General features: G+C 40.7%; 2 protein-coding genes across 9 annotated transcripts; one reads left to right on the forward strand and one right to left on the reverse strand.

The window, feature by feature from the left end:
* Positions 1-65,657: 65,657 nt before the first annotated feature.
* URB2 (URB2 ribosome biogenesis homolog) lies at positions 65,658-93,088 on the reverse strand. Of its 7 annotated transcripts, none has more exons than XM_072756011.1 (11): positions 92,733-92,866; positions 90,238-90,376; positions 89,207-89,376; positions 88,595-88,771; positions 83,128-86,449; positions 79,590-79,750; positions 77,606-77,716; positions 75,776-76,018; positions 73,006-73,093; positions 69,752-69,891; positions 65,658-66,133 (listed from the first exon to the last, which is right to left on the reverse strand). In XM_072756011.1, the coding sequence occupies exons 3-11, from the start codon at positions 89,210-89,212 to the stop codon at positions 65,936-65,938; spliced, it is 4,446 nt and encodes a 1,481-aa protein (XP_072612112.1). In that variant the 5' UTR covers positions 89,213-89,376; positions 90,238-90,376; positions 92,733-92,866; the 3' UTR covers positions 65,658-65,935. The 7 variants fall into 7 exon arrangements, with proteins under 7 accessions (XP_072612112.1, XP_072612111.1, XP_025864455.2 ...); XM_072756010.1 differs by having other exon boundaries at positions 92,704-92,866; XM_026008670.2 differs by lacking the exon at positions 89,207-89,376 and having other exon boundaries at positions 92,733-93,088.
* A 26-nt stretch (positions 93,089-93,114) lies between these two features.
* Positions 93,115-121,645, forward strand: TAF5L (TATA-box binding protein associated factor 5 like). 2 transcript variants are annotated; one of them, XM_072756013.1, is made up of 5 exons: positions 93,115-93,253; positions 103,848-103,992; positions 107,390-107,494; positions 112,527-113,251; positions 119,624-121,645. In XM_072756013.1, exons 2-5 carry the CDS (start codon positions 103,851-103,853, stop codon positions 120,419-120,421), a joined length of 1,770 nt encoding a protein of 589 aa, XP_072612114.1. In that variant the 5' UTR covers positions 93,115-93,253; positions 103,848-103,850; the 3' UTR covers positions 120,422-121,645. The 2 variants fall into 2 exon arrangements, with proteins under 2 accessions (XP_072612114.1, XP_072612115.1); XM_072756014.1 differs by lacking the exon at positions 93,115-93,253 and adding an exon at positions 93,474-93,635.
* Positions 121,646-132,232: the final 10,587 nt, after the last annotated feature.

The following is a 132,232-nucleotide window of genomic DNA, read 5'->3' on the forward strand; positions in this document are numbered from 1 at the left end:
TCTCCCAACAAGCAAGAGTCCAAGGCCAGATGACTTTCCAAGGGAATTTTACCAAACATTTAAAGAACTAATACCTATTCTTCTGAAGTTGTTTCAGAAAATAGAAATTGAAGGGAAATTTTCCAAACTCATTCTGAGGCCAGCATTACCTCCCAAAACCAGAAAAAGACCCCATCAAAAAGGAGAATTACAGACCAATATCCCTGATGAACATGGATGCCAAAATTCTCACCCAGATACTAGCCAATAGGCTCCAATAGTACATTAAAAGGATTATTCACCATGACCAAGTGCGATTTATATTCCTGGGCTGCAAGGGTAGTTCAACATTCACAATATATGATACATAAAAGAAAGAACAAGAACCACACGATCCTCTCAATTGAGGATCATGCAGAAAATGCAGAAAAAGCATTTGACAAAATATAGCACTTTCTTGATTAAAACTCTCTACAGTGTAGAGATACAGGGAACATATCTCAATATCATGAAAGCCTTGTATGAGAAGCCCACGGTGAAAACTGACAGTTTTTCCCCTAAGGTCAGGAACATGACAGGGATGTCCTGTCTCACCACTGTTGTTCAACATAGTACTGGAGATCCTAGACTCATCAATCAGACAACAAAAAGAAATAAAAGGCATTCAAGTTGGCCAAGAAGAAGTCAAACTCTCACTCTTCGCAGATGACATGATACTTTATGTGGAAAACCCAACACCCTAAAATTGCTAGAACCCATTCAGGAATTCAGCAACATGGCAGGATATAAAATCGATGTGCAGAAGCCAGTTGCATTTCTAAACCTAACAATGAGACATAAGAAAGAGAAATTAAGGAATTGATCCCATTTACAATTGCACCAAAACCCATGAGACACCTAGGAATAAACCTAACCAAAGAGGTAAAGGGTCTATACTCCAAAAACTACAGAACACTTATGAAAGAAATTGAGGAAGATACAAAGAAATAGAAAAACATTACATGCTAATGAATTGGAAGAATAAATATTGTTAAAATGTCTATGCTACCTAGAGCAGTCTACACATTCAATGCAATCTCTATCAAATACCATCAACATTTTTCACAGAGCTGGAACAAAAAATCCTAAAATTTGTATAGAACCAGAAAAGACCCTTAATAGCCAGAGGAATGTTGAAAAAGAAAACCAAATCTGGTGGCTTCACAATGCCATACTTCAAGCTGTATTAAAGAGTTGTAATCACCAAGACAGTACGGTACTAGTATAAAAACACACAGATCAATGGAACAGAAGAGAGAACCCAGAAATGGAACCTCAACTCTGGTCAATTGATCTTCAACAAAGCAGGAAAGAATATCCAGTGGAAAAAGGACAGTCTCCTCAATACATGGTACTAAGAAAATTGGACAATCACATACAGAAGAATGAAACTGGACCATTTTCTTGCACCATACACAAAGATAAATTCAAAATGGGTGAAAGATGTAAATGTGAGACAGGAGTACATCAAAATCCTAGAGGAGAACCTAGAGAGCACCTCTTCGACCTTGGCCACAGCAGCTTCTTGCTAGACGCATCTCCCAAAGGCAAGTGAAACAAAAGCAAAAATGAACTATTGGGACTTCATCAAGATTAAAAGCTTCTGCACAGCAAAGGAAACAGTCAACAAAACTGAAAGGTAAACTACAGAATAGGAGAAGATATTTGCAAATGATGTATCAGATAAAAGACCAGTACAAGTTACAGAACTTATCAAACTCAACCCCAAAAAACAAATAATCCAGTCAAGAAATGGGCAGAAGACATGAGCAGATATTTCTCCAAAGAAGACATATAAACGGCCAACAGACATGTGAAAAAATGCTTCACATTACTTGACATCAGGGAATTACAAATCAAAACCACAGTAAGATACCATCTCACATTGGTCAGAATGGCTAAAATTAAGTCAGGAAACAACAGATGTTGGTGAGGATGTGGAGAAAGGGGATGCAAGCTGATGCAGCCACTCTGGAAAACCATATGGAGATTCCTCAAGAGCTTCCTTATGACCCAGGAATTACACTACTAGGGATTTACCCCAAAGATACAAATGTTGTGACCCAAAAGGGCACATGCACCCCAATGTTTATAGCAGCAATGTTCATAATAGTAAACTGTGGAAAGAGCTGAGATGTCTTTTGACAGGTGAATAGATAAAGAAGATGTGGTGTGTGTGTGTGTGTGTGTGTGTGTGTGTGTGTGTGTATAATGGAATATTACTCAGCCATCAGAAAGGATGAATACTTGCCATTTACATTGACGTGGATGGAATTGGAGGGTATTATGCTGACCAAAATAAGTCAATCAGGGAAAGACAATTATCATATGGTTTCCCTTATATGTGGAGTATAAGAAACAGGGCAAGAGGACCATAGGGAAAGTCATCAGAGAGGGAAAAAAACCATGAGAAACTCTTAACTATAGGAAACAAACTAAGGGTTGCTGGAGGGGTTTGGATGGGGGGATAGAGTAATTGGGTGATGGGCATTAAGGAGGGCACATGATGACAAGCACGGGGTTTTATATGCAATTGATAAGTTATTGAACACTACATCTGAAACTAATGATGTACTATATGTTGGCTAATTGAATTTAGATTTTAAATATCTTTAAAAAATATAGCTTTTTACATGTTGCCAGATTTTCTCCAGAAAAAAATATCAATTTATAATAAAATCGTAATAAAAGAATAGTATAATGGTAATGTATAGTAGGATAGCTATTTCCTCAAAAATATTACCAACATTGAGTTTTGTCATTTTGATTCATTCTTGGTAATACAGTAAGTCTTCAGCAGATTTTTTTAAGCTGCTTTATTTTAGATTAATTTAGTCATTAACAAAGTTGATCATTTACCCAGCACTAAAATATTATATATAAATTTAGCTTATACATTTTTAAAGGACATTCAGTAAGATTTTTTCTTTTTTAAAAAAGATTTCTTTATTTATTTGAAAGAGAGAGAACGTGTGTGGGATTGGGGGGAGGGGCAGATGGAGAGGGAAAGAATTCTCAGACTCTGCTGAGCATGGAGCCAACATGGGGCTTGATCCCACAAACATGAGATCATGACTTGAGCCAAGATCAAGAGTCAGACGCTTAATCAACTGAGCCACCCAGGCACCCCTCAGCAAGTTTTTATAAATCCCTTTTCTTGGACAGCCCAGGTGGCTCAGCAGTTTAGTGCCACCTTCCGCCCAGGGTGTGATCCTGGAGACCTGGGATCGAGTCCCACATTAGGCTCCCTGCATGGAGCCTGCTTCTCCCTCTGCCTGTGTCTCTGCCTCTCTCTGTGTGTATCTCTCATGAATAAATAAATTAAATCTTTAAAAAATAAATCCCTTTTCTCATATTACATATTCCAGTATATTTTCACAGTGATCAGCCTATGAGGATTCTTTTAATTGTAGTAAAATACACATAATATACAATTTACCATTTTAACTATTTTTAAGTGTAAGTTTGGTGGTGTTAAGTACATTCACATTGTTATGAAGACAATCTCCAAGAACTCTTTTCAACTTGCAAAACTAAAAATTTTTCAAAGATTTTATATATTTATTCATGAGAGACAGAGAGAGAGGCAGAGACATAGGCAGAGGGAGAAGCAGGCTCCATGTTGGGGGGCCCAATGTGGGACTGAATCCTGGGACTCCAGGATCACGCCCTGAGCTGAAGGCAGTCGCTCAACCACTGCACCACTCAAGCATCCCAACAAAACTAAAATTTTTATACCCATGAAACCATTCTCTATTCCTCCTTTCACTCAGCATCCTCAACCTCTATCCCTATGAACTTGACTACCCTAGATACCTTATATCAGTGGAATCATACTGTATTTGTCTTTTGTGACTGGCTTATTTCTCTCTGCAATATGTCCTCAAGATTCATTAATGTTGTAGCCTGTATTAGGCCAAGTAATATCCATTGTATGTGTATATTATATTTTGTTTATTTATTCATCCATCGGTGGACACCTGGGGCATTTTCACCTTTTGGCTATTGTAAATAATTCTGCTATGAACATGGGTGTACAAATATCTATTCAGGACCCTGTTTGCCATGGTGGCTACATCATTTCTCATTTCTACCAACAGTGCATAAGGGTTCCAATTTCTCCACATCCTTGCCTATACTTGTTGTTTTCTGGGTTTGTTTTGTTTTACAGCTTTTACTGTAAGCATCTTAATGGATATGATCTGAGTATTTGGTATCCCACAAAGAATATGTGGAGCACAAGGTGGGTAGTGATGTGTTAAAGGTATCGAGGGACTTTCTGCCAAGAAAGCAAACAATGACAGTCTCTCCCTGGCAGGCAGTTTTGTTCCCTCTCCCATGTCTACATGTGAATTTTGAAAAAAGAAACATTCCAGTTCTTGTTCTCAAGAACTAAAAATCTCTGGAGAAGTAGGGGTTGTTTCCTATTGGAATTATATTCCTGGTGTCATTGCCAGGAAACCAGACATTTTCTGGAGATAAGAAAGAATACCACCTCTTAACATATGTGAGAGTAGCAAAGAGAGAATAATGGGAAAAAGAAAGTAAATCAGAGGATAAATTATGGGAAATATTATATATTTCAAGGGATACATTTGGCATGTGGGAGAAAGGAAGAGCAAAAGTAAAGAAACCAAGCTTCCTACGAACAGCTGGCTGCAAATCCTTCACAGGCCACCAGCAATCAGGACAGCAGAAATATCAGCAGAAATATCTTGAGAAAAGAGAACAGAGAATAATGGATTTATTTATTCATTCATTCATTCATTCATTCATTCATTCACTGAGCTTGTTCTAGATGTCAGGCATTGTTCAAGACACTGAAGATTACACCATTGAATAAAACAGACAAATCAGCCCTTCACAAAGCTTTCATCATGATGGTAGGAGACTGATAATTAAGTAAATATACGAAAAGATGGATGAGGGGAAAGTGATAGGAAGTGGTGTCAATGAGCAGGAGGGTGCCAAATCGTGTTAGGGACTTGGGCTCTTATTCTGACTGAACTGGCAAGATATTAGGGAGTTGGAATGGAGAAAAGTGTGACCTGATTTATGTTGTTAAAATATCATTTAGTCAGAGTATTTGGGCAAGAAGATGAGACTGTCTACTGCTGGATTAGAAGCACAAAAAGCAGTTAGGAGGTGATTGCCATAATCCAGGACAGATGGTCGTAGCTGGGACAAGGGTGCAAGAGGTGGCAGTGGAAGGAAACTAAGAGCTCAGATACATTTTGAAGGTTGAGCTGTCAACACTGGGTGATGGTTTGGATGTGCAGTATGAGAGAAAGAGAGGGTTCAAGGATGCATCTGGACTTCTGCCTAAGCAACTGTAGGACTGGATTACCATTTACTGAGAGGAGGAACAGATGTGGTGAGGAAAACTGGGAGCTGGCTAGAGGTGTAGCAGTTGAGTAGGCCCCTCAGGGGGAAGGTCAGGGCTAGAAAGGCAGCCCAAGCCATTGCCCAGCCACCTCTGACCTCAGACTGTGAAGTGTTGCCAGCAATCTGCATGAGAAAGATCGGAGGCTACAGCATAACTCACAGCCCTCACATTTATATAGTATAGGTATCTATAACATAGGCTTGCATAAATTCAAGACTTAGAACTTGGTAACAATTATATGTAATATGTTATATATAATGTAACAACATATTCTCAAGTAATATCCTCCAGTAAAGACTAGATCTACTATGCGATCCATATCTTGCCTACCTCTTACCCCCTTCTCCTTGATCTCCATTCATATCATCTTCCTGTTGGCTCCTTAAATCCTCCATGCTTCCTTTCACCACAGGGCCTTTGTACATGCTTTACTCTCCACCCAGAGTTTCATGCCCTTATTCACTCCCCAGGAAACTCCTCCTGCTCATCTTTCAGATCTCAGTTCCTATATCTCTCCCTTGGGAAACCTTACCCACAGCTTCAGCTTATGCCAGGTCTCTGTGCTCCTGGCCATCCCAGAAGGGCCAATCCCTCTTACCAGTGGTAGTTTTATATTTATTTCAGTAATTACTTGATTGATATCCCTCTCACTCATTAGAATATAAGCATAATATAGGATTTTATTTACAATAGTTTCTCCAGGAAATTGCCTGTATCTGGCACAGATACTCAATTATTGTTGAATCAGTGAATAAATAGGAAGAAATTCAGACATAAGATTTTTCTTTAATTGTTTGAGAAATACCAAGAACAAATGTGTTGCTAAGGTTTAAGTCCTTTACTTTAATATAATAATCTCTGAAAAACTATGCTAAAATAAAAATATGAAATATTTTAATTTATTTATGTGTTATAAGAGGATTATATTTCGAAAAAGATAAAAGATAAAACATTGTAAAACTGCTCCTTACGTCAGGCCTTTTTGACTTGATATTTGATGACATTTTCAGCATTCTGTACATATTTTTAAATTTTGTCCTTTTTCTTTCACAGTTGAATACATTCTCAACTAGCTTGACTCTAAGAAACATCCAACTGAGACTAAAGTTTCCACCATCAGCATACCTAAAGATTTGCATCATTGTTTCAATCAAATTGAGTTTATTAGATCTCGACTCCTCTTTATATTTAAATGTCTGAACAAACTGGTGGTTGCTAAAGGGGGGGTGGATGGGGGAATGGGCAATATAGACAAAGGGAACAAACTTCCAGTTATAAAATAAATAAGTCATGGAGATGAAAAGTATAGCATACAGAATACAGTCTGTAATATTATAATAATGTTGTGTAGTGACAGATAATGACTATACTTATAGTGAGCACTAAGTAATGTATAAAATTGCTAAATCTCTATGTTAAATCACCTGAAGCTAATATTACATTATATGTCAGCTGTACTTCAATAACACATTTTTAAAAAAGACCTATCCTGACTTTTATTTTCCTTTAATTTTTATAAAATAATAAGGACAAATGCAATAAAATATTTAAATATATACACTATTGTATAGACATTAATGGTGACAGGGCCCCATTACTGGTGGCTTCCAGGCCAGGTCCCATTGAACTGCAGAACAAAATGCTCACCTATCATGGAGCATCAATGTAAGAGGAAAAGATAAAACTTACTAGTTTTTTTAAAGATTGTATTCTTCAAAGATTGCAAATATTTTCATTATATAGCAATTCCTAGTTTATGTGACTATTTACCTAAAAAATTTTTTGACTATAGTTGACACACAATATTGTGTTAGTTTCAGGTGTATAATATAGTGATTCAACACCTCTATATATTATGCTATGTTCACCACAGGTGTAGCTACCATCTGTCACCATACACCACTATTATAATATCATTAAATATATTCCCTATTCTTTTTTATTCCCATGATTTATTCATTCCATAACTGGAAGTCTGTACCTCCCACTCCCTTTCACTCATTTTGCCCGTCCTCTCACTCTCTCCCATCTGACAACCATAAGTTTGTTCTCTGGATTTATAGGTCTGACTCTGATTTAAAAACAAACAGATTGTTAAGAACAAGAGAATTAAATATATGTAAGTTGGATAAAATTTCATAAGTAATAAGAAAAGATACTAATAATCTGGTGGTGGAGAAAGAAGTATACAAGAATAAGTTTAAAACAAAGACCACAATAAAGTGCCATGATATGGGACCCCAACAGTGATTTGGAGAAAGTGATTCTAAGCTAATTGATCATAAAAAGTCACTTGGAGGGGATCCCTGGGTGGCGCAGCGGTTTGGCGCCTGCCTTTGGCCCAGGGCGCGATCCTGGAGACCCGGGATCGAATCCCACGTCAGGCTCCCGGTGCATGGAGCCTGCTTCTCCCTCTGCCTGTATCTCTGCCTCTCTCTCTCTCTCTGTGACTATCATAAATAAATAAAAATTAAAAAAAAAAGTCACTTGGATTATGTGGAATTTAAACAAAGTCATAGAAAAAAGTTGACAAGGCAAGAGCAGAAAGAGATCAACCCAGGAGTGACATCTTAGAAGAAAGGAGAATAAGAACCTCCAGAAATTTTTCTACCTATACAATGATTAAACTGGCTGAAACTGACTGAAGTAACTACTCTGGAACTCTGTATCCAGTCAAACACTTGGAACATTCAGGAAAAATCTTGATGAAGAAGCCAGTAAATTTCAGTGAATTTTAGCTTCCTTGCATGGTAGAGATTACCAGCTACTATGGCAAGGCTCTGTGCAGTTGGCTGGCCTGCATTTCTTGGATGGCTGGTTGGAACTATGGTGAGCAATTACACCTTGTCTTTCAAATATCAAGGCTGTGGGTTCTGAGTGCTGATTGCTGCTATTGAGAATTCAGGGGCTGGCAGCCATCGTTTCAATCCTCATGGGTTGGAGTGGCTTCCAGGGAACTTAAAGACATTCCTCAACTGATGCAAAAAATGCATTTGACAAACTTCAACACCTTTCATGATAAAATAACACTAACAAACCAGTAAAAGAAGGAAACTTCCTCAATATTAAAAAAAGGCCACATATGAAAAACTCTCACCTAACATTGATATTCAATCAATTTATATTCAGTCAAAGACTGAAAGCTTCTCCCCTAAGATCAAGAACAAGACAAGAATGCCCACTTCTCAACTACTATTCAGCATATTACTGAAAGTTCTAGTCAGAGCAAATAGGCAAGTAAAAGAAGTTAAAAGCATCTAAATTGGAAAGGAAGAAGTAAAATTATCTCTGTTCATAGATGACATGATCTCACATGCAGAAAGCCCTAAAGACTCCACCAAAAAAAAAAAAAAGAAAAGAAATTGTTAGAGCCAATAAATGAATGCAGTAAACTTTCAGTATGCAAAATCAACACTCAAAAATTAATTACATTTCTACAATTAGCAATGAACAACTCAAAAAGGAAACCAAGAAACAATTCCATTTACAATATCATCAAAAAGAATCAAATACTTAGGAATAAATTTAAGCAAGAAGGCAAAAGACTTGGACACTGAAAGCCTCAAAACATTTCCATAAGGAATTTTTTTAAACTTAAATAAATGGAAAAGTGTCTAATGGTCACAGATCAGAAGACTTAATACTGTTAATATAACAATACTAGTGATCTACAGATTCAGTGCAACCCCTATCAAAATTCTAATGGCATTTTTTTTTTTTGCAGAAAAGAAAAACCCATTCCAAAATTCATATGTAATCACAAATAACACTGAATAGCTAAATCAATCTTTAAAAAGAAGAACAAAGTTGGAGAACTTTCACTTCTTGATCTCAAAAATAAGTACAAAACAACACTAACCTAAACAGAATGATACTGGTATAAGGGTAGATATATAGACCAAATGACTAGAATAGAGAGCTCAGAAATAAACTCTCACATATACGGTCAATTGATGGCCAACGAGATTGCCAAGACCACTACTGGGTATTTAACCAAATAAAATTAAAACACAACTTGAAAATATATACACCCCCTATATTTATTGCAGAATTATTTTTAATAGCCAAGATATGGAAGCAACCTAAGTGTACAGCAATAGACGAATGGATAAAGAAGAAGTGACATATATATATATATATAAATGTATATCTATATCTATACAAAGGAATTTAACTTAGCCGTAAAAGGAATGATATCTTGCCATCTACATCAACATGGATGGACCTAGAAGGTATTATGCTAAGTGAAAAAAGTCAGAGAAAGACAAATACCTCAGGATTTCACTTACATGTGGAAACTAAAAGCCAAAACAGATAAACAAACAGAGCAGAAACTGACCCCCAAATATGAGAACAAATTGGTGGTTGCCAGAAGGGAGGGGGATAGAGGGATGGGTAAAATGAGTGAAAGGGAGTGAGAGGTACAGCTTTCCAGTTGTGGAATGGATAAGTCACAGGGACAAAAGGCACAGCATAGGGAATATAGTCAATGGTATTGTAATAGTGTTGTATGGTGACAGATGGTATATTTGTGGTGAGCACAGCATACATATAGAGTTGTAAAATCACTATGTTGTACACCTGAGACTAATGTAACACTGTGCATAAACTATACTTCAATTTAAAAAAATAATAAGATTGCCAAGACTAGTCAATGGGGACTAGTCTTTTCAAATAATGGAGATGGGAAAACAGGATATCCACATGCAAAACAATCTAGTTGGACTCACACCTCGTACTATACAAAAACTAACTCAAAACGAGTCAAAGACTTAATTTTAAAAGATAAAACTCTTAGAGGAACACATGGAAGAAAAGCTTCATGACATTGGATTTGGTAATAATTTCTGGATATGACACCAAAAGTACAGGCAACAAAAGAAAAAATTGATAAGTTAGACTTTGTCAAAATTCTAAAACTTTGTGAATCAAAAGATGCTATCAACAGAGTGACAGGACAGTGTTCAGAATGGAAGAAAACATTTCAAATCACATATCTGATACGTGGTTAATATGTAGAATTTATAAAGATCTTCTAAAACTCAACTACAACAACAACAATAAACCTAATTCAAAATGGGCAAAGGGATTTGGAAAAAACATTTCTCAAAAAAAGACATACATGTGGCCAATGAGCACATGAAAAGATGTCAACATCCTTAGTTGTTAGAGAAATGCGAATCCAAATCACAGCAACACACCATTTCACACCAATGAGGATGGCTATTATGGAAAATCAGAAAAGAACAAGTGCTGGTGAGGATGTGAAGAAACTGGAACTCTTGTGCGCTGCTGTGGGAACGTGAAATGCCGCAGCTGCTGGGGAACACAGTGTGGAGGCTGCTCAAAAAGTTAAACATAGAAGTACCATATGATCCAGCAATTCCACCGCTAGGTAGATGCCCAAAAGAACAGAAAGCAGGCATTCAAATAGATACTTGTACACCAATGTTTAGAACAGCATTATTTACAATAGCCAAAAAGTGGAAATAATCCAAATGTCCTTCAACAGATGAATGGATAAAGAAAATGTGGCATAGCCATACAATGGAATTATCTAACCATAAAAAGAAATAAAATTCTGATACATACTACAACATGGATAAACCCTAAAAATGTTATGCGAGACAAAATAAGCCAGACATAAAAGGATAAATACAGTAGGATTCCACTTATATGAGATATACAGAATAGACAAATAAAGTAGGATGGAAGTAATCTAAAGTTGCCAGGAATGGGAATGGAGAGTTATTGTTTAATGGCTACAGAGTCTCTATTTGGGATGATGAAAATCTCTGGAAAGACTCATGGTGATGGTTACAAAAACATTCTGAATGAACTTAACGCTACTGAATTGTTCAATTAAAATGGTTAAAATAGTAAATGTTACATTTTGTATTTTACCACCATATGTAAATAAAATAAAATACATAAAATAAAATAAGGGCACCGACCCAGGGAGAAGGCTGAAGGATGATGCTCTTTGCCAGCACTGTGAAGAGCACATAAGTTTGGATATTCCCCTGAGAGCCAGGAGCAGTGCCGTGCTTGGCAGAGGAAGAGTTGTGGCAGGGACCTGTGGAGGTAGCCAGCTGGCTGGACCTACAGTCAGGAAGAGGTATCTGAGCCTGCCTAGAGCATCAGGACCAGGACAGGAAATCAGGCACATCACCAAAATGTAGGCTCTAGGACAGCAGACACCTTCTCTGCATTCATCATTTTATCACTAGGCCCGGACACAAAACAGACCATAGGTATTTGTTGGATGGATGGATGAATCAATCAATAGTGAAATCACACTCAAATTATATCATAATGTATGATATCAGAATGTATCTGCATGTATCAGGGTCCCTGGAGGGCTTATCAAAATACACGTTCCTGTGCCCAGAGGTCCTTTCAATAGACTGGGCCTGAGAATTTGCATTTCTTACAAGTTCCCAGGTTATGCGAATGCTGGTAGTCTGGGACCACTCGTTGAGAACCACTGATTTAGAAGAAACAATTTCCATAATTGAAAGACTAGCTCCTTGCTCAAATTTCTCTGTAAATATATTAACCGCTAGATGATTATAAAAAAGCCCAGGCTGATGAAACCAAAACATGATTGGGATTGAATTTCTTGCTACCCTGAGTGGGGGATATTGAAAGCTAAATCAATTAGATTTAAGAAAAAGAAATACGGTTTTTCTTGTGTGATTGTTAAAATTTTACTTAATAAAACAGGTGAAGAAACCAATTCATGAAGAAGGCAAATCCTCAGCAAGACCCCAAATAGGCAAAAAGAGAGGTGGATTGAAATTCTGAGTGTTCTGCTCACTAGCTATGTGACTTTAGTGAAATATCCAACCTCTTTGGGTTTCAAATACTGTACCTATAAAACAGAGATGATTGTAGCAAACTCATGGGGCTTATCATAAAAACAAAGTAAAATATAGGAGAAACTTTCTTGCCCAATTTCTACTTAAACAACTTTAACCATCTCTCTTCCTGACCTAAGCCTATTATGTGAGGCCAGCAACAGGTTCACAGCCCACTTTCCTGTCCCTCCCTACCTTTCTGTTCCCACCAATGGAGTGAAAGGCATTCCAAAATCAGGTGCATCTACTATCAAACCTGTTTGCTAATTGTGTTTCATATTGTAACTATGTAATTTAACTAAAGATTACTTAAATCCATGAAATATGAGTGCAAAAATATAGTATTGTTTCTGTGAAAAATACCTTGAATGCATTGGAAAGTCTCCATAAAGGTAATGGCTAAAATAAATCAGTATCAGATTACATGCACAGGAGACATCTTGTAGAAGAGTAGGCAGGGATAGTAAAAATCTAGAAAGATTCGGCTCAACACTCCCACATACCTTTCAGTGTTTGCTCTACTTTAAAGAATCCTAACCTGGAAGCCTTAGATAATGGATCACAGATGAGGTTTATGCAAGAATAATCCTCTGGAATACAGTCAGGCATCGTCCTCAAAGAAGGGATCTCAGCTATAAATCAATAGTTTGGCAAAGAAATGTACAGATTTGTGTTTTAAGTTAAAGTAGAAGTTTAAGGTCTGAATACAACACTTTGTATGATTCCCTGCTTCCACTGACCTTTTAACAGACCAAAATACCAGTCCTAGTCACATCCGATAAGAAGTGCTCACAGCGCTTGGCACTCACTAAATGTTCCTTCTCCCACTACCACCCGCTACCACCTTGAAAGGTCGATCTGGTTTCACACCCAAATGCCATTCCTGTTCTTTAACATTTCATCAGTAAGTACACACTACTGAAGTGTCTTCACGTTGCACCAAAGCAGTGCTATTTGCAGAGAACATTTGAGGCCCGGGACATTTCAATTTTACACATTCCAGGAGCCTTACCTCCATCAGTCCGCAGAATCCAGGGAGGCCTAGGGAAGGTGCTGATCCAGACCAATCACGAATAGTCATGCAACTCTTAATAATAACAACACCTAGCCTTTACGCAGCACTCTAATGAGGATGAGCCCTTCAAAGATGTAGGTTAATCTCCTGGCCCCCTTTTGAGCTGGGTCAGTGTTATTCTTTTTCACTTAGGACGTTGAGAAGTAGAACACAGAAAGGTTAATTGACTTGCTTAAGTTGGTACTACCAGTCAATAGAGGAGACAGAGTGAGACCTCAGGCTGCCCAGGTTGTCAGCTGTCTGCCCTGGTCTTGGGTTTTTTGCTTTGGTTCCTTTCCCAAAAGCTTATGTGTGTTTTCTGACCTTACAGTAACACATTTATATAAAGTGTGTGTGCGTGCTCCTGTGTGCATGTGCATATGCATCTATGTATATGCGTCTTTCCTCCTTCACGAGAAAGCCTGGAGAGGAAACAATGTGCACGATGCTTCCTCAAGCTTCATTTTCTGCAGTCCCTCAGCTGATTGGGAAGAGCTCAGACCTCCTCCAGCCTTTCTGCATTCACTGATAACTGCATTCTCAGAGAAAGAAGCAGATGCCAGGGCCACTGCAAGCATCTTCCCAGGCCACCTGCAGCAATGAGGAACAGCCCAAACTAGGGGAAGGACTGTGCCTACAGACAAGCTCTCCAGAAGGCCTGGCTATCTTGCCCCCAAGCAATTCCTAGAATTCCGGATAGTTAGGCCCACTTATATTTAAAACATCCTATTGTGTGAAAATAGGACTCCTTGGTGCCAGTGAACATCTCTACCCACTCTGCCCATGCCATAGTTCTGATGCTTAGAAGGGCTGGTTATAAACTGTGACAGTGTCATGTAAGTTATTTGCATGATCTGAAGGCGCTTTTTTTTTTTTTGGAGGAACTTATGCAAACATAAGCTCAGCCTGAGGAGCAACAGGTTGGCCATAGACAGAATAATCAGGCAAGACTGATGGGATCCTATTGTCTCTTCCAGGGCCAACCCTGTAAGCCTCTGGGAACAACATCCATTCACCCACAAATGTCTATCAAGCAACTACTGTGCACCAAGAAGCAGGGTAGCCTCTGGCATTTAGGAAGAAACTTCCACTAACCAGAAGAAGAAAGAAGAAGGAGGAAGGAATAGCCTAGTAACATGAATGAAGAGGAGATTGAAGGTGACACATGGCCTTGGTACAGGCCTCAGGCTGGTAAGCCTCTGAGTGCTGTCCCAGGACTCTAGCCACGTCCAATGCCACTTTATCTTACTCCTGTGTTTCCTGCTCCCAAACTTTAGAGGCCCTCTGAGGGTGATGATCTTGCCCCACAAAGGTGACAGGTCTCTCTGTCATCCAGAACCAGCAGGAACTTAACAAAATCTCTCATTTTGGTCTTGGTAGAGCAGGTAATTGGGAAGGAACTTCAACTACTTTGTTTCTCAATTAACTCTGATTTTACCTCTGATTTTCTAAGCCACGTGTGGGCCTAGGAACCCCTCAGGTGATTATTCTGTACTCATAGCTTGAGATGGCTTTAAAGTAAACCATATCGCTATTAGCAAAGCAACAAGAGATAAGGGACCCCTTGTACACCATCGGTGGGAATGCAAACTGGTGCAGCCACTGTGGAGGTTGCTCAAAGATTTAAAAATAGAGCTACCATATGATCATATGCACTTCCAGCAATTCCACTTCTGAATATTTATCCAAAGGAAATAAAATCACTATCTTAAAGAGACATCTGTGCCCCTGTGCACTACAGCATTATTCATAACAGCTAAGACATGGAAGCAAACTAAATGGATAAAGGAAACATGATGTTAAAGATTTTGTTTGTTTGTTTGTTTGTTTGTTTGTTTGAGAGAGAGAGAGAGAGAGAGAGAGAGTGAGCACATGAGCAGAGGGAAAGTGCGGAGGGAGAGGGAGAAGGACAAGCAGACTCCGTGCTGAGTGTGGAGCCCCACACAGGGCTTGACCCCAGGACCCTGAGATCATGATCTGAGCCAAAATCAAGAGTCAGATAATCAACCAACTCAGCCACCCAGGCACCCCAAGAAAATATGATTATACACATATGACTTTTTATAAAAATATAATTTATCTATATGTATATATACATATACACATAACACACATATATGTATGTATATACACAACCATAATAAGGAATGCAATTGTGCCATTTGCAACAACATGGATGGACCTTGAGGGCATTATGTTAAGTGAAATAAATCAGGCCGGGAAAGACAAAAATACTGTCTCATCTCACTCATATGTGGAATCTAAAAAAGCTGAACTCATAGGAGCAGAGAGCAGATTGGTGGTTGCCAGGGGGTAGGGGCTGAAGGAAATGGGGGGATCCTGGCCATAGGGTGCAAACTTCCAGTTCTAAGATGAATAAGTTCTGGAGATCTCCTGTACGGCATAGTGACCATAGTTAACAATGCTATATTGTACACTTGAAAGTTGCTAAGAGAGTAGATCTTAAGTGTTTCACTACACACACATACACACACACACAAGGTAGTCATGTGAGATGACTAACACTGAAAATAATTTCACAATTTACACATATATCAAATCATCACATTTTATACCTTAAACTTACACAATGTTATGTGTCAATTATAACTCAATAAAGCTAGAAAAAAAGAATATGCTGTATCACAGGAATGCTAACATTTATAAATGCATCCTCCCTTAACTCTTTAAAAATACCATATGAAGGCAGCATTGTGAAGTTGAAGAAACGCTGAGAGTTCTTAGGTTTAAGGAGACCTGGAATCTCAGCTTTGTTTACAAATCAGTTTGGGGCCAGTTGCTTCATGACACACACATGCCTCAGTTTATTCATTTTACCCCCATACTTCAGTGTGCCCTTCTGAAGGCATGTTGAACCTGTTGGTTTCTGGGCCCCTGCTCTTCAGGAAAATTAAGGGTAGTTCCTTCATTTCCTACCTCTATAAAACCATTAGAATCTATTTGCTTTAGTATGTTGCCAGATGCATTTTGTACACTCTGCTCTGGACAGAAAGGTAGCAGTTGGAGAGGTGGCAGGTAAACACCACACTCATCATCTCTTGTTCATTTAAAGGAGGCAACAGCCCTGTGATGGAGGCCATGGTGCCCCCCCAGTCCCACCTGCAGCCCCAAGTGGGAGGTTCAGGAGGTTGGCTGTGACCCCACCTGAGCTCCTCCTTGAGAACCGCCCTTGCCTGAAGAAAGTGCCAAGGCACCCAGGTTACACAACCCTATTGGGGACAGCCTGATCCAGTAGGAGTACAATGGCCCATTCCCTTAGCTTCATTTTAGAACAATTCAGAGGACTGAGTTGTAGTCCCTGTGAGATGTACCAAGGCCTCTGGTAGAACTGCATCACAGCCCAGCTTTCTCTTCTGCTCCTTTATTGCCTCACACCTGCTGTTCCCCAGAGCACTCCCTGAGTTGACCCGTTGCATGCGGTCTCCATCTCAGAGTCTGTCTCTTGGCAAAAAAAACTAAGACAGCTACCCACCCACACCCAAAACAGGCCTGCGTTAAGCAAGGCTTGGTTCAAACATTTTGGAGTGACAGACAACTGGCATACTTCCACCCACACCTTTCAATGAAAGGATGACGAACTGCTTTCTGCGCTCAGGTTGGGGTGTGTGTGTGTGTGTGTGTGTGTGTTTTAATCCATTCCAGAAGCACCGAGAACAAACTGGGTGATGTCCTATATGTAATTGACTATGAGATTAGGTCAGGTTGGCTAATTAAGACTCACTCGCTGCCATCTCCTGAGATGAAAGCTTCTCTGGGGCTGGCATAGAAAACAATTAGCCCTACTTGAGTTCAAACAGCTTATGTGAGCTGAGAGAGCCCATTTCCCCTTCTGGAGCCATTAATTAATGAGTCTACTGCTTTCCCCCATCCCTTATTCCTGTCATAACTTCTTTCACTGGTGGCATCAATTGTCATTCTGTGCAATTCCCCAACTCTCAGCACAAATGCAAATTTGGAGAGAATATCACAGGAAGAGGGCACACTGTGCCCGGGGATGTTAACATCTGTTTCTGTGGAGATGCTCCTTTTGCTTGGAAGCATATCACAGCCTAGCTAATGCGAGGATCCATGGTCTTAAAAGACACCAGCAAGAAACCCAGAGGCACTGAAAATCCTCACTAATATAAATGAGTGTGGCTTACATTTGGCAGGGGTAGAGAAATAGTGTGTTTTTAAATGAGAAGACCTGAAGCATTGTAAGTGAAATGAGAGACCTCCCTTCACAGGTATGTATGTGTACCACTCAGATCCTGATGATGAATGCTAGAGGCTTGTAATTACCCACATCAACAGCTCTTTTGAATTGACCTGGTTATTTGCAAACAAGGTTATTGACTGTCACTTTCATTTGCACTATTGCCAACAGATGCACTGCTTTCTCCTATTGCCTTTTTTTCTATATGCCTGTGGTTGTGATCTTAGGTTTCTCCAGAGTTGTAATACAGAGCAAAGAGAGAAGTTGGAAGGCTAGTTCAGCTGGAGATTTCTAGGGATTCTACAGATATCAGACCAGTCTCAGGGGGACAAAGTCACACCAGCCAAGGCCATGAGGAGACTGAGTTGTAAAGGAGATCACTGATGTACAGCTAGGGAGTCAGAGAGTGAGGTGGGGGTGGGGGGGAGATAAACATTTGTATAGACAGAAACATTCAGAGGAAGCATGACACTTCTTCACTAAGCAAGTTATCTGAAACAGTAATTGGAAGATTAAGCAGAGGATCAGAGCAAAGGGAGTTTTGTAGGTTATTTTCTCCAGTCTAGGGAAGACCACGAATTATCTGAACGCTCTCCTAGAGTTTACTTTGTTGTAACTATAATTTTAATCTCTTCTAACTTTAGAGTCCCTTTCTCTCCCCATTAGACACTGCTAAACACAAATAATTTGCTTCTGAACTCTTCCTATGCTCCACATAAACTACCACCTAGAGTTGGCATTTATCACAAAAATGTTGCAATTACTAAGATTACTATTTATCACATACAGTTGGCCTTTGAATAAACTGCCTACTAGTACAATTGATGGCATACCTCAATACACACACACACACACACACACAGCCATTTGCCAAAGGCTGGGAGTCCTACTAGTTCAAAGCTTTTTTTTTTTTTTAATTAAGCTTAATCTTTTTTTTAAGATTTTATTTATTTATTTATTCATGAAAGATGGGGGGGGGGGGGCAGAGACACAGGCAGAGGGAGAAGCAGGCTCCATGCAGGGAGCCTGATGTGGGACTCGACTCTGGAACTCGATGGTGGGACTCCAGGATCACGCCCTGGGCCAAAGGCAGGTGCTAAACCGCTAAACCCAGGGATTCCCCTAGTTCAAAGCATTTAAAGAAGTCTGTCCAGGGGATCCCTGGGTGGCTCAGCGTTTTGGCGCCTGCCTTTGGCCCAGGGCGCGATCCTGGAGTCCCAGGATTGAGCCTGGCATGGAGCCTGCTTCTCCCTCTGCCTGTGTCTCTGCCTCTCTCTCTCTCTCTCTCTCTCTCTCTCTATGTCTATGTCTATCATGAATAAATAAATAAATCTTTTAAAAAAAAGAAAGAAGCCTGTCCAATCATTAGCTGACCACTAAGTTAGCCAAACACAAACTTCAATGGCTTCACATAACAAAGAATACAGATTTTATAGATTTAGTCCAGGAAAGTCTCTAAACAAACAGCAATAATTACAAACAGAAACAACAAACCCTGGGGAATAGGAGGAATCTTATTTCTAGAGTTACCATACTATACTATTAAATGACCAATTTCAAAGAAAAAAAATAAGACATCTAGAGAAACATGACAGTATAGCCCAGGTGGTAAAAATAAGCAATCTCTGTCAACAGTCACTGAGGAAGCCCAAATATTGGACTTACTAGAGAAAGATCTTAGATGCGATATTATAAATATGTTCAAAGAACAAAAGGAAACCAAGTCTAAGGATTTTTTTAATCATGAGAATGATGTCTCACCAAATAGAGTTTATCTATAAATAGACAGAAATTATTTTTTTAAAGAACCAAACAAATTCTTGAGTTGAAAAGTACAAAGGTTGAAATGAAAATTCACTAGAGAGTTTCAACAGAAGGTTCAAACTTGTAGAATAGAGAATCAGCGGATTTGAAGTCAGACCAATTGAGATCATCTAGTGTGCAGAAGAGAAAGATAAAAGAGTGAAGAAAAGTGAATAGACCCTGTGAGACATCATCAAGCATACTAACATACACGTGAAAGAGGAGAGAGAAAAAGAAGAGAAAGCACTTGAAGAAATGGCCAAAACTCAAATTTGATAAAAATGATTAATCTGCATATTTTTTAAAAACTCAATAAGCTCCAAGTAGGATATATCAAAGAGATTCACTCTCAACATACCACAGTCGATCTATCAAAAGACAAGATAAAGAGAAAATCGTAAAAGCAGCAAGAGAAACAACTCATCACATACAAGAGATTTCCAGTAAGATTAATATCTGAATTCTCATCAGGAAACATGGAGGCCAGAAGCTAGTTGGATGACATATTCAAAGTGCTGAAATAAAAAGACAATCAAGAGTTTCACATCCAGAAAAACTATCTTTTGAAAATCAAAGAAGGAATTAAAATATTCCTTGAAAAACAAAAACTGAGAGAATTCATCATTAGCAGACTGGCCTATAAAAAGTACTAAAGGGAATTTTATAGGATGAAATGAAAGGACACCAGAAAATAACCTGAATTCATATGAAAAAATAAAGAGCACCAATAATAATAACTGCACAGGTAAATATGGCAATATGAATATATTTTGTTAGTCTTCTCCTATCTGATTTAAAAGACAGCTGCATAAAGCAATAATTATAAAACCATGTTGATAGGCTAATAATGTGCAAGGATGTAATTTGTATTACAATAACAGTACAGGCAGTGAGGGACACAGATCTACATTGGAGCAGTTCTTTTTTTTTTTTAATTTTTATTTATTTATGATAGTCACAGAGAGAGAGAGAGAGGCAGAGACATAGGCAGAGGGAGAAGCAGGCTCCATGCACCAGGAGCCTGATGTGGGATTCGATCCTGGGTCTCCAGGATCGCGCCCTGGGCCAAAGGCAAGCGCCAAACCACTGCACCACCCAGGGATCCCTGGAGCAGTTCTTGTATGTTATGAAATTGACTAGTTTTAATCTGAACCATACTGTTTTAAATTAAGATGTTTATTGCAATACCCAGGGACACCACTAAAAACTAACTTTAAAAATAGTAAAAGAAACACCAGGGAAATAGAAGGAATATATTAGAAAATCTCTAACCAAAAAGAAGGCAATAATGAAGAAACAGAAGAACAAAAAATACAGAAGACATACCAAGAACAAATAACAAAATGGCAGATGTCAATCTACCTCATCAGTAATTACATTAAATATAAATGGACTAAACACTCCAATCAAAAACAGATGACTGGCAGAATGCTCTAATAAAAAAACAAAACTGTGGTCCAACTCTATATGCTGTGTACAAGAGGCACATTTTAGATTCAAGACACAATAAGTTGAGACTAAACAGATGGGAAAAGATATAAAATACAAAGAGTACCCAAAAAACAGCTGGAATGACAACACAGACAAAACAGTCTAAGACAAAAGTTGTTACTATAAGTATTTCATAATCATAAGAAGAATAATCCAGCAGGAAAACATAACAATTATAAACCTATATGCACCCAGAATACCTGAAGGAAAACTGACAGAATTGAGAGGGAAAATAGACAATTCAACAATAATAATTGAAGACTAACACATTACATTCAATAATAGATGGAGGAACAACTTCCAGCAAAAGATCAACAAAGAAATAGAGGACTATTTCTTCCCTAGTTGGAAGACATTCTGAGAATACTTTATCATCCATGTCCCATAAGAGGGAAGATCAAAGAGTTTTCCAAGGCAAGAAAGGGATCTGGAGCACCAAAAGGGAGGTATTCCCAAAAGAGTACCTCCCTTTGAAGGAATAAAAGCGTTTAATTTTTTTCTTTCTCCTGGAAAAGTCTTTCTCCCCCCAGCAATTTACCCAGATGCTGGTCCTTATTCCATATCAACACTTCTCATTAAGGGGAAAAGAAACCTGGGCTAGAAATGGGGACCTTGACTTTTCCTTAAAAATCAGAGAGTACCCTGTCCTCATCTTTCTACACAAGATTGATTACCTAATATTTAGAGATAGAGGCACTAGAGAATGACATCAGCTTCCCAGAACCCCTGGAAATGTTAGGGCAGAATCATTTACCTAGACAGGCAGGGAATACCTGGAAATGATCATCAGGCTACTGCTTTCAATTTAGAATCCTGGTATTTCAAAATATATGAAAAAAGTATGCAAATTTAATCAGATGCCAATAGAAGAAAAAAGAATTAATTTAAAATTAATTTAAATTATAATAAATAATTTACTGTTATTAATTAATACAAATTAAATAGTTTTTCCCTCATTTGAAGGAGCCTATATTTTTTTTACCCATAAATGCCTGAACAAAAGCTGCTGCTTTTTCTCTCCTCAGAGATTACAAACATTTTGCTATGTCATTGGGCAAGCAATGATGGATTGATATAAGTTCAACACTCCACTGGGGAAAGCACTGTTGCATAAATTAAAGCTTACCTTGTAATTTATTGACCAATTCCTTCAGTCAAGTCCATTTTAAGGGCTTTAGTTGGTTTCCAATGTAGTTTAATGACTTTTTGTGCTGACCTCCTATAATAGTACTTCTTAGCATTCTTTGAACACCTTTATAATCTTTAATTAGTCAATCTTCACAACACCCAGTGAGGTTATATGAGAATTATTCCATTTTTACAGAAGACTCAGTGAAGGGCTTCTTGTATAAGAGTGCACATCAAAATCATCAAGGTTACTTGTTAAAAAAGATTTGTGGGCTCCATTCCCCCAAAAACCTTTGATTCAATAAGTCTGACTGAGACTCACTACCCTGTATTTTAAATGACCAGTCCTTATGAGGATAGCAGAGAACTACATTTTGAGAAACATTATCTTAATCCACAAATCTCTAGAGACATCTTTTGTTTTAAAAATATAGCAGACTATCTACCTTGGCTCCCACCCAAAATATTACTTTCATGTTACATTGTAAAGCATCTTCAGTGCTGGATAGTACATAAGACAACTTTTAACCACAATAAATCTGGGGAGAAATTAAGAAATGACTAAAGGACAATGCCTCAAGAAGGTGAGAACTGAAGAAGTAGGTAAGGAATTAAAGCCAACTTTCACCTTGAAGGCATTTGCTAGATCAGTGAATTTTAGTGTCAGTTTTTATCCCCTCAAAGGACCACAAGACATGAGAGAAAAAGACCAGGGCTCGCCCAAGGTGGCAAACTTATTGGGAGACACCCCCATTATCTTCTCAATGCAAGGGTGAATCAGAAATAAATCTGTCCTCATTCACAGCAGAATATAATGAAAACTGCTGACTCACATTGGCCCTGGATGGGCAAGAGGAAGAAAAATTACCCTAGGATTTTTACCCTCATGATACTTTTCGCATTAGATGCAGCCCAAATTCATATTACCTGTATAGTTTGAAAAACCTCAAACTAAACCTTTTTAAAAACCAGGTCCTGGGGTCAATCCAACAAGAAGATATAACACTTCCAAATATTTATGCAACCAATATGCAAAACAAATATTAACAGACCTAAAGAAAGAAATAGACAATAATACAATAATAGTAGGGGACTTTAATACTTCATTTTCAACAATGGATAAATCTGACAGAAAATCAATAAGAAAACATAGGCCTTAACACATTTGACTTAACATATGACTTAGAGACATGCAGAACATCCAAAATCAACAGAATACACATTTTTCTCAAGCATACATGGAACATTGTCTAGGACAGATCACATATTAGGCCACAAAATAAGTCTTAATAAATTTAAAAATATTGAAGTCTTTTTTTCTAATTACAATGGCATGAAACTAGAAATCAACTACAAGAAAAAAAACTGGAAAATTTGCAAATAAGTAGAGATGAGACAACATGCTACTAAACAATGGATTAAAGAAAAAATCAAAAGAGAGATCAAGAAATATATTGAGACAAATGAAAATGGAAACACAACAACTAAAACTTATTGGATGCAAGTCTAGGACCAGATGGATTCACAAGTGAATTCTACCAAACCTAAAGAGTTAATATCTATTCTTCTAAACTATTCCAAAAAAACAAACAAACAAACAAAAAAAAAAACAGAAGGAAAGGAAAGTTTTTAAATACATTCTATGAGGCCACCATTACTCTGATACTAAAACCAAAGATACCACAAAACAAAACAAAACTATAGGCCAGAATCCCTAATGAACACAGATGCAAATATCCTCATAAAAACATTAGCAAACCATATTCAACAATACATTTAAAGGACCATTCACCCAATCAAGGGAGATTTATTCTGGATAATCCAATATTCATCCAAGGAATAACACTACATTAACAAAATAAAAGATAAAAATCATAAAATTATCTCATTAGATGTAGAAAATTTTGACAAAATTCAAAATCTGTTCATGATAAAAGCTTTCAAAGAAGTGGGTTTAGAGGAAATATAGCTCAGCACAATAAAGGCCACATATTTTAAAAAATGCCCATAGCTAACACCATACCTCCATGGTAAAAAACTGAAAGCTTTTCCTCTAAGATCAGGAACAAGACAAGGATGTCCATTCTCACCACTTTTATTTAGCATAGTACTGAAAGTCCTAGCCACAGCAATCAGACAAAAGAAAGAAAAGAAAGAAAAGAAAGAAAGAAAGAAAGAAAGAAAGAAAGAAAGGGCATCCAAATTAGTAAGGAAGAATTTAAACTTTCACTATTTGCAGAAGACATGATGCTATATATAGAAAACCCTAAAGACTCCACCAAAAAGTTATTAGAACTGATCAAAGAATTCAGAAAAGTTACAGGATACAAAATTAATATACAGAAATCAATCACACTTCTATATACTAATAATGAAGTAGCAGAAAGAGAAATTCAGAAAATAATTCTATTTACAATTGTACCAAAAAGAATAAGATACCTAGAAATAAGCTTAACTAGGGAGGTGAAAGCCCAGTACTCTGAAAACTATAAAACATTGATAAAAGAATTTGAAGACAACGCAAACAAATGAAAAGCTATTCCATGCTCATGGATTGGAAAAAACAGTACTGTTAAAATGCCCATACTACTCAAAGCAATTTACAAATTCATTGCAATCCCTATCAAAATCCAGTATCATTTTCATACAACTAAAACAAGTAATCCTAAAATTTGTAATGAGACCACAAAAGACCCCATACAGTCAAAGCAATCTTAAGAAAGAAGAACAAAGCTGGATGTATCATAATTCTAGATTTCAAGATATACTACAAAGCTTTAATAATCAAAACACGAGGGCAGCCCAGTGGCTCAGCGGTTTAGCGCTCTCTTCAGCCCATTGCCTGATCCTGAAGACCCGGGATCTATCCTACATCAGGCTCCCTGCGTGGAACCTGCTTCTCCCTCTGCCTGTCTCTGCCTCTCTCTCTCTCTCTGTGTGTGTCTCTCATGAATAAATAAATAAATAAATAAATAAATAAATAAATAAATAAATAAAATCTTTAAAAAATAATAATGATCAAAACACTATAGTACTACCACAAAGACAGACACACAGATCAATGGAACAGAATAGAGAGCCCAGAAATAAACCCACATTTATATGGTCAATCTATGACAAAGCAGGCAAAAAAACACAATGAAGAAAAGACAGTCTCTTCAATAAATGATGCTAAGAAAATGGGTCAACTATACACACAAAAATGAAATTAAACCACTTTCTTATGCAATACACAAAAATAAACTCAAGTGGATTACACACCTAAATGTAAGACCTGAAACCATAAGACTCCTAGAAGAAAACATAGGCAAAAAGTTCCTTGACATTGGTCTTGGCAATGATTTTTTTATATGACACCAAAAGCGCAGCAACAAAAGCAAAAATAAGCAAGTGGGACTTTATCAAACTAAAAATCTTCTACATAACAAAAGAAACAACCAACAAAATGAAATGCCAACATACAAAATGAGGGGAAATATTTGCAAGCCATGTATCTTTTAAGGGTTTAATATCCAAAATATCTAAGGAACTCATACAGCTCAGTAGTATAACAATAACAAAGCAAAAAATCCAATTAATAAATGGGCAGATGATGTGCATAGACATTTCTATAAAGAAGATACAGATGGCCAACAAGTACATGAAAAGATGCTCAACATCACTGATCATCAGGGAAATGCAAATCGAAACTACAGTGAGATATCACCACAGACCTTTTATTTTATTTTTTAAATTTAAATTCAATTAACATAAAGTGTATTATTAATTCCAGAGGAAGAGGTCAGTGATTCATCAGTTGTATATACCACCCAATGCTCATTACATCACAGGCCCTCCTTAGTGTTCATTACATCACGTGCCCTCCTAAATGCCCATCACCAGTTACTCTATCCCTCACCCCTACCCCTTCAGCAACCCTGTTTGTTTCCTATGATTAAAGGTCTCTTACGGTTTGTCTCCCTCTCTGTTTTCATCTTGTTTTATTTTTCCCTCCCTTCCCCTATGCTCCTCTTTTGTTTCTTAAATTCCATATATGAGTGAAATCATATGATAATTATCTTTCTCTAACTGATTTGTTTCACTTAGCATAATACCCTCTAGTTCCATCCACGTTGTTGCGAAATTTTTTTATGACTGAGTAGTATTCCATTGTGTATATATACCACATTTTCTTTATCCACTTATCTATTGGTGGACATCTGGGCTCTTTCCATAGTTTGGCTATTGTAGACATTGCTGCTATAAACATTGGAGTGCAGGTGCCCCTTCAGATCGCTACATTTGAATGGCTATTATCAAAAAGGTAATAAATAACGAGTGTTGTTTAGGATATAGAGAAAAGGGAGCCCTTGAGCACTGTTAGTAGTAATATAAATTGGTGCAGGCACTATGGAAAACAGCTATGGAGGTTCCTCAAAACAAAGTTAAAAATAGAACTACCATAAGATTTAGCAATTCCTCTTCTGGGTATTTATCTGAAGGAAATTAAAACACTAGCCTGAAAAGATATATGCACTCCTTTGTTTATTGCAGCATGATTTACGATATCCAAAACATGCAAACAACCTAAATGTCCATCAATGGATGAATGAATTTAAAACGATGTCGTGTGTGCCACACCACAAAATGGGATATTATTCATCCATAAAAAGAAAGAAAGCTTGCCATTTGCAAAAACATGGATGGACCTTGAAAGCATTATGATAAGTGAAATAAGTCAGATGGAGAAAGATAAATACCATATGATCTCTCTTACATATGGAATCTGAAGAAAAAAAAAAAACCACAAAAACCAAATGTGAAACAAAACACTACCAAATTCAAAGATTCAGAGAACAGATTGGTGGTTGCCAGAGGTGCAGGGTGGGGTGTGAATGAAATGGGTGAAAGGCGTCAAAAGGTACAAACTTCCAGCTACAAAATAAATAAATCCTGGGCATGTAATGTACAACATGGTGACTATAGTTAATACTATAGTTAATAATACTATAATAGGGATCCCTGGGTGGCGCAGCGGTTTGGCGCCTGCCTTTGGCCCAGGGCGCGATCCTGGAGGCCCGGGATCGAATCCCAGGTCGGGCTCCCGGTGCATGGAGCCTGCTTCTCCCTCTGCCTGTGTCTCTGTCTCTGTCTCTCTCTCTCTCTGTGTGACTATCATAAATAAATAAAAATTAAAAAAATAATACTATAATAATACTATACAATACCATATTGTATATAGTTAATAATACAAATAATACTATATTTGCAAGCTGCTAAGAGAATAGATCTTAAAAGTTATCATAAGAAAAAAAATGTGTAACTGTGTGTGGTGATGGATGTTAACTAAACTGGACTTACTAAAATTAAAATAATATAAAATCAGACTTACTGTTGTGACCATTTTGCAATATAGACAAATATCAGGTTATTATGTTGTATACCTAATTCAAGTAATATAATGTTAATGTCAAGTAGTTATAATGCAAAATAAGTAATATAATGTTACATATCATTATATCTAAAAAAAGAGAAAAAAAAACAGGTTCTGAGTTGATAATGCCCCAGGCAACTGCTATGTACAAACCTTTCCTGGAGAAACCCACTTTCATTGGAGAACTCAAAGAATTTCCACAGGTAAATTCCAAGAATCAAAGCTCACAAATAAAAATATCATTTAATATCAAGGAAACATTATCATCTAATTCCATGAGTTGGAGCCAGAACAGAAAACAAACAGCAGAATCAGATCCACAAAGAATTCTAAAATTGGAATTATTAGACATATATGAAAGCATATGTGTAAAATGTTTAAATAATAAAGATTTCATATGACTTAGGTTTGAAAATTTTAGAATTTAAAATTTAAAGATATCTGTTGGGTTTAAAAGCAGATGGGATACACAAAGAAAGAACTACAGAATGAAAAATAAATGTGAAAAATTATGTAGAATGAGGTGTAAAGAAAATTTGAAAGATTAAAAGAAAAAATAATAAGGTCTAACAAATGTTTGAGATTGCAAAAGAAGAAACAGAAATAGAGTCAGAGGCAATATTAAAAGTGATAGTAGGGATCCCTGGGTGGCGCAGCGGTTTGGCACCTGCCTTTGGCCCAGGGCGTGATCCTGGAGACCCGGGATCGAGTCCCACGTCAGGCTCCCGGTGCATGGAGCCTGCTTCTCCCTCTGCCTGTGTCTCTGCCTCTCTCTCTCTCTCTCTGTGACTATCATAAATAAAAAAAATAAATTAAAAGTGATAGTAGATAAAAATTCTCTAAAAATTATAAGACAAAAATCCTCAGATTCAAGGATCCCAAAGATTCCCAAGCAAAATAAATAAAACTTTTCCTGAATAGGATTAGTTAATAAAAATTTTAGTTATTACAGGCTATACTCTGGTGTTACCACTGCTCAACTCTGCTGTTGCCAGGTGAAAAGAGTGACAGCATATTAATAAATAAATGATCAAGGTTGTATTCTAATACAACTATATTTACTAAAACCATTGATGGGTCAGAATTGGTATGTGGGCTAGTTTGTTGACTCCTGACATAGGCAAAAAGAAATTAAAAGCAACTAGAGAGAAAGATTACCTTTAAAGAAATGACACTTAGATTTGCTCAATAGCAAAAATTAAGACAGCAGAATCATGTCCTCAATGCTGACAGAAAAAAAATCACCAGCCTAAAGTTCTGTCAGTCAAAAGAACTTTCACAGATGGAAAGAAGAAAAAAGCAATTTCTTAAAAACAAAAATTAGAGTTAGCCACAAACATACTCTCACTTCAGAAACAAGTTCTGGAGGATATATTTCAAGTACCAGGAAAGTGATCCCAGATTAAAGGTTCTTTTCTTAAAAAAGAAAAAGAAATGATGAGAATTAAACTATAAACAATAAGAAGTATGACAAGATTTGTTTTATGGCCCACAACACAATCTATCTTAATGAAATTTCTTTGGGCAATTGAAAAGAATACGTACAGTGTTCTTGTTAGGTGGAGTATTCCACAAATGCCAATTAGATCAAGTCTTTGGTCATTGTATTATCTATTGCTTCATGAAAAATTACTCCCAAACAAGAAACGTTTATTATTTCACAAAACGTCTGAAGGAATCTGAAAATGGCTTAGCTAGGTAATTCTGGCTCAGTGTCTCTCATGGGGCTGTCTCTCAAGTTGTTGCCCAGAGCTGCAGTCTCTGAAGACTGGAGCTGAATGATCCATTTCCAAGCTCTGTCACATGACTACTGGCAGGAGGCCTTAGTTCCTTAGTCCTAGGCCTCTTCATAAGACTGTTCACATGATGGCTTCCCCCACAGTGAGTAATCCAAGAGAGAGAACATGAGCATGCAGGATAGAAACCCCACGGTCTTTAATAACCTAAACTTAAAAGTGACACCATCACCTCTGCCATATGATATAGGGCTCTCAGATCAACACTGGTACGATACAACATAAGTGGGAATACCAGAAGGTGGGACCAGATCCCACAACTGTGCTGTTCCAGTTTCTATCTCCTTACTGATTTTGTTTGGTCTGCTTGTTCTACCAATCACTGAAAGACGAATGTTGACATTTCCGATTAAATTGTGATTATGTCTATTTCTCCTTTCAGGTCTATCATTTTTTGCTTTATGTATTTTGTAACTGTATTTTTAGATGCATACACATTTAGGACTGCTACATCTTCTTAAGCTACTCTACCCTTTATCATTACAGGAAGTCCTCCCTTATCCTTGACTTGGAAATTGACTTTGTTTGGTACTAATATAAACACCTCTGATTTTTTTTTTTTTTACTGTTCTTATCTAATTACATTGCTCCTATATATGTCTTGATATTTACAGTGCAGTCTCTCACGTTCTTTGGCTTTTGATCCCCCTCCTCCATTTTCAAAACCAGCAATGATGGGCAGAGTCTTTCTCATGCTGCCATTTTTCCAGTTTTCTGCAACTAGAGAAGGTTGTCCACTTTTAAGGACTCATGTGACTACATTAGGCCCACTGGGATAATCCAGAATAAATCTCCTCATCTCAAAGCCTGACCTCTTCGAAGAGTTTTTTGTGTGACTGATGCTCCATCCTTTGATCTCTCTGGAGTATTAGCAGAATGTTGTACAGCCACATCCTCAGTTTACCTGCTGGCAGAATTCAACTACTTCAGCTTTATGAAGTCCTTTAAAAACCTATATTGTTGCAGAGTATCTGGATTTTTCTCATCAAGGTAAAAGCAGCATGTTCTGACAGCTTTCTACATCCTAACCACTGGAAAATCTACTTAATATTTAATTAAAATATTTTTTAAAGAAATAGAAAAAAAAATAAACGACACTGTTGATTGTGAGGTGAGCCAGGATAGGTGCTAATCACATAACTGAGAAGTTGGTTACAAGACATCCAAACACATTAAAACAAAAACAAAACCCTGTGGTAGACAGTTTGTTTTTGATTGATGTTTTAAAAGCTAAGTACAAAGATATGATTCCTGGTTAAACCATCACCATGCCTTCATATATTCCATCTGGTAAGCAAGATAAGTGGTCTCTGGAGTGCCCTTAGTTCCACTGACCCTCATTACCAGAATTAGCGCAATGTGGTCATGGATTAACATACAACACATCCTTTTCTCTCCCACATTATGAACACCATCCTCACCCCAAGGCTCCGGACAAGGTGACTCCAGCATTTTCAATAAAGGACAATATATGTTGACAGCCAGCAAAATCTATCCTAGTCTAAGGACCAAAGACAATATCTTCTCTGATCCTAATTTTCACCTCTAGAAGGAGACAAAACACAGCATTCTAATCTAGTACTCTAAAGGGCAGGTATTTGTTTCTGTCACAGAAATAGAGTTAGAAGGAACCCCAAATGTACTTCTTTGCCCCAAGCAAAGCTAAAAGAAATTGGTGGAGTATCTATCAAGACTGGGAACAGTGCTTTCTATACATATATAAATAGCAAATTTGTTCCTCCTTTGGGCTGAGTCTATGTGCAAGAAGAACTATCCATTTTTATGTCATCTAATTCTGTTATTTTTTCCACATATTTAATGGAAATAACTAAAATTTATGTAAACTATAATCAGTTATTACATGACCTCAAGTCATTGCTACATGGCAGGGACCTTTTTTCCTAATACTTCTGAGACGCTATTGGGGTCAAGGCAAGGAACAAAGAAACAACATCAAAAATTAAAGAAGTTGTTTAATCTTTGCCAAGCATCCTCCTACAAGTCACAATCAGGGGTCCCAGCTGGCCTGCAACCAATGACTGGTTCTCTCTCATTGGTATGGAAATTTCTTGTTTTCTCAGCATTTATGCTCCTGGGGAAGCTATCTAACACAGTTCTCTCGGAAGTCCCAGGGGATACTTGGTCTTGTGCAGTGTGTATTTACAAAATTGAGGCCAGCCAAAGATGAGGGTGTTTGAGGTCACTTGGGTCTGTGCACAGCAATAATTTGGAGGATGTACCTTTGGTTCTATACTTGTGCTTGTTTAAGTCTGGCCTTGTGTGAAGTCCCAGAGGAGAAAAAGGTTTTAAAAGGAGGAAGAAGAAGGTACAGAAAAGAACATCTCATCCCTGTGCCACCATGATAGGTTTACCAGCTACTGCCCAGAGTATGTTGGTTTAGTTGCTCAACTTCCTATGATAAACATGTGGCCCAATTCTTTTCATGTGAAAAGATTATATCCCATGTAGGTGAATAAAAGTAGGTAGGTGCCAGCACTGCCCGCTCCATGCCAGGCACTGTGCCAATGTCTAGATGTATGTGAATTCTAAATCTAACACTATCAGACTATAAGACTGTAACTCTCACATTGTATCCCATTTGGACCAATGCAGAAACCAGCTTATAGAGGTTAAGTCACTTGTACAAGCTGTATTCAGCTAGTACGTGGCAAAACAAGGATCCAACCTGCTGAAAGCCCTGCTTCCTTTCAGGGCACCAATTGCCTCTATCCAAAAGAAGTACATTTTCACTCTTGCCCCCAGGATGTAGCTCTCCCTGACTTTAAAAAAAAAAAAAAAAAAAAAAAAGGCAACATATAATCCTCACTGGGCAGGTCAGATTTTGCCTGGGGAAATTTTTTGGGTCTCCAATTATGTGGCCTTCATCTGTCCTGTTTGAGACACTCTGTCAAAGTTGATGCTCCTTCAGAAAATGTAAAATGCTGGCTTTGTCCAAACCCTCAATTAAGAATGAAGCTTTAACACTTTGCCCAAAGTCACCCAGCTTTTACCCTCCTGAGACCCAAGTTTCCCAAGGTCTCCAATGTAGCTCTTTCAGTACATATGTGGCCTTCTGAGGAAGCCTCACACGGCCAGAAGCCTCAAGCTTTGGGCTGACTTCTGCAGGATGTCAGATGTTAATACCAGATTGAGTAAGAAAAAAAAATCTCCCTTCAATCTGGAAATGTTGCATAAAGTCCCAGTGTGGAAGGTTTTTGCTATAGTAGAGCCACCTAAGAGCCTTGAAGAGAGCCAGCACCTGCTAAAACAGAATTCTGCATTCCTCCTTTGGTACAAGGCAATGCATGTGTTAGCAGGCACCCACCTTCACAGCATGAACCAAAAAATCAGGTTGTGACTTGAAGAATGCCTCTCCCAGCTTCACCAACCTGAATCCTACCGTTTCTTCAAGACCCAGGTCAAGTTTTGCCCCTTCCTGATGTCTTTCTTGACTAGTGAGGTCTTTCCAATGATTCCTCCATCCTCTGAAATGGACATACCCTCATTGTAGGTATCATCCTTTTGGCCATGCATCAGACCCCTCTACAATTATGGCTCTTTCTTGTTGCCCAAAGCTCTTATTTGGTTATATCCATTACTCTCTGAGTGAAGGCCATGTCCTACACACATTTGGTCTCCATGGCTCCTAACACACAGCTCTCACTGATAGAAGCTTGTTTGTTAGGTCCTCACTATTTTGTTTGGGCACCTAATCCAATTTGGTAACTCTCAAGTGTCTAGTGTAGGAATAGAAGCAAACAGGATACTGAGGCTTTGGTGTGGCTGTCCATGGAGTCTGTTACATCCTTAGAGCTGGTGGCTGGAGAAGGGTGCAGGTGAAGACATTCCTCAGCTGTTCTGGGATTCATTCCAACTCTGCCTTTCTCTGGCTACACAGCTTTAGGTAAGGCCTCACTTTCATTTTCTCATGTCTACACTATCATACCAATAGTATCCACCTAATTGGCCTTTTGGGAGGGCTAAAGGACATAATACATGGAAGTGATCTGCACCGAGCAGAGCTCAATAAATATTAGCTATCTTGATTCTCCTCTCTCACCACTTATCTTCCTTCATTGTTGCATATTCATTTCTGTGGTTATTTAACAAATAACTGTCTTTCCCACTGTCTCTGCTTGGTAAAGCAAGAAGCTCTGTTTTGCTCATTTCTGTACTCCAATGACTCCCAGCACACTATCCAGCACACAGTAGATAATTGGTAAATATTTGGTGAATATGTGAGTGTATGAGTGAATTGAAGGTACTTAATAAATGTTTGTTAGATGATTCTGGAAGTATGGCTAATGTTTCTCAACCAAGGTGCTGGTTACATCCAGAAGGCAATGTACACATGTTTTAAAATGTAGATATTATTATTCAGGAGTAGCAAGTCCAGCAGATTAGGGATAACTGCAATCGAAAAGGTAGTTGGTTATAGTCCCCAAGAGGAGGGGACTTGCCGGGGCAGTGAAGCACACTGTGCACAGGACTTTCTGTGATGGTAATCAATCCAGTGAACTTTACCAGATGGGGTAGGAAAGTACTTACAATTTTCCAGGAAACATTATTCCTGAGCTGAGTTTTGAAGGAGACATAGGAGTTGTATGGGCAGGGGTGAAAGTGATCTGTGCAAAGAAAAAATGTGCACAGAGGGAAAATGCAGGGTAGGCATATGCTTGAAAGACCCCAACATGTCTATAAGATGTAAGAGATGATGCTGGAGAGGTGGAAGGGGCCAGGCCATTCTCTAACAAACTCTAGAAGAGTCCAGAATTCATTCTCAATGGTCTAATTCTGTGTTTCATATACCCTGGCCATTTGAAATAGCCAAATTCCAACCACAAACAAGTGAGGTAACTTCCTATCATTTGTCTTTTCCAGCGTCAGGGGTTAAATCTTGAAACTAAGAAAGTTTGCCTTTGGCTTTGATGGAAAAAGCCAAAGTGCTCTGTCTCTGCAGGACCAGATGTTCATCAAATCCAACTGTCTCTCCCAGCTACACTGCTCACCAAGAGACAGAGCTCTGCTGGGGACACATGGGGGCAGAGGGTGAAATCTGCACTGATCCCCTCCCACTGCAAATTAACCCTGTCATAACCATACCAACTCGCCATCTGGCAATGGCCACTCCAACAGCTGTGGGCTATTACTCTTGATGACGTCCTTCTCCTCCTGGTTCCCATCAGTGTGGCTGGTGAAGGAAAGGATGAGCATGTTTCTGTGCTCAGCCCAGCACTCTGGCTCTCGCTGACTCTTCATTCAGCTCTGACTTCACCATCTACACCTGCCTGCCTCCCAGAGTTCTGCCCCCAACAGAGACAGGACCCAGATCAGGTTCTTAGCCCTGGCCTCCCACTACTGCACAAGAAGCATCCGATTCAGACAGACTGGGTAAGCAGAGCCCCTCTGGCGAGTTGAAGCACTGCCAGAACTATGATCTATAGCTTCATCAATCTCTGTATTCTCTTCCAGCTGTCCTGCCCGTGGGTTTTTGTCAGGACAAATAAGAAAGAAGTTAGCCCTTCTTTAATCCCACTAGCCAAATACAGTTCTTCACATATCTCAGGATGATGCACTCCATACTTTTTCAACGGGCTTTCATATACTTGTCACATTTCACCCTGTGCATCAAAGCCCCACACTGTGCTTAAAGCCACTCGTGCCCCAAATCAGTATCCAATTAAAGGTAGATTTGGACCTGGGTATCTTATCTCCCTGGCTCCTGGTCTCGTACATTTCCTATCCTATCACACAGCCATGTGTCGATTCTATTAGTACGGCTGTGCTTTCAATTAATGACTATCTCTGTGTAGAAAGCAATCCAATGGCTAATCCACAGCTTGTGTGGAACAGCCCATAAGCAGCCCTCATCCACCACAGAGGCTTCTCTACCTTGCCTCCAAGCCCTGGTCAATGTATAATGCCTTCACAACAGCCAGGAAAGGGAACTCACCGAGGCTGACAGACTCTCCTGCACTCTGAGGGAAAACATCAGCTGAAGGACCTGAGGAGAAACTGATGTGAGACTAATGGAATCAGGAGCAGTTATTGTGGAGGATCAGAGGCCCACACAAGCTAATGCAGTATGTTTACGATATACAGCAATCTAACAGAGCCCAACTTGACCCAAGAAGTAAAACTGGGCCTCAAGGAAAACAGGAGAATAAACGGCAAACCTCCTCTCTCTTCTGTTCTCTCTCCCTCTTTCTCTCCTCCCCCACTCTGCATCATCTCTCATCTCAGCCTCTCTCTCTCTCTATGCCTGGTCCTTTATCTTCTTTGTATCATGGTTTCTCTGATTTCCCAGGGCTTCTACTTCCTTATCCTTTCAGCCTGTTTATTGCTTTGTCTCAGGTGCCTCAGGATGAGCCTTGGCTCTATCTGTACCTGGGCCGTACAGTTACCAAACAAGTCTATGGAATTGGACATGTCCTAATTCCGGATGCTGAGAGGATCTAGTGGTTCAGCTAGGCTGACAGGGCCTGTTCCCAATCCACTCATCTGTTTCCTGGGGATCTAGGTCACATGGGATGCTGCCTAGATTGACCCTTCAGTAGAGATCAATTCCTTAGAACCGAGCCTAGATAAGCACCTCCATGAGTCTATCTCTGAAAGAAAGGCAAGGACTTGCTTCTAGAGGTCACTAAACAATCTATCAAGCAGAGTTGTAACATGGGTCAAAACGATGGACATTGGGGCACCTGGTGGCTCAGTTGGTTAAGCAGCCAACTCAATTTTGACTCAGGCCATGACCTCAGGTTTTAAGACTGAATCCTGTGGCAGGCTCCTGGCTCAGCAGGGAGTTTGCATGAGATTCTTGCTCTCAGTCTCCTTCTGCCCCTCCCCCTCACATTCTCTCTCTCTAAAGTAAATAAATAAAGAAAGAAAGCTTAAAAAAAAAAAAAAAAGAACAATGGATGGTAATACAAAAAACAGACTAGGACACAGAATCTATTAGATTATATCATTCCTGAGGAAGTGATTGTCTACAACAATGATTATAAATCACTTTCAATATATGAAATTATTCAGGATGCCTGGGTGGCTCAGTCAGTTAAGTATCTGCCTTCACATGATCCCAGGTCCTGGGATTGAGTCCTGCATTGGGCTTCTTGCTCAGTGGGGAGCTTGCTTCTACCTCTGTCCGCTGCTCTGCTTGCTTGTGCTCTCTCTCTCTTCTCTGACAAATAAAATCCTTTAAAAAAAATAAATAAATGAAATTATTCAAGTAGAGCAAAATGCCTCATTTCTCAACAGACCTTACTAGAAAGAAAAGCCCCACCACATTCAATAAGAAGAAAGGCCTGCTTTAGATGAGACTCTAAAACTTGGATAAGCATGAAAAATCCTGCACTGGGACTCAGGGGACCTGAGTTTTAATTCAGGCTGTGTGATGAACTTTCCATCTGGCAGTCCTTCCTTCTTTGTCTTGCTAACTCCTAATCAATTTTATTTCCAAGACTCAACTCCAGGAAGTTTCAGCTCTGCCCTCCCTCTACATAACCCCATCATGGCAACTTCACATTGTTCTGAAATTGTTTGCTTACTACCTGTCTCTCTCACTAGAAGTAAATTCCTCTAGCATGGAGCCTCTATTTTTATTCCCAGCTCTATCCCAGTGCTTTCCACATACCTGACATACAGTAGGCACTCAATAAATGTTTTTCAAGTGAACTGATTTTATAACATGCTTATCTGTGCCACAAATAAAGGCACATATGCTGCTGTCTGGAAGAAAAATTGGGACTTCTTGTGATGGGAAGAGAGTCACCACTGGATGGACATTGCCTCAGGTGCAAGACAGCCAACACTCTAGAGCACAGCCAGCCATTCCTGGGACAGATTTCTCTACCTGTAATATTAGGAAGAAACTGCATATTCCTAAACTGGAAACCAATATGTCCATACCACTACAGGTTCTTTCCAAGGCACATTTTATTACAAAAGGAAAGTCTACGTGTAAAAACAAATAGAATGATGTCAGAAAAATGACAGAAGAGGAAGCCCCAAGCTCTCATCTCTCCCACAAGAAACATTTAAAAACAAGCAGAAACTGTCAGAACAAATTGTGTAAGAACTCTGGAAAACAGTCAAAAGTTTACAACAACCAAGTGAAAGCTAGATCAAGGAAAAGGCACTTCAAAACTCTATAAGGCTTTTATAGCCATTTGTATGCCCTTCTCCAACCCTTTCCCCGTGTAACAGCAGTCTTAAAGTGGCCCCAGTCTTAAAGCAGCAATGGTCTTAGTTACAAACAAGCTTAAAGAGGCAACAGCCCAAGTTCTCAGGGTGTGGTAATTTCTCTGGTTCTAGAGGGAACAGAGCACATTTATTTGCAAATTCCTGTGTGTGTACATATACCTGAGCCACATGTCTCTTCTGACCTGTCTGGAGACTACCTGAAAGGCTGATACAAAGTGCTTCTCTCTGTTTCACTTAACTCAGAAGTCAGACCAAAAAAGCTCAAAAACATTGGAAGCTGAATTAACAAACTTCAGATGCCTAGAAAAAGATTACAGTCCAACATACAAAAGACAACCTAAGGCAAAGCTGTAGAGAGTTGCTCTAGGAAATTAGAACATTCAAAAGCAATCTAGATAGACACAAGGATTCCTAAGGCAAGATGCAGTCTCAGAAGAGACCTGAGAAGAACCTAGGCTTTCACCTTGAACTGATCCTTAGGCACAGGGCAGGCCTAACTAAAAATCAGAGAACCCAAGCACAGAACCAATTTCAAGGAGTCAGAGAGCTCTAAGCTTTTAAAGAATTCTCTGTCAAACCATCAGCTGAATGAAAGCTAAGGAACAGAGACCAGTGACTACATCAAGATGAACACAGTCTTTGAAATACTTTGGGAATGTCACTAAACAAATAGACTACTACAGACTTCAACAACTAAAAAGGCCAGCAAATCCTTGGGAAAGGGAAGAATTTGGTTTCCATAGTTACCACATAATAATGGTATATTATTATATACTATATATACTATACAATATTATATATATAGTATATTACATATTTTACTATATAATAATAGTATAATAATAGTCAAGTGTACAATTTTCAGTGAAAAGTCATAAGGCATACAAAGGAACATGAAAGTATGGCTCCGCCAAGGAAATAAAATCAACTGAAACTATTGCTGAGGAAGGCCAGAAATCAGACTTACTAGACAAATATTTTTTTAAATTGTCTAAAATATGATGAAACCACCAAAGGAAAACATGAATAAAGAATGAAAGAAAATCAGGAAAATTATGTACGAACCAAATGATGATATCAATAAAGGGATATAAATTATTTTTTAAAAAATGAAATTCTAGAGCTGAAATGTACAAGAACTGAAATGAAAAATTCACTAGAGGGCTCAAAAGCAGATTTGAGCAATCAGAAGAATCAACAAACTTGAAAATCATACAATTGAAATTACCAAGTCTGAGGGGCAGAAGAAAAAAAGACTGAAGAAAAGTGAATAAAGCCTAAAAGACCTTTGAGACACTGTCCAATAGAGCAATATACACATTATGGGGGTTCTGGGAGAAGAGGGAGAAAGAAGAAACAATATTTGAAGAAATAATTATTGAAAACTTCCCAAATTTCATCATTTTTCATGAATGTAAAAATCCAAGAAACTCAAATACAAGTAGGATAAACACCAAGAGATCCATACATAGACACATTATAAGCAAACTGACAAAAGACAAAGAGAATATTAAAAGCAAAAGAGAGAAGTGGCTCTTTCTCAATTTAGCCCATAATCACACTAAAGAATAACTCAAAGCCAAAAGAAAAAAATAAGAACATTAGTAAAGGTAATTACAGAGGTAAATATAAAAGACTGATAAATATAAAAGTCGGGATCCCTGGGTGGCACAGCGGTTTAGCGCCTGCCTTTGGCCCAGGGCGTGATCCTGGAGACCCGGGATTGAATCCCACATTGGGCTCCCAGTGCATGGAGCCTGCTTCTCCCTCTGCCTGTGTCTCTGCCTCTCTCTCTCTCTCTCTCTCTCTGTGACTATCATAAATAAATAAAAATTAAAAAATAAATAAATATAAATGTCAATGTTATTGTAATTTTGGTATAGTTTATAAACTATTTCCTATATGATTTAATAAACAAATATATTGAGCAATAGTTATAATTCTACATTAATGGACATAAAAAATGCAAAAAGATGTAATTTGTGACTATAGCTATTTAAGAGGAGAGACAGATGTATATAGGAGCAGCTATAATGTACTGTACAGCTTTAGTGGGATTTGTACATTATTGAAAATAAGTTGGCATTATTTTTTTAAGATTTATTTATTTATTTATTTATTTATTTATTTATTTATTTATGATAGACATAGATAGAGAGAGAGGAGAAGCAGGCTCCATGCGGGAGCCCGACGTGGGACTCAATCCCGGGACTCCAGGATCACGCCCTGGGCCAAAGGCAGGCGCTAAACCGCTGAGCCATCCAGGGATACCCCATAAGTTGGCATTATTAAAATTAGGTTGTTATTAAGTTTAAGGTGCTAATAACAGTCCCCATTAATCCAGCAATATCACAATAGCAAAGCCAGATAAAGACATCACAAGAGAAACCAATAATCTTTACAAACAGTATGCAAAATCCTCAACAAAATAGTACCAAATCAAATTCAGCAGCATATTAAAAGGAAATGTACACGGTCAATTAGATTTGTTCCTGGAATGTAAGGATGGCTCAGCATACAAAGATTAACTAATACCTCACATTACAAGAATGAAGGAGGGAAACTCCATGATCATTTCAATGCAGAAAAAACCATCTGAATAAATTCAACACCCTTTTATGACAAAAACATTCAATAAACTAGAAGTAGAAGGAAACTTCTTCCATATAATAAGAGCCATATATGAAAAATGCACAGCTAACATTATACTCATGGGTGAAAGACTGACAGCTTTTCCTCTCAAATGAGAATAAAATGTCTACTTTGGCTACTTCTCTTCAACATATTCTAGACATTTTAGCCAGAGAAATTAGCCAAGAAAAATAAACTCATCAAATGGAAAGGAAGAAGTAAAATCATCTCTGTTCACAGATGATATGTTCTTGTGAGTAGAAAATCTTTAAAAATTCCACCCAAAAAATCCTGTCAAAGCTAATAAATCAATTCACCAAAGGTGCAGGATATACAAAATCAACACTTGAAAATCAGCTGCGTCTCTATACATGGGCAATGAACAATCCAAAAAAGGAATTTAAGAAAACAATTCCACTTACAATATCATGAAAAAGAATAAAATACTCAGGAATAAGTTTAGAAAAGGAGATGAAAGACTTTACACTGAAAATTGCAAAACATTCTGAAGAAAATAAAACATAAATAAGAAAAAAACATAAATAAGAGAGATGTCTCATGTTCATAGAGTAAGACATATTTTTTATTTTTTAGAGGATTTTTTAAGATTTTCAATTTATTTATCCATGAGAGACACACAGAGAGAGGTAGAAACACAGGTAGAGGAGGAAGCAGGCTCCCTGCAGGGAGCCCGATGCAGGACTCGATCCCAGGACTCCGGGATCACGCCCTGAGCCAAAGGCAGACACCCAAGTGTCCCCCCCCCTTTTTTAGACTACAATAATGCTCAAAGCAATCTACATATTCATTACAACCCCTATAAGATCCCAATGGCATTTTAAAATAGAAAAAATATTAGAAAGATAGAAAAAAAAACCCATATAGAATCTCAAAGGATTGAATATCCAAAATAATCTTTAAAAGAAAAACAAAGCTGGAGGCCTCCTGAATCAAAACTTTTACAAAGCTATAATAATCAAAGCAGAATGGTACTTGCTAAAGACAGACATGGAGTAATGAATAGACAGCTCAGATATAAGCCCTCATATATATGACCAAACGATGTTTGACATGGGTGCCAGGAATATGCAATGGGGAAAAGATAGTCTCTTTAACAAATGGTACTGGAAAAACTGAATATCCACATGGAAAAGAAATAATTGGACTCATACCTTACATTCTATTCAGAAATTAACTCAAAATGTATCAAAGACCTAAATTCAAGAGCTCAAACTATAAAACAGGATAAAACATATAGGAAAAGCCTCATGACATTGGAATTGGCACTGATTTCTTGGATATGACACCAAAACCATAGGCAACTAAAGGAAAAAAATAGATAAATTGGACTTCATCAGACTTAAAAACTTTCATGCATCAAAGAATACGATTAGGAGAGTGAAAAGAAATGCAAAAAAATAGGAGAAAATATTTGCAAATCATATATTTGATAAAAGCTTAATATCCAGAATATATATAAAGAACTCTTACAACTCAACAACAATAAAGACTCAATAATAGGCAAAACTCATGAGTAGGCATTTCTCCAAAGAAGATATACAAATGGATGATAAGTTAGAATTGCATTAGGAAAATGCAACTCAAAACCACAATGAAACACTACTTCAAAACCATTATAATGTCTATCATTAGGGGAAAAAAAATGAAGAAAGAAAAAGAATACAATTACTGTTGACAAGATGTGGAGAAAGCAGAACCCTCTTGCATTTCTGATGGGAATATAAAATGATGCAGCTGCTGCGGAAAACAGTTTGGCAGTTCCTCAAATAGTTAACTTAGACTTACTATGTGGTCCAGCAATTCAGCTCATAGATATACACTCGAAGAATTGAAATCAGGTGTTCAAGCAGATGCTTCTCCAATAGTCACAGCAGCATTATTCAAAAGCAGCCAAAAGGTGGAAATTATTTATCTGTCCATCAACAGATAGATATAGATGAAACAAATGTGTCACACACACATACAATGGAATATTATTCAGCCTTAAAAAAGAAGAAGGTTCTCACCCATGCTACAACATGGATATACCTTGAAGACATTATGATGAGTGAAATAAGTCAGACACAAAAGGACAAATATGGTATGATTATACTTATAGGAGGTAACTAGAGAGGTCAAATTCATAGATAGAAACTATAATAATGGTTACCAGGGGCTGAGGGGAGGGAGTAATAAGAATACCCATAATCTGATGGGTATCAAATTTCAATTTGGGATGCTGAAAAGGTTTTGGAAGTAGATAGTGGTGATAATTATATAACATAGTGAATGTACTTAATGCCACTAAATTATACAACTGAAATTGGTCAAAATGGTAAATTTTACATTATTTTACATATTTATATTATTTTATATTATTTATATATTATATATTTATATATTATTACATGTATTTGTATTTTTTTTAGAAAGAGGGTTTTCTTTTTTTATTATTATTATTATTTATTTATGAGAGTCACAGAGAGAGAGAGAGAGGCAGAGACACAGGCAGAGGGAGAAGCAGGCTCCATGCACTGGGAGCCCGATGTGGGATTCGATCCCGGGTCTCCAGGATCGCGCCCTGAGCCAAAGGCAGGCGCCAAACCGCTGCGCCACCCAGGGATCCCGTATTTGTATTTTTTATATATTTTGCCACAATATTTAAAAATTAAAATAAAATTAAGGATCACCCCAGGTAGAGGGTATAGGCAGGTTCTTCTTCTCAGAACTATAAAAGGAACAAAAATTTGGGTGTCCCCAGGGTGCCTGGGTGGCTTAGTCAGTTAAGCAATCAACTCTTGATTTTGGTCATGATCTCAGGGTTGTGAGATCAAGCCCCATGTCAGGCTCCACACTTGGTGTGTAATCTGCTTGAAAGTCTCTCTCTCCCTCTGCCCCTCCCCCTGCTCACTTTCTCTTTAAAATAGATAGATAGATGATAGATAGATGATAGATAGATAGATAGATAGATAGATGATAGATAAAATCTTTAAAAAAATTTTTTTGGATATCCCCATGAATAGCAGGAGCAGTGCCCTGCAGAGCAGAAGGGGATGAACTGCAGGCATCTGGAAAAGCAGGCTGTTGACGCAGTCTGCAATCAGGGAGCTCTGAGCTTACATTGTATCCCACCTTTTGGCTATTGTGAATAATGTTGCTATGAACATTGCTACACAAATATTTGAGTTTTTGTTTTCAATTCTCTTGGGTATATACTTAGAAATGGAATTTCTGGCTTATTTTGTAATTCTATATTTAGCTTTTTGAGGAACCAACAAACTGTTTCCCACACCCACCCTCTCAGAAATGTAAGAGGGCTCAAATTTCTTTTCATCTTGTTATTTTCCTCTGTTTTGATTATATCCACACTGATGAGTGTAACTTAGTATCTCATTGTGGTTTTGATTTGCATTTCCCTAATGACCAGTGATACTGAGTATCTTTTCATGTGTGTATTCACTATTCATGTCTTCTCTGGAAAAATGTCTGTTCAAGACCATTTTTAAATTGTCTTATTTGTTCTGTTGTTGTTGAGTTTTAGGTATTCTTTATATATTCTGAATATTAAGATACAGATCAGATACAGGCTTTGCAAATATTTCCTCCCATCCTGTAGGTTGCCTTTTGAATATCTTGATAACGTTCTTTGACATGCAGAAGTCTTTAATTTTGAAGTCCAATTTCTCTATTTTCTTTTGTTGTTCGTACTTTTGGTATCATATCTAATAATCTATTACCTAATCCAAGGTCATTAAGATGTACTCATTAAGAGTTTTATATTTTGGTCATTAATCCACTTTTAGTTAATTTTGTATATTGTGTGAAGTAGGTGTCCAATTTCGTTCTTTTGCATGTAGAAATCCAGTTTTCCCACCACCACTTATTAAAGAGACTGTACTTTCACCATATAATGGATTTGGTACCCTTGTCCAAAACCAACTAGCCACAGATATATGGGTTTATTTCTGGACTCCCAATTCTATTCAATTGTCTATGTGTCTGTCCTTATGCCAGTACCACACTGTTTTGATTACTGTGACTATGTGGTTTGAAATCAAGAGGTATAAATTTTTCACTTTTGTCCTCTTTAAATATTGTTTTGGTTATTTAGAGTCCCTTGAGATTCCATATGAATCTTGGGATGGTTTTTCTATTTCTGGGGGGAAAAAACCACAATGGGATTTTACAGGGATTGCACTGAATGTAGATTTCTTGAGTAGTATTGTCATCTTAAGGATATTAAGACTTCTGCAACCTAAACACATGACTGACCCAATCATCAAAGCAAGGAAAGGAAACATTCTTGGAACCTGTTTCCTGGGGACCAGTAATAAACCCTGACAATCATGCTGCACCAAGAATGAGAGGAAGCAAATGGAAACAGGACCAAAGATTAACGAGAATCCTCTATCCATTCTTTCATTCTCCAGCATTTACTGGGCACCCACAATTGCCACATTATGTGATAGGCAGTAAACTTCAAAGACAAGATATACCTCATGCTCTTGTGACCCTCAAAGTTAAGTGGGATATGCGTTAGGATCTTTCAGGTTATAGCAGACACTCACTAAAACTCACTTGAGAAACAAGAGGTTTCTTGTGAGATAAGTCTCCCCCAGAATGTAGGGATGGCATCCAGGCCTCAAGAAAAGCAAGGAACCAGTAACTGGAAGGCTTTAAGGTACTCAGGGTGCCCTCCATCACTATCTCTCACATCTATGTCTTTCCAAACATCTGCTTCCTTCTCTTCCTTACAGATTGGCTTCCACTGCTCTTCTCATCTGTATGGTAGCAAATGTGGCCAAAGATATTAACCATATTTGCTCATTACTGGTCTGTATATGAGCTATACTTTTGATTTTTCATTTTCTGAAGCCAAGACCAAGAAAGACAACTCTAGCATGGTATAGATGGGAGACACAGGACTTGAGGTGGGTCAGGTGGGAAGAACTCACAGTTCCAGTTTACACAGCTAGTAACATGCAGATTGAGCACTAAGACCAAGTCTACCCAATTCAAAAGGCCATGCTCTTTCTCTACTCATCACTGCACCTCTTTTGGTAGAAAAATGTTTTGCAAAAAAAGAAAAAAAAAGAAAAATGTTTTGCCAGTCTGAGCAAGTATAAGAAAGAAAAGCTCCATAAAGTTATGAATCTGTTTGTTACCAATATAATGTCTTCTTTTTAGAAAGTTTCTGAGAGGCATATAAAAATACCTTATTTTCAAAAATTACTAATCAAACCATTACCATATGGCAGATATGTTCTAAAGCTTTGACCTACACAATACTACCCTTTACAATAGGGTAAATAATAGTATTACTGCTTCCATTTTTTGGATGAAGAAACTGGGATTTGGAGAGACTTTAAGTAATTGCACAGTGTGACACAGCTAATAAGTGGCAAGCTAGATTTCAAGTCAAGTCTGAGTCCTAAGCTCTTAACTCTTACGCTAAATAACTGAAAAGTCAGGGCAGAGGAAACACATGATTAAGAAATTACATCCTGATTATCCCTTAGAATTCTATTCTATATGGTCCTGATTGGAAGACAGGAATAAACCAAAAATATTAAAGATTCCTAGTAGACAAATCAAAAAAGGAAGAACAATAGTTGCAAGAGTCAAAATATCCTTAAGATAAATATAAATTTAGGATAATCCCAATTTTTCTGATACTGAGAGACTTTTACCCATGAGTCTTCATAAAGAGAGAATTATGTGTGATGTCATGGATAATGTCCTGATATCGTTATAGCTAATACTATGATGGTTTTTATAACTTCTACACTTGACAATTCACACAATTAATTGCAGTCAACATAAAACCAAAGAACATGTGAGTTTAGGAAGTTCTGTATGAGGCCCAACTAATGCAGTCCAATTCACAGCTCCCTGTAGAACTGGTTAGAACAAGGGCGGGGGGGGGGGGCAGGTGTGTACACGGATTGCACTTCCTTCAGAGAATCCTCCACACATATTTGAACAAGAATTGTTCAGGGAGTCCTAGCTGGGATTTCTAAGATAAACCTGCAGTGTAGCTAGTCTATGCTGCTGATTAAAAGCAGAGCCCTGAAAAAAAAAAAAAAAAAAAAAAAAGCAGAGCCCTGGAGAGAGATACGGGCTAAAATTATGGCACTAAGAAATATTTACCTCCATGGGTGGCCACCTTACCTACCTGGAATAATTTGGTTTTGATCAATATTATCTTATAAAATGTTAAAAAAAAACAATATTCTGTGAAAATTATTTTAAGAGTAACATGTGAAATACAAATGTATATGCTAATGCTATCTTGTGTTCCCTCAATTGTTTTGAAAATAAAGACAGTGATTCTTACTATTTAATTGCAAGCAGGAAAAAACATTTTAATAATCTAATAAACAACGACCAGTGCCTACAATCAAAATACACATAGAAGCTAATAAGACAGCTCTCTATTGGCATAACTTGGATCATTCGATACAAAACTATTCTTTGAAAGATTTTCTCCTCTTCTTTATAATGGAAATAAAGTGCCTTATAAATGAAGTTTTTATTAGGTATTGAAAGAAAGCAATGAAAATCTTTTTTTAAAAAACTTGAAATGAGGTGAAATTGGTGAGGAAGAAATATTAGTAGAACATAAATCAAAATATATGAAGATGTCAAATAAAATATTACTTGGAATGTCAGCCAGGTAGTAGTCTGCTTACAGCTTAAAATAGAACAAAATATTCAGATGTTTCTATTTAAGTTCAGAATAAGATGAAAAATTAATATGCTTACTACTATAAAGTGAAGAATTCATGGTTTAATTCATCAAAAAGTATTCCTGGTTTCAACACAAAAGCATAACTAATAAGTCCACTTGAGAAGCATCTATGATAGTTTTTGCTCATGAAATGTTTTTCATAATACAGACTGAAATTAATGGTGGCTAAATCCAAGGACTGCAAAAATGGACTGTATTGAATGTAAATCTTAATGAGAAAAAAATGGGAATATAATTAGTGAAAATGGAGCTGATTTCTTTATAGAACTAATTACAGAAACCAGGAAAATTTCCCCGAATAAGAAACAGGGACCTATACCAGCTTTTTTAAAACTATTTTTACTGTTATGATATCAGATGTAGAATTTATATATAGATTTTTAAGTTATGGGGCAGCCCGGGTGGCTCAGCGGTTTAGCACCCACCTTCAGCCCAGGGCCTGATCCTGGAGACCCGGGATCGAGTCCCACGTCGGGCTCCCTGCGTTGAACCTGCTTCTCCTTCTGCCTGTGTCTCTGCCTCTCTCTCTCTCTGCATGTCTCTCATGAATAAATAAATAAAATCTTTTTTTAAAAAAAGATTTTTAAGTTATGGTGCTGACTTAAGGAAAACTCTTGAATTTCAGGATTAACTAGAATTTTACAAATTTACTAAATTTTACAAATTTATTCAAAATACTCTTACAGTCTCATTCACATATTCTTTTGTGATCACAGCTGAATGGGAGGTTAATACCCATTGCGTCACTGCAGTGTAAACTCCATGAAGGCGGACTTGTTTGCTTCACTGTTGTACTCTCAGCACCTACAACATTTTGGCACATAATTGCTACTGAAGAAGTATCTGTTAAAAGAATGAGTGCTTTTGTGTGAGTGAATGGATGTCATTGAGATGCAGAAGTAAATGCCTGCCAAAACTTGGAAATAAGTTTAGCCTCTAGGAATGAAACTAATAATAAGATATACAAAAGACCATAGCTATCTGTAAAAAAATAATCCAAAAGATTGCCTGTATATGTGAGAAGGGGGTGGATTTGGGACTCCTAAGTATAATTAAGATATGGAAGATAGTATCAGGGAGTCATGATAAAAAATGATTGCAACTAAAAAACCAGAAGACTGATTTTTTATATGCTGCTGGGGAAAAAAAAAACTATGTAACCAATAGGATCTGGGAAATAAGGGATTAGAGATGAAAAATTCTTAATTTTTCAGGGTCACTTGGGTGGCTCAATCAGTTGGGCATCTGATTCTCAGGGCTTCTGGTCTCAGGGTCATGAGATCGAGCCCTGCATCAAACTCTGCGCTGGGCATGAAGCCTGCCTAAGATTCTCTCTCTCCTCCCTCTGACTCTTCTACCCTCCATATGCACGCACACATGTTCTCTCTTAAAAAAAATTTTTTCAAATTTTTCTATTGAATTACTATATTGTACACTTGAAACTAATAAAACACTGTATGTTAACTATGCTGGAATTAAAATAAAACAAAATAAGGAAAAATAAATAAATAACCAGGTTTTTGAAGTGCACTTGATGAAAAAATATTCACTATCTAATGGTAAATAAAAATTGAGAGTACAGATGGAATTTCCCCTAAATTAAAACTACACATATCTGGAAGGAAAAATCTCAAAATATAAAAGAGAGAATTTCTAGATACTAAAAGAAAAAAGAACTTTTAATTTTTCTGATTCCCTTACTAGTAAGAAACTAAGCTCCATGAGGGAAGAGATTTTTGTTCTATTTACTTATTTATTTTTAAAAATATTTTATTTATTTATTCATGAGAGATACAGAGAGAGGCAGAGACATAGGCAAAGGGAGAAGCAGGCTCCCCGCAGGGAGCCTGATGCGGAACTCAATCCCAGGACCCTGGGATCACAACCTGAGCCAAAGGCAGACGCTCAACCACTGAGACACCCAGGTGCCCCTTTTTGTTCTGTTTAGATGGATGGATAGATGGATGGATGGATGGATGGACAGACAATTCTTTCATTAATTTATTCATGCATGGAAGAATTTATCCATATTAACCAACATGATCCAGGAGAAAGAATCATTGAATTTGTCAGAGGACTCTGGGCACCAGAATGACATCTGCTATTCTGGGACAGACATGGGTTCCCCAACTTTACCATGGCTCAGTTCAGTTAATAAACATTTATTGACTATCTATTATTTAATAGTTCTCAAATGAGATGTCAAGACTCATGGGTGTTCATTAGGATACAGAATCAGCTGGCTGTGATTAAAACCAAAAATAAGTGTCCTCTGCAGCAGAGAACTGTGTTTCTCTCACACAGGTACATCCAGACCACGTGGTGGCTCTGTTCCACAGAGTGGCTCCAGAACAGCTGGTGCACTAGTCTGGTTAGATGAAGTTCTGCTGCAGGAACACAACCCTGAAATCTTGACGGCTTGATAATTAAACATTTTTCTGGTTCTTTCCCCCTGGCCATGGAGCAGCTGCTATGAGCCTGACTGTTCTCTGGGAAAGCTGCTTCAGGCAGTGGTGCAAGGATCCAGATTAAATCAATGTTCCTGTCAAGCACAAGGCCACAGTGAGGCCCAAGCCCTGGCAGATCCGCTGAGCAAGCAACAAAGAGCTGTTTTTTTATTTAGATTGATTGTTTACTACTTACATGGACAGTGAGGAAGCAGAGCCAAAGGTGTCCCCTTCCTGAGGTCCTCGCCACACAACCTGGAAGAATGAGCCCTAAAACTAGAGGCCATATGATAATTGTCCTTCTCTGATTGACTGATTTCACTCAGCATAGTACCCTCCAGTTCTATCCATGTTGAAGCAAATGGTGGGTATTTGTCATTTCTAATGGCTGAGTAATATTCCATTGTATATATAGACCACATCTTCTTTAGAAATAGTGAAAGGGATTATAAGGGAAAGGAGGGGGACTGAGTAGGAAAAAATAGAGAGGGAGACAAATCATGAGAGACTCCTAACTCTGGGAAACAAAGGGTTGCAGAAGGGGAGGTAGGTGGGGGGATGGGGTAACTGGGTGACAGGCACTGAGGAGGGCACTTGATGGGATGAGCAATGGGCATTAAACTGTATGTTGGGGATCCCTGGGTGGCGCAGCGGTTTAGTGCCTGCCTTTGGCCCAGGGCGCGATCCTGGAGACCCAGGATCGAATCCCATGTTGGGCTCCCGGTGCATGGAGCCTGCTTCTCCCTCTGCCTATGTCTCTGCCTCTCTCTCTCTCTCTCTCTCTCTCTCTCTGTGTGTGTGTGTGACTATCATAAATAAATAAAAATTAAAAAAAAAGAATCTTAGTCTTAAAAAATAAAAATAAATAAACTGTATGTTGGCAAATTAAATTTAAATTAAAAATAATTAATTAATTAATTAATTAATTAATTAATTAATAATAAATGAGTAAATAAAACTAGAGGCCAAGCAACTGCAACACAAGATTGTGGGACATCCAGTGGTGGAGCTGCTAATTACAATCATCAACCTTGTGGTTTTACAGTCTGCAGCTTTATTCTAAGGGGCTGTGGCAGGACCACCACCACTCAGAACCCTGGAAGCCCTGGGAAATGATCTTGCAACCTAAGGAGAAAAGGAGGCTGCACACAAGCCCCCCATCCTCTCATATTCCAGAAAGACCCAAGACGTACTAGCAAGACAGATTCACTGCATGTCAAGCCTCACATAGAGCCGTTCCCCACAATCTCCACCTGCACCAGAGAAGAACACAGACTGGAAAGTTGTGTGTGCTTTGGCCCAGAAGTGAGCCTATGTCATAACTGAACACAGCTCTGCTGAACAGCCAGGGAAACAGGGGTGGAGGTGGGCATGAGGATATCTGGTGAGCTGTGACAAACATCTGTTGTAGCAGGTATGGCTCTCAAGGTGTAGGATCCAGGCTCTTCCACTGGTCATCGACCATCCCCAAAGCATTTGTCTTGTCTGCATGACCAGACTGGCTGCACTGGAGGCAGCAGGAAAAGAACCTTCCTTTTAAGGGAATGACCCTGAAGATGCATGCACTACTCCAGCTCCTGTCCTACCAGCCACATGGTCATACAAGGTATGGTAGGAAGTATAGCCTTTCTCTTCAGAGGTCACATACCTGGTACAACTCTGTCACTGTAGAAGGGAGGACAAATATTGGGGGAGAGAGAGCAGAAACATTCACAGGTGTTTTGGGATCATTTGTAAGGTATTTTCTGGGTATTCTGGCTCCAGGAAAAGTTAAAACATCAATGTTTTGTGAGTGATTTTCTTTTGCAATTTGCAAATTGTATATCCCTCTCATTGTCTTTCATTTTGACATAATTCTGAGTGAAGAATAAGGTGTAGAGCTGCAGCTACTACATCTGGGTAGATGAGCATAGCTTTCATGGATCTATGAACTTCATCAGGCAAGTATGCCACAGCAGGTGGAGGAGGCAGAAATGCACAGAATACTCTATTATCAGGTGGACAGAGAGTGCACCCACCTGGGCTCAGAGACATGGATTAAAAAGCAATGTGTGAAACCTACAAGCAGATTGGCCTTGTCAGCATTTAAAACACAGAGAAATGGCATGGAAAGATCTATGTGAAATTATCCTTTACGGCCATGCAGCTCCTGTTATACAAATACCATCCTTACCAAGCAAAACCCTGATGATGAACCAACTTCCCAAGGACTCTGAAACTAAGAACTCGGTGTCTTCCTTAATAGATCAAATCTGGTAGTCACTGTCAATGGATCTTGTCCATTGCAAATCTCTTTCAAGTTTGGTGATCAAGACATTATGAGTTAGATCTGAGAACCATTATGAGTTAATGCTGGGTTTACTGATAGATACAGTGAAGTTTCTGAAACTGCTAAGTGAATGCACGACACCAGAATATAGGGATCCTGTTATGGGCCTGCCTAGGACAGGTAGCCAGCCAGTCGTCCCTTAGCATTTCTTTTTTTTTTTTTTTTTTAAGATTTTATTTATTCATGAGACAGAGAGAGAGAGAGAGAGAGAGAGAGAAAGAGGCAGAGACACAGACAGAGGGAGAAGCAGGCTCCATACAGGGAGCCCGACATGGGACTCGATCCCGGGTCTCCAGGATCAGACCCTGGGCTGAAGGTGGCGCTAAACCACTGAGCCACCCGGGCTGCCCCCCTTAGCATTTCTATGGAGGGCCTGCATGTCTCATGACAAAAGAAGGTTAGCCTGACAATGTGTGGTCTCATGACTTGATGCGCATGTTTCCACCAGAATGACTGCCTGCCATCCAAAAGGTGCAACATGATAGCAGGCATGTCCATACAACTATGCATTTGAGACAGGAGGTGTTACTGAAGTCACCAAGTATCACAGAAACTCTTAGGGCAAATAAGCACAGAAACCACCAAATGCCTTCTCCCTAGCACTCAAAAATAAGACCACCAGTATTTCTGATTTAACACCTCTGATTTGAGAGGTGGGAGAAAGAGGGGAGGGGAGATCTCCTGCCAAAAGCTACAATGGAAATAAAATAATAAAACTTCAGTAAAAACCCGAATCAGAAATACATCTTAAATATAATCAAGGTACATAGTGCCCTGCCTATCAATTTTCTTAAGTGATCTTTTCATGTTCAGTGGAAATTACAGGCATAGCTATTCTCAATAAATGTGTAATTTGGATGGAGAAAAGCCCAGAGCTGGCATAAAATTCATCTCTATCAGTTGGTGTTTAGATGTTTCTAAAACGAAATAGAGCAGAAACAATTTCGAAGCTCCCAGAAAGTGAGCTGTTTTGAAGAGGTAGCAAATAAAAATGAAACACCTGCAAAGCCCACAGAGAACCATCTGTAGCATCAAAAGCTCCCAGCCACCTGGGAGGGCAGTTTGATCCCAGTAGGATTGTGTCCACTGTAGGGAACCAAAGGGTTTTTCTTTTTCTGTGTTAAAATACTCTTCATTACTTACAGATAAGGATAGAAACTCAAGTCTAATGACCCAAGGGCAAGGACCACAAAAAGAACAATAATTAAGAAGGTCAAGACTTTTCTTAAATTTCATTACATTTGTTATTATTGATGGTGCTCTTATAAACCCCAATTTCTATTCTTTTAGAAGTGGCCCTCAGTGTCTGCACTAAAAACCCACCAAATCCCTTCCCCACGCAATGTGACCTCGCAAGAGTCCCTCTCTTTTTGTCACTCTATCCCAAGAGAATGGGATGATCTTGTCTGATCACCCAGAGTTTCTCAAACCTTGACATCTTAAGACATCACCTTAAGGCATCCCCATTTCCCCGTGGAAATCTCCATAAGAACCATATCTAATAATAAACCCCTCTTAGATAGCCACATTGTCCTCATCAGCTATGGAAAATGCACCCCCCCCATCTAGTTCTCACTTATCTTTAATAGTAACAGCTTTTAAGAATGCCTCTTTTGATTTTTTATTTGATAACAGGGGCAGGGAGATGTTTGGTGGTAGTTGTCGTGGGATCCAATCCAGATTCAAGGACTGTTTGTTCTATCTCAGCAGTGTCTCGGTCTGAAGTAATCCCCTTGTCTTTTTCTTTCTTTCTTTCATGACACGTTTTCCCCCTTCCACTTCAGCTGGGTGTTTTTTTTTTTTTTTTAACTCTTATTGAAATTCAATTTGCCAATGTATAGTATAACACCCAGTGCTCATCCCATCAAGTGCCCTCCTTAATGCCCATCACCCCATCACTGTATCCCCCCATTCCCTTCTGCAGCACTTAGGAGTTAGGAGTCTCTCATGGTTTGTCTTCTCTAATTTTTCCCCACTCAGTTTCCCTCCTGTTCCTTATAGTCCCTTTCACTTTTTCTTATATTCTGCATGAGTGAAACCATATGATGATTGTCCTTCTCCAATTGACTTATTTCACTCAGCATAATACCCTCCAGTTCCATCCATGTCAAGGCAAATGATAGATATTCATCCTTTCTGATGGCTGAGTAATATTCCATTGCATATATATATATATATATATATATATATATATATATATATATACACCATATCTTCTTTATCCATTCATCTGTTGAAGGACATTGTGGCTCCTTCCACAGTTTGGCTATTGTGGACATTGCTGCTATGAACACTGGGGTGCAGATGTCTCAGAATTTCACTACATATCAGTGTATTTGGGGTAAATACCTAGTAGTGCAATTTCTGGGTCATAGAGTAGTTCTATTTTTAACTTCTTGAGGAACCTCCACATGGTTTTCCAGAGTGGCTGCACCAGTTTGCATTCCCACCAAGAGTGTAAGAGGGTTCCTCCATCTCCACATCCTCTCCAGCATTTGTTGTTTCCTGTCTTGTTAATTTTAGCCTTACTGGTGTGAGGTGGTATCTCATTGTGGTTTTGATTTGTATTTCCCTGATGGCCAGTGATGTGGAACATTTTTTTATGTACTTGTTGTAGGTCATGACACTGACTTTTTGAAGAGTTTTACAAAATGCCCCAAAGACAGATGTCTCCATTCCTTGATTTTCTGAAAGTTAGGTCCAGAACAATGCTTTCCAAGAGAAATATGATGTGTGTCACATATGTAATTTAAAAATTTTAGTGGCCATGTTTTAAAACTTTTTAAAAGTTAATTTTAATAACATATTTTATTTAACTCACTGTATCTAAAATCTTATCATTTCAATACTTAATCTGTATTTTAAATTATCGATGAAACATTTTACATTATTTCTTCATAATAAGTCTTCTAAATGCGGAACATGTTTTTTATGTAGAACGCATCTCAGTGGGGACTAGTCACATTTCAAGTGTTCAGTAGCCACAAATAGCTAGCTAATGGCCATCACATTGAACAGTACAAGTCTAGACACTTGATTAGGTCACATGTAAGAATTTTGGTGGCAATATCTCTTAAGTGATGGTGTGTGAGCAGACCACCACATTATGATGTTGATTATTAACATGGCCAGATCTTTCTATGATAAAGATACCTTCCTCCTTCTTTGTCTTCAGTAAACAATCCTTGAGTTGATACTTTGGCATCAAACAAATATTCTTCTTGGGACAATTGGGAAATTTGCATGTAGACTAGACATAAGATGACTTTATAGAATTATTTTTATTTTTCTTAAGTATGATAAGGACATTGTGACTATGTAGGATAATGCCTTTATTACTAGGATCAGGATGAAGTTTTTAGGAATGAAACATGATGTTGGCAACTTATTTTCACACTGTATTAGCAAAAATTTTATGTATATAAATGCAGATATAAATCGGTATGTTTAAAAAGAGATAAAGCAAATATATCAAATATTTACAATTTTTAAAAATCTAAGTACAGCATATATGGGTATCTATCATGTTACATTTTCAATCTTTCTCCAATTTTGAAATTTTTTAAAATAAAAAGCTGAGGGCAAAATTTTTGAATAAATACCAGCACTTTTTTTGTTCCAGGGACTATACAAAAAAAGTACTAAAGTCTTTCCTACATTATCATATTTAAACCCTGAAACAACCATATCATCCCACTTCTTCTGACAGAGAAAATAAGGAACAAAGAGGTTAGGTGATTTGTAAAAAGTTACACAGAGTTTAATGAATGACAAGACTAAATTGAGTATGTGTGACTTGGAATCCAAGTTTTGAATCACAAAAGTATATTGCCCCCTTAGCATTCAAAAGAAAGAATTACAGTTCAAGAAAGTCATTTTTCTAGGTCTTTCCAAGCACCATCTTTATTCTATTTTTTTAAAGATTTTATTTATTTATTTGAGAGAATGAGAGAGAGAGAGAGAGAGAGAGAGAGAGAGAGAGAGAGAAGGCATGAGCAGGGGAAGGGGGAGGGGCAAAAGGAGAGGAAGAAGCAGACTTCCCACTAAGCAGGGAGCCCCATGTGAGGCTGGATGCTAGGACCTGAGACCATGACCTGAGCCGAAGGCAGACACTTAACCAACTAAGCCACCCAGGTGCCCCTCCATCTTTATTCTAAAAACCCAGAAGCAATGGAATGTGAACTTAGAGAAACTATAATCTTGATTCAGGACCCTGCTAGTGAGGTCACCCACAATGACTTCAGCGAGGGGACTGATCTATTCCCAGGACCAGACCCACTGTGTCTTCTCACTTACGCAACAAGCTTTTGCTCAGCCTAATGTCTCTAATAACCGTGATGAATTTCTCTAACCACCCACAGACAAGGGGCCCATGCAAGTCATTTCAAATACTACTGGCAAGGTTGGATTTCCACTCACTCCTCTCTAGTGGGGTACAGAATAGCAATGAGGTGAACTATAAGCTACTATGTATTGAACACCTGCTGTGTGCCAGACACTGTTCTGAGTGCTCTATACACCTAACTAAATTCTCCCACCAACTCTGTGAGGCATGTTCTAGAAGGAAAATGAAGCACAGTAGCTATAGGTATTAAGTATAGCCTAGATAACATAATTCCAGATGGTAGGTAGCCTCCCCAGAGTTTGTTACGCTGGAACAGGGGTACAGGCAGGCCTGCCATGAGAAGCAGCAGCCACTATACCATACCACCCTCCAGGAGAGGGAGGGGAGGATTGGCAGAGAGAGCATTTATACTTGTTGAACTCTATCTATGTGCTAGTATTGGGTGAAGCCCTTTAAAATCCATTATCTTGTTTAAAAGTACATGAACACTCTAGGGGTAATTAATAATTATCTCCATTTCGCAGATGAGAAAACAGAACTCAGGAAATTAAGTCACTTCCCCAGAGTCTCATAATTAAGAAGTGGTTCCTGCCACATAGTAAAAGTTAACAAATGTTTGCTAAATGAAAGCACAAATAGCTGCATGAGCTAAAATAAAAAATAAAAAAAAAAAATACAGAGACTGTCATACATGCCATAAGCTAGATGTAGTTGCTTCTCAAAAGGAAAACTATGGCTCAGTGCCTGAGGTCCCACGTCATAAAGAGGCAGCCTTGACACTGGGGCATGCTGGGAGTTCCTGGCTGGAAGAAGGGACTGAGCTAAGGGAAGCAACGGAAAAGAACCTAAGGCCAAATCCTCACATATGACCAGGCACAAGAAACCCAAGGCAGTACCAACTACCTCCAAAAAATAAGACTCTGGAACAAATCTTGGGGGCAGATGGGGAAGGAAAGGGTCTAGTCCCATGAGCAGTGACTACTCACAAGGAGGTATCTGAGCTGTACTTCAAGTGGCATGGGTGACCCCTGGCCACTGTGGAAAAGCAGGTAAGCACAATTCCCCCAGAACTAAGAGAAAAAGGTACCTGCTCTGCATGGACACAGGATCTGGGGTAGAGGGCTCTGCTAACAGAAGTCAGGCCAGATTCCAGCCCTGACTTATTCACTCAGCCAGGGACTTCTGGACATGATGCAAACTGCACAGCTGTACACACCAGCCAGGAAGTTAACCAGGTTTAATACAAGAATCTGACCAGATACCCCTTTGTCCAACCACAGAGCTCTGTGTAGACTTCCCACTCTAGAAATTTTGAACTCTTGCAGACATGGCCTTGCCTCCTATGCCGCCCCTTCCCTTGATGGAGGCCTCCTCCTCATCCCCTACTTGATGCCCACAATGCAGATGTAGGCCAGAGGCCAAGAGGGGAACATGCCGTCCCATGAGCTCTCTCTCCTCTGCTTCAGGGCCTGGCCCCTCACTCCTGCTCCCTGGGGTTGGGCTCCATAAGAAAATGAGATCACACATGTCTGCTCTCTGGGGAGCCCAGGCTAAGACAGAATAAATGAAAGCCACAGACCTACTCCTGAGAAAACTTAACATACGAACTGAGGCATGAAGGCTCAGTGGGTCTGGGCACCCCTGAAGGTGAGCTTAAGAACGTGACCTTACGGAGGAAAGTAGAGGTTATGGTTTCTAAATAGAAGCACATTTTCTTTTTCTTATTCTAGGACACACTCCAGGATTTCAGACTCTGGGAAAATTCAGGAGTTGGTCATGGAGAGGGGAGCTCAACAGAGCCCTCAGCAGCCTAATAACATTCACCAGAAGCTAAAGTCAAGCAGAAGTGAAGCAGCTGTCAAAAATTACCAAAGAACTGGAGGAGGGTTTAAAATGGATTTTGAGTCAGGAGAGGGTGCTTCTCTCCCACTGCTCTGGCTCTTGACCAGTATCCCAATCTCAGCATCCATAGTCTTTTCCCCAAACGCCCTTTGTGTTTTTAGCAAGAAATATCAAAACCGTTCAGTAAGATAAAAGGTTCATTATAAACCTTCCATAGTCCAGAAGCCCACAGGCAGAAAGAGCAACTCACCCAGATCAGAGCTCCTCCAGCCCTGCATGCAACCATCTGAACATCACACATGCTCTCCCAACCTCCGCCCCCACCCCCTACACAGAAGGAAAATGCCTCTGGGGATTTGGGGGGATTTCTATAAGGTATCCTGAAGGGAGAAACATTTGCTCTTCTAAAGACTTTGAAAGGAACCTTTACAGTTCTCCCTCCAATCCTTTAAGGAGGGAAGGAGAAGCCCCCTGGCCGCATGCCACATCTGTGATGAATATGCATTTAAGGGGCTAGAGGAAACCATTAGTGATCGCTGAATGCACAGCTAATGCAACAGTCTTGGACATGCATGCTAATCATTTTGACAACCTGTCAGCTGAAAAACAACAGCGGCATCCAAATGCCACCTAGAGAATCCTGAGAGACCAGTAGGCCTTTGGGTCCATCCCGTGCCCAGGCTCCATGCAAAGGCACAGCAGAGAGAGGGGAGGGCTGCTTTATATGCGCTCCAGCTCCTCTGAATACTCCCTCCTCTCTTCAGGGCTCCTCTTGCCAAAGGGAGCCACCGGTCCCCTTATTTCCAGCACCCCGCGCCAGAGCAGCAGAGGGACATGTTGCCCGAAGCCCCGTCAGAATATCAAATCTGGCGGAACTGTCTTCCACCTGCTCTCAAATCTGAGTGACAACCAAACAAGGTGCCTAGCAAACAGGTTCCAAAAAGCTCAGCCTCTGGGACTGAAAGCCGCCCTCCTGACATGTGCCAAATTAGGGATGATGCATCTGGAAATTGTGACAACCAGGAAACTAAAACACGAAGCAAAACGAAACACAATGCTAGTGCATTTCCCTGATTTTATCACAATGTAAGGTGTGGGTGTTGAGGGGAATGAGGACACAATTCAGTGTCAAGCTTCAGTCACATCCCCTGCAGTAATCAGCACCCAGAGGCCTCTGCAGATCCTGGCCGTGAGACTGCACACAAGGGATGCAAAACCTCCTTGGCCCCTTCACTTGTTCTTTCAAATATTTATTCTACAAAGATGCATTCGTTGACATTTATGGAGGCGGGAGAGTGGAGCACAGGGCATCAAACTGCTCTGCTGAAAACCCAGAGTTCCCAGGGGGTCTTCACTGAACAAATATGAATTGAACACCTACTACATGCCAGGTCTACCCACCCACGTGGGTGCTGAGATACAGCAATGAGCAGCACAAACAATCTAGATTAAGACTCATGTGGATCTTAACTTCTAATGGGAGAGAGGACATCAGACAAATGTAACACGTGAAATACATAGTAAATTGGAAAGGAATAGTAATAATCAGCAGTAGTGATAATAATAGGAAAAAGCAATAAAGCAGAGAAAGACAGAGTGGTCAAAGCAGGGAGGTTGGAACTTTATTTAGATTGGGTTCCTAGGGAAAGCTTCACAGAGGGACTTTTGAGTAAAGCTCTGAAAGAAAAGGAGACCCTGGTAAGTCCAGCAAAGCCAGGGAGGGAGGGAGGGGAGCAAAGGGGAAGGCAGAGCCAGGGAAGGGGGGGGGGGGCGAATGGGAGGAGGTAGGAGGTGGGGTAGGGAAGGCAGATCAGTGGGAGGACCCAGAGTGCTGTGCCAGGTGACCCATTTTTTCCAACTATGGTAGTCCTACTTTCATCTGTTCAAAACACTGAGGTTCTACACTGATTTTTGTTTTAGAAAATCATCCACTGCTAAAAAGAGTAGGGGGTAGGAGGAGGGTTGAAAACAACCCATGTGGTGTACAAAGCCTTTGGAATAAGACAGTGCTGGGTTCAATTCCCAGGTTGGTCCCTTGTAGCCTGAGTTTTCTAGAGTCTCCCTTCTCACCCTGTGTGCTCCCAGCCTGGGGAGCCTTGGAGAATGAGCAGTTGGCATAAGGGTTTGGAACTTAGCAGAGGGCAGTGGATGGCTTCCCTGTCCCCACTATAGTTGGGGCTGCTCATGAGGGAAGTGCAGACGCAGGGTCTGCCTTTGAGGAACACACCAGCAAGAAAGCTGAGATGATGCACACGAAGGCAGCATCAGGCCACAGTGAGCTACACAGTTCATCTCCAAAAACCATTATTTTCAGCTACAGGGACCATGAGAAGGCAACCTCAGAATGAGGCCTGCGAGCAAGGGCAGCTTTTTAACATAGGATATGAGTCAAGGAAGACACTGCAGGTGGGAGGGGACAGCACACACAAGGCATAGATTTAACAAGCAGGATGTGTTTGAGGGATGACAGAGAGACGACCTTGGTGAAGGTCCCTCCAGATGACACCTGGGAAGATTGTAGGTAGACTGCAGTGATCATAGTGCCGGGATGAAGGATATGTCTTTAGAAGACAAAGCATCCCTGGGTCCTTGAAGATTTCCTAGCAAGGTAGAACCACAATCATTAAGGTGATTTGGAACAATACATGGGATGACCAGAGGCAGCAAGAGAAAGGAGGAAAGATGGGGGTTGGTGGAGCAACAGAGATGCTGGTAATGAGAGCTCAAACCAAAGATAGGAGTCTAGAGGACCAAATGTGAGAAATCTACTCTGTCCTCTCAGGCTGTCAACTCAAGAAATAAGGCAGGGTGATTCAGTGTAGAATTTGGGCAATGTGAGAGGGTCCTGCACAGAGGCAACTGGTGATATCAGAGGAATGGAGAGGGTGGAGGGGAAGGTCAACAGGGGACTGCCCAGAACTGATCCTGGGGGACACCAGCATTTCAGGGTAGGAGAGAAAAAGGAGCCAGTGAAAGTTAGAATGCATCAGTGATACACGAGTCCCTAAAAACAGAAGAAGCCAATGGGGAGCCCAACAGGCCAAAGGTGCCTCAAGACCAACAAGATCAAGGACCAACCAAACAGCCATGACGCTGGATGGTTAAAATAGATCCCATTACCTTCCAGAAGGCAGTTTCAATGGGGAGGATTATCAAGATAAAAGGGTAGCAAGGTATAAACAATAAACGTGGGCTACTCTTATATTTGTTTGGCAGTCAAGACTGTGATGGGGAGAATAACAGGAAAAATATTCTAAATTTTTAGATTGAGGGTATTCTGTGTATGTCTATTAAACAGAAAGGAAAGTGATAAGAGTTTCAAGAGACAGAAGGGATATGGCTAGAAGACTGGGAAAAGATTGTTTGGCTCATTTCATCAGTGATAAAAGCTCAAAGAGGGCTTAGAAAAATGCCAGCACACACACTGCATGTCCACAGAATACTGGACATTGAATACTGTGGGCATCTATACTCATGCATACAAGAGTAATCACCTCAGTCTTTAAAAGTGGCCACAGTTGATAAAACTGAGTGTGGCCGGGCAGCCCCTGTGGCTTAGCGGTTTGGTGCCACCGTCGGCCCCCGGGGTGTGGTCCTGGGGACCCGGGGTCGAGTCCCGTGTTGGGCTCCATGCGTGGAGTCTGCTTCTCCCTCTGCCTGTGTCTCTGCCTCTCTCTGTCTCTATGAATAAATAAACAACAACAACAAAAAACATTAAAAAAAAAAAAAAGTGAGTGTGGCCACAGTTGGTAAAAGTGAGTGTGGCCACGTCCTCTACTATGATGTTGGTACGTCCCTGCATATTTACCTGGGTGGCTTCCCTCAGTACTCTTCCTCTGGGTCCCATTTCTCTGAATGTGCCTCTCATTCCACACACCAGGTGAGCCTGGTCCCACTGTGTGTGGCATGGTTGGCGCTGAGTCACATCCCTCCATCCTCCTGTGTAATGAAAACCCTTTCCTACTCATATCAGTTGTATCCATTATAGAGCATCTTACAGACCTCTTTCTTGTCCATAAATTTATTTTCTACAATCAACCAGAACTTGATACTAAAACCACAATAATCCAACTACCACTAACTCTTAACATCTCAAAGCTATGTTGCCTCATGAATGTTTCTTCCTCTGATTTAAAAAAAAAAAAAAAAAAAAAAAGGTATTTTCTTCCAAAGAGGTGGACCCAGCTGAGGAGATAACAGGATTTTGTGCAGAATCATCATCAGGATTCTATTATCTTCTGCAACAGAGCTTGTCCCTCTGGAGTGGAGGTGAGGGGACATACAGTAGGATAACCAGGGGCATCTCCAGAGCTCAACAGAGTGACAACAGTCAAAGGAGGGAAATGCTAAATGCAGGGAGGTGAATGTGGGTATGGTGGCCATGGGGTGGCTACAGGGAATTAGCTGGATGGAGGGACAACAGGGAGACAGAGATGAGGTGGTACAGAGCGGGAGGGGACATTGGCTCCTGGAGAGAGGGACAGCTGAAGGGGAGCAGACATGGAGACCCCTGGAAAGGACATGGCTGGGAGCTGCAGGCAGAGATGTAGCCAGCTGGGGAAAGCGAGCCTGGAGCAGAAGCTGCTGAGTGCAGATGGCACAGTGTCTGGAATATTCCACTGGGGACGACAGGTGCGTCAGTCCCCACGGCCCAGGTGACAGAAGTCCCAGCCATTAGAGAGACAGTGGTTACCTACAGGCTGAGCAGGAAAGGAAGAGCTGAAGGAAAGAGAGGGACTTGAGCCCCTTAGAAAGGAAAGGGAGAATGTTGAGAAGACACCGAGAATCAATCCCTGCTAGGACCACTCTCTCTGCAGTGGACTTTACGAGACTAAAAATATAAAGATGTGAGCCTATTAGACAAAAGAGACAGGGCTGTAGCCTGGCACATGAGCGCCATCAATCGGCATAATCTCTGTGAACTACTTGGAAGATTCAACCCGAATCCCTTCCAGGTCTGCACATGCCCTCCTTGATGTGTCTTTTCTTCTTAAGCCTTTCTGTTCCTCCACAAAGCAGGGAGGAGTTGCAAGAAAGGAGTAAGCATGTGGAAGGTACACATTTCCGGAAGCTGAAGAGGAAGACAGACTGTGAAGACCTACCCACGGTGGTCCAAGGGGAGTGGTCAAGGTCAAGGATGGGAACAGGCAGTTTGTGGTGTCTCCTCTGGGGCCACCTGCAGTTCTACATCTAGGACCTCCACAGTGGCTCCTGCAAAGTCACAGCCCAGGCAGAGGCCCCCACCGCCAAGCCTTCTCCCTTCCAACTTCCTCCACACCTGCCGCTCCCTTCTGGTGCCTTCTCTCTCCCTAAACCAATCTGACAAGTGAATTCAGAGCCAGCCTCCTTAAAAGCTCCTTCCCTTCCATCAGGCAGGTCTCAGCTCAAATGTCACCTCCCCAGAACAGCTTCCTCCCTGCCAGCCCCTGCCCCATTTTCTCTGTTTCCCATCCCTGTGACCACACCCTGCAATGATGGGCGTATTGGATTGCTGGCCCCTTGTGGATATCCCTTGCCAGAAAGCAAGCTCTGTGAAGCCCAAGAGGATGGCCCCAGTCCTTGGCCGAATACAGAGGGAAGTGATGCCCACTTGTCATATGAATGTACAGCCGGGGCCTTCCAATTCAGAGGGAGTTTGGTACCCTGGCCAATCTGATGGGGTCCTGCTCAAGCCATCTTTCACTGTCACCCCCAAAGCTCCCCACTCTGCCATGCAGAGAGCTAGCCTGGGCCGACTTTCTTTGCCTGGAAGATCTACTCTAATCAAATAAAAACACACGGCATAGTTGCCCTTATTACCACCAAGAGAAATGTTTCCTCTTCCTCATTAATCAGCAAAAATAAAATTGAAAATTATTTCCTGAGGGAGGTTTAGAGCACCTGGTGAGGAAAGGGGGACAGCATTTCTCAGGAACAGGCATACTGCAGAGGTAGCATATTTGAACTGTGCAAGGAGGCCACAGGGTTGACAGCCTTCTCGTCCTCATTCCCTTTCTTCCAAGACAGCGAGCACTTTACACACAGGTGTCTCTGGGCATCTTCAAAGCAGGCAGGGCCTTCAGTTGCGGGCCGCAGTGCCACCGTGAGGACGCCTGAGCAACTGCTCCGTGTTGGTCTGCATTCCAAGCAGGAGAAAACCAATTACTGCTCATCTCTGGCCTTGGTGAACTCCTGGCAGAAAAAAATAGTTACAACTTCATGGGGGAATTCTGAGACCAGCAACCTTCTTGTTTGGGCACTTGACCAAAAGGGTAAAACCAAGAACATGTTTTTAAATCTAGCTTTGTTCACAGCCTGTGTCCTTGAAAGGTCACCTGCTTGCTCCAACACACCATCTCCAGGTATGAACAAGAAATAACATCATCAACCTCTCAGAATTAGAGGATCCTGCAGGCAATTGGGCACAGAAACAAAATTTCATCAATACAGAGCATTAAGCAAAAAGATGCCAGACCACCTGAATTCCACCTGAATTTGGGTTACATGAGCTTAGAAGCCTCTGCACACATACTATCTAGGCAGAGGGAAGGAAATGGATCAAGCATGTAACGTGCAAAGCAGAATCATCTCCTCAACTCAGTCAGCCGATACAAGAAACAAAAAATCAAATTTGAGGCATAAAAAATGAGCTATTTCTCTTAGGTATCCAAAAAAAATCCATTTCATATTGTCTGTTCCAATCATAAGTGCTTGAAAAGGTAGGGTAAAACCAAGCCTTTTGCTTAGGTATGATCCTTCAAATAATTTAAGCCTATATTTCAGGAGAATTCCAACATAAATTCTACAAATATAGTGTGTAAGAAAAAAAAGCAAATATCCCAACTGATAACCAGGCTAATGTTACATAAGAAAATATAATTACATAAATGTAATTTATACAAGGAATAAAAATGGTAAATATGAAAAATGTATCATCTCTTGGTAACTAAGGAAATTCAAGACAAAATAACATTTCTCTACCAAGGAAACATAAAACTAAGAAAATCAATTATACTAAAGTTGATTCACTAGTGAGAAAATAAATTAGTACACTTTCTGGAGGGTAATTTGGCAATATTCATATAAAACCTTAAAACTGGATCGGATTTTTGACAAACTATATAATTATGGGAGTTCATCTTACAGAAGTAAAGATAGAAGGAAGAGTCAGCTGCAAGCACCACATGTAAGAGGACATTTGAAAAGATCCCGATGTCTAACCATGGCAGGTTTATTAAGCAGCTATATCTATGCAACGGACTACTATACAGCCATTAAAAAGTATGTCAAATGTGTTTATAGACCCAAAAATGTTACTGAAATATTACATAGGAAAAGCTAGGTAACTAAAACAAAACAAAAGTGCATTTATGATTCAATTTGGCAACTATATATTTATTTCTATGTACATCTAGATAGATACATAGCAAAGAAATGGAAACCAGGTATTTAAGATGACAGAGGCTGTCCGTGTAGTTGATACTAGGAGTGGTTTTTTCAATTTTTTCCCTTTTATTAACTGAGGTTGCTAAAATAAAATCTATTGCTTAGGTAATTTAAAAAAAAAAAAAAAAGAGTTATTTCTTAGACTGAAAAGAAAAAAATTCCAAAATAAGCTTCAGAGAGCTAAAGCAGGAAGAGCAGGCAGAACAGAGCACTGAAGGGGTCAACCCACGCATGCCACACAGGCTGCATGGCCTCCCACCTCTGTCCAGAGCAGGCACCTCAGCTAACACTGAGTCTCAAAGCTCTAACTGTCCCCAGGCTCCTTGAGGAAGTATACTCAGAAGGAAGGTAGAGAAAGTGGCATTTCAAGAATACTTCCCATGTTACTTGGGAGAATATAAAAGGCAAAGATATTTAAATGGGATTTAATTATACGGCCATGTACCTAGTTTCCCATGAGGAGAGGAAACACCAAACCACTGGAAGATAGATCAAGAACCACATTTGGATGGCCACAAAAGAGGTTCAGTAATTTTTTATTAAATTCACCTTATTTCAAGGTCAGTGATCAGAATTCTATTGCAATACATACTGCATAAAAAGATCTGTTAAAAAATATTCAGTGTGGAAAACAGGGCTGTAAAATATAGTATATATATTACATAAACTCAAAAGTGTTTTCCACATATCTCAACAACAGAAATTAGAACACCTGAATTCTTTCCCTCTCCAACTCTTCCAGAACAGGGGGCCAAAGCCATTCCATGGTAACACCAGCAGCACTTCCAGAACGAGGCCTCAGGCTGTGTATCTTTTCTCTCCTTCATGTTTCGCCTTGTGGTATTTCACATAATCATTATACAGCTCCTTAAAGATGTCTCTCACCCCCGGCTGCAGGGAGGCCCGCAGGAACTGGACATCTGGCTCAATGCAGAGGTCCAGGATGAGGTAAATGCCTTCCTGTAGAAGGCCCTTCACCGTGGGGTACAAGGTGACCTGCAAAAGGAGGAAACGCCCACCATAAGAGCAAACACAGACCATGCCCTCAAAGAACCGGACAACAAGTTTCAACTTCAGCCCCCAATTTGAGAAAAGATATTCCTTTTAAATTATAATTTTGCACATAAATAAATACTCATATCTTAAAGATTTGTGTCTTAGGTAAATAAAAGGCAACTCAAGTAACAAAAGCCTGGAATAAAGCCTTACAAAATTACAGAGTAGTTTTGCTATTCAGTAAATGATGCCTATCAGGGGCCTTTAAACACTGGAATCTTTAAACTTACAAATCTTAGGAGAGCCACCTGCACATTGTGCCAAATTCTTTGCCATGACGAATCGCACTGGAAGTCACACTAATGTGGCATAACGACAGTAACGTTCACTATGGGACTGACCCCACCTTCTCCCACAGCAAGGTGTGCTGGCAGGCTCCTACTCTGCAAATGGATCATTCACAGGCCTATATTAGTAGCCAGATCACATCACATCCAAACAAATCAATTGTGATTTATGGTTATACTTCATACATCTTTTTATTTCTAACAACAATCGCTCAAGGGGACCTGAATTTCTAACTGCCACAGGATGGCTGTATTGGTTCTTGAGCCTTCAGATGTCTTTCTTCCCTGAACTTCTGATTTAGCTACAATCTGGGGCACAGCAGGAAGAACGGTCAGTCTGGCTCCAACTGTACTGGATATTGTGCACAAACTTTCAGATGAGATATTCAGATCAGACTACTGCCTAGACAAAAAGGCTGAGAGAGCAGGCTCTACTCACACCTGCCACAATCATTCAGGTTTCAGCTGAACCTGGCACTAAACCGTCTGAATATCCCAGGAGCTGAAACCAAAAAGCAACTGGAAGGTTCCGGCAGACTGGCCTCGGATTTGGTAAATTCTTCCTTAATGTCTTGTTGGCCTAAAAGAGTTAAAGCCCCTCTACAAACATGTAGCTAGCTTCTGGCAAGGATATATAGTATTCACTAGAAGTCTGATTCACCAAAGCAACCAGTAGAAGGCATGTACCTAGAGGCCGTTTGTTTTCTGTTACCAAGATGCTGTTGTTCAAAGTTATGGTCATTTTCACATGACAGCTCAAAAACTTTCTGACAATCATCTTAAGATTTACTGTTTATAGTTGATAAGAACAGTCAAGGACTGGAGATAGAACTGTCTGTGACTTCAGCAGAAGGCATCAGAGAAGGAAGGAAAAATAAAACAAAAAACCAAAAGAAGTCCTGAATCTTATTGGCTGGGTGAGGATCCTATAAGTCGACTGCTCATTAATTTGTCTAATCTGCACTCACTGAACAGGTATTTCTAATTCCAAAGGCAGTAGGTGAAGTAACTGTCCCAGTGACAGAACTGAGAGCTGAAGCCCACCAGTTGGAGGCCAGGGCCCACATGCTCCTCCATCCCCTCATGCTGGGACTCCTTAGTCAAAGGATGGTGCCAAGCATGCAGCTCTGCTGGGTCACACGGAGACAGGCAGCAGCCGGCCTGTACAACCGCTATGTATCTTTCTGTTTCCATCAACTTGTTTATAAAATGGGGGGGGGGGGGGGGGGGGTGTCAGTTTCTATGACATCAGTGAACATCACTGACCTATGAATGAAAAGATCTCTCAGTAGCCTAAAAGGACCTTACTTTAAAAAAAAAAAAAAAAAAAAAAAAAAGGACCTTACACAGAATAGGCAGTACAAACTATTTACCCTAGACTGTCAACATAGAAAGATGAAAATCTGATCTATGGATGAAAGAGATAAGTGACCAGATTTCCCTAGCACATCCCCATAGTGACACATTACTGTATGGAGGATACAAGGTCTGTAGGAGTCACTGTGTATCCTGCCTGACACGGTCTCACCAGCTCACCACCAGACCTTCACCCACACCCACTCCACAAGACTATGGGGGGAATGCAAAGGAGGTTCATTTAGCTGTACTTGCTATCTAGCATTTAATTAAAATTACAAATGTCTTTCTGGTCTAGAAAGATTTCCAGTTTTCAGCAGAAGCCTCTAATACATATGGAATATTTTCTTCATTACTGAGTCAAAAAACAAATGAAAGATAAACCATAGACTCTTGCCAATGAATTCTGGGATGCTACAGCCTTAGATAATTCCCAAGGCCTTTGGCTTTCAAGATTAAAAATAAATAACTGAGAAGCATAAATTAGACATGAATAATGAGGCCTGGAAACCAGAGACTTTCATAAAGTAAATCTCAGAATAATAATTAGTGACTTAAGGGTTCAAATTATCACCTCCCTTCTTGGACCTTAGTTAAGTGATATTACTATCTCTCACTTTATTTTTCACTGAATCAGAAAATAATGCCGGCTTTTCCTTCAGTAAAGGCTTACATATCAATAACTTCAGTGCCTGGAAAATATCAAGATTCTATAAAAAGGCTAAGCAATTCCAAGGAAACCAAACACGAAGCCCATCTCTCATGTGAACGCTGACTTAGGGGTCCTCGCACATTGCCACCAATCCTCCACACACCATGCCTGGTGAAGACCCAGTGCATACCCACAGGGCTGGGCTGCATCTTACAGGGCACCCCCCCAACCCCCATCCCATTTCAAACCGAGCCAAGTGCCCACCCACATGACAGGCATCTCCACTGGCTAAGGCGAGCAGGGCCACCGTGTCTGAAAAGTATTTAGTGTTATAGATTCATCATGAAACAGGGTTAGAGTAAAAACGGATGTAACGCCAGATTTTCTGAGATAGCTCATTCAGCCCCATCTCCCTTGAGGAAAACCTCTTATGTAACAAGTTTACCAGTGGTTTTAACATTATTCTTACAAGACTTACAAAGGGGGGCTATTCTACAGAGAGCAATATAAACAACACAAATGTATTATCTATACCTGCAAAAGTAGATATGCACAGAAACACACTGTACTCGAAGCCTCTGACATTCAATTTAAACAAAGTAAGGTACTAAGTCTTGTAGTGAGCTTCACTGCTTGGGTCACGGAGGGTCTTGTGGAATTTTAGATATCACATGTTGACATTCCAAAGTGAGACCACTGCTGACATTGAATTAATTATCCAAAAAATATATTAAGTCAAAATGTCAGATTAAATAGGACTAGATTAAATATTTTTGTTTAAAGGAGCTGAACGAATCTGCCAGTATCTCCACTGTGTCCTCTACTTTGAGCATTTGAGAGCAGCTGACTCAAATGCACCATGCATTCCAAGAGGATAAACTTTTGAACTCCTGCCGTTGGGGGGTCCCCAAGACCCTGCTCCCTGGTCACTGTTAACCCTAGCCCTAGGAGAGCTCCTGTTCTTGAACCTGGAAAGTATTTTATCTCACTCATTACTCAAGAGACTGACCAGAAAAGACCCTGCAGCTTGTGCTGCAGCAAGAAGGGAGAACCAGTGGTCATGGACCACCTTCCAGGTTCTAGGCATTGTTAGCTTCAATCAGTCATCCTGGTGACCCTGCAGGGCTACTGCTGAACAACACATGGTTTGGGACCATCAAGCTCAAAACATCACCCACCACTATGGTTGAGAAGACCTGCCACAAAGGATGACAAATGAAAGCACTTGGTGAGAGTGAGAGCGAGTGAGTGAGCTTGGTTTACCTTCTGCACCTCGGTGACATAGTGGGCCACCATAAAGGGAGAAAACACCGTGAACTCTTCGGCCCGAGCTGCGATGTGGCTGTACATCCTTTGCACCAGACGGGCACACTCGAGGACCACCGACAGGTCATCTGTGCCTCCTATGGAAGCAGAGTGTTTCCAAACTAATTAGTCCCTTCTAATTTCATACATTTAATACAGCTGAAAATTATTCAAGTCTTCCCTTTTTTCTAGACTTGTTAACTGGCTTATTTCACAGACAGAATGAGGGAGAGATAGTATATCCAAATATTTATCTATATTACAAAGGAAAGACCACTTAAAATACTCAAGAGTACATGGGGTTTTTCAGGAGTCTAGAATAATCAAAATTTTTAGGATGAAGTCTACTATTGCTATTGTATTTTTTTTTTTTTTTGCTATTGTATTTTAAAAAGAGGTGGAGATCTACAAGGAAGATTTAAATTGGAAAATTATCTTTAAAAAACATGGTTTTTTTACATCATATGATTTTAAAGATGAGACGGCCTAATTATGCCTTTGCCTTCTATGTTTCAGAAATTGTATAGGCAGATAGATATAAGACTCAGCTATCACTATTAGATATCTTCCTGTCTTCCCAGATTGACTTCTGATTTCCTAGTTCTCCACCTTAAGGTGACAGGACCACCCAGGCCCTTCTTAACAAACTCCTCTCAAGGATTCTAATAGCCTACAATGTCCCCGAGGCCCTAGTCATACCCGCTCCCTTAGGCATACACAACAGAGCAAAGTGGGAAACCCCAGCACAGGCCAGAGTACCTTCCCCAGCTTTCATACAGCATAAAGAAATATACCCATTTCTGTAAAATTCTACAAACTGCAAACAAATCTATATTGAAAAAAAAAAGCAGATCAGTGGTTGGCTGGGAATGGGGCCAGAACAAGAATAGCTGTAAGAAGAATCTTTTCGGGATGATGCGAATGTTGGGTATTTTGATTGTGGAGACAGTTTCCTGAATGAATTTACCTATCAAAACTCATTCACAATTGTACACTTTAAACAGATGCAGTTTGTTACACATATTTTATGACTCAATAAACTTCAGTTTTAGATGCACAATGTCTTTTTTAAAAGCCCTGAATATACATACAAACATGTTACATATAGACCATTTTTCTAGACACAATGTAATTTTATGAAGTTATGTAAACTTCTAGCATTCACTGGACATTTCAACAGGCAAGAACTTTAGTGAAGCACTTGAATATCTACTATGTACCATTTCTTTCCTCTTTTCAGAATGCTCAGCACACATGTGCAGCTCAGTGAACACCTGGCATTTCAGCCACACAATGTGTGGTTATTAAGAGTACACTAATAGGGGTGCCTAGAGGGCAGTTGGTTAAGCTTCTGCCTTCAGCTTGGGTCATGATCTCAGAGTCCTGGATCAAGCCCCATGTCAGGCTCCCTGCTCAGTGGGGGGTCTGCTTCTCCATCTCCCTCTCCTCACCCCTGGCTTGTGCTGTCTCTCTCAAATAAATAAACAAAATCTTTTTTAAAAAGAGTGCAGTGGGGCACCTGAGTGGCTCAGTCGGTTAAGTGTCTGCCTTTGGATCAGGTCATGCCTCGGGGTCCTGGGATCAAGCCCCACATCAGGCTCCCTGCTCAGAGGGGAGCCTGCTTCTCCTTCTCCCTCTGCCTGCCACTCCCCCTGCGTGTGCTCTCTCTCAAATAAATACATAAAATCTTTAAAAATAATAAATAAATAAATGTTTTAAATTTTAAAAGATTTAAAAAGTGCATTAGATACCAATAAGAAAAGAGTAAATAGTTAAAACTCCACTTAGTTAAGCTATGAACACATCAGAGAACTGAGTCTTGGCAGATGGGAGGCACCTGAGCTGCACCACATGGACAGAGCAGTGTCACACTTGTGAAACACGCCCCTGCACTCCCTCAGAATAAATGACAAAGGACTCACAAATACACGCTGGACACTCCTGTGGCAGTGTGATGAGGGCTCTGTTGCCCTACTGCTCAGCAAGGGCTGAACCAGGGCCTCCACCACACTGCCATTTCCCATTTCCTGTCAAGGAAGACATCACTAGGAAAAACAAGGATTCTTCTTGCTGAGCTCAAACATGACCATGACCTTAAGGGCCTCAACACAGTGCCACAGTTAGCCACCACCAAATGACCAAGGATAGCTTGGGAGATGGAACCTGTTTCCCTACCCTGCTCCTAAACATATTCACAATTTGACACTGACACCAGTATTACATCGCTCTGCACTAGGCCTGGGAGAAAGCAAAAGATCTCACTGCCACTGACCTAATCTCAAAACGAGGCATAATAATTTGGGAATTAGAGCCCAGTGTTAACTATACCATTTCTTTTTTCTCAAAAAAAAAAAAAAATACGGTTTAAGTAGCTTAAATCTACAAGTCTGAACCCATTAAAGTGATTCACACAGGAAGGGGAGAAATTGAGTAGCACTCCTGCACTTCTGATTAGTCTAGAACTGCTGTCACAGGTTCTTCCCAGACACCCTTCAAGTTGAGTTATAAAATCCACCTTGTTGGTTCCAGAGCATCCCATCAGGTACCACGCTCTGCAAATTTGAAAAAGCATAATATAGACTGCCTCAATTTATATGCAAATTTTTAAATGAGAATCTCCCCCAAACTAGAAATTTAGCAAGAATCAACAACCTTCAAGGCTGAAAACAAACTGTACTGTAATTTATGCCATCACCATATGGCAGTTCACTTCATTGTAAACAAACACAACCTTGCCAAAATAAGGCTGAAATGATGACTTGCCAGACCTCATCCCTTTTGTAAAATGCAATAGCTCTATAACTGCTCATTCTTTTTTAACTTCCCCACCAAAATAGAACTCCTTCAGGGCAAGAATGGAATTGCAGTCACTTTATATCCCCTCTACATGAGAGTAAATATTTCCTGAATCTAGATTCTTTTCTTTCTTTCTTTCCTTTCTTTCTTCCTTTCTTTTTTTCCCTTTTTTCCAGGAAAAGAACTATTCAATTAGGAGATCATAAATGTACTCATTGTTTTGGACATAGCAAAAAAAAGGGGGGGGGGCAGTCTGAAATTTTTTTAAAAATTGTTTTGGGCATTCATTGAGTGATCTGAACATTTCTTACTTAAGCTCAACTGGGTGGTTTTATTTTCAGTAACATATGAGGCCAGAGGCATCACAAGATAAATACATTTGAAATCATGTATCTGATACTATTACTTTGAATTACCTTTGTCTTTCTGCCTCCCTTCGTGCATAACTGAAAACAGCAATCTATTAAAACAGTTCAAGAAAGAAGGAATGGCTTTCAGCATTACCTGTAATAAGAAGCAAAAGAATATAAAAACATGTAATTATTTATTTCAAGTTCTACTTTAAAAGAGCTCATGCTTATTTCCTTCTTAACCCCATATCTATCAAGATGCTCAAAACAGCATTGGCAACTTCTTTTTTGCCTGAACTTTCCAGGGAACCACTCACCCACCCTACTTGACTCTTTAACATTTGTTTTAATGGTTTCGGATAGGGCTTCTAACTTTAGGAATCTAAATGAGTGATCTGAGTTTAGATTTTGCTTAATCTATACTGTTAGCTGTTACTCGTACATTCTGGATATGGGCAGAAATAAATAATAGAACAAACAATAGCCAATATATTCTAGTATAATGCATTAGAAAGAGGTTACATAAAGTAAGTCCATTTAAAAGAAGGACCCAAACTTCTCATTTTTTTACTGATGAAAAGGTCTGGCTGAGATTTTTATCTCAAAAAATTATATGAAAAAAAATTTTTTTTAAGATTTTATTTATTTATTCATGAGAGACACAGAGAGAGAGGCAGAGACACAGGCAGAGGGAGAAGCAGGCTCCATGCAGGGAGGCCAACGTGGGACTTGATCCTGGGTCTCCAGGATCAGGCCCTGGGCCGAAGGTGGTGCTAAACCACTGAGCCACTGGGCTGCCCTATAAAACATGCTTCTTTTATATTCAATCACCTTTAGGTCATGATCAAAACAACACACTATCCAATAAAGCAGCCATGAGCTACATGAGGCTACTTAAACTTAAATTAATTAAAATTCAGTTCCTAGTCATATGGCTCCTAGACCACATTTCAAGTGCTCAAGACACATGTGGCCTGTGGTTACTGTGCTGGACAATACAGACACAAAACACATCCAACAGTGCTTTAAAGAATTACTGGACAGTTGTGCTCTTTTCTCAGAATTCTTAGAATGAACAAAGACTAAATCACGTGTTGACATTTTTTCTTTGGTACAATTTATCCAAACAAATTCTTGCTAGCATTAACATCCCATTCTTTACATCAAATTATTGACATCCACAGCATGCTCAGAAAGAGGTCATTTTTGCAAAAGTATTCCACAGCTTCATCAAATTTCCCAATGACCTTTTGTAAACCTCTGCTAGCATACTGATTAAAAGCACACAAATCCAGAGCCAAATTATTTGAATTCACACCCTGGCTTAATATGGCACCAGCTGCTGATCATTGTGCTGGGTACCCCCTGGCTTAGCTGACCTCATGCTATCCCCTTTAGATTTACCTAAGCAGATTCTAGCCTGGTGCTTTTATCAACTCAACTATGCACATGGCCAACAGTGTGATCACACACCACATGGAGCGCCCAACCCATGTGGGAGATAGTGAGTGGGAACTATTATTATTAGTCACATCATTCTTTACTTCAATACCATGTCATTATCCCTGTCAATTTTCTTTCATTAAATGGTCTAATTCTGCTAAATGGTCATTTGTCAATGGTTCTGCAGGAGATTCCCACAGCTTTCTATTATTACTTTTCATCAACTGCATGGAATCCTGCATCTTTTGCAAAATGGGCAATTTCATCTTATAATTGATATGTATTGCATTTATTTGTATAGTCACATAAAAATCTAACAGTCAGCAGAGAGATTTAAAACAAAGATCCTGGGGCAGCCCAGGTGGCTCAGAGGTTTAAGCACCGCCTTCGGTCCGAGGCCTGATCCTGGAGACCCAGGATCAAGCCCATGTTGGGCTCCCTACATGGAGCCTGCTTCTCCCTCTGCCTATGTCTCTGCCTCTCTCTCTCTCTGTGTCTCTCATGAATAAATAAATAAATCTTTAACAAAATAAAAATTAAAAAATAAAAATTAAAAAAATGATCCTCAAAAGACAGGCAGGGCCAAAAGCACTGGAGTAAGGCCCAACATCATGAGTGCTTTAGTTTACGAGACAGTAAATTTTTTCAAAACTGTGCTGCTGTCAGGTCTCTAACTTGAGAACACGAAAACACTTAAGAATAGTTGAATGTGTCTGTGTATATGTGTATACATCTTATTTATGAGTTTCTACATGTCACATGTACAGCAGTGGTGCAGTGGAATGAACCCAGGCCAAAGAATTAACAGTCCTGAATATAAAATTTAGCTTCGGCTAGGTCAAATCACTTACCAGCTCTGAGCTTCAGTTTGTCAATAAAATGGACTACCATCTATTCTACAGACTTGCTGTAAGGGTGAAATGAGACACACAGCAAATGTTCAATAGATGGTGGCTGAGCTGGAATCTTTTCTATGGAACATTTATTCCTACTGAGTTTAATTTCAAAGGCAGAGTACTACACAAGTGGAACTTGGGAAGTCTTGCTCCCTACACCCATCTGAGTTACAAACCCATGAAGAGATCAAAGCAAGTGAGTGAGATTTAAATGTGGGGTCTGCAAAAAGAGGATAAATGTAACGAGCTTCCTTAAATAGCTAGTATACAAACACCATCAAGTGTCAGACCCAACAAAGATGAAACTCACTCAAACAGCCTGATGTGAAGATCAAACATTTTTGTGCTTAAGAAACCACTGTGACTCTGGATATTACTGGAACCAAAAAGTTTGCTTGGCAAATTGATGTTCTTACCATCCTCCAACAGTAAAACTCTACTGCCACTGTTCTGCAAGTTGAAATTATCCTACCTTGTGCCCTGTTCCTCCTCCTCACCTTCGGATGACACTGCAGGATGGAGAAGAGCACATTGTGCACCCGCAAGAAGATGCACCCATACTCAGGCGGCTTCAGATGGTCCAAAGGGACTGTCAGCAGGATACTGAAAGCCAGGCTGACGTGGTGTGGGTTGCTGATGGTCTCCTCCCCCTGTCGCAGCAGTGCTGCCAGCAGGTCCAAAATAGGCCCCACCACTGCCAGGAGCACAGGGTGCTCTTGACAAGCCTCTCGGTTTTGCAGCTATAGAAAAAGAAGGCATAAAGGAAAGAAAATGAAGGTGATTCTCTAAAGAAAGAATACAAAAACTGAAATAGAGATAAGATCTGAAGTGACAGAGGTAAAAATGTCAAAGTGAACTAACGTGGTCAGAAAGCACTTTGAACAGACAAGGAGCCCAATGTTCAATCTCCGAGGGCAACCTACTGTGGATTTGGCCATTTCGGTCCACGCTTTTTGTTGGACTCATCATCCACAAAGAGAAATAACTTCTTACAAGAGTTTACTTGCCCAATTTCTCAGAACAAGTAAACTTCACATCAGACATACACTATATTTTCCCAAAAAGATCCTTTGTTGTACATATCTATAATTAAAGTTCATTTGTTGTATTTCTTAAAAATTAGCTCTAGTTAAGACATTCACTTACTGTTCTAGAGAATAAAAAGAACAGGCTCAGTTTGAGGGCCAGTGCAAAGTCTTACCTACATAACCTGGGAGAACTCACTGTGACCCTCATCCTCACGTTGCCAGGTGTAAATAGCAGCCCTGGTGTGGCCTGCTGGGGCTTCTCACCATGCTCCCTTTGCCTGGGGACTCCAACTGTGCTGACTTCATACTGTAAGATCTACTTTTAGATTTACCTGCATGGTTTCTAGCCTAGTGTGTCTATTAACACAGCCCAACTGTGCACCACCAGCAACACTGACCACGCACCATACGAGTGTGTCTTCCTCCGCCCTACTCCCTGCACTCTTCCTCCTGACGCCCATTACACACACCAGGTAAAGAGGAGATTCATCCACTAACACAAATTCCCAGAAAAACAACAAAGCAATCAAAGAGAACAGAAGGGAACATTCAGTCTACTCTAGATCCTCCTGCCCTGAGAATCTGCTAATCCAGGGCAATTCTCTCAGGTAGCACAAGAGAATTATGACTCATACTGATGGTAAAAGAGATGCTGATCTTTTGAACCCAAATGCAAGAATACTGACTGGAGACTCTCTAGAGGGCAGAAACAGAGCCGGTTCCAATCAAAACTATGTTTTTGTGCTAATGAAACAAAGTCATGTGACTGCCACTGTTATCTTCACCAGGTGCCAACGTTTAATGACTGGGTGGGATCTATCTGCAACATTACTGTCCCATTCTATAAAGCCATTTTTTCCTCACTATATCATGGATTTAAATGTACACACCCCTCTACAAATGAATAAATGCACTAAACTGACCACAGAATTTTTGTGGGGACAACAGAAAGCCCCAGAATTCCTTCTCATCTCATCTACTTGAAACGAGCTTCCACAGGAGCCCCATCTTATGACTGCATGCCTCTATTACTGCCTGCCTAATGCTTCCTGGGGCTGCTCAACACCCCCTCACTCCACCTCTCCCCCACGTCTTGAGCAGACACCAATGTTTGCAGACACACAAATGCACACACAGCACACACACTGACAGAAAAGCATTCCACTGGCTGCTGTCTTCAGGACATAGTGCTCAGAAATATATTCTGCATAAAACGAGAGCTGGCAGAAGCCAAAATGCAGCCTTTTGTCTGTAGAGGGACAGGAGCGATGAGATGAAGGGAGAGGAAGGGGTACTCACAGTGAGAGCCGTGACTATCTGCGGGCATGCACTCCAGAACAGACGCGCTTTCTCTCCACTGAGTGGGGAGCTCAGGAGCACCTTGGTCAATGTAACAGCTGACAAAATGGCCTGAGAGAAAAGGGACAAAAACTTAACAGAAACAGCCAGTTTTCTCTTAAGAAGTCCATCTTGGGAAGAAATCTGGTCACGGGTGCTGGAGAGAGAGAGCAGAGCCCACTAGAACCCTAGGGTCAGAGGCACGGACAAGACCCGGTTTGGGCTAAATATAGAGGATGAGGCGAGGTCCATTCCATCACCAAGCAACCAGGAAATAAATGAATAAAATGAGGTGGACTGTGGCCAAGTGGAGGCCATTTCAGTAGCATCTCACTAAACCAAGCATGCAAATGTACCAGGATGGTGAAATAAAAGGCGGCCACAAATGGGCACAGCAGCCTAATTACAGGATCTTATTTTGTCAAGATAGTGTGGAAAGAGGCGACAAGCTATAACTTACGCATGCAAGAACTGCATACGCTCATGGATAAAAGGAGGAGCCGGGGAAAATATGTACAAAGTAAAACAACTAGATTAGGTGCTATGACTACAGGTGGTTTTAAACCATGAGCAGGGAACTATGTGGGAAGGCAACTCACGTTATTGAGTGCCTATGTCAATAAACGTCCAACCCTATGTTGGCATTTTACATCATTAATTTTAGCCTTCCATCAGCCCTTCCTCCCTAACACTGCAGCCCCACAATCCATACAATTCTCACCTAGGCCCTTTGCTCTCACTTTCCATCTCTCCCGCCCTGAGTAGCCACAGCCCTATACACACTCCCTCCCACTAGGCAGCCCTGCCCTCTCTCCTAAGCTGGGGGCCCACTTTCTTAGCCACCTGTAAGACATGTGTACCCACCAAGGGCCTGAACACTGGCGTCTCCCTTGCTGTCCACCTCACACCTATACAACCTCTGCCCTGCTGTGCACATAACACCCTCCTCCTGTCTCCATGGCAACATCCCCCCATCCAAATCCTCTCTAGCTCTGAGCGCTCAGGCTCCAGTCTCGTTTCCTCCATAAACCTTCTCTGACTGGTTTAAACAGAAACCTACAGTGAGGCCTTCTCAAAGCTGTGGCCCAAATCGTGCCACAAATGCACACAATGAAAACTTCCAGAGAAAGGAGGGCAAGTGTCATAGGCAACAAGGAGGGGCTGGTGTAGAGCAGCGGCCCTGGTCCAGCCTGGGCCTCTTCCTCACGTACAGAAATGTGATTTCTCCCCGCTGTCCCTCTGTGACCTCAATTACCCTCTCCAGCTCTCCACCCATCCAAATCAAAACCCAAGCCTTTGTGCTGATTATAACTGCAAGTTAAGAAGCCACTCATGAGGCAGAGAAAGCTCAGAACCAGAATACATGGGCTGCATTGCTGGCTCCAAGATACTTGGCTCTGGGGCATTCTTCCTCCTGTGCAAGCAGGGACATCTGACCAGTCCAGAGCACAGAGCTGTTCAGCAGACCAAATTCCAGCAAGTAAACTTCATAGAGAGGCTCTCCTAAATATGCAATGCCAAATGCAAATGCAGGGCTTTATTAGCAACTACCAAATACCCTAAGGTGCAAAGGACTGCAGGGCAGCTTGCTAATCAGAGTGATTCTCAAATAGGATCAGGGCTATGTGACCAAGTAAAATTTTTAAAAAGTATGATGGCAGATGTCTTACACATAGGATGAGTGGAATTTACCTTTTTTACATGTCACTATCAGTATGCAATACTTAGTATTTCACATAATAAGTATACACAGTTGTAATTTGAAAAAGCTGCCCTTTGAAAAATAAGTTCCTCTTACGCTAAAGCCCCAGGCTTCTCCATAAACATCCCCTGGGGTTTGATTTCGTGTGTTTAACTTTAGGGATGACATCGCATCTCAAATAAGTTTTCCCATTTGAGCTATCATTTGTGTGCCTTCCACCCAAGGGAAAAAAGGAGTACCCACCTGCAGATCTGCTTTCCACATGTTACTAATATCTAAACCTTGGAGAATACACTGCATCACCATCCTGAAGTCCTCTGTTGTCCCAACTTCTAACATCTGAGTGAACAAGGCTCCCAAATGAGGTTCAATGTCCTGAATTATTTGAACTGGAATTGTAGGATCTGTGTGGAAAAGAAACCAGTACTGCTAAAATAAGATAGGAAAGGGGCAGGCGAAATACTAGAATAATCACATGACAAATAGGGCCCCAGCCCTTAAAAGTCACAATTTGAGAGGCACAGAAATACTCATAGTGCGAAAAAGGTGTGCCGCCTGTTGCAGAGTGACAGTGCTCTGCACACAGCTGACCTCTGTAGACTGCATCCACAGCACAGGGGAGAGCCAGAAGGATGACAGCAGCTGTCAACAGTGCTTAACACTGGACTACTGGACACAAGTGATTGCTAATTTCGCTACACTTTTTTCTACTTTCCTTGTTCAGCTGTACCTCAGAGATGGGACAGGTTTGGTTCCAGACCACTGTGATAAAGCAAATGTTGCAATAAAGTAAATCAAATAAATTTTGGGGGTTATCCAGAGCAGATAAAAGCTATGTTTACACTATGTTGTGTACAATAGCGTTATGTTTAAAAAATCAATGCACATACCTTAATATAAGAATACTTTCTTGCTGAAAAATTAACCATCTGAGTTTTCAATGAGTCGCAATCACTGACCACTAATCATCGTAATAAATGTAATAAATAAAAAGTCAGAGATATTGCAAGATTCACCAAAATGTGACAGAGACACGAAGTGAGCAAATCCTGCTGGAAAAATGGTGCCAACAGACTGCTCGAGCAAGATTGCCACAAACCTTCAAACTATAAAAAAGCGGAGTATCTGTGAAGCTCAATAAAGAAAAGCCCAATAAAATGAGGTATGCCTGTATTCTTTTATAACACCAATAGGGACACAGGTGTGGTGTGGTACATTGGGAGAGACAGGAATGTTGAAGACATTAAAAGAACCCCACACTTCAGGGACCCTCCTGCTGCAGTTATCCAGCTGTTACTCACTTGATGCAGGAAAGTCTTCTAATGGCCCCAGGGTGCTCTAGCCCAGGGTTTCATTCTAGAGCCCAAAGTCAGGGTATTCAAGGCCCTTTATCATCTGATGCCAGCTTACCTTCCCAGCCACATTTCAGCCTGCAGACTGTTCCATGTTGCCAGAATATACCTTCCAACATCCCAGTCTTTGCTCACTACATAAGCTTTGCGGATGAAGGGGACGACAGGTTTTGAGAGATAAAGACCTCGGTCCAAGTGTCCCACAAGCTAGAAGATCCTGGACTCATGAGTTCTCTGAACCTCCATTCCCTCATCAGTGAAATGCATATAACAGCACCAACCCTGTGGTTGGCAAATAAAAGGAGCACTGCAGAATGTCTGCCACATGGAAGGCTCAACATTAAGCACTCCCCATGACATCCACCCATTTGACCTATCCCTCAAAGGCCACTGCCTACTAATGCTTTCCACACACTCTCAACCCACAGTCTCCTAGTTCTAGTATACCTGACAGCATTTCACTGTTTTGCGATTTGTACGATTTGTATGAATGTCTATTTACTTGATTAGACAAGTCAAAATCCACACCGTATTCATCTCTAGAGTAGGACATGGTTCCCCCTATATATGAAATATTTGTAAAAGTAATGGCTTTTTATGATTGAATTAAGGAAGCCTATTCTACAGTCAGAAAGCATTCCTTACAAATGCTCACTTTCATGAGCTGCAATCTACCTGAAACAACCTCTGAGAACACAGAGGGCCACACTTTGGTTATTCATAGCCACCTTAACCCTCCCTCTCCCCACTCAAAACTTTGGACCCTCCTCAGTAGGCATTTCTTTCAGACCTCTCACCCTGGTCCCTTTTCTAGACAAGTCTAGTAGCTCAAGAGTATGAGGCCTGGACCCAACAGCAGCACCTCAGCCCATGATCTGAGGAGCAGTGGGGCAGGGGGGCCTTGGCCCCCTGAAACTGCCATAACTAAGGCTCTTTCCCTGGAGTTGGAGGCACCTCAAGTCCAGGGACACATAGTTAGGCCCTAGAGGCCACCTCAAGTCAAGAGGAGTAGAGGGAAAAAGGAAGACACAGTATTCTGTTTAACAAAGAGAAAGAGGGGACAGAGCTTCAGACCACCAGCTGCTATTTAGATCACTCATTTAGGACTGTAACTAGTGTTAATAAAAGACTAAATTCTAGCCTCCACTAAGGTGAAAACCATTCCCTAAAAGAGTCGCTGACAGTACAGGATAGAACATGTGACACCAAAGCCTTTTTAGTCAATCCACAATCAAGGCAGGGATAGAAAGGCTATTGAAAGGGAGACAACAGCAGTGTTATTCTGGCCTCAACATTTCAGTTCTGGTGCTGGCCCGGGCAGCCCGGGCAGCTTTGCTTTCTACAATGCCCTAATTTACGCTTTCGTATCTGAGCACGCCTGCAGCCCCATCTGCGGCTCTGCCTGTCACAGCTTCTTCATTGGGAAACAGAAGTCGGCATGTGTCCTGGGGGCTAGGTTTAGCTGACAGACTCCTCAATCTCACCTCAAAGGACTATTCTAATTAACCTCAACCCCTCAAGAACAACCAAAACAAAAAGAAAACAAACCCGCACCAACTCGAAACACTGCTATCTTGAAACAGGAACAGATCTGGCTCATTGGCCTTTGAGCTAGGGGACAGCAGATACTGAATGCTTCTGTACACTGGCTGGGTTTGGCTGGTCTAAAAGGATGACATCAGAGTAAAAGACTAGAGACAACAGCTAAACCTCTGTCCTGTTAGCACTCACAGCCTAATGATGGCCAGGCACCACCCTGAGACCTAGGCAGTGCGAGTCTGGCCCTCAAGGAATTTTATGAGGTTCCCTAAGTATTAAATCAGTTGCATTTTTTAAGTTGGTAGGTTTTAGATCTTTCTTAAATCGCTGAAGATGGCACTAGAGATCGGACACAAAAAAGGCCACTAAAAAGGATGGAAATTATGCATGCTGACCATCCTGGGCCAGGACAGATATAAGCTAAAAAAGAGTAGAAGACTTTAAAACTATAAACTAGAACAATCTCCAAAATAAATGAAAAACTAGTGCCAAACAATATACCAAGACGGTTACTATTTGTGTAAACAGCAGAACTGTGAGGGTCACCGCTTATCCTTGCAGAGAATGCAAATACTGGGAACGAGTTCCTGGGAGCGGACAGGAGGGGATTTTCTCTTGGCCTGCCGGCCTGTGCCTTCTAAAATGAATACCTTTTCCAAAGGAGCTTGGGGGCAGGGGGCACTCGCCTTGCCAGTGGCTTACTAGCTTTTACCAAAAGCCTAGCATGATGCTGAGTAAGAAATGCAATTGGCACAAGTTTCTTATAGAACAAGGCAGATTTTTCTTTAAAGGTTTTATTTATTTATTTGAAATGGAGAGAGCGTGAGAGAGAGAGAGCACAAACAAGGGGGTTGGGGGGTGGGGAGGGGAACAGCACAAAAATATCTTACCTGCAAGAACTTTTCTCATAGAATGAAACATGGAGGTAAAAACAGAATCCTTCTTGGGATGTAGCTCTGGGGTCAAAAAGAATAGAGTTAAAAACCGCATGGCTGCTTGGAAACACTGTCTGTCTTCTGCAAAAGCCGGCAACTCTGACAGTAGTTGAGAGTAAACACTCTGGTAGAAGGTAGTATGTGAGCACGTCATTTCATCTGTCATTTGGGAAGTCTCTGTCCTGTGCCTAGGGTGCTGGCCTACATCTGCCTCCAAGAGTGTGCTGGCTGATGAGATAAAGATGGAGGGAAGGCGGTGATCCTGGGCACCCTGGGCCCAGTAGAGCTGCAGCACAGCTCCTGTGTGGAGAACAGCCTTCTGCAGCAGCTCACACAGTGCTTCTGGGGCCTCGTGGTGCTGCTTCCGCTCTTTGACAAAAGGCCCTAGGACTTGGCACAACTTGGTTAAAGACACCAGAATGAGCTGCTGGCCCTGGCAATTCTGATTTTCCACCTGTTTGCCTACAGTCGCTTCAGTGTAAAGTTTGTGGAGGAATCTAGAGATTTTCCCAAAATTAAGTACCAAGCTGAGCTTCATCTGGATAAGCATCTGCATTAGCTGTTCTAAGAACGCCCCTATCACTTGGAGGAATTCCAACCAAGAAGGGTCATCCATGTTAATAGGCAACCTACTACTGGCTTTGAACAGGGAGGTCAATATGATCTCAAAAATATCACTAACATACATAATCTTGAGCACTGAGCGAGCACTTTTCCCTCTCTGCAGGTAACCAAGAAGCCGATAGCAAGTCATCAAAAACTTGAGGGTCAGTGAGGAGGAGCAAGAGCTCCCCAGCTTGATTATGGCCATGGACAATAATAGAAGGAAATAATGCACATGATAGGGAGTCAAGAGGCTGTCCAGCTGCAGAGTAGAAATAACGTCCAGAAGTCCCAGGATGCTCTCTAATTGTTCTCCATCCAGCTGAATGGGGAAGTCACTCTTGACCAAGGATAATAAGTTTTGGGCAATTTCTCCTTTTGGTTCTACACCTTCAGGTCCAACTTTTGCAAATCTGTTTTCCCAAAGAGCCACCATCATGTGGTCCTTTTCAAAAAGCCAGGGCAGCTGTTGATTGAGAAGACTTGGGTCACACTGGGCCCCAGAACACAGAATGCTAGTACATCCTTCAGTCAGGCACATTAAGAAAGCAGAATGAAGGGATTGCATTTCTGGAAAGAGAGGGCTGTGAAGGATGGAGCTGGATATTTTTTCAAGTGTGATGCTTGGCTCTTCATCTGCTGAAACTTCTTGGGCTTTACTCATTGGTAAAGTTCTTAGCAGCATGCTGGCCAGGGATCTCACATCATCTGGACAAAGATAGGATATCAAAATTGTGAGATTTGACACAATCAAGTGCCAGTGAGCTACAGGGTATGTGAGTGCACTCACTGTCCCAACCTGGGCATCCCAGGAAGCACTTGTTCTTTGATTCAAGCTTTCTCTGCCAGAATCAAGAATGTAGGCAGCATCACACCGCAAAGTTCGGAGGGCTTCTTCAGACTGGAAGTTAGTTTGCATTAAAGTCCTTTTCATTTTCTGCAAGTAGAGCTGTTCTAAGCAATACCTGCCAAGAGAGTCAAACTGAGCTGTAAACTTTTCTATCTTCCTCCATTGGTGTGTTTCAACACCTGGGAGCAACAAGGGGAGGTTTGAGATCTCTGTAGCAACATCTGTTAGAGCCACAGACACAGAGTGATACTGGCTACAGTTTATACTGAGCATGGCATCAACCTGGGCCCAAGTGTAAGAGAGCAGGAGTGCAGAGTCACTGACCTTCTGCAGCCAGAGCTCAAGCTCTGGGACCTGGAGGTCCAGGAGAAGGTCCAGCAGGGGCCTTACAAGCTCTCGGAGCATCCTCTCCATTGTGCGCTGCATCCGTCTGATGATGGGCAGAGGTGTGCTGCTGTCTAGGCTCCTCATATTGAACATGATACAGTGCAGCAGTGAGCTCAGGGACAGTGATTTCAAGGCCATGTCGACATCATCCTGCAAATATGGCAAGACCAAAGACTGGAACTTCTCCAACAAGAGGGACCATGTGTCCAAGATCTGACTTGGAGGCAACTCCAGGAGGCACTCACAGAGCACCCTGGAAGGGCCCGAGGCCAGCACAGGCTGCCTTAGCTCCTCAGCAGCTGGACGACAGATCACCCCCAAAATCTCCTCAAACAACCGTGGCACTTGTCGGAGTTTGACATATGTCTGGAAGAGAGTATGAAGAAGCGCCTCCTGTGCTTTTTTGGTTCGAAAGTCTGTCACTTCTGCATCGATCCAAGCTGAAGCCAACAGGTCATCCAGGTCTGGCTCCAAAATCAAATGATTCAGAGACATCAAAGCCTTGAGGCAGCGGAACCAGGCCGGCACAGACGCTTGAGAATGGTTTATCAGCAGCTCAGCCAAACGGCGGTAAAAATGGAACTGAGCCTCTTCGTGTCGGATCCTATCAGCAGCAATGTTGTAGATATTGTTGCTGGCCACTGAATTTAGCAGCTGTTCTACAACCAGGAGTTCTGTAGTCCAATCTGACGTGGCCAGGGCTTTTATCTGCTCCTCCTGCAGATGTGAAATCCTTAAGCAGCCGAAAAGCCTGGAGAGTACCCGGAAGCAGAGAAGCTGGTTCCCCTCCTTGAAATAAGAATCTAAAAAGAGCTTATACAGCAAGGCCACTGAGTTGGCTATAACAGCAGAACGAAGGGATGGCTCACAGTAACCAACATCTAACAGCCTAGCAATCAAAGTGTCCATGGGAGCTAATAGATTCTTCATGGTCCCTATCTTCGTGTCACCTTGCTGCTGGTCCAAGAGCTCCTCTTTGTAGGACGAGAGCAACTCGGGCTGAAAAGCTCCACCTTGAAGTAAAGCCTCAATCTGACTCCTTATATCCCGGCTCAGCCCCTGTCGCAGCTGGCCCTGACCAGCCTGTGTCCACCTGCCCCCGGAAAGTAAGTGCCTCAGGACCAGGCAGGGCTGGAGCAAGTGCCTAGTCATCTCCCCAAAGGCACGTCTTGGGTTGACTTGCTGTTGCTGGATCGAGAGGTAGTGGCCAAGTGCCAGGTGAATGACTTCAAATAACTGGGCCACCATGGCTCCTTCTGGCTGTCTACAGGCCAACCAGCACAGCTGGCTCAGCAACACCACTATCAGCTCCTGTCTAGCTGTGTAGATAATAGCAAGGGCAGGCGTTGAAAGGATGCCCTGGCAGCAGCTCAGCACGGCACACATACTTCTTTGGGATTCCAAAAGAGAGAATTCAGCTATTCTCTCATTTATGATCTGAGCATTAAGAGAGAAAGAAAACTCATTACTGACCCTACACATACACAAGGAAAATACAAGAGAATCAATGAACTCACTCTTTGCCCTTATCTTGACGAGAAAGAAATCCCCAGATCATCACATCTAAATGAACTTGATGTTTGCTTAATGTCCCAAAGGAAGGCAAAGTACCTCCTTCACATATCCATCTCCTACCAACATCATTTCAGAAAAGGGATGAGTGCCTTTGTAATTCTGTCGTCCCTTTTTAAAGAGCTGGGTTTTTATAAGACTTAAACTGCAAAGATTACTTTTGCCCACATCCTAAACCTGCAATTCAGCTTAAGATGCTACTTAAGGTGGATGGATGGTAGCCCTGAGCTATGATCCTTTGTCCCAAAATACATTTTTATAGTTAATTACACAGTTTTTCTATTTAAAACACCAAAGCAAAAGGTACTCTCGAAAGAGGAAAGCATGGGCAGCCTGGGTGGCTCAGCAGTTTAGTGATCACACCTTCAGTCCAGGGCATGATCCTGGAGACCCGGGATCGAGTCCCCATCGGATTCCCTGCATGGAACCTGCTTCTTCCTCTGCCTATATCTCTGCCTCTCTGTTTCTCTCATGAATAAATAAATAAAATCTTTTTTAAAAAAAATGAAAGAGGAAAGCAAATGTCAGCAATTACTGCATATCATACAGCAAAAACCAGTGTCTTCTTCCAAAATTCTGAAATTCAAAAACACCAGAAATTAATGAAGCCCAGGCAGATTCCAAAATTTACTCATAGGCTGAGTGGCTTGCTCCCAGCCCTACAGCATCAAAGAACCATATTTATCCTGAGTGCTAAATCACTAGCAGCCCAATGACACGGGTGTGATTGTCTCCATTCAAGTAACTGCTGGCTCTGGAAAAACTGAAAAATGTAAATACTTATATGCCAATGCACTGCTACAGTGACTGTCAATATTTCTGATTATACAACTTATCTACCAAACTTTTTTCACATTTGTACCCAATAAAAATAATCTATTTTCCAAATCATGGGTATATACTATACTACTACTATCTCAACATAAATATAAAACGTATACGAATTGAAATACGACATTTAAAAACCTAAGATTTTTTTTCCCCCTACTCCCAAAGGACAAATCAGAATAACCCACTTTGGTGCCCAGTCTATTATTTTAAAAAGTAACATACAATTTAGAACATAATCTCAAGAACCACTAAAGTCTATGAACCATCAGACAGTTCAACAATTTAATTTTCTTATTATCAGCCTTTACTGATTTTCTTTTGGCCTACACACTCATGTGGGTAGTGCAGAATGATGGTTAAGAGCACAGGCTTTGCAATCAGGTAGATCTATGTTCAAATCCTAGCTATGCCACTTACTAGCTGAGTGCATTTTAACAAATTACTAAACCTCTTTGAGCCCAGCACACATTAAGTATCCATTATTAGTGCTTTCTATTGTCACCAGCTATTCTCACAGTATTTCAGAACACTCGGTTTTGATAATGAAGTTCGTAATTCTAATCTGAGACTTCAAAATCACTTTGACTCAAGAGCAAATTCCTATTCAGATTTTGGCCTTTGATCTTCCTCCAGACTAATGGAAAAGTGTGGGGGTGGGGGCAAGGATCACAAAGTAGCATTACTTGCTGGCAACATTTCCAATTAAAAGGTAATCAACAACCACTTTATGAAATAGTTCTAAGCTTTCCTTGAACATTAAACAACATAAAGTGCTTCACACAGCGTTTAAACAACATAAAGTGCTTCATATAGCATAGAGCATACCATATACATTCTTTTGTAAAGACGTTATTTATTTGAGAGAGTAAGAGAGAGATAATGAGCAGGGTGGAGAAGGATAGAGGGAGAAGCAGACTCCCCACTGAGCAGGGAGCCCAATGCAGGACTTGATCCCAGGACCCCAGGATCATGACCTGAGCCAAAGGCAGACACTTAATCGACTGAGTCACCCAGGCACCCCTACCATACGCATTCAATAAATACCAGTCATCACTATAATTCTAATATCATTTCCTTCTCTTCCTCCACCTTGATACGTCCTGCATCTTCAATAATTAACAGGAAATCAACAGAGATGCATGTCACACATACAGGACAACAAGGTAAACAGAGAATTACCTTGACCAGGGAAATCTGAAGGTTAATTGTCTTTCCATTCTTGAGGAGATCCTGCAGTTTCTTGCTGTGTAGAATGTTATCTATATAGATCCAAAGCCTTTCAACAATATCTTCCTTCAGTTCAAGTTTTTTCTTATAAAATGCAATCAATGACTGTCTTGCCCAATCAAGTAGTACCTGAATTTGGAAGAAATATGCTCTAAAAACAAATGAATTTCTTTATTAAGGAAGAAAGATGCTGGACGTTTAAAAGGACATCTCATACATAACCAAACCCAACTGCCAGGGAAAAAAGCTGTGCTTTAAAACTTATCTTTGGTAATATTATATTATACAAATGTTCCAGTATCTTAAAATGTTTATTATAAAAGAATCAATAAAATGAAAGAAAAATTCTGTCATCATCTGGGGCCAATAAAAAGTTTCCAATGAAACTCTTAACAGTTTCTTCTAACTTTTCTGAAGTTATACTGATTTTCAAAAGTTAGAACAACAATTGTTCAAAACGGCCACAAAATTACGTATGCACAAAAGCAAAAATGCAGAGTCCAAAGACAGAGCTCTGTGCCCTGACTTCCCATGTTACTGGTAAAACCTCTAAGGTCTACTTACCCTCATCAGAAGACAGAGACAGTCTTCTGTGAAAGTGCTTTATGAAAAAGAGAGGCGGACATAGTTTCTATTACTGTGACATGTTTCCTTATTCGTAACATGAGGAAAGGTGGTGAGGCCTCATTTCATGATACCAAAACTGTCAATAATAGTATGAACAGTGACAGATGCTCAAAGGGAAAAAAAAAAAAAAAGAATCTCAGCATAAGACTAGGTGAGACCTTAATCAAACTGCCACCACCACTTCCCCCTTTCATCTCATTCTGGATAGCACTTGTTAGTTGACTATCAAGCTGCTAAAACAAATCTCAGGGGCAGCCAGGTTTAGAAATCACTGAATGTAAGAGTGTTCTACATACTGTACCTCTCATCATCATTTTAATAGATGTAATCCATCTCTGACAGACACATTTTGTGCTGTCTCCTTTAATACTAGCATTAATCCAATTTCATGAGCTCAACATCCGGGGGTCTCTAGTGTTCTATAGTACTTTTATTTATTTATTTATTTATTTATTTATTTTGCCAGATAATGGCATTGAAAATGTTAACAAAGAAAAAAGTCTTTCTCGGTTCCTAATCTATTTCTAGAACAGCCTGCTACAAATACTAAAGCTTCTCTACTTCCCTCCCTGTCGACTTATCAAATTCCAAAGATGTCTAATAAAACACCAACAAGCAGTTGCTTATGGAGCATCACCTTGGATTTACAAACAAATGGAGCTACCCATAGACTCAGATTCTAATTTCTATAACTCAATTCCCAATTTGTTCACTGATGCATATACTTGATTTGAAACAGAAGAGATGTTTCCAAACATAAAACACTGAGACTTTGTAACAGAAAAACTTGGTTAACGAAATATTTGACTCAGAATTTTTTTCAATGACTCTACTTTTACCTCCAACCATGCTTCCTTCCCCAACCTTTCCTTTAATCTTTTCAAATTTTAACTAAATATCAATGTACAATTTATATAAGTGACCATTCTTTTCGGTTATAAAAACTGTAAACTTCACATTAAACTTACTTGCTCTTTATTTGGAAGAACGCATTGGTGGGAAATCCAAGCAAAGTGAGCTAGTTTTAGTTTATCTTCCCAAGAAGTTGTCTTGCTTTTAAGCTTAAAGGAAATTCCAGAATAAACAGCAGCCATTGTTACACTTTATCTATAATTTAAAATGAAAAAAATATATATATTATGGTCAAACTCAGTAAGTACCAAAATATGAACACCACGTATCTTATTATCTACATAACATATACTCCTTTAAAAAAAACTTTTTGGTGAATTAACATACATCAACAAAATTGTTGGGTATAAATCTATACATAAAATGTTGCAGCCCTACACATCAAAACCACAATGAGATACCACTTTGCACTGGTCAGAATGCCTAAAATGAACTCAGGAAACAGCATACGTTGGCAAGGATGCAGAGAAAGGGAAACCTTCTTATATTGTTGGTGGGAATGCAAGCTGGTACAGCCACTTTGGAAAACAGTACGGAGGTTCCTTAAACAATTAAAAATAGAGCTACTGCACAACCCATCAAATTCATTACTAGGTATTTATCCAAAAGATACAGTGATTCAAAGGGGCACAATCACCCTGACGTTTATAGCAACAATGTCCACAGTAGCCAAACTACGGGAAGAGCCCAGACGTCCATCAACAGATGAATGGATAAAGATGTGGTATATATACACAATAGAATATTACTCAGCCATCAAAAAGAATGAAATTTTGCCATTTACAACGACATGCATGGAACTAGAGGGTATTACGCTAAGCAAGTTAAGTCAGAGAAAGACATACCATCTGATTTCACTCACCTGTGTAATTTCAGAAACAAAACAGATGAACAAAGGAGAAGGGAAGGAAAAAATAAGACAAAAATAAAAAGGAAAGCCAACCATAAGGGACTCTTAACTATAGGAAACAAACTGAGGGTTGCTGGAGGGGAGGTGGATGGAGGGATGGGGTAAGTGGATGATGGGCATTGAGGAGGGCACTTGATAACATTGCAGATAACAACACCCAGTGTTATCTGACGAATGACTAAATTTTATCTCTGAAGCTAATAATACAATATATATTAATTGAATTGAAATTTTAAAAAAAATTTTAAATGCTTTAGCCCATGAATTTCCTGGGGGAAATTCAGACAAAAGCAGGTAGAAGAATTATACACACATGTATAAGTATTCCTCTTGTGATCAAACATCACATCCTCAGAGGTGACTGTGTAGGAATACAATCGGGCAAAACCCAAAGTGTTCAAACGATCTGTGAGAGAAGATTCACACGTGGCTTCAGACCGAAAATTACTGCACAAATCATCTGAAACATACTATGTATTAAGACAAGCTCCATCAAATAGTTGAGAGATATAAGCAGTGTTTGGAGAAAGTAATGTTTCACTAAGTAAAAAAGAAATACAGTATAAACCTAGTCCCGATAGAAATACTGTTATTTCAACTGCAACAGTAACTTCCCACTCTAACTTTATTCTGTTTACATAGAAACCTAGGGACAGGCACAGCATCCAAAAAAAAAAAAAAAACTCTACAAAACACAGCTACACAATTGAGACCATTAAAAACACAGCACAATAAAATTATGAATAAAGGAAAGCGAGCATACCAACCAGCTGTAATTCTAAAAACCTGAAGTAAACATAGCTTTGAGTTAAAAGCATATTAAAAGGCATAATAAAAAAGGGGAAATATATTAAGTCATTCTCGTTATATAAAACAAAAATCTGTTCCTCAAAAGTGAAAATTCTTCATAATACTGAAGTTGAAATATCGTATATAAAAAGCAAAATTGGGCGACACCAATGATTCTAATATACTGCGTCCCGCGGTCCTGATACACTACGAAAGCAAGAGAGTCGGCTACACACCAAGGGCTGGGTCACTTTCATCTCTTCCATCCGTGGGGCCTGAAGCCTTACAGACCTACCCTCGGAACTTCTCCTCCACAGGTAAACGCCGCCGGCAGGGCGCTAACGCGCAGGAGAGCTTCCTGCGCTCGGTCACAGGGAACAGGAACGGTCAGGAGCTGGAAGTGCTCCCATTCTGCCACAACGTCCAAGAGGTACGAATCCACAACCTCCGAGACTTCTAAAGTTAGTGTCAGAAAGTCAGCGCGCCAGCTACAAAGTACTTAAAACGTGTCCGCACAACTGGTTGCGAAGGCGCCGCAGACGCCCCCGCACGGCTACGAACGTCCTGCCCTCGGCGCCCCCCAGGTCCCCCGGCTACTAGAAAGCCCGGAGCGGAACGCAGAACCCGGTGAGCGCCGCCGCGAGGGCCGGCAGGAGCCGCCGCGATCAGAACCGCGCCGAGCGGCACGAAACCAAGTAACCAAACGCGAGAGAGGACCGAGGAGCGACACGAGAGGCCGCCGGAGGCGCGAGCCCTGGGCGCTCTCCCCGGCGCTTGCTATCAGGGGCTGGGAGCAGGGGCCGCGGCGCGGGACCGTGCTCACCTGCGGGCGGCCTCCGGGCGGGCGCTTACCTGGACGCCGCCCTCGGGTAGGGCGCTCCCCGCAGGCCCCGCCCCGGAGAGCGGCGGCGGGCGCGGACGAAGGCAGGCCCCGGGTTACGCAGCTCACCGGGCGGCCAGCCCCGCTGGGCACCGCGGGTGCGGGCGCGGGACGGCGGCGGGTCCGGGCTCCCGGGCGGCCCCACCACGTGAGACCGGCCCCCGCGCTCCTTCCGCCCGACGCCGGCGGCGCGGAGGGGCGGGGCGGCGCGCACGCCAGGCATCGCCAGCAGAGCGCCGAGGCGCCTCGCCCATTGGTGGAGACGGTTGCGCGTTGGAGGCCCGAGCGGCCCAGCCCGCGGCCCGCTCCGTGTCAGTCAGTCATGGAGCGGCCGCCCAGAGCCGCCGCCGCGGGGGCGGCAGGGCGCGGGGCGCGGGGGCCCGGCTGAGCCGGCCGTCGGAGCGAGACCCTGCGGCAGAGACGACGGAGGCGGAAGCAACCCGATCCTGGAGGCGGCGGCGGCGGGAGGAGCCGGAGCCGCCTGGGATGTTCAGTGAGTGCGGGGCGCGCGGGCGGGGAGGGCCGGGGGAGGGGGTCGCGAGCCGAGCGCGCGCGGGCGGGCGGGGGCCGGGAGGGAGGGAGCGCGGGCGGCGGCGCGCGGCGAGGCCTAGGCGGGGCGCGCGCCCGCAGCTCCCGCCGGCGGGGCGGTGGGGGCGGGGCGGGCGGGCGGGCGGGCGGGGCCGGCTGTGCGCGGGCGCGGCGGCCGCGCCTCCGCCCTCGGCCTCCGAGTCCCAGCGGCCGCGGGCGGCGTGGCCTGCAGTCGGCAGCTACACCTGGAGGGCTCCGCGTTCCTGCTCGGGGTGGGTCCTGCCGGGGGCTGCCGGGCGCCCGCCGGGAAGGGGTCCTGAGCGCCGGACGGCCGGGCAGGAGCGCAGGTCCGTGTCTCCGCTTCATTTAAGGAAAAAGGAAATGCCTTTTGGCCGAACTCGAGATTAAACTTCGCACATGGTGGTTGCGGGGGGCCGGCTGTGAAATCGGCCTCTGCGCGTGACAGGCGAGATCTCGAGTGAGACCAGTTGCTGCTGGAGGACACCGACCTGCAAGGTTGCCTCTGGGGTTGGTTGAACTCTTGACAGCAAGAGGCTTGTGCGCTCAGGCTGCGCTCGCGAAGCTCCGGGGTCCTTGAGAATGTGTTAGGCGAGGCGAGGCGTTGGTCCCCAGTCTGTGATGGTTAGAAATAGTGGTGTCGTTTTAGACTTAGCGGAAGTGGAGCGCTTGAAAGCTTCGTGCAGTTCTCCCATCAGTTGTGGAAGTGTCGTTGTGCTGCGGATCTCGCAGCTCGCAGCTCGTAGGCTCTGGGACCAGGAGGTAAGTCCGCCGATCCCACGCGGCGTTCGTCCTAGGTCGCCTCAACTCTGACCTTGCAGACTGGAATCTTGCAATGGTGACTCCCGCGAACGAGCACTCGGGTGCCGCGTCGGGAGGGACAGTGAGGGCGGAGTTTGTCTTCTCTTAGGTGATACGGGTGTGTGTGTGACATACCTGAATTGTGGGGTGGGAGGAGGGCAAGGCGGCAGTTCCCAGCCGTGCTCACAGCCCTGCTTGAAAGGGAGAGCGGGAAGGGGGGTCTGTGCCGCACCTGGAGACTCCGAGAAACTTAGTGGACTGAATGGACGGGGCTTGACGGCTATGGAGACCTGAAGCTGAAACCACGTAGCGATCACTGTAACTTTGGTGAGCCTTAGTTTCCTCTTCTGTAAAACGAGGGGATGACTGATGACTTAGAACTGGATCTTTTAAAGGAGACCAAAAAACGGAATAATGAATGTGAAAATGCCTGACATACACAGAACATTCTAAATATCAGCTGTTGTAATTTCTTTTTGGGGAAGATACCTTTCAGATTCCTTGTAGGCCTAAATTTTGTGTGTTAAATGGGAAGCATACTGACATTGATTTGTTTTATGAATTACAAATTCTTCTTGCTTGGATAATCAGTGTTAAACTACAAAACCGAAGGGTGGGCTTGCCTTGAGTTTTTTTTTTTTTTTTTTTTTTTTTTTCTTTGTCATCAAACAACAAATCAGGTTGTTGTGTCTTGGAATAGTTTTATTGTTTCTGCCTATCAATGTGAGGCTTATATGTGCTTCTGTCACTGGTAAGCTGAGTGAAGGCCTCACTAAACTGCTCAGCAACTGGTTTGGGGGGTTTTGTTTTTGCAAACGGATGTCCTTCATGATACCTGTGAAGGACATCTTTGGAGAAAGGAAAAGAGTTTTGGCTTTCATGATTGATTTTTGCTGGAAGGGAACCCTAGGGATCATCTGATAAACCCATATTACTCGGTGGACAGGCAGAAGTTGTTTCCAGCCTCCCCGCATCTTCTCAGGTAGTAATTGTTCTACTTGTAATTGTTCTGATCATTCCCTCAACAAGCAACTGGTAAGCCTTCACTATTGTGAAGAAGCCTCTGATTTAACATAGAACCCTTTGGGCAAGCAGGACATTGTAAAAGGTAAGAGTTCAGACCCTGAAGCCAGGTGACCTGAGTTTCCATCTTAGCACTATGGAACCTTGGGACAGTGTCTGACTTCTATGGGCTTCTGCTTTCCTATCCAAAGAGTGTTATCTAGCTCATAAAGCTGTTGAGATATATACAAGAGATAATCTGTGCACTTAAAATAGTGTCGTACCAGTGACATACACTCAGCAAGTATTAGGTATTAGCAGTGATAGAGTACGAGGCAAATATTATGGTAAGCAAGCAATGAGACAGAAGTGTTCCCAGATTCAGAGGTGGAGAAGGCTGAGCGGAGCTGTGAAAAAAAGAGCAGGATTTAACCAAGTTGGAGCAATAGTGTAGGGGGTGCCTCCACTTAATGGAGAGGTCTTGGCCAAAGCCCCTGAGATGACAAAGTGGGATAGTACCTACCAGGTGAGTGAACAAAGGTGAATCAGAGTAACCCCGGAATGACATAGAGGAGATTGAATTTTTTTTATCCTCCACACTGGTGGAGGCAATAGAAAGTTTTTAAACTGAGCAGATGCCATCAGATTAGTTTTGGAAAGATTGTGCCTGCAGTAGTGTGGGATTGAATTAAAAGTAGGGAAGGGGGATGCCTGGGTGGCTCAGCGGTTGAGCTTCTGCCTTTGGCTCAGGGTGTGGTCCCGGAGTTCCAGGATCGAGTCCCACATTGGGCTCCCTGCAAGGAGCCTGCTTTTCTCTCTGTCTATGTCTCACTTTCTGTGCCTCTCATGAATAAATAAATAAAATCTTTAAAAAAAAAAAGTAGGGAAGGCCCATCCATTCACTTGTCCTGGCAGCTTTGTATCTTCCTGTGACTCAAAAAGGAAAATGACTGCTTAGAAGAGACCTGCATTTCATTCCAAATCTGGAAGCTTAGAGAGCATTTACAGAAGGCATGAAGAAAGCCTTAGATCATCCCAGGCAGCCTTCCCTCTTAAAAGTCGACTGCAGGGCCCTACTGTATACACCTGATTACAAGGCAAAGTTCCTCCCAAAATACCCCTCTGTAAAGAGCGTATCACCACATCTTCAAGTCTCTCAGGGCACTCTCAGTCACTCTATTTTGAACAATAGGATGCTGTTTGGGAAATACGTATGGGCTAAAATAACTTCAGTTGATGCTAGTTTGATATATTTATTCAGTCAATCAGTATAGTCACTGATGACTGAAAAAATGTTCTGCCTTCCTGAATAGGTGTTGATGGCTTTGGCTGGTTGAGATTTCCAATAAGAGCATCATGTGTGGATTCAAGAAGCACTCTATCACAGCTCATTTGGTAAATGTGAAGGTGATGTGCTCTAGAAAATGGAATTTGATAATTCAGAGTAGCTTGAGTGACCACAGAGACACTGATATGTGGAAGATGAAAGTGAATAGAGTAAAATTATTTCATGAATTAATATATTGTGCTATATAATGTATTTTTAAATATATGTGAGTTAATAAATGAAAGATTATAAGCAGACATTTGGTTTTTTTTCAGACATTTGTTTCATCTATAATCATCATAGATTTTTTTTAATTAACCCTAAAAAGTTCTTACTAATTTTCTCATTGCGAGGGTATCATTGTCTTAGGTTTGAACTTAACCTTTTATTTGGATTTTCACAGAAATTGACCACTGATCTTTTTCTTTACTGAGACAAATTCCCTTTCCTCATTTTTTAAACTTTTAGAAGGTTTAAAGAACATTGTGTACTGGCAAGGTTTAGAAAACACTGTGGAGAACTTCCATTCATAATTCTTTGTTCAGCAGTCAAATAAGATATTCTTCTGATAAAATGTATTGAAATGTATCTTAGTCACCTTACAGTGATAGGTTGTCTTAAAGGAGAGTTCTGTTTTACTAGCATAATACAGCTCACCCTTGAGCAACACAGCTATAACTGTATGGGTCCACTTCTAGGCAGATTTTTTTTCCTGTAAGGGCAAAACAGTACTGTAAATCCTATTCTCTGGCTTACCTTATTGTAAGAATACAGCATGTAATTTTTTTTTTAAGATTTTATTTATTCATGAGAGACAAAGAGAAAGAGAGAAGCAGAGACACAGGCAGAGGGAGAAGCAGGCTCTGTGCAGGGAGCCTGATGCAAGGCTCAATCCCGGGACTCCAGGATCACACCCTGGGCCGAAGGCAGGCACTAAACCAATGAGCCACCCAGGGATCCCCCATATATGATTTATATATGAAACGTACTAATTAACTTTATGTTATCAGTAAAGCTTTCAGTCAACAGTAGGCTATCAGTAATGAAGTTTGGGGGGAGTCAAAAGTTCTGTGCCAACTTTTTTTAATATTTTATTTATCTATTTATTTATGAGAGACAGAGAGAAGGCAGAGACATAGGCAGAGGGAGAAGCAGGCTCCTTGCGTAGAGCCTGATGCTGGACTCAATCCTGGAACTCCGGGATCATGCCCTGAGCCAGAGGCAAATGCCCAACCGCTGAGCCACCCAGGCATCCCATCTGCATATTTTTGACTGGGAAGGAGCAGAGAGGGTCACTTACATTGTTCAGGGTCAGCTGTACTCCCTTTTGGATATTTGGTAATCTAGTTAATCAGACGTGTTGTGCAAAACTTTGCCAATCAGCATTTTAGGGCTAAGGTGCTGATACATTAGTTTCACAAAGTAATACCATGCTCTAGAACTGTGTTGTCCAATACTGTAATAACCATTAGCCACATGTGTTTGCTTAAATTTAATTAAAATAAAAATTTAGCACTAGCTACAATTTAATTGCTCAATAGCTGTATGTGGCTGGTGGCTATCATACTGAACAGTGCAGACTTAGAATAGTTTTATTATTAAGGAAAGTCTTATGGGACAGTACTGCTCTAGAATGCAAAAATGAATATCGTTCAACTTTGAGACACATACATAAGTGATTTAATGTCATTAAGCTGTTTCTGAAACCTGGCTGCATTTGAATTCAGTTTCACAGAGAATGATTAACATTTATTCTGAGAGCAAAACATCCTGTTTTTTCCATCTACAACATTGTCTGCAAATAGAGCATATATGAAGGTTTTCTTTCTGAAGTCATAGTAAATAATGTAGATCTCCATTCTTGTGCTATACTCTTCCGTGTTAATGAAGTTTTGTATAGGAATTTTTTTTTCTGTGCTGTAAAACAGTATTAAAGGAGGAATCAAATATTTGTGGCTCATAAAAATTCAGAAAGATTATGAACCTAAAGTAAACTGTCAAAAATTCCAAACAGAAACTAGACAACACTCACTTTATTTTTAATGTGAGTTTTAAAGATAAGAAAAGCTGTATCCTCCAGGAATTCTCCATCTGTCTGAGCAAACTAAGGAACAGTGATGGCAGGATTGGACAGCCTGCATTGGGGCAGGGTTGGGGAGCAATTTTAAGCTTGGGAGTAGCATAATCAGATTTGTCTTCTACTCTGGCTGCATTCTAGAGAGTGGTTTGAGGTAGGGCTGGAGGTGGGAGGATGTTGGAATATTCCAGTTGAGAAGTGATTTGTGCTGTCATATAGCAGCAGTGAGGATGCGGTGGCAGCAATGGCTGCAAGAAAGAATTCTATGTAGAATAGGAGTTAGAATTCAGTGAGAGAGAGAGAAAAAAAAATCTTAAGATGATGACTGAGGTTTTTGCTTTAGTGGTAGGTGATGACACCATCAAACTGGCTAGGAACAGTAGAAAAAGGAAGAGGTTTTGAAGGAAGATAATATATTTGAGCATGTTGAATTTCAAATGTTTGCAGGTAGAGATGTTCCTCAGAATTGAGCTCAGGAAGGTACTCTCACCATAGACGGTATAAGTCTTGTGTAAGTAGCATGATGATGTAGGAATGTGAAGAATGAGAAGCAGACCAGGAATGGGAGAGGGGAAGCGACCAAGGAAGAGGGAATTTCAAGGGAGGAGGGACCTGTTCAGCAGCCAAGAGACCCTGTGGGATAGTGTAGAAAAGTGACTGTTTCATTTGGCAAGAGTTGAGGAGTCTTAAGTCTTAGTAAATAGCCCACTGAGGTAGGGAGCACGGTCAGCTGGCTGGATAAGGAGACTGGTATAGTTTTAGAATAGCCAGGCAGGAAGCTACAGGGAAAGAAACTAATTGTCAAAAAAATACTGGAACATCGTAGAGGTCCCAGCTGATGTTAGAGAAAATTAATTCCTAGTGGCATCTGTCGGTTGTGTGAGTTCTGCATGCCCAAAACAAAACAAAACAAAAAACTCCAGGTGCTATGTTACATCCTGACTGCCCAGTTCTGAGCATTATTCTCATGTTGTTTATTTCTTGGGACACCATAAGAAAGAATACAGCTTCTAGTTCAAGTATGTATGTCAGTCTGTGAGCAAAGATCAAATATAAAAGGCCATCATAATGTTAAAATTATACGAGGTATTACTAAAACTGAGAGAAGTAGAGCTCATTTGTGACTTATATTTTCACAAAGATAATTGAATACACTTTACCATGATGATTAATGCAAAAGCTAGCTTTTTAGGTTCTCCTTAGAATGACCTCTTGATAGATATTACATTTAGACTTTTTCAAGTAAAGAGAAGAGAACTAACGTATTTGAATACCTAGTATGCACTGTACCTGGCATCTTGTTGAACAAAAAGTATGCAATCATTTTTCTTTTTTTTTTAATTTTTATTTATTTATGATAGTCACAGAGAGAGAGAGAGAGGCAGAGACATAGGCAGAGGGAGAAGCAGGCTCCATGCACTGGGAGCCCGACGTGGGATTCGATCCCGGGTCTCCAGGATCACGCCCTGGGCCAAAGGCAGGTGCCAAACTGCTGCGCCACCCAGGGATCCCTCATTTTTGTTTCTAAGCATAAATTTATAATTGCTTTAAAGCACACACACACATCCTTAGCTGCCTGTCAGTAGACTCATTTGGGGAGCTGATTTGAGAATGGTAATGGTGAGTTTGACTAGATTTTTTTTTTTTTTTGAGACTTTATTCATGAGAGACACAGAGAGAGAGAGGCAGAGACACAGACAGAGAGAGGCAGACTCCATGCAGGGAGCCCAACGCAGGACTTGATCCTAGGACTCCGGGATCACACCCAGAGTGGAAGGCAGGTGCCCAACCACTGAGCCACCCAGGCGTCCCTGCCTGGATTTATGTTGAACTCACCCATGCTCAAAGCTGCCACCTTAAGGGGTGTTGTCCATACAGTATTCCACTAGCATTTAATAGAATTGTGTAGTATTTCACCCACTTAGCCCTTCATGTGGTGGGCTGGGGGTGTCTCTCCTAGCACCCTCCAGCAACACATATATTTGAACATAAGTGGGTGGGATGCAGTCTGTAACAAGTAAGAAATTTACTTGGCTGCAGTCCTGTATTATCATCATCTTAAGAGTATGTCTTTGCCTTCTCATATTTCTGGGATATCAAGAGTGTGGCTGTGGTTTTTCCTGCACAGTTGTTACTTTGAGACAGGAAGATGATCCTGTCTTGATTTTATGTAGCAATTTTGTTAAAGTATTAAACAGTAGGTAGCTATTGATGTTTGAGAAAAAGATACATATTGTGTCTGAATCTTTATTTTAATTTCCAGAAATACTATTCGTATCACATGAAAAGAAAGGTATGTGATCATCTATTTTTACCATTAAGTAAGTTGAAAAATCATTGGAAATCCTGAAATTTTAACAAGGATGCAATTATATACAAACAATTTAAATTTAAAAGATTTTATAATTATGAGAAAAGCTAAGCAAGTAAAGTGAAATTGCAGTGTTAGTGTTATGTTTAAGTCTCTCGAAAGACAGGTCTATTTTAAGGAAGTTTGTTTTTTTTCCCCCCAATGTGTCCATTTATGGATATTAGTATTACAGAAATCAGTAGGGGGAGGAGAACTGGTTTCTCCACAGAACTCTTCGTTATTTATTTCATTTGAAATATGTGTGCATTGGAATCAAATCCAGTTAAGTCTATTGGATCATGTCTCTGGTATTTCAGTTGAGTGTGGTTGTAAAAGAGAGTTAGTTAATTCCAGGATTCCTGATCTTAAGATCCTTGGCCCTACAGTTGGCTCACTGCCCACCCTCAAGGAAGGTCCCTTGTCATAAAAAGTGGTTTGGGTTCAGAGAAACTGCCAGTTGGGGCAGCTAACTTGGACACATTCATTAGAATCAGTATTTATAGACTAATTTCTAGCAATCCCAAATATGGCCAGTTTTCGCTGTTCATTCTCATTCCTGTTTACTCTCCCATACCTTTCATATCTTTTCCCCTCCTCCTCTGATGTGCATAAACATTGCCCCACTGTGAGGACAGTGTGTCATTGCAGGGTCTATTCTGTCAATTTTTCTGTGTCTTTCCCGTGCATGGTTTCTTCCTGTTGGAGAGGCGATCTCTTATTCCCATTTTATTTGGAGCACTGAGGGATACGTATTGATACAAGCATGTATTCCCATAGCAACAAGAGATTGGCAGCAGAAAATCTGAAAAAGTGTTAGTCTCAGCTAAAATACAAGGAATTGGGCTACTTTGGAAGACTTTGGAGACTAGGAGCTCTTGAAGTTAGATTAAAAGCAGCTTTAGTAAACATTAAGGAGGGGTGCAGGTGGGGGGGGGCAGTGGGAGCTGGGTGGTTGGATTTAACTAGTCCTGATTTGGGGCCAAACTGGGAGAGGGCAGTATTGTCACAGTCTCTGTGCATTTCATTGTTTTTCTCTAATTATAACATTGAATCAGAATTCCAGGGCTGAAATTATTTACACACACAGTTACAGGAGGTTCTCAGGTGCAACCTTGTTAGAGAACTAGAATCACTGATACAGTCAAAATGATACACAGTAAGGCCTCTTAGTAACCACCAAAAAACAATTATCTGCTTTCATTGATGGACAGATCAGGGCTTGGAGCAGGGATTCTCAAAGTATCAAAACTCTTGTATTGGAGATAAAAATTTTTTTTTAATTTAAAAAATAATCTAAGTTAGCAATATAGTGAAAGACTAATACACCGAAACTGAGTGAGACAAATTCCACAGTAAAACGGTGGTTCAGTCTTGGGAAATTTATTAGTACTTCTCATTGTATCGCTGTCAACCATATCACACCCAGTGCCCCTCCTTTTTAGCAAATGATTTTATACTTTTTTGATAATCCAAAGCTGAAATGCATAGAGAAATATAATTTTTCTAAGTAAATAGTTTAGAAGAACATATTTATGATATCCTAATATTTATATACTTAAATAGATATGTATGTTTTAATCTGTGTGTCTCCAGCCTTTATTGTTTGCTCTATGGTAGGATTTTTAGGGAATTAAAAAGTATATTTCAAAAGGGCTACCACAGATCACTTTAGAAAAAGATTATTTGCAAATGATTGTAGCTGCTACAGTATTTGTGTAAAACATTTGGCTGTTCGCCACAGTCATACACTAAAAGAAATGGCAGGTGAATAAAAATTAGATAGAAATAAAAATTTTTGAAATGTTTAAAGGAAAAAAGGCAGATCTCTGGAATGGGGATCTGGATTGGGGAAATTTCACATCTTCAAAGGGAATGGAGGAAATGACAAAGGAGAAGGCCAGTTCATGTCATTGAAACAGAAAACTCAGACACACCCAAGTAAACTGCCAAAAGCAGATCTCCCACACCCAAAACATGGGGAACCATTGATTTAAGGAGGTTACTTTGATGGGGACAGTCATGTGTATGGATAATGTTGCATGCGTTCCATTTTTACATGACAGAAGTGAACATAGAAAATTCATCCAGCTGTCTTGGGTCACTTGGACTGCAGTATCCTTTACTTCTGGCAAAGTAATGTGTGAGATTCATGGCACCTTCGGGAGTTCCTCTTATTCTTGATGATCAATTTAGTTGTCAAGGAAAATAGTCCTTTTTGAAGGGAACCCTCAAATTAGCTTGAATTATCAAAAGTAATTTAGCCCCAGCTGGTACACTTCCTACCATTTTCGTTTTCTTTCTTGTAAGAATTTGTGAGACACATTCTAACGCATATACATATTCTTACGTTTTGATGCTTTGCTGTGCCAGAGGTTGGAGGAGTGAAAGAGGTAAATAATGGGATTAAAATTAAAACACATTGCTCAAATCTCTGACGTAGTGCTACCAGACTTCTCCTATTAGGAAAAGCATAGCATTCCTTACCTCATTATTAAATGCTCACTTTCTCAACATCTGTTTATCCAGTTTCTGAATTTCTCAGATTTTTTATTTCGTATTGCTTCCTGCCTGCTTTGTTTGGCCGGTTCATTGCCAATTAACACCTCTCTCTCAGAGTAGATGGGAAAAATAAAAGGCTCTAGAATTGACCTGGTCCCGTTTGCTCATTGTTTAGCAGTTCTAATGAAAAGTTCTACCAGAAAGATTGAAATCATGGTAGTAAATGAAATTTGGGGGTGGTCTGGGGGGTCTTATTCTCCATCATATTCCTATTTTCCATAATTGAAGTGGACCATATCACTATTGAGAAAATAGGTAAATGGGAGAGTGCACCAGGCTGGTAACTAAGGCATTCTGCTTTGCATCTTAACTAGGTCACTTGACTAGCCACAAGGCTAGTCTTTCTCTACTTATTTTACTCATGCAATGTCCTCTTGGATTGGGTAATCTCCAAATGCCTTCGCGTTCTGTGGTTCCCTCTAAAGGTCATGAAACGAGTGCGCACCGAGCAGATTCAGATGGCAGTGTCCTGCTACCTCAAACGCCGGCAGTACGTGGACTCCGATGGTCCCCTGAAGCAAGGACTGCGGCTGTCACAGACTGCTGAGGAGATGGCGGCCAACCTCACAGGTAACCAGTGGGGCCGCCCTCGGGCAGGCTGGAGCAGGAGAACCCCTGCTCCTACTTCCCCTCCTGTTCTGGAGAGACTGCAGCAGCCTCAGCAGGCAACACTGTATAATGGTGCTGGCCTTCAGAGATGCTATCTGCCCTTCAAAGCCACTTCTAGAAGCCCCTGTCATAATCCATCCTGCTTCAGAATTCTCAGTGCTTTTCTCCATATCTGATGTTACATGCAACTTTTTCCCTCTGTGAACTATTACACTGAAAGATCTGGAGGGCCAGGGTTCCCGTCCCTGTCTTGCACATGGCCCTCCCTGTAGCCTGGAGCCTTGCCCACGGAAGTCAGGTTTGCTGGGCAAACCAGTACTTTGGGATCAATGGTCGAAAAGATTGGCGTCCTAGATAGGTTCCTGAGGTTTTTAAAATTTGTTTTGGGTTTTAGTTTTGCAATCAGATTCTTTTTTAGAAAAATGTGTTTTAAATCTATCTAGAATTGCAAATAGTTATTACTTAGCTATGTTGTGAGTTCAGTTTTTATGTGATATAATTTTCTTCTATTGGATCTGGGTACTGGAGAATTTGCAAACAAACAAATGGCTGTGGTGCTTTTCGGGTGATTTTGAGCTGCTTTAATGGCTATGTGTGAGTTCAACATTGCAGTGCTTTCTCCAGCTCAGCCCTGGAGAAAGGTTCCTCTTACCTGCTCGGACTAGACTCTTCTTTCTTTTTTATTCTTATACTTCTTTCTGCTCTTGTTAGTATCTGTTACCACCTACTTCATCCCTTAATGGTTTCAATCCCCACACTGGTAGCAGAGCTCCCTCTATTCCCTCTTACTATCTTCAGAGTCATGTCAGAGCCTTCATGCTTAAAGGTATATTGCCATTGCTAGAGGAAAAGAATGATGGGACAGTAAAAACCTGAGGACATCCTCAAAGAGGTGGTTCCTGACCCCCTGAGATAGTAAAAGTAGCCCAGTTAGGCATCTGCCTTCTTATTCTTTAGCATCACATCCACCTCCATTGTTCCTTTCTTTCAGACTGGGTTACCCTTGACAAGAACAGAACCAGAGGACGGACTTGAATAGATTACTAAAGCTATATTGTTTCTAGTAGGATGACCAATTTATAGAGCCAGAGTAATTCCTTCTCAGCCCACCAGCACAGCCTTTAATGTGCACACATAATCTCCTGCTGCCCCCTGTTCATTACAATCTGAGAACAGTAATTCAGTTGCAGTTGTTGATAGAAAATAGAAGCAAGCACTCTTAAACAGACTTACAGAACATGACTCTTCTTTGTTGTCTGAAGTCAGACATAATGGCTTATTAGGAAGGTTCCTGGAAAACCACCAGGAAATGTGTGTATCATAAGATTTTGTTCTAGGTCATTCTGTCAGTTGAGTAATCTGAATAATTGTATCTTCATTCAGCAGACCACCTATTCAACACCTGCTGTAGGTCAGGTGCTGAAAAGTCCTAGAGATAGCCAAGATTTGATCCTAGCTCCGGGAGAACTTCACATCATAGCCAGGAAATGAGGTAGATAAGTCAGTGATGACAAGAGAGCACAATGTAGTAAGTTCTGTGGTGGGAGAATGTTTCAGGTTCTGTACAATGAAGATGGTCATCTTGGCAGGTCAAGGATTGTTCCCCAAAAGGTCTCATGATCTCCAGCATGTAGTCAGGGGTTGGTAAATAGAAGGAGTGAGCTGAGTCTCAAAAGAACCATTAGGAACTTACCAGGGGACAAGTTGGAGGAGAGTTTCCAAGTTCTCAGGTGTGAATTATGGAAGCATCATTCGGGGCTGCACTGACTGGGGAAGGCCCAGAGTAGAACCACAGTAGTTAGTTAGAAGGCCATAAGGGGATCCCAGTGAGAAGTGAGGACAACCTGAATTGAGGAGGTGCTGATAGGAGTAGATAGATTGAAGAATCTATAGGATTTGGTGACAGATTAACTCCAGGTGGGAGCCACATAAAGGAGAGAGAGGAGTACCATTGATACATGTACAGCATATCCTGCTCCAAGCTGTTGCTTTGCATTCTTGTAGGGCACATGGACATCCCCCTTCCTGTACATTTTATGCTGTAGCTGCCTCCGTCCTGCTGCATTGATTTCGTTCCTCTGTAATCTATCTTCTGAAATGTGTTAATGTTTCATCCAGATTATTAAAGATGGATCCCTCAGTCCCCAGCCACCTTTCCCCAGTGTCCCTTTATCCCTGTAGGAAGAGTAAGGAAGTACTGTTCTTCTTTTTAGAAAGCATAAACTCACAGGAAACTAACTGCATGTTTACATACTGAATATATGAATATTGAGACTCCAGCTTTCTTCCCCATGTTCTGCTGCCCAGAACCCTTGCAGTCAGTCACATATCCCTCAGCAGGGTGATTACAGAATCTCCCCTGGTGAATCTGACCTGCCTAAAAGAGAAGACCAACACAGACATTGACATTGGGAGATTGCCCATCTGGGTCATGCTGGGTGATAAACAGAGTTCTCATCAGTTCTCTAGTACCTCACCTTCAGCCACAAAAGAACCTAACATACTAGGAAAAAAGAGAGGTGGATAGAAAAAGGGAGAGCCAATTGAGTGAAGCAAACCTCAAAAATCGCATCATTGATAGCCTTGAAACAAAAAGAGAATGCTATTTTTTAAAAACAAAGATCATTCAGAGAACAGCAAGAAATGTGGTAAATTTATGTAAATGGTTAGTAAAGATGAAAAATCAGTAGAAAGGTTGATAGTTGAGGCAGCAGATCAGTTCAGGAGATCTAACCTTGGAATAGTAGGGGTCCCCAGGGTGCATGGCTGGTTCAGTCAGTAAACCATGTGACTCTTGATCTCAGGGTTGTGGGTTTGAGCTCCACATTGGGCCTGGAGCTTACTTTAAAAAAAAAAAGAAGAAGAAGAAGAAAATAGAGACATAGTAGGGGGTCTCAAGAAAGAGAAAACAGAATCAACAAATTTCTCAAAACCAAGAGACATGAATTTTTATTGAAATTCATTTATTGAAACCCTACTAAGGGTCCATCATGATGATTGAAAACAGATCCATACCAAGGAACGTTATTGTAGGATGTCAGAACATGGGGTCAAATGCTTTCAGATATGTCTCTCACAAACTTATATACCTGTCCTCTTTCAGTCAACTTATCCTGTGCTTTATATCTTCTCATTTTCCACTGTCATTTTATTTTGGGTAACAGGAGGGAGGGAGAAAGATACAGTTACGTGTGATCACTTGGCCATATTTAGCCAGAAGCCTCAACAAATTTTGGAAATCTGCTGAAATGTCCATTGGTATGGATGCATACTCAACACCCTCTTCGATCCATCCTTCCACATATTGGATTAATAATCATGTTTCCCATCCCTACTTTGTGTGTCTTTTCCTCCTTAGTTCAATCAGAATCCGGTTGTGCCAACATAGTGTCTGCAGCCCCTTGCCAGGCAGAGCCCCAGCAATATGAAGTACAGTTTGGACGACTACGAAATTTTCTCACTGGTAAGTGCTAGAACTTCTTATTAAGAAAGAATCATGCAAGTGTCCCTCAGAACCTACTATATTCCAGGTATGGAGTAGGGATTCAGAGGTGGTTGAACACAGTACTTGCATTCAATCTTGAGATCTGTTGGAATTCCTAGGAGAGTTAAATCACAAGGTAAAAGTTTGCAAGGGCTAGGGCTCCAGGTGTTTTTTCACTGTTTTTTTGTCCATGGCTGTCAGCAGGGTAATTAGAACTTACATTTGAAAAAATGAGGTTATTTTGGTTTTTTTTTTATTTGAAAAATCTTCAGGTTAATAATTTTTAATGGTAAAGATGCATATAAGGCACCAAAAAAAAAAAAAAAAAAAGATGCATATAAGGCAATCAACTTCTAAACCAAAATAATATATCTAGTTTTACATTACTTAGGGTTATCCTGATTTACTTGACCCTCCTAATGATTTGTGCTTTAAAGGAAAGAGTCCAGATTTTTTATATTCTGGGGGAAATGGCCAAAATGTTATAGGAAATAAAGGTTACAAAACAAAACCTTGGAGAGGGTAATCTTATCAGCCTTAGAGTTATTGAGTGATGGAATTCATAAGTATAATCTGTTAAGTTGTTACAAAAATGAAAAAGTCATAAAACTTAAAGGTTTAGTAAAAAGAGTCTATTATGTTTATATTGAAAAGAAAGAAGTTCCATTAAGATCCTCATATCATGAATGTTAAATATCTCAGAACAGTGATCAGTATCCAGTAGAATAAAAAAAGAAAAATTAAATTTATAAGAAGGCTTTCATTCAGAGGTGAGCAAGAACTTGGAGATAATGCATTATGTAAACACTGGCATTGATTTTTGAGGTTTTAAGCAATTTTTTTAAAAAAAATTTAGAAAGTGATTTTACTCATTTTTTTTTAATATAGCTATATTTCTTCCCCATGATCCATTTCTCTCTCCATGCTAGTGGTGGGGAAGCTGGTTTAAAAAGGAATGCCTGGCTTCTCTCAGCATTCCTCTTTCACTCATTCAGCCAATATTTATGTTAGGCACTGACTACTTGCTGGGCTAAATGTCGCAATAGAGCATATTGATGTGGAGCCTACTGCCTAATGAGGGAAACAGACAAAAGCATAAAACCCCAATGTATCATTATAATAGTGATACCCACCATGTACTCATGCCGTGAGATGGCATTTGTCATAGACATGACTTATTTCCGTTATGAATGACATTCATGACTGTAGTGACATTATGTAAATTTTTGTTTATATTTTTTAATCACTGAAGCATAGCTAATAAAATAGACTCGTTGGAATAATTTTATTACAGAACTGTGATTACTTTTTACAATGAGGAATTAATACATTTTAACTCTTAACTCTTTTGGTTCTTGTATCTGATGATGCTGGTTTTTTTCTAATATGTGCTACCTTCTTTATTCTCCTCTTGTCATTTCCTTCCCCCAGAATTTTAAATTTCAATAAACTATAATCTATTAACTCTTCCATATGTCTTGTTTCAAAACTGAAGAAGTTATCTGTTATTGTACCTATAATTCCTTTATCTGCTGAGCACAGGTTATTTGAAGGGAGTGAATATATATTTTGTGGGGTTTGTTTTTTTATTTTTTTACAGACTGCTTTTCCTGGGACATTTTTCCCTACCTCAGGTCTCTGATGAGCAGTCAACCAAGTCAAATGAACAAGTATTTCCTGAGCACCAAGATAAAGTCATTAATCTAAATAGGAAGCAATCTTAACATAAGAAGGCTAAAAGTAAAAGTTTTTTTTTTTTTTAAGATTTTATTTTATTTTTTATTTTTTTTAATTTTTATGTATTTATGATAGAGAGAGAGAGAGGCAGAGACACAGGCAGAGGGAGAAGCAGGCTCCAATGCACTGGGAGCCCGACGTGGGATTCGATCCCAGGTCTCCAGGATCACGCCCTGGGCCAAAGGCAGGCGCCAAACCGCTGCGCCACCCAGGGATCCCAGTAAAAGTTTTTAAATAAATTTCAAATATAGTGGAAGAGTTTTCACAGGCCAGGATGAAATCAGTGCTAAAGTTTGTACATAGAGGACCTGTATTAGAATGAAAGGAGGAAATGATTTGGACGGCATAGTTGGAGAAGGTCTTACCAAGTAGGGGGTGGAATTTAAGTTAGCTTTTGGAAGATGGGTTGGATTTCAGTAAGCTGTGGAAGAGAAGTAGGAGGATTCAGGGTATGTGAGGAGACATGAGCAAAAGGGAAGAGATGGCCTTTATGGCACTCTGCACTTTGTGCAGAACAGTGAACAAACTGGCTTGTAGAGAATCAGGCTTGCAGATTGGAGAGGAAGCCAGCCACCCTGGAGCCAGGTTGAGGAGAGACCTGACCACCAAGCCTAGGAGACAAAAGTCTGAAAGCAGTTTCTGAAAGGGTTTGTGAGTGGGATGACTAGGAGGCCAGCCTAAAGTTCACTGTGGTACTGGAGAAGAAGTGAGAAAGGACCACAACTCACCAGTGTTGTGCAAGTGGAAAGCAAGAGCTTGATTTCATAATTAAAATTCCCAAGGTAGAATCTCCAAGGCTCAGGATTAAAGGAGGAAGAGTTGAGGATGACTCGCACTCTGTGACAAACGGGGGCTCGAGCTATATCGAGTAGAAATAAATCAGTTTGGGTTTTTTACATCTATGATGGTGGCCTCTTACTATATATCTTGCAGTAAGAAATTGGAGGCTAGTATTTAAGAGAAAGATACAGACTTGTGATAAAGAATTCAGTACCAGTTTCATGGAGGTGCAAATGCCATTTTTAGGAGATGATAAATCTCAAAGGAAGATACAAGGAAAGCATCTCAGGCCGTAGCACCATATGTGTATTTTTCCTCTGTAAGTTTTCTATGGGTGAGAGATTCTGTGAGCTCACCTGTTGCTGTGGGCCATTTTCTTCAGGAGGCATAGAAGAAGGAGCATAGATTTTGGAATCAAGCCGTCTGGGTGTGAATCTGGGGCCAGCTGTGACAATAGACTTGAGGATGGATGTCTAGTGCCTGAATCACGGAAAGCACACACTCAGTGTTCATCCTTGAAAGCAAAAGGAGCATTTGAGAAATGAGGAGAGGAAGAGGAGCCCAAAAGGAAGGGAGGTGAAGAGTCAAGCTGACTAGTGTGGTATTTCTGAGCAAAGACCAGGGGTGTGAGGTCAATGGGGTCAAACCCTATAGAGACAGGTGGGAGAACAAGGACTAACAAGCTCAGTTTTCATTTAACCTAGCGTCCTTTTCACTACTAATTTCTGTAAACTCGTGAAAAACTTCCTCTTATACCACCATCAGAGTGTGGCAGCAAGTAGGTATTTGTTACATGGCCAGTGGATGGATAGATGGATGGAAGGAAGGAAAAGCATACTTTTCAGAGGATATGTTACTTTTGAAAATAGAAAAAATATATTTCAAGAAATACATTTTCAGTAAAGTATAAAGTGTATATTATGAATTGCAAGGAAACAAGATTTAAAAAAGAGTTAAGATTTATGCAAGTCTTACCTGTTCCACATAATGAATATATTGATCAAAATTTTATTTTATACCTGACATATTGTTCTCTTCAGACAAAAGAGAACAATTAGGCAATTTTGAAACTGAGCTGAAACAGCAGTGAATTTCAGTAAGTTTTTAAGTCACGCAGCCCTATCTCTTGATGGCTGGGGTTTTTTTCCCCTAAATTTATTAAACTAAAATGCCTCTCAGTTAGAAAAATAAGCCTGAAACTAAGAGTTTAAGGAATTGCAAATGGTGCTTTGTCCCAGTAGAATATATTGGAAGTCTGATTGGTAAGGGTTGAGTTCTCTTGGTTTTGTTTTTTTCGTTAGTATTTTGGGGAAAAGTACAAGCAAAACCACAAAAGCAATAAAATTCAAATTAGCAGCAAGTGAATATAATGGATAGATTTTGCCAGAATTAACCTGCTGCTCCACCTCGGCATAAGGCCAGTACTGACAGCTATGACACAGACAACTCCGTACACAGGTTCTTGAGGTGCCCCAAGTCAGTTGTGGTCCTGTTGCCCGCCCTCACCTCTGGCCGAATGGCTGCAGAACCTCTGCACCATCACAGTTCACTCTGCCCCACTTATGTGGGTGTCATATACACCTCTATGCTTTTCTCATTCACCTGTGGTGATTAAAGCTGGACACTTTTTTTTTTCTTTTTTTATTTATTCAGAGAGAGAGAGAGACTGAGGGTCAGAGACACAGGCAGAGGGAGAAGCGGGCTCCATGCAGGGAAATAATAAAACGAAATAATAAAACGTCTCATCTCGAAATAATAAAAACGTCTCATCTATAAATCATCACTGTAAAAGGGTAATTTTACTTTTTAGCCAACATAATCAAAATTATTACACTGGCAGATAAGGGACAATTTTGGGTGAGTGTTGTCATCGTTGTGTTCAGGCGTGCCAGCCTGGGTAGCTAGTCATGTTAATGAACTCACTAAAATAAGTGCTTGGATAATACTGTTGGATGATGGAGACCAAAAGTGATCACAAAACAAAACAGAGCCCTAAAATAGTATGTCAGTACTTGCTTAATGGCCAGCCAGATAATTCTGAATATGCCTGTATTTGTTGTTTTTTAAAAATTATCAAACTAAAATGTTTCTGTGAAGAACTTACAGTCTCCCAGAGTATATCTAAGGACCCTCAGAGGTCTGTGCTCCCCATTTTGGGAAACACTAAGGTATTGTGGAAAAACAGTGAACCTAGAAGATGAGGGTACAAGCTCCTGAAGTATTTTGAGAACTTAGTCAAGTCACTTAACATCTGGGGGATCAAATTCCTGACTTGTGGCTGACTTGAGACCCTGGTTTGCTAGACTTCAGAATCCCTGCTCTTCCCTCTTCAGTCAAAAGGCTTGGACTTTGAGTTTCCATAATTCTGTGTCTGGTTTCTATTCAATCAGCAGTCCTGACCAGAAAGTGTTATATGATAGTGGGCTCCCTGGGAGGGCCACATTATTCTTTGAAGTTATACTAATTATAAAGCCCTTACTTTTTGTCATTGTAGATTCTGATTCCCAGCATAGCCACGAAGTGATGCCTCTCCTCTATCCTCTCTTTGTCTACCTCCACCTCAACCTGGTCCAGAACAGTCCGAAGAGCACAGTGGAAAGTTTTTACAGCCGCTTCCATGGAATGTTTCTGCAGAACGCTAGCCAGAAGGATGTCATTGAGCAGCTACAGACCACTCAAACCATCCAGGACATCCTGTCTAACTTTAAGCTTCGAGCATTCCTAGATAACAAGTACGTGGTCCGTCTCCAGGAAGACAGCTACAACTACCTTATCCGCTACCTCCAAAGTGACAACAACACCGCCCTGTGCAAAGTACTCACCTTGCATATCCATCTTGACGTGCAGCCTGCCAAGAGAACAGATTACCAGCTCTATGCCAGCGGCAGCTCCTCTCGAAGCGAGGGCAACGGCTTAGAGCCCACTGATATGCCCGCCCCTATTCTGCAGAATGAGGCTGCCCTGGAGGTCTTGCAGGAGAGCATTAAGCGCGTCAAGGATGGCCCTCCCTCCCTCACTACCATCTGTTTCTATGCCTTCTATAACACAGAGCAGCTGTTGAACACTGCAGAAATCTCCCCAGATAGCAAGCTGCTTGCTGCTGGGTTTGACAACTCCTGTATAAAACTGTGGAGTTTACGATCCAAGAAGTTAAAATCAGAACCCCATCAAGTAGACGTGTCTCGCATCCACTTGGCTTGTGACATTCTGGAGGAGGAGGTATGAGTATCATTTTTCTTCCCTACACCTGCCTTACTAATTTGCTTAGAATTCTTACCAAATATGACAGCTCCTGTGGAGAATGGACTTCATTATTTCCTCCATCATATAGCTAAAGCCAGACCAATACCCATGTAACCTGTAGCTATTGAATTCCTGCTCGTGTCTAACCTCAGAAGAGATGAAAGCTATTTTTAACAACGTTACCTGAACATTTTTAATGATTGGTCAGAATTTATTACTGTCTGAATGTGGATAACATTGCTAAGCCTAATTAAAGACCTTTAGCTAATATTGAAATTTACAGTAAGTGTGTGTGTGTGTGTGTGTGGTGTATGTTTGTGTACATTTGTGCAAATATGAACACTTAGAAGTAGGATTACTGGGTCAAAGGCGTCTGCATTTTAAATTGTGATGAATGGTCTCATTTTCTAATTTCATCAAAAGTAAATGAGAACATTGGTTTCTCTTCCCCCTCACCAACCCTGGGTGTTACTGGCCTCTCTGAGGCCAGTGCACATCCTCTGGCTCCATGTGCTCTGGGTGTTCCCAAACCCCATCTTGAAAAGTGCACAGGCAGTATAGTTGATATTTTATCCATCAGTCAATGTAATGATCTTGCTGGGTTTGTTTGGGGATGGTTAGGGAGAAGGGCAGGGCAAGTCGCCTGAGTCTCAGGTCACTGAGATCTCTGCCTTAGAAGACATGTGGGCAAAGAGGGAGAAATTGAACTTCACAAAGGTAACTTGCCCTGAGAGTGAGAGCTAGAATATTTTTGTCATCACACCACTGAAATTCAGGTAGCTCTGCCTCACTTTACTTGCAATGGAAGATTCTTTGTACAGGATTGAAAAATTGAGGAGTAAAAACAAAAAAACACATTCAAGTTAATTTCCACAGGTGATAAGGATATCAAGAATATTGGGTACACAAAATAAGCCCTTTTTTCCTATTCTTGTTTTCTTAGTTATTCTTGTTTTCCAGTTAGCATGGTCTGTGAATTTTTGTTTCTTGCAACTGAGACAATATAATTAGGGGAGTTGTGATGAGTAAAAGGTATACACTCCAGCTTACATGCTTTGATTTCTAGGATTTTATAATACCTTCCAAAATGTTTTCTATTGCACATGTATTTGAATTTTAAAATTCCTTTTCCTAGGAGACAATTCTAGCCTTTTGAGTATTCTTCACATAAAACTGAAGGATGCTGCTGTCATTTGTTTACAGCTCTCTGTAGATACAGGCATCGTGTTTGGAGATTATTCTCAGTATTACCAATTAAAGGAAGAAAGCAAAGATAGATACAAAGAAGAAAGGAACATTAGACTAAAATGTTTAAGATTTTACTCTGGCTACCACTAAAAATTAGCTCTGTGACTTAATCTGTGAAGATGTCCAGGCTTTGGAAGGTGCACGTTTGAAAACCTAGAAATAAAGAATAACATGATGAATTCCAGGCAGTGAAAGAAATTCCATCTGGCTGGAGTTGGGAGGGGTATGACAGGCAGCAGTACGACTCCACAGGCTATGCTAGGGATCATGGTGGCCTGAGCCAGGGCAGTGGCAACAGGAAAGGAACGCGGTTGCCCACTCAGACGAGAACCTGTGACTGGATTCAGTGGAGGGGCCAGAGGGGAAGGAGTGGAGGATGACTTCTGTGTCTCAGACCTGACCACCCAGGTAGATGGTGGGAGGTGCTGTTCAACTCCAAGAGAAGAAAGGATGTCAGAGGAGCACTTGTTTTAAATATCTCTCTGATTTATTCACCATTATCCATATTGAAAGTACTGTGGATGCTGCCACAGTGTAAAGGTACTGCTTTCCTTGTGAATGGATTTAAATTTTAGAACTAAAGTTGAGGTCTTCCTATTATGTTGTCGAGAGGTTTCCTGTTTAGGATTTCTGCATCCCCTGCCCATTTTGTTATAGCAGTTTAGGGACGTTTTTTGTTGTTATGGGTTTTGGGGGGGGGGGGGTTGTTCCTGACAAGGAACATTTTGGGGAAAGCAAGGTATAAATCAGTTGTGGTAGTTTGTTTTTGGGGTGTGTGTGTGTGTGTGTGTGTGTTTTAAGATTTGATTGATTGATTGATTGATTGATGAGAGACACACAGAGAGGAAGGCAGAGACCTAGGCAGAGGGAGAAGCAGGCTCCCTGCAGGAAGCCTGATGCGGGACTCAATCCCAGACCCCGGGATCATGTCCTGGGCTGAAGGCAGACACTCAGCCACTGAGCCACCCAGGCACCCCTCTGGTAGTTAGTTTTTAATATTTCTTCAATGAGAACTTGGACTTTTTTTTTTCCTTCTAGAATTCACAATTAAAATAGAAACTCTTAAAAAAAAAATAGAAGCTCTTAACACAAGGATCAGAAATTCACATGCCTGTAGAAGCCAAGCAGGGAAACATAAATGGTAAACTAGTAGGATCAAAGAGATGGTAGGAACTACAAAAGCACATGGAAACCCAATTAAAAAGCCAATTTGCGGCCTGTGTCTTAATTTTTGTGAAGCAATAGCCATTGCATAAATTAGCAGATTAAATGTTTTAATAGTAGGTATTTAAAATACTGATAAGACCCAGCAATTCCATTTCTAGATATATACCCAAGAGAATTGAAAACATATGTCCCCACAAAAGACTTGTACATGAATGTTCGTAACATCATTATTCATAATTGCCAAAAAGTGGGAACACCCCAAATGTTATTAACCATCTGGTTAATTGATAAACAGTGTGGTGGATCTGTGTGATGGAATATTATTTGGCCATAAAAAGGAATGAAACTACAGGAGACATGAGACTTGATATATTGTGGATGAACCTTGTAAACATTATGCTGAATAAAAGAAGCCAGTCACAAAGGACCAAATGCTCTATGATTCCAAATACAGTCATATCCATAGAATCAGAAAGTAGATTGGTGGGGACCAGAAGCCAGGGGCTGGGGACAGGAAAATGGATTTGGGGTTCTTTTTTGAGGTGATGAAAAAATGTTCTGGAGTAGATAGTAGTGGTAGTTGTACAACTCTGTGAGTATACTAAAAGCTATTGAATTATACTTTTTAAAAGAGTGAATTTTATAGTATGTGAATTATATCTCAGTTTTTTAAAAGTCAAAACCAGTAATCAAAAGCTCTTATGAGGGCATAAAATTTTCTCTATTAATTAAGCCAAATAAAACAGGATTTACAGCACTGCCATATAGTTTCTGATATCTCCAGTGTAGAGATATTCTAGATTAACCTCTGAAAAGCTATTAACTGGCATAGCGGTGCCCCTCTTCCCACCAGTACCAGTAGCCCCCATCCTTTCTGAGACCCTCTATCCTCTGTTCCACAATAAATGGAGTTAGAAATGAGGTCCAACTTTTACCCTTGTTGATTGGTAACTATGTATTTTTAATAATTTGGACAACATGGCAAAGCCACAGATACCAAATCAAGGATTTGCTCTTCGTTTCAGGTATGTGTAGATGATCACCCTCGTCACTGCCAGCTTCCCGCCCTCCTAGCCCAGCACTACAGCACCAGTATTCGGTTCATGTACTGTCTAGTGAGCCTTCCCCCAATCCAGCAATCTTTAAGTTTGAAAAGTAAAGAAGTCAGTATTGTCAAATATTCAGTTCTGTAATTTGTATATAAAACGGTCATGTAGGTCTATGTTGGCCTATAACAATATAATGTGAGCCATGTTTGTAATTTTGATTTTCTAGTAGCCACTTAAAAAAGTAAAAAGAAATAGTCAATTAATTTTAATAATGTATTTTATTCAATCTAATATGGCCAAAATATCATTTCAACATGTAAGAAATATTAAAAAATTATTAATGAAATCTGTTACATTCTCCTTTTTTGTCCTAAGTCTTGGAAATCTGGCGTGTTTTACACTTACAGTACATGTTCAGTTCAACTAGCCAATAGCCACCTCTTCTATTCCAGTTCAGGTTACTGTCATTTTTCCTGGAGAGAGCAGTCCATCCCGTACCCCCTCCCTCACACACACTTGATTCCACGTCTTAACCCAATCCCAAGCCAGCCATATTTAATTTCATTCCATTTCATTGGCAGCTCATGTTGGGGAAACAGCCCAGGGCTAAATTTCAGACCCCAGAAAGTACCCTTGGAGCTGGGAAAAATTGTGAGGTGAGGCACTTTGAACCTCCTAGTACAGGAGCAGACATCCATAACAAGTCTGAAAGTTGTAGGGCCTCCATGGTCTAAAGCAGGGCTTAGCAAACTATGGCACAGGGGTACATAAGGTCATGTTTGAAAATCTTTTTATACTTTCCTATTATTTTTAAATTTCTCATTTTATGCATTTTTATAGTGTACATAGTGTGATTTATTATTACATGAATATACCTTAAAAATTAAAGATTCCTATTTGGGATGCATGCCCATTTACTGTAGGGTGTTCATTCAATTGTAGGGAGTTTGGATTTTGTCCCATAAGCATGAAAGGAAGGAAAGGGAGAATCTGGGGCTGGGCATGTGTGAATCAGCTGCTTGTTCAGAATTTTAGCTCGACTTTGCTGAGGCCCTTGTGGGACTTGGTTGAGCCACAGAAGAAAATGTGGCTGGGTTATTTTAAGCTGTGGTCCTGGCAAAGAGCTGATAGTGATAGCCAGCAGGAATGCTCTGGTTTTCCCATCTCTTAGTCTGTAGTCAACCAGGCACTTTTCCACGTGCTCAGGACAATCATTGAGACCCCTGGGAAGTGCCACCTTGACCCCTGGTGCACCCTCCTCTCTCCATCTCTGAGCATGCTGTTTGGGTCCCCACTAAGGAGCTGAAGACCCACTTTCCTAACTTCCTGCCCCAAGAGAAGACCACTTAAGCCTCAGAGATGGTAACGTGCCATTTAATCTACCACTCACTTTCTTTCAGATACTCTCTGTATAATTTCTCTGGAGTCATTTTTTGCTCCCACAGTTTTTATATAAAGTTTCTGGTGTACAGCAATGAGTCACTCTTGAAATTTTAAAGTGTTGCTGTAACCTCTTTTGAAAGGAAAATTGCTAATATTCTTGGTAAACTCAGTAGACTGTTAGGCTCCTGAATGCTTATGTATTTTTAATGTGAAGTGTCTGGAATAGCCATTTTGAATATTCATGGACATCAGTGTTTATTTTCTCTTAAATTTTTCTGAAATCCGTACACATTGAAGGCATTTGTTTTATTTTGAATTTAATAGTTTTCAAATAGAGGTTAAAAAGATGCCCTTTTCCTGTACAAGAACCTAAGACCCACAGACCTATTTATTTCTAAGCTAACAAAGCCAATTGGTTCAAAACTCCTTCTTACTCCTCATTCTTCTGGTGTTTAATGGAAACCATTTTAATTTGTGAATTCCTGGATAGAGACAGCTGTGGTGTTAGGGAGCTTGTCCATGAGGGAATGAAGGCAAAATGGATTTTGAACAGAGATGCTGTCCTTGAGGGGAAGAGGGTGAGAAAGGGACTTTCTCCCTCAGTACCATGAGTGGCTATCTTCTTTGCTGTCCCCCCACACAGAAATTTATTTCCAAGAATCCCATAAGTTGGCTTTGTTTGAAGCCATTCTGAACCCATGCCTCATTGGGGAAGATGTTTCAGACCGTTCAGAAAGTCACGGTTTAAAAACTTCATCTTTGGACACTGGCAGTTTCTGCTGGTCACAAGCTGTGAGGGTCCTTTATTGATAACTGGACCTTTCTGGTTTCCTCTCAGCTTCGATATGTTCGGGCTTTATTTTGACTAACTTTCTACAGTGGTTCTGTATTATTTTGAAGTGAGACGGTGCCTGCCTTCATCATTGATCCCACTCATGGGAGTAATGAACATGCCAGGAAGTTTCTTAGTGGAGTAGAAACAGGGAGCAATGTGGCTTCCAAAGCAGCTAAAACCGGCAGATAAAGACAGGCCCTCAGAATAAAAGAATCTGAGAACTTAATGTAAATTCAGAAGTCAGTCTTTCCAAACGATGTCTATCAGAATTAACAGTGGAAGTTACTGTGGGCAGTCTTTTAAGCAGGCTTTGAAATCTGTTATTTTCAGCCTCACTGTAAGGTCCACAGTCATCACTGTATAATAATGGCCTTGCATTTGTGCACTTTTAATACAGTATTAGCTGCAAGATATATTTCAGGAAAACAATTTGCAAGTTGCAAGAGACCTTTTATTCATTTGTGCAATTATGAGTTTTCCTGGGGTCACCCTTAAGGGCAAGACCACTGTCATTTGTCAGGCAGATGCTATTTCCCAAGTAGTGGCTTGTGTTTTGTTTTTTTTTTTCTTTTTGTTGGACTCTTTGGTTTTCATGGCAGACCACTAAACATTTTCTCCTTGTGTGTCTCTCTGCCACCTGCCCCCCCCCCCCCCCACTGTCCCCAGGATGATGAGGATGACAATGCGGGCACAGAGATGAAGATACTACGGGGACACTGTGGACCAGTGTACAGCACAAGGTTCCTCGCAGACAGCTCAGGGTTGCTCTCTTGTTCTGAAGACATGTCCATTAGGTACTGGGACCTCGGGAGTTTCACCAACACTGTGTTGTACCAAGGACATGCCTACCCTGTGTGGGACCTGGACATTAGCCCATATAGCCTGTACTTTGCCAGCGGGTCCCATGACCGCACCGCGAGGCTATGGTCATTTGATCGGACGTACCCGCTGAGAATATATGCTGGACACCTGGCAGATGTGGACTGTGTCAAATTCCACCCTAATTCAAACTACTTAGCCACAGGCTCGACTGACAAGACTGTCCGTCTATGGAGTGCTCAACAGGGGAACTCCGTGAGGCTCTTCACGGGCCACCGTGGCCCCGTGCTCTCTCTTGCCTTTTCTCCCAATGGTAAGTACTTGGCATCAGCTGGTGAGGACCAGCGGCTGAAGCTATGGGACTTGGCCTCTGGGACCCTTTATAAAGAACTGAGAGGCCACACGGACAATATCACCAGCCTCACCTTCAGTCCGGACAGTAGTCTGATCGCCTCTGCATCCATGGACAACTCTGTGCGTGTCTGGGACATCAGGAACACTTACTGCAGCACACCTGCCGATGGTTCCTCTGGGGAACTCGTGGGTGTGTACACTGGGCAGATGAGCAATGTACTGAGCGTGCAGTTCATGGCCTGCAACCTTCTCCTAGTGACTGGAATCACACAAGAAAATCAGGAACATTAATTTTTTTTTTTTTTTTTATCTTTGTTGTAATGGACTGGGGCAGTAGTGGAAAGCCTCCAGGTTGCAAGTCTTAGGACAAATTAAGATTGAATCACTGACTGACTGTGAAAGACTCCCTGCTTCTCCCCCTTCTCCCTTGCAGACATCCTGAGCTCATCACCCCTTCACTCGGTCCCCCAAATGTCAAAGGACTGGAGGGGGAAGGTGCTGGGATTGGACATGAGATGGAGAATTAAGAGGCTCTGGAGGTCAGATTGCAAGTTCTTCAGAGATCCCACCTGTGTCCTCACACGAGCACCTTCATGTCTGTCTCCTTTTCCCGTCTGTAAACCCGAGATGCTGCTTACCTCGCTGCCAGGTGCTGCATTTGGTCCGAGGATGGTTGCGGGGCACCCTTACAAGGAGCGGTGCCACAGGGTCACATGTGCCCAGGTGCTCGGGTGGAAGGGATCTTTACTGGTCTAGGAATGCAGGGGTGGGAACTAGGAATGGGGGGCGGGGGTCATCCTGGCATAAAGTCTTTCCTTTTCCATAATTACAGAGAACCAGGATTTTTTATTATTATAATTATAATTATTATTATTATTGAGAAGAGGAAACCTAGCACTGGCAGAGGGGCCTTCTCTGCTCTCATCTTTCAGGTTTTACTCCTGGCACTGGCTGTGATACTTGGAATCTTGAGGTTCAGGGAATTCAGAGAATTTGGTAGCAGAGTGTTTTGGGAGAAAGGGAAAATTTCTGGGTGATGGATTGATCACTCTGGCTGACATGTGTCTAGAGGTGGGTGGGTGGGTCTGTTTGAGAAAGTCCTGGCTCTTGCAGTGATGGTGGGAGAGGAAGATTCTCCTCATGGCTGCACTTCTATGAACAGTTCTCTCCCCTGAAAGGACAGATTGTGGTAAAGAAATGAAAATAATTTAAAGTGATAAGTCAAAAAAATAGAATTAGAAGATGTTAAATTTTCCAAATGCCCATTTATTCCGAGGTGTGGCTTTCTCAATGTGTTTTTCTCCTGCGATCATTTGCTCCCACCTCCTGCATTGCAATAGCGGTTTAATGAACACTTTGTGAAACAAAACGTAAGTACATACACACATCTAAAACTGTGCTTTGAGGATAAAGCAAGTTCGAATTCGTGGAAAAAGGATTAAATATTTCTGTTTTCTGAAGAGAGTTATTTTGTATTTTGTTTTCTATTAAAATGTATTTAGTTTCAAAAAAAAAGTGTTGTCATCTCATTTAAACTGTGAGGACAGGTGGGTGTGTGGCCTGTCCAGGGGTGACGTGCAGCCCACCTCTCTTCAGAATAATAGCCACTCATGTGGGCCAGACAAGCCACGACGTAGGTACACTCTACTTGTTCCTATATTCTGTTACTTTGAATCATGATTCCTCTCTGCATTCACAGGAATTATTGGTAACATTTATTACTGTTTGTACATCCAAGATTGCCAGTTGCTAACAAGAGACAACACACATTTTACCATCTAGAGTAATTTGGGAAGATCCCACTTCCAGTTTTCTTTAATGACCCCATTATAAAATTTCTAAGGGGAACAAGAACTGTGCTATTTAATTTAACTTAAACTATTTATAGAACAATTCCAGATAAATTTAAATGATGCAAGAATTTTTTAAATGTACTGTAAAGCAATTTCCTGGCAAGAACACCAAGAATTATCAGGAAATTAAATGAAGACACTGGAATTCTATGCCAAATTTTTTTTTCTTGAGCCTAAGATGCTAATTAATAGGAAATGTTTCTTATTCATAAAAACCTAGATATTTGAAACATTGTAGGAAGGATCCTTTAGTGCCTCAGCCAGCATCCCCTTCTGCATAGTGTGAGTGAAGAAGCCCAGAGAGAATTCAAATGTGTTCGTATCTGTAATAAGTGAACTCTTAAGTTAAATTGTATGATATATTGCTAGAAACAATAAAATCCCTAAATTGGGCCAAATCATTCTCAGAAGTGAAAATGCCACTGTTTAGCAATGATTTGGAAAGGCTTTGTGTTTGTTTTTAATGCAAAAATTTTTTAATTAAACACAAAAATGTATTAGGTTGGTCAGTCTTCAAATTACCAATCATGTATATACTTTGTAATTTCATTTTTTTAAAAGATTTTCTTTATTTATTCATGAGAGACAGAGAGAAGCAGAGGCACAGAGGGAGAAGTAGGCTCCCCACAGGGAGCCGGATACAGGACTCAATCCCTGGACCCGGGATCATGCCCTGAGCCAAAGGTGGATGCTCAACTGCTGAGCCACCCAGGCATCCCTACTTTGTAATTTCAATTCAAGCTCTTAATGATCTGTATGTTTGGCCTCTTTTTTCAAAATGATTTTAATGTGGGATGATTTAACTTTATAGACTGCCCCTCACAACTTCCCCAGAATCATAGAAATGTCGATCAGAGGTATGGATGTATGTTTATGGCCACAAGGTACATAAGAACATAGTTCTAATCTTCAGGTTACTCTCTTGCATTGTTTTATTTTCTCTTCAGGGCAATTTCATTAGGCAGACAGGACAGGTGATACTACTATTTTGTAGATGAAGTATCTAAAGCCCAGAGAAGCTATATTATCTATACCCAACATGGAATGGTTATGTCTTGGGTATGTTATATAGAGGATCTATATTCGGTATGCTCAAGTTCTAGCTGGAAGAAATAGCCCTGATGATAGAAAAGCCTTAAAACAACAACAACAAAACAAAGAAAAACCTTCCATAAAGGAAATATGAATATTTAACAAATGTATATATTAATGCTTACTATCTACCAGAAATCATTCCATGAGCTTTATGAAAGTTAACTTTTTTATCTCTATAACAACCCCGTGATACAAGTACCATTTTTATCCATATTTCACAATGAGGATCCTGAGGCCATATTGGATTAAGTTACTTTGCCAGAGAGTCACATAGCTAGTAACCAATGAAGCCAGAATTTGCACCTGGGCAGTCTGGCTCCAAAGTTTGTGCTCTTCCTCAGGCTCTTATCTCGCTTCATTCCCCTGGTACCAGGTAAAGAGTGACCTGAGGTTACTAGTAACTAAATGTTCCTGGCAACAGTCCTAAGACTCATGCTTCCCTTTGCCAAATAAATCAGCAGCATCAGGCAGGATCAGGACCAGACAATAAAAACAAACTTAAGCAATATATAGCTAAAGGAAACCTGAAAATATCCAATTATTTTGAACCACAATGATAAATCTCTGCAATGTGTAAGAGGCAGAAAAAAAAAAAAACAGCTGAAATTTCTCAGACTGATAGGCTCAGAAAAATCTGACTGTAATTTCAAATTAACAGTAGACTGGCCAAAAGAAAGAAAAGGTTGAGATAAAGGAAAGTAAGAAGTAGACATGAAATGGGAACCAATTTGAAGTTTTTATATTCAAGATCGAGCTTCTAAGGATAACTGTGATTAGCCTTTCATTTGTTTTATTCATATTATTAAAAATGTCTTGGTTGTATTAAAAACATCCATTGAATATTTTACTATTGCCCAGATTGGTATTTAAGTATATGGATTAAAAGATTAGTCTGTACTTCAACTTGTCTTTCAGTTGCATGTTTTAGAAAAGTGTCCATTACATCTATGCCCAGCCCACAATGAGGATTCATATTATATACCCCTACATAGCAACCAAATGAATCTTTATGGTAAATGGAAAATCTTCATTATAGAATTTGAGGAATGCAAATGTTCCTTGTCAGTTTGACCCATTGAAGGACAACTTAGATACTTTCCCATAATTGAAATTCCTAAAAGAAATATTTTTATATTAAATATGGGAGTATCTATTATGATCAGATGTTGTGTTAGTGCACAAAAATGCAACAATAAGCAAAACTGATACAGGTCCTGGCTTGAGTATAAAGAGGGAGGCAGTTATTGACCAAATAGTACTATAAATAAATGTATAATTTCAAACAGTAGGGAGGGCTATACAGGGAGTAATGAAAAAGTAAGCCCAGGAATCTAATTTAGATTTAAGCATTCAAGGAAGGCCTCCCTGAAGAAGTAATAATGAAGTTGGGACCTGGAGGGGAAGCAAGAGTCAGGCAGAGTTCAGGAAAGAATGGTCCAGACTCCCAGCTGGAGAAGAACCTGGTACACTCATAGAAGTCCACTGAGGCTGAGGCAGTGTGAGTAAAGCAGAGAACAGCACAACATGAGTTTGGATAATTTGGCAGGGCTTTGAGCACTATCAGGAGTTTGGCTTTTATCCCAGGTGGGATGGAAGCCATTGAAGGGTGTACAACAGGGAATTGATGCAGTCCAAGTTCCACCTTCGTATCAATGACAGCAGGAGGACGCAGACACATTTGCAATGGACTTGGACTTCAGCATAAGGATAACAAGGCAACATGTACCAAACCCCTCTGTGCCAAGCACTGCGGGGCACAGCAAAGTGATGGAAGCCAGCTACCATGTAGTAGGCTTCCCCATATGCCCCCCTGGGGCAATGAACTGAAAGCAGCCTCTAACCAACAGCCTGTAAGGACCTGAATCCTGCCAGCCACCACACGAATGAGCTTGGATGCAGATCCTGTCCCAGTCGAGCCTTCAGATAAGACTGCAAGCCTCCTGACTGACGTGGTGACAGAGGTATCCAGCTAAGTCTGCCCAGATTTCCAACTCACAGAAATTGTGAGTTATCAACTGTCATTTTAAAGTACTGGGGTTTGGAGTGATTTCTTATGTAGAGTAGATAACTAGCCCATCAGTTTACTCCATAGTCCATTATTTTAACTGCTATGCTGTAGAAAATGAAATCATTACTGATGTAAAAAAAAAAAAAATCACTGGCAGCTATAAGGAATATGGATTGAGGTGAGGGTCTGAGAGTGAGCAGGGAGGCCAGTTAAGATCATTGCAGTTGTCCAGGAGAGAGATGAGGATGGCATGTACTAGAGTGGCCAGAGTGGAAATGGAGAAAAGTGGACAAATCCAATGAAAATTTTAGAGATGGGTTGCCTAGAGTTTATTGGATTGCATGGAAAGAAAGACAGGAATCATGGATGACTCACATGTTACTGGCCTGAGCAGTTTGGTAGATAGGGTTGCCATCTATTGTGATGAGAATCCCAGAGGAAGAGGAGGTTTGGACCTCTGAAGTTTGAGGTATATATAAGAGAACCAAGTGACAATACCATATAGGCATTTAGACAGACACACCTGGAGCTCAGAGCAGAAGTCTGCCTTGACATTCTAGTCCGGGACTTATATTCATTAGAGTGATTTCTGCCACTAGGGACAGAAATCTAACTCCAAGTGGTTTAGAAATAAGGAATGTTATTGGTTAACATAACAAGGAGTGTAGAGGTCAGATGGGTTTCATGTGCAACTCACCTGTGTTCCGTAATTCCACGGTGTTCTCTTTAGTGGCCTTTCCCATTGGAAGAGGGCTACCAACAGCAATGAAGACCAGACCCCCCCCCCCCCCCCGCCATTTATGTCTACTGGGGATGTGAGCTTACTTTCCATTCTCACTCTTAAAAGCAAGGAAAAACTGTTTAGAAGCTCCAACAAACCTCTCCAATTTGCATTAGGCCTGCTAATCATTGAACCTGTCCCTGACAAGGGCAAGAGTCATAAGCATATAGTTGGAATTTGAATCCTTTGAAGACATGATCACCAAGGATAAGAGCATAGAGGAAAAAGACATTAGAGTTCACAACTAAGTTTTGACCTTCTCTAGCATGTACAGATCAGAAAGGAGGAGCAACCAACAAAGGAAGAAAAACAGGAGAGGGCACTGTCCCAGGAGCCAAAAGAAGAACGTACTTTAAAATAGGAGTACTAGGGGTTAGAGCTTGGTGGAGCATGAGACTCTTGATCTCAGCATTGTAAGTTGAAGCCCCACATTGGATACAGAGATTACTTAAAAATGAAATATTTTAAAAAAAAAAATAAAAGAGTGGTCACTTGTCCTGATGAATTCAAATAAGGATTGGAGAATATCCATTAGATTTAGAGGGCAAGTGGCTGACAATCTGAGCCCTGGCAATTATGCTTAAGTAACAGAAATATAAAGGACATTGAAATGGATTGAAAAGTGGAAAGGTAATAGAAACACAACCATGAACACTTCATTTGTGACATGTGACACATATGCCATGGAGGAAGAATAGGCTAATACAATTGGCAATTCAGAGGGGGAAAATTAAATTGAACCCTTCCCTCTTTATACAAAAACCAGTTCCAGATCCATTAAAGAATATCTTCATGACCTTGGTTGGGATAGGAAGAAATCTCTAAGGAAACAAAAGCCCTAACCACAAAAGAAAAGATTAAGTTCAAAACATTCATTCATCAAAAGAACCACAGAAGAAATAATGGACAGGCCATGAATGTGGGAAGGTGCTTGTAACTCATGAGTAACAGAGACAAGTGTCTAGAACGATTGTGCTGTGGAATCAACTGTGCAATGGAATGTTCTCTTGTTCTGTCCTGTCCTAGAGAACATTGTGTGAGGACAGAAATGTTCTATAGTCTCTCTCCTGTCCTGTAGAAAATGCGAGGAGGGAAGTTCTATAGTTCTCTACTATTCCATAAAGTAGCTACTAGCCACATGTAGCCATTGATCATTTGAAATATGGACAACGTGGGATCCCTGGGTGGTGCAGCGGTTTAGCACCTGCCTTTGGCCCAGGGCGCGATCCTGGAGACCTGGGATCGAGTCCCACGTCTGGCTCCTGGTGCATGGAGCCTGCTTCTCCCTCTGCCTGTGTCTCTGCCTCTCTCTCTCTCTCTCTCAATGTGTGACTATCATAAATAAATAAAACATTAAAAAAAATAAAATAAAAAATGAAATATGGACAACGTAACTGAGGAATTGAATTTTTAATTTATTTTTTAAAAGCTTTTATTTATTTATTCATGAGAGACACAGGGAGGCAGGGACATAGAGGGAAAAGCAGGTTCCCTGCAGGAACCCTGATGCAGGACTGGATCCCAGGACCCCAGGATCATGCCCTGAGCCAAGGTGAGACACTCAACCACTGAACCACCTAGATGTCCCTAATTTATATTTAAATGACCACATGAGACCAATGGCTAATGTATCAGACTAAAAATTCTAAAATATATGAAGAACAACAAATCAGTGAGAGAAAAAGCATATGGTGAATGGGAGGGAAAGGCAAAAATCTTAAAGGGAAGCCCTTGTTCAGAAAAAAAAAAATCCAAATGGCCAATAAATTAAAAGTCACCCAACCTTGTATTACTCAGGGAAATGCAAATTTAAAACAATGAGATACAGGTAAACACCCTTCAGAATAACAACATTGTAAAACCCTGACAAGGCCAAGTGTTGGGGCATCTGGACCCTTCTACACTGGTGAGAATGTAAATTTGTAACCTATCTGGGAAGGGTGTGTGGTATTATGCCCCTAAACTGAAGAAAGTTGAACTCTGCAAGCCTTACATCCACCAGGATACATATATGAAAATGTCTGTGGCAACATTGTCTATCATTTCCCAAATCTGGAAACAAAGTGTCCAAGAATAGAAAGAATAAATACATTATTGAATAGTTACACAAAAGAAAAAAAATGGTTACACAGTGACAATCTGGACCCTAAGAAAACATTAGAGCTACAAGCAACAAAATGGACGTACCTTACAGTGTTGGCTAAAGAGAAAAAATTTATTCCTATAGAGTGATTTCATTCACACAGAGCTCAAATCAGATAAAACTAACTATAGATTTTAGTGTGTGTACAAAGATGACAGAACTGTAAAGGGGTAAGGGTCCTGATAAGGGGGGGATGCCAGAGTGCCAGAGATATTCTATTCTCTTAGGTGGTGGTTACCCCAGTGTGCACTTGAGAGCTATTTGTTATGTGGTATAAAAGTTTTATTTTAATATATTTAAAATGTTTCTAAAAGAGTAAAAAGTTGGTGAGGAAGTACGTATGGAGCAGACCTAGGAGTGCAGACAGGTCTTGAGACATTTGAATAGGATCTGGCAAAGATTGAGACATGAAAACAAGAAAGAATCATTTAGTTTGCCCGTTGTTCAATTTGGTTTGATCTTTAACAGAAACTTCCTAAAGCGAGGGCTTTCAAATGTTTAGACCTCAACCCACAAGAAAAATATATTTTATAATGTGACCTAGTGTGCACATATACTGGGTTTTATTAAACGAAGATTCTATTGAGTGTAAGAGGTACATTCTTCTATGTACCATTTGTTTCTGCTGTCATCAAATGTTGAGCAATGCTTTCTTGTCACTTAGAAGTGTTATGTTTATTTTGAACATTAAATTTGTGTTTATTTTAAAACTTTTAGACTTACAAAGTTTTTCTCCCATGAGTGAAATAACTGGTCCAAAAACTTCTTTACCTTGAATTCAACTTTTTGAGTCAGTCAGCACAAAGTTCTCCCCTTTGTGCCCTTAAATAAATGTTTTAAGATGAAGCAGCTTAAAAGAGGGCACCTCTGGGGTGCCTGGGTGGCTCAGTTGGTTGAGTGACTGTTGATTTCGGGTCAGGTCACGATCTTAGCGTCACGGGATCGAGCCCCATGTCCGGCTCCACGCTCAGCGTGGAGTCTGCTTGAGATTCCCTCTCCCTCTCCTGCTCCTGTGTACTCTCTTGCTCTTTCTCACACTCTTAAATGAACAAATTAATTAATAAAAAGTGTTTTTAAAAAGGGGGGGGGACCACTGTTGTCTCCAGGATTTTCTTCCAGGATATTCTTTAAGGTTTGATGTTGGCAACTTCTTTTTTTTTTTTTTTAAGGTTTTATCTATTTATTCGTGAGAGACCCAGAGGGGGAGAGAGAGAGAGAGAGAGAGAGAGAGAGAGAGAGAGAGAGAGGCAGAGACAGGCAGAGACACAGGCAAAGGGAGAAGCAGGCTCCATGCAAGGAGAGACTCAATCTGATGAGAGACGCAATTCCGGGGCTCCAGGATAACGCCCTGGGCCGAAGGCAGGCGCTAAACCGCCGAGCCATCCAGGGATGCCTGGCAACTTCTTTATCTTAGGTGTCAGCAGAAAGTTTTCAGAAAACAAACAGATTTCTTATTCCTTCCATAATTGTCCTTACATAGTTTGCTGCTAGAAATCATGAGTGATCATAGTGATGCATTCCTGGCACCTGGACTAACAATCCACTTCACATGTCACAAGTACCACCTAGCTGAGAGCAGCTATAAAGTGTCATCCAATTATAAGTCCCATCCTCTCTTGATTCCACAAATGTTCAAAGAAAGTTTTAAATTAAGTTTTAGACTCAACAGAATGTAGTACATAAGAATTTCTATATGTAATATATAATTTTTAATATTGGTCACAACCTACTGATTAATTTCATGGCCCACTAATGAGGCCATTACATGGGAAGTGAACAATTCTGCTCTGAGGCCTTCTGAATGCTGAGGAGGGGAGTCCCATTTGATGAGGGGGAAGGATGAGGCATGTTGCTCATGGAGACAAGTAGGTAGAAGGGCTGGGGTCAGTAGTCCTGGCAGGCCCTTTCCCCAGTGCTTGCAGGTTGGAAGAAAGAAAAGAAAAAGGAAAGAGAAGGAGGTTGTAAAGAAAACAATGAACTTATGAACCAACATAATTTATTTTGGCTCACTTGGATTTATATTTCTGCGTTAGATTTCATTCACAACACTCAGCTTTGACAGAGATAACCAGAGCAAGTTGCTTAGCCTCTCTGAACTTGAGATTGTTTTTTGAAAACATGAAGAAGCAAAACAAAAAACAAACCAAAAAAAATCTGAGTTAAGTTAATGCTGGCTATTTTGTCTCAGTACAATTCCAGTAATTCTGACTGCTTTCAGTCTGGACTTGATCGTCCCATAGCCCAGCTATGTTGCTCTCAATCTGGCTTCCTGGAGAGGCAGTAGGATATACAGTCTACTCCCTCCAGCAGTGTAGACATTGAATTCAGATGATATGAAATGCACATACCTGTCAGAAGGCAACATGTGTTTTTTTCAGGGGGGAAAGAAGGGTATTTTAGTTGGCTTACTTAGTTTGAGCTGGTGCAAGGGAGGCAGCCTAGGGTTTATTTACAGAATGTGGAATGCTGTGGCCTAAAGAGGTGAAGCGTGGTGTTGATTCTCAGCTGCAATGAGGTGTATCATGGCCATGGGTAAGTTACTTGGCTTCTCTGAGCCTGTTTCCATTGGGGAATGTGGAAAAAAAGAATTGAAGTAGCATTTAAGACAGTTAAATTTTCATAGTCACATGGTGCCATAACATATACTTAGTAATATTAACCAAAAAATCTAATTTGATAAAATATATCTTGCCAAAAATATGCAAAAGCTAACAACTTTGCCTAGAGAAATCAAAGATAAAATCAAAAGGTAACATGGGCTTGATGAAAATCAATCGTGATGATAGCTGCACAACTCTGAATGTTTACCATTGAGTTGAGACTTTAAATGGGTGAACTGTAAAATAGATGAGTTAAATCTCAATTAAGCTGTTAACAAAAAAACAAAAACAAAAACCTTAACAAAAGTTAAGGTGCTGCCTCCAAATGCTGTAACTCACCTATGATTGGCACGGAAATTATCCCTGAATAAATGAATGAATGCAGAGAACACGGTAGCCATCCAGTCATGGGAGAAAATGATAGGCCTCCTTTCAGCCCTTGAAAGATTTCGACTCAACTACCTGCAGGACTTTTAAAGCTGACTTCTTCACCAAAGTAGAATTGCAGATATCAACACCATGCATCAAGTTTTGTGTTTTGAATTGTTCTAGTTTCTTTTGCTATTTTTTAAAAAACAGATTTTATGCTTCCTAAAAATGTCTCTAAAATTTATTTCAAATGTATTTCTTGACTAAGCCAATATTACTGGGTTGATCAATGCTCCTAAGTTTGCTTCTATCTATAAAAGAAAGCTCTCACTGAACTCTACCTCTGAAACCAAGAATACACGTTTGAATTTAAACAAAATAATGTCTTAAAAAAAGCTCAAACTTGACTTAAACCACAAGCTGTCTGATAGCTCAATGAGTTTATGTTGGCAAATCCTTTTGCTTCTCAGAATAAAACCATAGGTAAGTATAACAAAGGACAGGGTACTGCAATTATTACTTAACCTCAGAAGAATAAAATAAAGTGATTTGCAGTGATATCAAACTATAATTCAGTGCCCCAGAATACACTACACTGCTGTACACTTTACCTCTTAATCACCATCTTTGTTAAGGGTGGTTATATAAAACAGAGAAGTCAACAAACCACCTCTTAAAGGACAAAAAACTAATGTTTCCATAATTAGAAACATTTCTCTTTAACTATGAATTTTTTTTAATCCCCAAAAGAATGAGATCCCTAGATTCTAAAGCTACTGAGAATCTGTCATCTTCAAAATTTTGCTCAGTCTTTGGAGAGCCCCTTTCTGTCGTATCTTCCTCTCTTAGCCAGTGCCCACATTGTTTTCAAGCCTATGCTTTTTCTCAACTTGCTAAGAGTTCACAAAATATGACCATCGCTTAGAATCCCACTTGAGACTGTGTGACAGGTGGGATCCCACCACCTGAGCACAGATCAGGGCCAGGCCCCAGCATGTGGCACCCAGCCCGGGCTCTGAAGATGACTGCTCAGCACTCTGCTGCAGCACAGTGATCTGTGAGTCCTGATCAGTGAGGGCAGAGCTTCTCAGGCTTCCTTCCAGCAGCAGTCAGAGCACACAGAGGGCCTGCTGACTGCAGCTGGGGAGTCCTGAAATGGCCTTCTATTTGTGCCATGCCCACCCAAGCTACAGTCCAAAAAGCACACCGCAATAAGGACACCTGAGGGGAAAAAAAGACACCTGAGAGTATCC

This window comes from Vulpes vulpes, chromosome 4 (genome assembly GCF_048418805.1).
Source record: "Vulpes vulpes isolate BD-2025 chromosome 4, VulVul3, whole genome shotgun sequence".
Taxonomy (NCBI): Eukaryota; Metazoa; Chordata; class Mammalia; order Carnivora; family Canidae; genus Vulpes; species Vulpes vulpes.

Coding starts and splice junctions, on each gene's coding strand:
- URB2 (XM_026008670.2), bottom strand. CDS start 90,363: ATGGCTGCTGTTTATTCTGGAATTTCCTTTAAGCTTAAAAGCAAGACA. Junction 79,751..83,127: donor TATGAGAAAAGTTCTTGCAG/GTAAGATATTTT, acceptor TTTTCCACACAG/ATCCTACAATTCCAGTTCAA. Junction 66,134..69,751: donor ATGTCACCGAGGTGCAGAAG/GTAAACCAAGCT, acceptor CTCCTTTTGCAG/GTCACCTTGTACCCCACGGT.
- TAF5L (XM_072756013.1), top strand. CDS start 103,851: ATGAAACGAGTGCGCACCGAGCAGATTCAGATGGCAGTGTCCTGCTAC. Junction 107,495..112,526: donor ACTACGAAATTTTCTCACTG/GTAAGTGCTAGA, acceptor TTGTCATTGTAG/ATTCTGATTCCCAGCATAGC. Junction 113,252..119,623: donor GTGACATTCTGGAGGAGGAG/GTATGAGTATCA, acceptor CACTGTCCCCAG/GATGATGAGGATGACAATGC.